Source organism: Xylocopa sonorina, chromosome 1 (assembly GCF_050948175.1).
Source record: "Xylocopa sonorina isolate GNS202 chromosome 1, iyXylSono1_principal, whole genome shotgun sequence".
In the NCBI taxonomy this organism is placed as follows: Eukaryota; Metazoa; Arthropoda; class Insecta; order Hymenoptera; family Apidae; genus Xylocopa; species Xylocopa sonorina.
In genome coordinates, this window is record NC_135193.1 from 17,173,770 (window position 1) to 17,295,124 (window position 121,355).

The window sequence follows — 121,355 nt, forward strand, 5'->3', positions numbered from 1 at the left end:
GTCGTTTCGCGCTGGGAGTCTTTTCATCGAAGAGTCCAGGTAGAGATCTATAGAGAAGAAATCACGTGGAAGTGAATACGACGAAGTCGGCTACGAATAACCGATCTGATTCATTTCGTGACGCGGATACGTTTGCGAAATGCACCGCGGGGGGTGAAAAGAATCGGAAGGCGGGCTGAGTTCAAGGACGGTGATCGAGGGAAAAGTGTCGTCGTCGTGGATGGATCCGCGCGAATCGAGGGGTCGAAGCGGGTTGAAGGTGAGAGCGAGACAAGGAGCTCCGCATCGGCGATCACGGGGTTCTTCTCTCGTTCGCGGCGATCGCCCGTACAAGCATCGAGGAAGGAACGGGAGCAGTTCGACGCGGGAGGGCCGGCGGAGGAGGGGTGCAAAAGCTCGGGCAGAGGATCAAGAAAAGACGAGTGAAGGAGAAGGAGAAGGTGGAAGGAGAAGGAGGAAGAGAGCGAGCGGTGAAGTAGCTGGCTAGAAATAACTAATAAGACATTCACTCTGAGACGGGCGGCCAGCCGGCCCGGACGAACGCGGTGCGTCTCGTGTACTCTCGTATAATCGGCAGCTTATCACCCCTCATCGATACGATAAAACACAACACACCGTTCGTATTCGCGGGGCAACGGTGACGAGGAGCGTGGCTACGGATCGGGGGAATATCGTTGTTGAACGCGGGCCTATACGTGCGTCCAGTGCCGTCGCCGGGAGCTAGTCGCGTATCGTTATCGCATCTCTTGGTGTCCTAGTTTCCGCGAAGTGCCTTCTACTGCTACCGGCTGCAATCTCCTCTGCTCCGGACTCTGTTGATTAAACGGAACGCGAACGTAACCAACGCGACCAACCGGCCAACCGAAAATAAACGGATGAATATATAAATGAAATAACGGAACGGAGAGAGCCGAGAGAGGAGAAAGGAGGGACCACGGAGAGGGAAAAGAGAGGAGAATAGAGGAAAAGAGAGCGGGGGCAAAGGAAACGGGGAAAGATCGGAAGGAACTACCATCAACCGTGTAATATATATATCGCCTCGAATCGAAGTGCTCAGTGTGAATCCGATTACTCTGGTTCGTGTGCCGATTCGCGGACAGGATCGCAGCCAGAGCGAGGGGCTGGTGTGCTCGCGCGAGAGAGGGACGAGGAATCCGCGATCGGATACGAGGGCCTGGACGCGGGAGAGGATCTCTTTTCGCCGCCGCCATCGGCCGTCTAATTTTAAGTGTTAGATAATGCACACCGGTGCGCACCGGTACGCTCCGTTACTAAAACGGTACAGCGCCGGCGATGCACACGCTCGCCCAGAGCGCACGCTCGTTCACGCGCTAACCATTGGCGTGGAAACGCTTCTTCTTCGTGTCTCCGATGCGAAAATCCGCAGCCACGGACGGGAAATGGAGAAACGGCGGTGATGCGTTCGCGCGGCGCGTTCCGTGATCGCCGAGCAGGGGACCCAGGAAATCTCGAGGATCCCGAATCTCTCGAAACTCGGTCCGTCCTCGCGCCAGAGGGGTTTTCACAGCCTTGCAAGCTCCAAGAGTTTCAAAGCGGAGGAGCTGGTTCACGGCGAGCCACGCTCCGGGCTGTTTATTATTTTAGAAGATCTTTCCGCTCTCTCCAGAGACGACTTATTAACGTCCTCTTTTTCTACGCGTGCCTCCGCAGGCTCCGGCTGCGATTCGGTGGCAGCAGACTCTTTCGGACGTTCCCGTAGAAAGTGAACTCGAGACTGTTTTCTAAATCTTTTTACCACGGATTCGAGACACCGGAGTGGTTTTTCCATCACCGCCGTGATCTCTCACGTCCACGCCTCTGCCCCGGCTCTCGTCGCCTCCTCGTTTTTCTGCCCGCTAACAAGTCTGTCCTCTTCGCTTCGACGGGCAAGCTTTGCGCTCGCAAACGGACGGCTACTTCTCTTTCCGTATCGCTTGGCAAGTTAACATCGCAACGATCGACTCGATTCGGTCACCTGTGCCCGGTGTGCGCTTAAAACTTTTTCACGCGCAACGTTTCTTCGTTCGCCTCGTTTCGCTGGCTCTTTTTTCCTCCTTTCTTTCTTTCTTCTTCTTCTTCTTCTTCTTTCGTCTTCTTCTCGCCTCGTCTCGATTCTCTTTTTCGAAACAGCAACCCTCCGGTGACCACCTTCTCTTCTCGCCCGATCTCGATCCGATCTCCTCTGTCCCTCTTAACCCCCACCAAACATCGCGCTCGCTAGTTCTCCCCCTTTCTCTATCCCTGTTCGCGCAGCTTCCACTCCTTCTCCGCGTTTCTCGCATCCCATCCTTCGATCCCACTATCTCCGTCTGTCTCTCCGTGCTCTAATATGGCCGGCCGGTGTCCAATTACTCGCTTCGTTCTCGCTACAGTTTTTCCAACGCTCTCTCCGCGACCGCGCGCCGTGCCGACGAAGAAAAGATCCTCATCAACCGTCGCGACGCGACCGTTCCATTTTCTGCTTTTTCTTCGCCGTCACGGTCGCCCGTTCGTCCCCGAACCGCCTCCTCCGTCCACCCCGTGCAACGTCCCATCGCTCGCCACCCCCAGCGCCCTTCCCCTCCAACGCTGCCGCCGCCGCCGCAGTCACCCAATCGACACCCAGTCCCCCTTCATCGTTCGAACGTTCGTCGTGCCTTTTTCCAAACGATCGTGCCGTAGATCTCGCGGAACGGAATCGATCCGGCGTGCGATTTAAATTGGGAAACCGTCGTGGCGCGACGACGACGACCGCCGGCGCCTCCGACAGTCGAGGGAAGGAGAGAGACAGAGAGAAAGAGGAAGCGATTAAAAATATATGCCACGGAGGGTGGGGCAAAAAAAACAAAAGAAAGATTCTCTAGGTTAGGAGAGACGAGGCGCGATTAAAGCGACGGAAAAAAAAGGGTATGAGATTTTCCCCACGTGGCGATTGTTCCTCCCGCTCTTTCACCAGGGAAATTGATGATTCCTGGATTACCGGTAATCCGCTGGCAAAGTGATTTTCACGCCGGATACCCTCCGGTAAAAGCGACGGAGGGAACTTTTTGTTTAACCGCGACACGGGTATCTTGGCTCGGGAATAACGTAATTAACGAACAAGCTGCCTTTGGAAATGTTCGGTGTGCGATCGCGAGGAATTCTTCCGTGGCACCGCTCGAGACCGCGTCCGACCGACGGTTTAGTTTATCTACTCGGGTCCAGTTCGCCGTCTGCCCAAACACCGACACGATCCACTTCGACCATTACACAGGGGGTTCGAGAAGAAACTTTGACGCCATTTTTCTTACGATCCTACGAATTTCAACCGTACCACCGCAACCTCACCTCACGGGGGGGAAGGGTGTAGTACAGTAACCACGGTTTCCCAATTTCCTCGCCTGCCGATTCGTGGTTATGTGATCGTCGCCGTCCGGTGTACACACGCGACGAGTCGTTTAACGGTGGTGATTTGATTTCCAGCTGTCACAGCGCCGGATATTGGTGATCGACAAGTGTTTCTACTTGGGGCCCCCATAGAGAGGGCCCCTAACCGGAAGAGGCCGCCGTAAGGCGGTCGATCTATCAAGTAAGTACCATCGTGCTTTGCCCCGTTCTCGTCCCCGAAACTCTAACATCACCGGTACTTACGCTTCGCACTCGCTCTTCGATCCAGCCCCGATCAGTTTGCTCGAATGATTGTGAATTAAAAATTCACTGAAAGGGGATTCCGGTTGAAAAAATATTTACCCAACTAAAATGGAATTTTAACGAACCTTTATTAGAGCCCAACGACGAATATCAGATTCTGTTTCGATACTGTTTGCCGTGCGAAAATCCCGCCCCGAACCGATCATCGACGCCGATGGAAATTTCGCGGATTATCGAAGGGGGACCCTGACGGGAATCTGGACGAGTCCGATCTCTCGTTAGATCCCTATCAGTGGCCTGTTTCTCGACGAAAGAAACGTCCGAAAGTTCGCCAGAATGATAGCGTGGCTCCCTTCTCCAAGCTATTAAGATCGTAGCCGGCGAATAAATGAATCCGAGCCAATCGATCTTCATTCGCGAGGCTTATGATCCTCTAGTAGCGCTAACTTCTCGCCGCAAACTTATTTCCTACACCGTTGTTGAAAAATCTGTTCGACGCGAGGAAACGACGGACGAGAGAAACGCCTCTATCGAACGTTTAATCGTTCGTCCGTCGATGCACGCGATTAGACGATTTATCCAGGAAATTAAAAACGACCACGCGAATAAACACGATACCGGCGAGCCGGCCAGAAATGGCGAGCGTCGGGTTAAAAAACATTATCGAGGAGCCGTGGGGACGCGTTCGCGGGCTGTAAAATTGAGCTGGTAAAAACGGTGTTTTCCGAACGAATTCAATTATCGTCTGTTCGCGAAATTTGCGTTCTTTCGAACGTGCCCGACAATAAATCGCTTTGGGACAACGAATGGAAATATTTTCCGCGCGTTTAAACCGATCGCGGGCTTCCGCGCGATCCTTTTTTTTCGGCCGGAACAGCGTTTTCAACCAAGTGCCCAGCCGCTTGATTAATCGGCGCGTTTTAATCTCGTTGCGACAATTTCGGAAATTGTTATCCTCAGAAAGGAGACGTAATCGTTTCGAACCTCAAATTTCAAATTAATTCCCATTCGAATTTCACGTTCGCCGACAGGCTTTCGCGAGTCGTTCACGAGCGAAACGAAACAGGTGATTACGGTAATTTAAAAATCAAACGAGAAACATTCTTTCAGCGAAGTGGGATTGTAATTTTTCTATTTAGAACAGCGGTCTATTCCATCGAGATGAACAGCTAATTAATTTCCACTCGCGTTAAGCGCCTTCTTTCCTATTCGACTCGCTGGAACGAGATGACTCTAATTACTCCTTTTCACTGGCGCGCATTCAAATCTCGCGGCAGCGTGAAACAGTAATTTCCAGCGAAACGTCGACGCGGCGGCCGCGCGCGCGGTCTCTGGTGAAAAAAAAAATTCCTCGGGCCAGAGCGGAAAATCACTTGACGGTGGAAGCTCGTTCGCGAGGAATCAACGAGCAGCAATTTCGTACGATGGCAGGAAAAAACTTAGTTACCGGGCTAGAGAGGGGGCTGCGAGCGAAATTTTGGCTCGTCATCCGTGCGAACGGAACGCGAGCGAAGAGGGGGCGACGGGGATTGGACGGCCACCGGCAAAGAAAGCGGGGAGGAGATGAAAAATGAAAAAAAAGCTGGGACGAGCGAGCGTTTAATTTGAAAGTCGTCGTTAACGAAACAGGCTGAGAAAAAGCGCGCGCGAAAGAGTCGCGATTCGGACGGTGCTATCCGCAAATTAGCGCCGTTAGACGCGCCGCGTTTCATTTCACTAATTAATGCCTGTTCCGCCGCCTCTGTCTCGAGCAGGAAATTCCGCCTTACAATGCGAACGGTCCCTCGAGTTTCATCCAGTTTTTCTGGTTCGCTTAACCGGCCGGACGAGTTGCGAGTGAGAGACATTAAAAGGGGGCAAAAAGAAATTGAAGCAGGACAACAAAATAACCGGTGTCCCGTCCAAATGGTTTGTTTCATTGAATACTTTTGTATCGGCCGACTAATGCATCTATCACGGGGGACCGGGCGAGATAACGTACGATAGGGTATAAATTCACAGTGTTGCAAAGACAAACGTCATCCGACCGACGCAGGAATCTACAATTCGGATTTAAACAATGACGTACATTCGTTATCCGTGACCGGCCCGGAACAGTTTATATCGAACCCATTCATCCTTCGATAAGAATAAATTCTAAACTGATAATCGGCCCGATACGTCAAAAGTCACGTGCGATCGTTACGCTATCCACGCGGATATAAATTCGGAAAGCGTTTCGGTTGTTCCTCGAATTAGATTTTTACGGTGCCGCATCGATATTTGTCTCCCGCCCTTTCTTAAGCTCCCGCCGCTCCCCCCTTTGTATTCCCTTGTTCGATCATCTCACTAGAAGATTGGATTTTCCATCGCGTTATTTTCAAAGGGACCCCGAAATGTAGGTCACCCTTCGAATCGTAGGCGAAACTTTTGTTATCCGCGCTCACGCTTATGCACTTTGTCGAACAATTTTTAACAGCACCGCGAAGCTGGGTTTCGACGCGAACGACACTGGCTGTTACATGCTAAATAGGAAACGGCCGGCGAAACGGCACGTCCCGAGGGACGCGACTGAAGCTTCGCGTCGCGTTGCGGAGCATTTTGAACACGTAAATCCGAACAATACTTGGCCGTGATCCCGTCAGGAATTAATGAATCGAGCGATTCAATTCGAAGCCACGTTCGTCCGAAACAATTCTCGCGTCCCCGTCGATCTTCACGATCGCTAAATACCCGCTTCGAAGGAATGCTCATCGTTTTAAATATCTTTCGAAAAATTGATCGTATCTAGACGACGTCGATCAAGAAGAGTGCGCTGTGTTTCTTTCGTATCCCCTAAATCACTGTTCAACGCCGAGGACAGACGCGAAAAACGGATTGGTCCGAGAGAAATTAGATCGATCCGCGACGTAGCGCAGCAAAAGTCGACGCCGGAAGAAAAATGAATTGCTTGTATTCGATGCTTACAGCGGACACGTGTGACGCAGTCGTACAAATGAAAATCCATTTTTCATCAAGGAAGACACATTCCTGGTCGACGAACCTCCGACGAGTTCGTCTCGCGTCTCAGCGATCCACCGATCCTTCGACGCCGCTTCGCAACGCCCTTTAAACCGCGCGTGACAGACTCACGCCCGGGCTCTTAATTTTTCTCTGTTTTCTCGAGGAGAGCCCGCGGAAAACGTCGTTACCTTAACGAAGTCGACGATTACTTTGAGATAATCATTCCCTAATGAGCTTACGTTTTCCTAACGGCGTGTTTCACTGGAACGAACCCTCTTATGGCGTCGGAACGAGCGACGGCAGAAATAATTTCGAAACCCCTTTTGATTTTCATTATCTCCGCTCGGGAAGCTGAACGTCACCGGGCATAGACCGTACCCGGTCGTTTAAATTGTTAAAGAGCCTCCTGTGAGCTCTCCGTTTGATAATTACGAGATCCCCGCTGATGAATGAAACCCTTTCAACCAACCCCTCCGTCCGATCGTCGATAATATCTCCGACGGGGTGGTCGGTCCTCTTCTAACAGAATCTATTTGTGTTTCAAATTGGTTTTTACAAAGTCGAAGTCGTTCTTCTCGCGGACACGTTCTAACATCGATCTCTTCCGAACCCTTTAGCAATTTGCGAGGTTTTTAGCTGATCGAGAGAGCCGACGGACGCGAAAAATCGGAAACGGGAAAGGGAAACTGACATTGTCATAAATCTGCGGAGGAAACGGGATCGCGGGCGTGGCGATCAGAAGTTGAACGCGTGCAGATAAAACTCGGACACTCGCGCGGTAACGATCCTCGAGGTTCTTCGTTCCTCGAGAAACGCGTCCTTTGTCATGGAAATTCGAGCATTTGCCTAGCTGCAGGAATCGTACAAACGCTTTGATTCCTTTCGCTCGAAAAGGAACTCCGTACGCAGGAAGAACGAACGTGCGTATGCATCAACGTCAAAAAATGGATGCCGATGGTTTGTTTCCCTCCTTCGATACCAAAGAAACGTTCGAAACATCGATGCTGAATGGGTTATACCGCGGTAACTTACAGTGGTAATTTAGTACTATTGCCAAAGACGATTTATCTATCTGGAACGATAAAACATAGAAATCTCGCGAAGCGTTATCCATCGATTCCCATAAATCGTCCGTCATATCTACTAATTTCCTACATACATCGAGACGCCTGAGAAATAGACGCCGCGTGAGCCACGGTGCGATAGAATGCAATTTTCTGTAACCACAGGAGGCTGCTGATCTGCTCAGCGACCAAAAAGATAGCGCGTCTCAAAATTCTGTCCTATTTCTTACGCTCGCGACATCGATCGCGTATTGTTCTACAATTTTCAGATCCATCGCGAGGAATTGCTTTTTATTCGGAAACATCGTTCCTCGTTTCCCATTAACTCGATACGAAAGGGTAAATGAAATTTTCACGGTTTTCAAATCGGTACAACTAAAATCGTTACCGAACAGTCGTTCGCGCTGTTTAATTCGACTTCGGGTAACTTTACATCAATTTCATCGCTCACAGCCGTGTTTGCCTCGTTTTATCTCTAAACTGGCCGACGGTAATTGTTAACAAACATGTTTAATTAGCTTTATCGCCGCTCGTTCCAGCCGCCGTATCTTTTTCTACGCGCGTTTGTAATTTTCGACGGTGAAATTGCTCGCTTTAACCGCCCGTCTCATTTCCCGCGCCGTGATTCACTGGCCCAGTTTTTCTTTTTTTTCTCTCTCCTCCTCCTGTACCCTCGACAACCGATCGGCTCCGTGCACGCCTTTCTATTGTTTAATTAACTCCGAACGGCACGCCCTCTATCTCGAATGGAAATTAATTATTTCAATCGGCGAAATAACTAAACGCAACCAGTTACGTACGATTAAGCTCCGTGGAACGTTTCAATCTGCATGAATAAATGAAGCGGCACCGATGGAACATTCGGGAGGAAACTGCATAATGCATAACGACACCGTGTCCTGTGTATCGCGAAGTCGATGGGCGAGCGCGCGACCAGCCAACCCACCCCGTCCACCGATAATCTCGGACCGGTTCTACAGATTTTTTTCACCCGGAGTGTCGCGAGAGGTACGAGCGGAAAGTTCCTCTTTCTTCTTCGAGGACATTTATTACGTGCCTAGCTGCACTTTGTACCTCGTTAGTCCGCGATGCACCCTTTCCACTGGGGCAGCCCACCGGGCGTTCCCGGCGCTCTCACGCGTGCAACACCACCGGAAACGAGGCTGGAGGCGGAATGGAACGGAATGGAACGAAGACCAGGTAGAAGAACGGACGAAGAGTAAAGCGTTGAAAGAGCACTAAACCAAGTGAACGCTGCGAGAGCTTATCCGCTCGGCTCTTGTCGGTGGAGTGATCCAATTTTAGGCAGGCCGGCCGATTTAAACTGGTCCACTGCACCGTTAGACACGGATTCAGTCTCGAGAACGTGTTGCACCGATCGGCTTTGTGCACGCCGACTGCCCGAGCGTATGGCGTACCTCTGCTAATTCGACGTAACGCAACTTGACTCGAAACTTCGAACGCGAACGGAGAAAAATTGCATCACCCAATTTTTGGCCCCCGAAAAATTTGATATCGACGATGAAAAATAAAAACGGCGTCGATCCGTCGCTCGAAGTTCGAAAACTTGAGAGTCTCGCTCGGGACACGATGGACGCGAAGGGCGGAACGGTCGAATCCGGCGGGTGTATTTCGCCGTCGAACAGGAAATAAGTACCGAATGCCAATCACCATCGGTGAAAGTGTACAAAACCGATCCCATTAGTCCTATTAGCGGCACGGCGGGATGCAAATGACCGTGGCATTCGTAAATTCACCGATTATCCGTTGTCGCGATTCAACCGTGGCGCGGATTCGATCGCCGAACAGCCCACGCAGCGGGCTCCATAACGAATTGCCCGCGGCTGCGTCCACATTATAACGCGACGCAACTAATGATAGAGCAGCTACGATCATTAGCGAGACCTTCTTGTCGATATCGGCCAGAATTTTTTTCGTCTACTCCAATTACACGCCCCTGCTTTCGTAGCTCTAATGCGGTTGCGATAAATCGGTCAGAAAGTCTCGCGAGGAGTCAGGCTTTCTCACTTTCCCAGCAGGTTTGATACTCGATCTCGATCGGAGGGCGTTAATGAAGAAGATTATGAAGAAATCGAAAGACAGAGAGAGAGGAGAGATGAACATCTATTCTCGATTCCCTTTTGCTCCACTTACTTCCGCTCATCATGCAAATCACAGAGAGAATATTCAGAAAACGAGACCCGTATCGCCGCGACGCGCTTCGTTCAACCTATTATTCTCGTAAAACCACGACCTGCCGCCAATTACTAGAAGGGTTAATTGGTCAATTGGGAGAATGAATTAACTGATTAACCGCGTCGCGCGAAACTGGAAGCGTATCGAGCCGCGGCGTACCACGGCTTGCCGCAGAAACGCGCACTACCACCGAAATATCGGTTCGCCTTCCGGTGTCGCGATAAATCTTGCGCCACGTCGCTGCGAAAGAAGTCCCCGGACTCCCAGATTCGTCGAGAAATTCTACGCTAATCGTACGCGTTCTTCGTTCCCTCTCGACGCGAACTTTCACCTCGCAAGTCTCACGGTGCGTCAACTTTTTTAACAACTTTAGCAACTTTGGCTAAAAGGAGGATAACCATCGCGACTTTGGACAAGAAGTAATCCGCGAGCGAAACTTGCTGTTATATACGCGTCAAGTATCAAATCCTTTCGAAAACTATGTTAAAAATTTGACTGACGCCGCGTAGGAAAGCACCGCGAGGTACTGTTTCGTGCATCTCGAGCACGAAATCGATATTCCAACGGTGCGTTCAAAGGAGACGAAGTTAAACGTGACAAGCTGCACCGAGGCTGCGGCGTAGAAACCTGCTGGCATAATCATTTCGTCGAGACGACACGGCCTTCGTCTCTGCGCGTTCTCGCAGCAACGGTTTCCGCCTCCGAATGTCTCTTATTTTCCGTGGATACGATAAGAGGAGCATTCGCGCCAGACGAAGACGAGACTGGCCCTCTCGACGCGATCCCCGCGTTATTCATCCCCCATTATTCTTCGAAACTCGCGGCGCATTCTTAGCACGGCACGAGAGTTTTCGTAAAAATGCTTGGAAATAATACGCCGTCGCTCGATACAAAGCGCGTGTTCACTTAACGCGGCCTCTTCGGAAGAATCGGGGCTGCCCTCTGTTATTTCCGCGGCTCTCCGCTCGGAAACCACCCTTCGAGCGCGTCGCTCGACGCTAAAAGTGCCGATTCGTCGTCAGAATTCTCGCCAGTTCTCCATTTCGGAAGTTCTCGGCGAATTAATACCGCGTAAGGAGCACCCTGGGCCGCGTTAAACTGGCACCGCGAGTATCCGAGTGCAGACTTCCCCATGAAATTTCATCAGTTCCGACTGCGGGCTGTGAGCCCGTGAGCTTCCTATTTTACGATCGCGTTCTATGTACGGGAAGCAATTCCTTTGACTCGACGGCATTAAAACGACGCGTTATTGCCTCGCATTAAGAGAATTCTTCGGGGTGCAGACGGGAAGAGGGCAACAAGGGATACACTGTTTAATTTTATTTATTCTCGCCGCAGAAATGTTCGCGGCTCTTGGACCGGATGTTGTTACAACCACCGGAGGGTTGTACAGGGTTCGAGGATCTTTTGTTCGCCCTCTAATCCTGATTCGATCGAGGATCCTTCGATCGACCGGTTCGTTAACGAAGAGCCCGATTTGTCTCGAGGCGAAGAAAGGCCAGGCAAAGTGAATCGATGGGGAAACAAAAGGGTCAACGGCGTGGCATAGTGAATAGTGGGAAGGCAACGTCTTTGTCGTCGGTTATTGTCCCCGTCAGCTTTCCGACAGCCACCTCCCCTCTCTCAAGGAAAATAAAAAGATTTCATTTGATTCGAGAACGCCTCGAGTCTCGAGCTCGCTGGCGAACGAGCCCACCCCGTCCAATTAAACTCAGAACCCTGTCCCGCAATTTCGTTCGAATAAAACGCGTGGACTTCTTACGATATTGTGTTCCTGATCTACGACGGCGCGTTAATTAAGATTAACAATGCGAAGCACGATGATCATCTCTTTGTTGACTCGGCATAGTTCTGATTCTGGCAGTCGCGCATTGTCGGGCATCGCCGACCTACGACCCATTTCTCTCCCCGGGCTGAATAAAGACCGTCCTCGCATAATGCCACCGTATTAATTGAAAAACTCCGAGATAAGGCGCCCTCGAGTCAAATATAAGTCGAGAATAACCGCGTAGAAACAGAAAATTGTGTGTACCCCGAGCAACAGGAACTCGATGGCCCTTCCGACCGAGGGCCTCGCGCACCCGTCATACGTGAAACCTTCCACGAGGATAACACGGAATCGTAATTTGCGAGAAATTTTTAATTGACTCCTCGAGCCGGCCCGTTAATTAAATTCCACGCTCACGGTTTACCAGCGGCGAACGGAAGTTACGGTCGCGTAACCGGCGATCAATCGATGTTTTCAGGCAGTTTCTATCTGCCGGACGGCTAACGCGTCGTCCCCGGGGCGAGGCTGGAACTTAGTTTTACCAAGTTTTATCACCAAGCTGTTTAACATCGTTCCGTAAACCGTTGTTAAGCGAGCATCGAGCGTAAAGGACGGGCCGTAGATTACGCGGTTAGAAGGCGAGAGGCGGCGTATTACTTCGCAATATCGTCCCGCAACTTTCGCCGTCTATTGTCCGGAATTTCAAGTTCGAACTCGGCGACGATTTTCCCAGAAATTGTACGCGGAAATCCCCCTTTGTTCGAGGCTCGTCGACGTCGACCACGTCCGACGATGTCAATATTGGAACATCTTTTGTAATTACGCGCTCAAGCATGGGACTGGTTCGAGGGGGAGAAACTGAACGCGCGAGCGGAGTCAGTGCCCGCTTCGGGATTCGTTGAACGGCGAAACGATTTACTAGACAGTCGATTTAAAGCGACGCCGTTATTATACGCGGAGAACTGGGTTACGCGATAAATTCTTCGAACCGATAACGAGCCATCCGAGCAATGAAAATGAACGCCTGCAACATAGAGTCCTCCTTCTCGCCTCTCGAGGAAGGCATAAATTCCTCGGCGCAGACACTGTTTCGCCCGGGAAATTACGATAATTCAACCTGCTCGAATCAGAAACACCGCTCGTGAAATATCACTGAAACCCTGACGAGAATTCTAATCGCGCATTACGAGCGGTCTCTTTAGTGACGAGACCTGATCGCCGCGTGGCCCTCGTTTTCGCCAAACTCGCATCGAATTATATGTATTTATTATCGACGCGGAGCCGCCGAACCCGCGAAACCGGGCACGCGCGACTTTCTCCGGCGACTGTTTGTTCGATTTTCTGGAAAGAGCGCGAGCAAACATTGTTGAACCGCTGCCAGCAGAAGAACGGACCTCTAACGCGATAAACAACACGGCCAAAGAAGCCTTAAATCTTTCCGTTTTGTTATTGCGACGGGATCGTCGCGGTCAGAGGCGCAGCTCGCAAATCTTCGTTCCGCGCGCTTTAATCGTCGCGGCGCGATATCGTTTTTCGCGTGGACGTCGCGGCCCCGTGATGTACAACGCGGGTGGTCGCGCCGTTGGTTTCCGCGTGCATCGCTACAGAAATAATGGCGGAAAATCCGGGGGGATGGGCGGAGGAGAGACGGCGAGGTGGCAAGGAGAAGGCAGAAAGAATACAAAAGGGGCGAGGGAAAAAAAGGGATGGCGATGGGACGTTTTTAAATTGACACGATGACTTCGAAGAGGGGGTGGACGCGCAAAACAGCGTGACGTGCCTTAAAATATTACCACCGACCTCGGTTATCAACCGTTCGCGTGAAAAGGAGGAAGGAACAAGAGAAGGTCCCTTTTATTGTAACCGGGCGTCGAGGTCGCGCGCTGTGTCACGAGACGGGAAGTGCACGGTGCTCGCTTTTGTCGAGTTTCGGTTATTTTTTCGATCACGCTCGAATAAATTGCCAGGTAGGATAGAACGGTGGATGATTAAAAGAAATTCTCCTGCACCGAGTAGATATATCGCGCTAGATTAACGCAAACGAGATTCCCCGTGTCTTCGTGCGATCGCGACATAACAGGAAGTTAAGCCGCGCCCCGACGGTCCCGTTACACGACCCTGCCACATTTTTCTCGCAGGGTATCCTCCCTCTCGTTTCTTTCATTAGAAACCACGCTACGTTTACAGTTACTAAATCACTACCCCCGCGCGACGATGTACGCGAGATGAAACCGTGATCAGAGCGGCCATCGTTCTTTCCCGACGCACTTCATCGACGCGCCGTTCTCCTTACATCGACGCGAATTAAACGAGGAACAATGGCCACCCTCGAACACGTATCGGATGCCTCGATAAATTATTCGCCCGAGCGAAAGAAGAGTTCAGGGTATAATCGAGGGGGAATAACGCTGGAGCGATTCGGTTCACGTCTCGCGATAGAATTTTTCACCGAATCGAGTGGCCTTAGCTGTTAACAGGGGGTAGAAACGGAGGAGGATGCACGTAGCACGTAACCGAGGTGAAACACGAACGAGGGTCCTCTAATAAAACATTTTCCGGTCGCATGACTGTTGCGCGATGATAGCGCGCGGTGCCTCGAGCAATCTGGCCGGTTCGCGTCCACCACCCTCGAATGTAAAACCTTGCTCATTCGTCCCGAAGTTGAATGGATTCGCGTGACCGAGGAGAAACAAGCTGGGCGTAACTCGTGTTTATCTTGTCCCCGAGTCGAAGCCACGGGGCCATCTATCCGTATTCTGAGCCGAGGTTCTTTATCGACCAGCACTGCGACAATTTTAATGCCGAACTTTCGCGGTTGATACCGGAGGAAGGACGGTCGAAGGGCAAATTAGCGGGTGGTTTAACCCGGGGCTGGTGCACACGGCTGAATCTCCGGCGGCGGCGAGGGGGAAAGAACGTAAATGTCATTATTTGAACGAAATTTGTCAGAAAATGTAGGCGATTGTGGAAACGGAACGGCACCGGCGAAACTTTCCAACGTAATTACGGGTAGCTCAGGTGCGCCACGCGAATATGAACACGCGGTTCGTGACTGTCGCGCTCGAGAACAGTTGTTCGGAATTTTATACGCCCGCGACGTGCCCCCTCGCGCTAACTACCTAATCGTACAAAAAGCGCCGCGGCTTGCTGTTTAACGCGTTATCCTTTGTAACAGCCGTGGAACTTTCGCTTGTGGATTAGCCGAGCGAACTGCCCGTAGAGACAAACCGGCGAAACGGTGCTTATCAGGGGAAATATCGAACCAGGAGCCGCCACGTACGTGGAAAGAATAAGTATCGTGGATCGACGGGAACCGGCGGTGTACGCGCGGAAGATTAACGACGGCGTTGCTGTACAGCGATGAAAATTCATGGATAATCGGTGAAACGAAACGAGCCGTCGAAAAACAGAAAGTACAGGTCGCCATTAACGCGATACGCGCGTCGAATACGAAGGGAGAAAGGGCGAGGGCGGAGAGGATTCGCGCGACGATGGGGATGAGAAAACAGCGTGGAAGTAAGGCGAGTCGGGAAAGTCCTATGGGGAGAAAGAGCGAGGCGGAAAGCGAGGGTTGGAGCTGAGCCGGTGGTGAAAAAAGTTCCAGCCGGTCGGCTGACAGTGGAAAAATTCATACGGATTTATCCTGGATAGGGACTGCATTTTAGCTGGGCATTTGTCAATTAGAAAGCTCGAAAGGGCTACAAAGCGCGAGGGGCGTGTTGGGAATTTTTTCGCTGCCGACGGGAATCGATTAAAATGAACGGTGAACGAACGATGGCACGCCGTTTCGAAACTGTTCTGGCGCTTGGTTAATTGGAAAAAGAATACTCGACGAAAGTACCGACGCTGATGACGAATTTCATTAAATATGAGGCGCATTCGATTTTCCGCTACCTATTAGGGACGTGTTCGACTAATAATTCATAGGGAGAATCGTGCCGATCCCGCTTAAACTCCTCGGAATTTCAGTAGCGTTTTGCGTCAGTGTTTCGCAAGCCGCGAGGAATATTTAATGATCCATAATGAACGCGTGTTATCGCGACAATGAAAACAGCCAGATAGAGGCCGCGTCCGATTCGTTCGCTGCGGATAATTATATCCTGCCGTCACGGTTGATGACAAAGCTTCGAGCGTATAATGGGGGGGGGGGGGGGGGGGAATTCAGTCGAAAAAATTCGATTCAGTGGAATTTATCGACAAATGAGCCACGCGAGGACAAAAATAAACAGCGGCCAACAGGAACGTTCGATCAATCCGATACGAATTACGTTACACGTGCGTGACGCGGCCAATTAAATCGATCAACGCACTGCGATACGATTAATACGAACGAACCGCCGGGTAAAACGATGCGGATACAATGAGTTTAATGCCGTGGTAACCCTTTTATGCCGGATAATACATCTATTATTGCGGTGTCGCGCGTTAAACGCGACCGGATACGCCCCGCGTACATTTTTCACCGTGCCAAATGGAATTCCGCGAGCGTTATGAGCAATTTTCATTTAACGATCGTGTTCATTTGCAAGCGAATCACCAGGTACGCTCGATCGCGTCTCGCTCGCGATGGAACCGATTCACGTTACAATACTCCCGTTTTCTTTGAGCAAGAATTTTCGCGCCGATTACTCTCCATTGTCCGGCGACTTAAAATTAGTATACGATTCGGAATAGCAGAGGAGAAGCAGCGCGATTTAAAGAGCGACGCTTCGCGTCGACAATAGCGGACCGCGTTAAGCGACAATGGGTCTAATTAAATCGACACCCTCTTCTAACCCCCGACTCTAACCGTGGCAAGAGTGCCACCACTAGGTAAGAAAATTCCCAGTTATCGACTACGTGACGGAGCCGGCCGCCGACCGAGTTTTTCGACGGTTCGAAACGGCCACCCGGTAAATACCCGCGCAGAAAGCTGTCTTGCCGACGAGAGAAAAGCTCGGGTCGATAAGAAAAGCAGCGTACCGCCGTGGCCATTCCGAGAGCTCGCCATCAGAAAACGCAGCGCTGGAGAACCGAAACGGGCCCGGCTATCTTTAGCGCGGATTTCCACGCAGACGTTAGACGCTAATAGAACCATAGAATCGACGATCGGGTACACGTTCTCACGAGTACCACTATTTCTGGACGAAGACTTTTTCACTTCCCAATCGAAGCCCCGCGATCGTTCGCCCAAAGGTACATCGCGCCGCGTGCCCTCGTCCCCCTGAGAGCATCCACTCCGTTCTCCGCGCCCCTCGTTTCTACCATTTTCGAGGAAGCGCGAGTAACAACGTTCGTCTTCTCGAAACGTGTGTCTTCCTCTTTGGTCGTTTCGAGGGTTTAATTGAGAGAACGCGGAGACGACAGAGAGGAGACAAGAATTCCGTGACCGGCAACGAAATCGATACGAAAGGAATGTTATTGCAGCGTTTCGATATCACCGACTACTAGGAATGTCTGGTCATACTGGTGCATCGTGGATGGTTTTTTTTCCGGATGATCGTACACGGGGATGGAAAGCGAATCCATCGAGCTCGGCAGCCCTCGAAAATTTTCCTGCGTAACAGTATCCGATCATCGGGATTAGCCTTTAATATTGGCCTCGGTGCGCTTGGCCTGTTGCCAGATTGAATATAATTGATATCGATTCACGACTGACGCCGTGCACGTCGCTGCATCGTTTTAACTTTAATCACGGTAAACGGGTTAACTCGCGATTCCCGATCAACGTCTCGTACCGCTCGTCGCTCAGCGCGTTCGTAACGATCGTTTCGTCGATTCGCGTCGGTTGTCCTCTAAATACAGGGGAATAAGATAATTACGATATCGCGAGTAGAATCGCAATTACAATAAGATGTAGAACGAGGCGAAAATACTCCGCTGTCGGAGACGAGGGCTCGCGAAGATCCGCGCGACCGGCCGGTATGAATGCATCGTCTAAATTTATCGAGTCGCGTTGGCGTACCGATAAATAAATCATCGATCACGAGGTGACGAACAGAGACAAATATCCGTGCACGGGATCTAAAACGGGAACGATAATTAAAGACGCGGAAAAATAACAATGGCCGACGGTCCACTTTCACTGTTCCGTATCGATTCCCGATACGAGGCCAGCTGACAGGAAATTGAATCGGAATTTCCATCGATCCCCGCGGCGGAACGCCGAAATGCATATTAATGGAGGCGTTAAACAGAACGGTTTATTAAATGCCGCTCGTTACGCCGGGACCGGCAGTCCCCGGCTACAAAACGGACAATTGGAAATTAGAAATCAAATCCGGCATTGTCGCGGACAATTTAGAGTGAACGACATTCGACCAGGGAATTCTGCTCCGCCGTTGACAACGACTTCGGCCGGGGAATTTAATTGCGATTGATGAATGAAATTGGAAGCTTCCCACTGTTCTACAGGGGACGCCGTCCCTTCGCCGTCAACAATTTCCATCTTATTGAAACGTTTCACCGCACAGTCCTTCGACAGTTCGCGTCCGCGGTTCGTTTGCTCGTGAGAAATTGGAAAATTCTTCAAAACGATGCCTCCAGAAATGCGTTATATTTGTATCAAGGTCTCTTTTGTCGCTTCTCGCACGGTCGTTCACGCTCCCACGCACGCGTATCTCTCTCTCTCTCTCTCTCTGTCTCGCAATCGAAAACGGTTGCTCGATTCCGCGGCCAATACGTTCAGTGAGAAATCGTCGTCGAGACACGCGCGAGTCCGACGTGGAACACGCACGCGTGCGTGAATTCTAAGCGTCCGTGTGAGTTCCTCGCGTGGATCTTTCGTCGAAAAACGAGCCGGCGGAAATCGAAGGTCTCCGTCTAAGTATAGCACCCGCCTCGCTAGCGTAAGTCTGGCCACTGACGTCGAAAAGTGTCAGTATACCCTGGACCGACCGATTCCAGAAGCACGCCGATCCGCGCCGCTCAGTACACCGCGGATCGATCGCGCAGCATCGCATCGCGTGTGCCGCGTCTATCGCGATCCACTTTCACGGCTAACCGAAGGGGTACGGATCGATGAAGCGCGCCCGCGAGAGTGTGTCGCGTGTGAATTCAGCATTTTGTGCACGTTTCTAAACTTCGTCCGTTCTCCGCGAGCTAGGAAAAACGACAAAAGAAAAAAGAGTCCTCTTCATTCGCGTCCCTACCTACCGCTTCGTTCATTTTAGCCGCTGGTTTTTTCTTCCACGATCGAGAGACAGCCACTCGAATTTGTTTTATGCCGACGCTTTGAAGTTCGCGATCGAAGAGGGGAAAAAGAGAGACGGAGGAGAGTTTAACATATAATTCTCTGGGTACGTATGCGAGCTACGCGAATACTGGATAAACCGAGTACCATTTTGCCTGTCGTAAACAGATCGATCGAGTTCGAGTAGCCTCGCGAAAATGCTGACAACTTTCGGAAAATTGCCACGCGACCTTATCGGACGCGAATCGGGATATCCTCGAATAACCAGCGGGACCAAGAAAATTTGGAACGTCCACGTGCGCCGGTGCATCTTTCAACGTGCGTGAGACGAAAATATGAGATCGTTAGAGCAGAATGCGTCCCTCGTTCGGATGAATAAATTCCGCACCGTCACGATTTGGACGGAGGCTACGCAGACCGACGGTTGACAAATTCTCAACGTATACCGGGGTTCAAAGAATCGTTGGAAATAAAGCAAAGGGTATCGCGTTTCACGCGATTTCTACATCTAGCCGAGGAGCATGGGGCGAGTAGACCGAGCGAACGCGGGGTCGGATTCGAGCGATGGCCGGTCGAAACGACGCCCACGGCTTTCGTTTCGGCTCGAACCAGACAAAGGAGAAAGCTGAATCAGCCCGCGACGCCATTCGATTAGTTGGCGCGAAAATAATAACGCGCCACGTGCATCCGCGTCTCGCGCCCCGCCGCCCAACGTGAATTCGAGGAACCTGACGAACGTTGTACTCGCGGTTCTTGCTAAAAAAAGGACTTCCCTCGCGACCTTGAAATCGCGACAAGTGGAAAAGCTCTCGAAATCAAACTAGAAACTTCGCGCGCGGCGACTTTCCATTGTCCCTCGTGCTGCGTTTGATCCCCGACGATACGCAGATCGGCTCCGCTCTTTGTCCCCCTCCGTTCTCGGAACGTCTTTCTATTTTTCACCGAAATTTCCCCGCGATCAAGAACAGCTCACTGTTTTTGCACTTTGTTGCCCGCTGAACAAATATCGTCGCCAAAAATATCATCCGCGTTGGATCTCGATACCGATTCCGAGCAACCGGCTAGTCATTTGCGAAAACAATGAGTTAAGCTAAACAACATTGACGCCCGGCCAAATAATCTGTTATTCGGTCTCGATCGTTGCTAGATAACAACATGCGAGATCGACGCAACGCGAAGATCCACACCAATGCTGGAGGCCGCGAAGCTTCCGGTTCGCTGCTAGGATTAACATTCCGTTTAGTACCTCCGCCGTGGCATCCTGAAAGTTGCTAATACAATACCCACCGGCGTCTAGCCGCCTGTTGCACCCTAGAATTCGCTTCAAGATCAACAAGTGGTTCGTCTAAGAGTATAACAATGCCTTCTAACGGTTCCCGGTGGTTTCCGCGCGGCGAGTCACACCGCGAGCCCGATCGGCCCTTGGCACGGCCTTCGAACCGCGTCTGCCTACGAGTATCCTGCCCGTTGCGAAACCGACAATGAATTTTGGCTCTGGCCGCGTGTCCGAGAGAACGAACGCTTCGAAATAATCCCCGATACTTCGTCGCGGTTCTACGCGCGTGTAGCCGGATTTTAAATTTAACCCACCCGCGTTCATCGGTGTCTCTCTCTCTCTCTCTCTCTCTCTCTCTCTCTCTCTCTCTCTCTCTCTCTCTCTCTCTCTCTCTCTCTCTCTCTCTCGAGGCTCGATCGGAGGACGAGCCAGAGCCGCCGGATAAATTATCGCCGGAGGCTTCCCGCGCGACGGTTCGTTTCACGACAAAGTTGAACGCGTCACGCGGTCGTTTCTACGCTTATTAATGACCCGCGAGAGACGGCGATCTTCCACGGAAAATCTGAATAAGAAACAATTTCGAAACGTTTAGGATAATCGGTGTTCGAAGGTCTCTAGTCGACGAGGGTGTATTATTGGAACGTTGATCGAATCCGTAGGCCGCGCGATCGAGAGTAGATCTCGCGGTTTCATGGAAATTCGTACGAATTATTTTGCTTGGCTCGAAATACGACACTCTAGCGATCTACGGATTCGAGTTTCGCACGCGGACCAAGGTAGACTCCGCTTACGATCATTCTGTGCCGAAATCCGGGCTATAAATCGACCGAGAATGATATGAAACAGCGATCGCGTCGCCAAACCGTTGGCCAAATCGCGGGATCGTTCCAACTCGCGACGTACGTACAAAGTTCGCGAGGACGTTACTCGCGGAGTTCACCCATCTTTTCGAGCACCAACGTCCCGTCGATGATACACCGTGCCTCGAAATAGAAGAGCAACGACTTTTTCGAAACCACTTGGCATTGTCTCGTTGGACCACGGGACGAGACTTCGTTAAGTCAGATCGAACCCTTTTGCCACAAAAGGGTGAACGACGAAAGGATCGCGATTTATCTCTGGTAGCTCGTCGGTTGACTCGCGATAGGAGGACGTAATAACTCGTAGGGAACCCTGGGACACGATGAATAACGACTTGGCAGAATAGCGATCTCGAATTGCAACAGGCTACGGATTACACGTTTCGACTATTTATTAGCTATGACGAGGATGACTCGGTATATCGAATAGTGGCGTAAGGCTCCCGGTTATTTTACAGGAAATTGATTAAACCTGTGACGCGTGTCGACTGAAACGAATTTCTTTTAATATAACAAGATCATCCTCGGGCTGGCTCCGTGTGTCTCGGATGTTTCGCGTTTTTCAAGCGTTCAAAAATAAACTAGGATTCGAGCAACGAGACGACCGACGAGTGACGAGTTGTTTTCTCTGTGCTTTCAGGCATGGAGCAGTTCGAGCAACTGCTAACGTGCGCGATATGCCTGGACCGGTACAGGAACCCGAAGCTCTTGCCGTGCCAGCACAGCTTCTGCATGGAACCGTGCATGGATGGCCTGGTTGACTACGTCCGTCGACAGGTGAAATGTCCAGAATGCCGCGCGGAACATCGTATACCTTATCAGGTGAGCAAGCGTTAACTTTTTCCGCGATTACACGCGAACCACTTCCGCGTCTCGCGAAACGTTATTACTTTCCTTCAGGCGCGAGTCCGCGAGTTTTCGTTGTTTCTCTGCAAGTTCGCGGAAACAAAAGCAATGGTAAAGGTTAGCATCGCGCTTCCTCTCAGACGGGAAAACTCGTTCGATCAGCGGAATTAAAATTGGTTCGCGCGACGTCAAGCGGCTCGTTTGACGTCAGCGTTGGATCGGGGAAGAAACGCGAGCTCGCCGCTCGAGGCAAAGCCGAAACGAACGATAACGCCGTACGCGCACGTCCGTGAAATTAAATATATACCCGCGAACCCGGTTTCGTTTAACCGGGTATAATACGCGTGGGCTCATCTTTATTCAACGACGAATCTACGGGGGATCTCGTGAAATTGGATCGAGTCCCGCGTTTCGTACCGACGCCTCCGCGCGGATCGTTTCTCTTACTTTTTCACCATCCGAAAACCGCGACCGTTCGACGTCGGTTGACCTTAATTGGAAAGCTCAAAACCCCGTAGGAATGCGAACGCGAATCGCGCTACTAAAATGATAGCCTCGAGAACAACCACGGGAAAATAGAAATCGAGAGGAAAGTAAGGCGACGCGAGGTGGTAAACCGAGGAAATGCAGCGGAAACGACTCCACCGTGGAATTCAATTTCAGATAAAAGCTACGCGCGCTCGTCTCGCGATCAAAGTCGGCCCCCCGAAAAGGGCCCCCGTTTCGAAACTCTTTCGCGGTTCTAAATCCAATGGCGTTGTCACCAGGGTGTGCAGGCGTTCCCGACCAACGTGACCCTGCAGCGATTCCTGGAATTGCACATCGAGATCACCGGGGAGCTACCGGACCCGACCAGCGGCCAGACGATGGAACGTTGCGGCGTCTGCTCCGAGAAGAGCTACTGCTCCCTCTGCGTCCACTGTGAGAAAAAGTGCTGCCCCGAATGCAAGGACGCTCACATGGACATCCTCAGGCGCGAAATAACGCGCATCAATTCCCAGGTAAGCGTTGCTTTTCTCCGATGAGAATCTATTTTTGAACGCGGCGAGGTAACCTTGCCAGAGAGAAGTCGACGTGGAAATATCGACTCGTCGAGCCGAGGGAAAGGGTTTCACGGTCGAACACCCGCGAACCCCTTCACCCTCGCGTCTACCAGCCTCGACTAATTTACCGGTTACGCGTTTCTATCTGAAAATCGATGTGCACGCGAATCGTCTCGCGAGATGTTCACGGTTATCGCCTCCGGTCATAAGACGAAGAAGAATCTGCGATCGGGTATTTCTCGACGCGAAGCGGGTAGAATGGGGAAAAAGGTAGTCGTGGCTGAACTTCAGGATCGATTCGACCGATCAAAGTCCACGACGCTATACGCGACTCGATTCGCCCTAGCCGTACGAAAAACGTGCCGGATCGCACGTTCCTCGCGCGCGGCTCCCATTCGCTTCTCTCCATCGGTCCGCAACGCGGACTGATTTCACCGGGCGACTTCCATTTTCCGGCTGCTCTCCTCCCACCGTATTCCGGGGTTCTCGAAAATCCACGCGTTAAGTTATTGGAAAAATGACGGCGTCGCGTTGAAACGCGAACGTAATCTCAAGATCGCGCGACGGAGAAATGGAACGGTTGAAACTTCCACCGAGCGTGTCGAATGTAGACGCGCGAGTTACCAAGTGACGTAGAACCCGACGATAACGTACCTGGGCAGGTGGTAACACGTTATCCGCGAATTCACCTTGTACGTTACCAGCGGGATGATAAAGGCAGACCAAGTAAATTTTTCCCATTTCGTCGCTGGCCATTCCCAGGCCTATCGTTCTCGAATTCTTCCATACCAGTTGAGCGAAGTGGCGATCCTCCAAGCATCGTACCTCCTTCGCCCCGTACTTGAAGTAATTACCCTCTCGATACCTGGCGACCGATTGAATTCAATTCTTCGACGCGTATTCCAAGTTCGAAAACTAACCACGATTCCAATGGATCCTGCGGCTTGATATCACGAGGCACGTCCCTCCAGAAGCTCACGTATATATTCTCGCCGTGCTCCGGGTCCGATCTGTACTCGATAACAGCCTTTCTCGCCAATCTCTCCGCCCATTCTTGCGCTGGCTCGTTCAGCTTGAAAAGAATTTTACTCGTTAAACGCGAAATCTCCCGGCTACGTCCGAGATTCCGTTCTACCGTGTTACGTTTCAACGTTATCGAAATTTACCACCCACCAGTCGGGGTGTTTTCGCGTCAATAAAAATGTGCAGAGGCGGTTCCCAGAGAAATGGCTCTGTTCAATATTTCATGCAGCCCCCGTGGAGTAAACGAGCCCACCGCGAGTAGAATATTTCTGCGGGGAAATAAGAGGGAACCCTTGTATACCTGATCATCGATTGTTAATGGCGGAGAACCGTGAATGGCTCGGTACCGATTATGCAGTTCCAGGAAATCTTCCACGAACCTTGGAGGAAAATTTCTGTAACGAAAAGAACGCCACGGTTATCCCTCTGTATAGATCCAGCAAATATTTTGGTATTCCAATATTATGATTACTCCATTTTTAATCGTAACGTTCTCAAGACTCAGCAGACATGTCGATCGATAGTTGTGACTAAGTGGAAAGTATAGCAGCCATAGCGGGTGGCATTTTTCGTGAGGTTTGAATGAAAATATCGAGGCTACATGTTGGAGGATTGACGATACTTTAGGTTATGCCTGTCTTTCGCGAACAGTCGCGAAACAACGAAGAGCCTTCGCGCTCCTAGTTTCACGGCGATGCGAATTACATTATTGTCCGCGATACAATGCTCGTTCCGATGAGAACATTGTTAATCCTTCCTAGCTCCACGTTCGATAGCGTTCAGAAGACAAAGCGTTCGTTTTGAAATTTGAAAGCGGATTCGGAAATATTGAAATGAAGTTGCGCGTCGACGGGTCGCAGATTCGACCGCGCGTTGAATACCGCGAATTCAGGTCAACATAACCGCGTACCGTGCAACTACGCGCTATGTAGGTGCAATCCAAAAATAAGCCAGCCGGTATATTTGTTCGCCCCTAATGTATTCAAAACAAGCGCCTCCCTTTCGCGATGCGAATTCCGTTTCTCTAAGCGGGATACGAAACGTAACGCCCGAGCGGATGCACCCCTGTCACGGTCAGATGGCTCCTCCAGGGAGGAAAAAGGGGGAAAAAAGGGAGGAAAAAGGGAAACGGAAGAGGAGAGTCTCTTAAGAGCGGTTTAGCGTGGCGCGTAGAAAACGTAGACGCTGTGTGTCGATCGATTCAATGATAATCCTCTTTTGCAGATTCGCAGAGGGTTGCACAGGTTGCAGGACGCGTTGGCTTTGGTGGAGAAAAACACGTTGGGTCTGCAAACAAACTGCGCCTCGGTCGCGGAGGAGGTGGACGAGATTTATCGGAGGCTGAGCAAGGCTTTGAAAGACCGTACGGAGCATCTGCGTAACGAGGTCGATCGATACCTGAGCAACGAGCTCAGAGGCCTGATTCAGCTCAAAGAGAATCTCGAATTGGAAATCGCGAATATCCAGAGCAACTGCGATTTGGCGGAGGCTCACATCAACGAGAACGTGCCGTGGGACGATTCGGAGCTCCTCGACACAAAAGAACTGTTCCTGCGCACCGTGGAATTCATCAGGTTTGTCACCTTCTAACCACCCCCCCTGGACAGAAGCGACCGCTGCGATTACGCGGGCACAGACTTGATTTCGATCTAAATTCCGTTTGCCGTAACGAAGTGTTCTTTGAATTGAGTGCCGCGCTTCATGGCTTCTATCGTGGAAATAAAATTCATCGCGATGCCTGTTATTTTCCGAGGGTTGTAAAAGGTTTACACGGGGATTGAGATTAATATTTGCCGAGCGGAAGAAGCGCGGCGGAGTAGCAGTTCCCTTTGAGAACGCTCCTTGTAACTAACGCGGCCGGAATGTAATGTGATTAATGTTAGAGACTGAAACACGGACTCGGTTTGAATCGCGTCCAAATTGCATTTTAATTAGACCTCGCTCGGGGAAAGAAAGCTTTCGAAATTCATTTTTCATCGTTCTTAAACGACGTTAGGATCTGCAGAGCATCCGGATCCCTTGGAAATTCATTGTGGACTCCACCGGGAATAACGATCCCCTTGAAATATAAAGTACGTTGAATTTCATCCGCGGAAAGGCAATTTCCCGGTCGCCTGTTTCATTTTTTCCGTGCTTTATCGAGCGCCAAGTTCACCGGTCAAAGCGGACCGCGTTCTTGCTTCAAGTTACGGCCGCCTTCCCCTTTTCTATCTCTCTCTCTCTCTCTCTCTCTCTCTCTCTCTCTCTCTCTCTCTCTCTCTCTCTCTCTCTCTCTCTCTCTCTCCATCCGTTCGTCTTCTCTGAACATTCATTTAAGAAGTAACAAATTTCACGTGGAACCGTCTACGTTTCGTAGGTAATCGGAACGTGTAGGTTTTTTCTCTCGATAAATCTCCACGAGATAGAAAGTGGCCGCATCAAACAAATAGGGCAATAAGAACGTAATTCAAACGGTAAACCATAAATCATTCCACCCACGCTTAAATGGAATTACGTTACATCCCTTAATTGTTTTTCATTTGTGGTTCAGGCTCTACCGTACTAAAAACAAATTTATTACTCTCCAAGTGGACAGAGTCGTTGAAAGAAGTTGAGAAAAGATGTCCAAATCGAACGTAGACCAACACTCGAACCGTCTCCCCTGAAACGCGGCGTATCCCTTGCACGCAATAACATCCTTTCCATTTTTAACGCAGCAATTTATAGATCACTGTAAACCGATCAAATCCCATGGAAGGCCGACGTTGTAACGATATGAATCATTCAATTTGGCCAGCTGGTTCCTCCGGAGAGTTATACGCTGACGTTTCATTCTCCAAGGAGAATACTCCCGCCATTGGTCAGACGTCAACAGTCGGTAGACGATGAAAGTCCCGTTGTAATTCCGTTTCCGCCCCCGCCTTCCTCTTTTTCCCCCCCAAATTGCTTCTCCGATATTCCGTGAAACTTTTTTACCGCGAGAGACAGACGGCCAGACGGAAACGCTGGGCCACTCAACTTTTTTCACTCGATCCTCCGTCGCGCATAACGTAAACGCGGCCTTTCATCCGGGGCTTGTCGAAATTCTGCTTACCCTTCCGCGTTGCTCGCGACACGGCGGCATACTAAACGTCTTTCACCTCTGAACAGTGCCCCTCGCGTCGACCTGTCGCGGTTTTTATTCTCGTAGAGGAGAAATCGTCGAATCGCGAGGGCCAAAAAAGCTCTCGGCTCTAAGAAACTTTACGAAATATTTAAGAGCTATCCTCTCCTCGACGCGATAAATACGAAGCAAAGACGTGTAACAGAGGGTAAAAGAGGAAACAAGGGACCAGAGCTTCCTCGTATGAAATGCAGAACCTGTACCCGAGGCGGATTCGGTAACTGTTAAGGGTTGAAAAACTCGTAAGCACTCGATAAACTTTCTTCAGCCGCGTCGAACTACATCCGCTTCGATGATCGAATTTAAAAAAAGTTGATGGGTTCTCTCGATGTAAAACACTTGACTTTCATTGGAATTAACGAGGCGGAATTTCCTCGGTGACAACCGAGCGTCAACGCGGGGGTGAGAAAAAGAAAGCAGCTGAAAAGTTGCGTCGTTAAACGAAAGTTTCGCTGGATCTCCGGAAGCAGTCGGTGACCGTAACGGTGTAACTTCTCGTTTTAATGACAGAGGTAAAAATCTAGTTAGCCAGGCCCCTAATTTACGTTCGCGGTTTCAGGAACTTCGAGTACGAGGCCGGGGACTACAGTCGGCGGGTGCGTTTCGTGATGGCGCACGACCCGAACCAGCTGGTCCTCCACGTAGCGGGTTACGGGGAGCTAAATATTAAGCCGGAGACAGGAAGCGGAGGATTGCTGGGTAGCTCGAGCAGTCTGGCACCCCCCGGAGGATCGCCTGGCCTCATGAGAAGCAAAAGCGACCATCGTCTCGCCTCCCAATACAGACAGCAAGAGGAGGAGCGGCTGGCGAGAAATCGATACGTACCCGAATACGAGTAATTATCCTCACTATTTTCTCCGTTCTTAGACGCTTACCAACCGTGCGTCCATTCTCGATCGCAGCGGCTAGCCTCTTTATATATAGAAGCCTCGTCTCGTCGAACTAGAAACCTGTATCGGGAGTGAACGCTTTTAGGCGAACGCTCTCGATGAAACTTCCTCCTCTTCCTCCGCCGCCTCGACGCTGGAGTTAGTTATTAGAGGGAAGAAAGAGTCGCGCGAATGGCTTTCGAGATTACGAGTAAACGTGTGGAGCGTGTTACGGTACTGGTTCGTAACGCGGTAAACGCGATCGAGTTTATCGTTTATACGCGACACGAGGTAACCATGGGACCGTTTATTTCGGCAAGACGACGGGAATTTGGCTGGCCGATGCGTGGCTGGGCGCGTTTTAAAAGCGAATCCAGGTCTTCGAGCGTTTCGTAAGAATCGATGAGGCACGTCGAGGCGGAAAGGAATATCGTTGAACCGGGGGGGAGGACGGATCGGGTTTTCCTCCCGGCGAAAGGGTGTATCTGTCGTAGGAAACAAAGCCAGGGAAAGAAAGGAGGCATTCGGTTGGTAACTAGCTGACCGGTAAAAACGTGTTTGACCGTGGACGCAGATTACATTGGAATGTTGCCAAACGGCATCCGTGGTGGGCATACATTTTTCAGGATGTCCCACATATCTATTCTAGCAAATGTTATAAATACACGTGGCTCGCTCCTCTGGCTGTATCTTTTTCCCTGGCGTGGGCCGGGAACAACTTCCTCGAGGCCGAAATAGGCATGGTCGAGTTTAATTACCGGCCGTTTCGCGTAGTACGCGGCCAGCGTCCGACCAGTTTTATCAAAGCCACCTCGTCAAAATGTAAATGAAAAACTTCTCGACGCACACGCGATGCCACGCGTAGCGAACAGTAATTAACGAAGCCGAGAAGAGTTACGAACACCGTGCCCCCCCCCCTCCTCCCCCCTCGCAAGTCCTCGACAAGACGACGGGGAACGATAATTAAGAAGCATTCCGTTCGGCTGACGATCTTGGTTCATCCGCGAATTTTCTGGCTGATAATCAGGGGCAATTACGCGAGACGGTTGCGTGCAAATTCGTCGTGCGCCGCTCAAAATTCCTCGCAACAACTATTCGCGCTTTGTTCGTTTCACGAATTCACTTGGAGAACGCTCGCGTTTCGCTTCTCCTCGAGGAAGGGAATTATAATATTCCAGCTTCACGTGGCAATAATTGGAATGAATATTCGTAGGACGAGCTAAATCTAAACGGGAAGTCCGAAGCGTAAAAAGTTGGAGAAATTGGATTTTAAATCCGACGTCGTTTAATCCCCCGATTCGACTGTCTTCGAACAATTTAGGACGATCACGAACGAAACACGCTTTGCATTTCTAACGCGGCAAGTGGCTGTACGTCCTGTACGAATTCGAACGAGATCAATTACCATCGCTGCACGCGCTCGCACCCCTGCTCGATCTTCTCTCGTTAGACAAAGCTACCCCCGTGTCTGTACGCCGATAATTAAGCAACACTCGGATAAACCCGATGGATCTATTGCTGTGCACTGCCTCGAAAGGCAGATAACCCAGTTTCAGAAAATCGTGCGGAACGAAACCTATCGTTTCCAGTCGGACTCCCAATCCCGTTCGAAGAAATTGATCATGAAACTCGGAAATCGTTACCCCCTTCGACGTCTGAAATTAAACAAGACTTACCTCCCGAACGCGAAACAGAGAGCTTTAAACGTTAATAAACATCTTTTTCCTCTTTATTATCTCCTCGATGTAGATCGAGGATCGTTTAGGGTGTTCGTTTCCAAAAGTACGATACCGTCTCTGACGTATCGATGATAACGTACCGTACGAGATTACCAAGACAAATGGTAGCTGATCGTTACGCTAAAACGGCTCCCTTTATCGTCAGATTACCTCATTGTCCGTTCGATTAGAGCGGGCGTTCCAGCAGAGATTAACCGTAGATACCATCACCTGGTTCAAATTTATTAGACGAACCGATTCGAAACTGTCATCCCCCGTGTAAAATATCGGCGATGGACAGTGTTGTAACGGGGGGAAATTATTTTTATTGCGACAGGTACGACGCGCCGGAATACGAAGTGCCGAGGAACAAATCGAGGTACAGAAGTCGATTCATGCGGCACCGGGACGGGGACGACTCCGACGGTGACTCGAGGTCGACCGTCAGGTTCACGTCGACGCCGCAGGAGCCCTCGGGACTTCGCGAACGTGTCCTGGACACGGAAGACGCGGCACGCGGACCTCTTTCCGGGATTTTTCGTCTGACCGACTCGCCGCGTGTCATGAAGAAGCTTCAAGAGTACGAAAGGGCCGGGAAAAGGAAGAAGGAGGAGCCGGCGACGCACCCCGTTCAACCTCAGCCACCAAAGCCTCAGGTTAATTGAATGATATTTTCACCAGCACAATTATTATACTACCTTCGTCGTAACGGGCACTCTGCGAGGAGACGAAAGATGCGTCGAATGCGTTGTTCGCGATTACATTCCCCTTTATCCCGTGTGAATCGTACAATGTAATTCGCGAGAGCGCGTTTCTATTTAGCCGATGTCACGGCGGTTATCGATTCCTCGGTCGGTCGGTCGGTTGGTTCTCGTTCCCTGAAACGAGTCCTGCCCGTTTTCATGGATTTCCCGTTGAACAGAGGAGACAATACCCCGCGCGAAACAAAATGTTTGCGTTCATAATTGCGCTGTTCGGCACCGCGCATCGCGTATCGGTAGATACTTTTTCCATTCGAACGGTCGCATTTTCTATTGCCGCGGGCAACGGAAACCGTCGCCGCGTAGCGACGCGCGATTAATGATTCCATTTGTAAATTGAAACGTTGTCCCGACTGATGATTTCACAGTTCGTCCATTTCACACGGTCGTATTTGTTTTTGACAGTGATTCCGCAGCACAGAATTTTCACACGGATTCCCTTATTACGGCGAAATAGAGGAATGGATCGTGAGGGGCTGTTCGATGGGCGAGTACCACAAAAGTAGCTTCGAAATCTCGCGTAATATCGCTTGGATGCGGTTCAATGGGAACTAAATTTTTGATCGGTCGACGTGTACACACGTTCTTCTGCGGCCGCAGACAGTCGCACGGGAACGTATCGTTCCCTCTACGGACACGTAAAGGGAATAAATCTCGACGAATTTAAAATAATTCAATATTTCACACGGAAAACAGAAGCGTGCCGCAATATGGAATGTATACTTGATCTCGACTCATAAATATGTAAATAATACGAGACACGAGTGGATAAATTTAAACGAAAAGGACTAACAAACAAACAAAAAAAAAGAAAGAAAGTACACGAAAAAAAAATGGATAAAATTTAGATTAAATTTAGTTTGTAGTTAGCCGTTGTATTTTTGTACGAAATTCTATTATAATACAAATGAAACATATGAATACACGAATATATTCTGCTCATCAAGAAAAAAATATTCACCTCTTTTTCTCGTGTTCATTTGCGACGTACCCTCTCTTCTGTCCCACAATCGCACATCTATTCATTTGCCATCGCATTTTTATGCGAACGTAAAACCAGACCAGCATATTAATTGCGCTGCGCGCATGTTACCGCATACATACCGAAACACGCGGTCAGCATAAAAAATCTCAGCTCGTTTACAAGCACCTAATCACCGACGAATAATTTATCTCTGGACACGTTTTACGCCGAGAAACAAACGGGAGGGGGAGGGGGGCGGCGAGGTAACGGAAAGAAAAGAAACAAAGGGAAAAACTCTGAACATGTCCGAGGGAGGTTCACCTATCAGCGATATCCTCGTTAAATGTTTCTGTTTATCGCGTAGGTGCAAGTTAGAAAAGTGCCGACAGCGATGGCAAGGCAGACCAGCGAGGACGACGAGATTTCCAGGATTAAGAAGCAGAACAAATCGGCCGCCGCACCCGCGACAGAAACGGTGGAGGAACGACAACCAGCGGTAACGCCTACGCCTACGCATCCATCCCCGAGGGAAACACCGCCTGAACGAGAGCCAGAGGAACCTGCGCGAAGACCCATGCCAGCGAGGTAGGCTCCCGATATTGCATCCCCTCGCTCGAATCGAAACAATTCTTCCTCTACTAGCCTACGACGACGTGTCTCATAAATCGAATTCTCCATCCACGTCTGCGCCCTTCGATCGCATTACGCTTGCGGAATAAGTCTCTGCGACGGGTTATATGCATCTAATCGATAGCAGAACGTGTAATTCAATCGAATTCGAGCAACGACGCTGGCGTCAAGTCACAGGGATCTCGGTTGGTACACGCTCCGAGTAGTGGTGCTCGGTACCTAGTCAGACGGACTGATTTACGCCGGCGTTCCAGGGAAACGGATCGTTTCGATTGAATGCTCGAAATTCTGGGGACGCGTCCAATTCCATCTCCTGTTCCAGAATTACATTTTAACAGACGGAACGACGATACCGTAAATATGGAAAACTTTTCGCCAACGATTATCGCCCATTTATTCGCGATGATGTATATAGATATATATATAGATAGCGATATCATAAATTGCAGCGTACGAATGCTCGCTTCTCCCGACGAGTTTACCGACTCGAGGAAGCCGTTAATTGAAATGTCGTTGCTCGCAGGAGAACTTCGACGGATATCCACGCTCCTGCGACGCGAAGCGCTTCATCAGACTCGAGCACGGGCTCCGAGAGCTCCGGAGGATCAGGAATCCGCAGCACGGGCGCGCCATTCACCGCCGAGGAAATGAAGCAGAAATACTTGTCGAGGGCACCGGCGTCGAACACAACATCCACCGTCTCGTCACCGCCCGGCACACCACCGTCGGCCAAAGACACGCCGAACGCCAGCCCCTCGACGCGCTCCTTTCAGAGTCGTTTTTTAGGCGCAGGTGACTCTTTCCTCCTAACAGATCTCCTCTCGCTTGATTCTAAATTATTAAACGAACGAAAGTACGACGTATTTACGCGCGACGAATCGAAACATTCGGCGACCTAGATCGCCGCGCAGCGTCGTTACAGACCGCCATTAACGAGCCCTACCACCTCCTTTCGAACGATACGTCTGAACGTTATTTCACTTCGAAACCGGAACGGGGAAGAGCAGCGGATATTTATCGGAGCGAATTTTCTCGTATTTCTGTAGGTAACCGTGCAGCACCTCCGCCACCCGCGCAACCGCCACCAGTGCGGGAGGAGCCCGCGATAAAGAAGAAGGAGGAAGAGGAAGAGGAGGACGAGGAAACGAGTAGCTCGTCGGAGGAAACGGAGTCGGAGACCGAGGAGGAATCGGAAACCGATGCTCATCCGTCGGCCACTGTCACCTCGACGACGCCCACGAGCGCCGCGCAGGATCGTCAAAGAAACGAATCGGCGATGGCCAGGACGGACATCGGTCCTCTGCTCGCGCGAAGCGCCGAGGCGAGACGCGGCAGTAAAGAAGACTCACCTACGACTAGGCAAGTATACACTTTCCTACGGGGGTTTTTTATTGCAGGGTTTCCATTAACAACAAGTAACATCGCGTGAAATTACGAGTTTTTTTTTTTTTTTTATTCCGCCTTCTCCGATCGTCCATCGCGAGACGAATTTAACGGGAGAAGCACCCGCGACATTTACCACCGTTCTCTCTCTCTCTCTCTCTCTCTATATGTATACATGTATTTCGTGGAATAACGAGCGCGATGCAACAACTCTCGAGGAGATGAAAATCAATACCGCGAACGAACGGCGTAGATGGTGTCCGTCGCGATGACTTAGACGCGCGGAACAGATCAGATCCATGGGTGATATCGAAACTAGAATGTCGAGCGATCAACTCGTGTCTCAGGTATTCGTCGCCGAGAGGAAGCCCCGCGCATTCGGTGACGAGCCCGACGACGACGACGACGACGACGACACCAACGAGCGGCGCCGCGACGTTGACCACGCCGGGCGGCTACACCAGCAGGTTCGTAGCAAACGTAGATCACGGTCAGACTCATCAGGCCAGTTCTAATTCCAGTAACCCCCACGACCGTAATCGTTTTAGGACGTTTAGTGACGAACACGATGAACCGTCAACCGATCGTGTCGAGGATTACGAAATCGCGGCTAAGAACGCGGCTAACGATATTGACGGTGCGATGGTTAAACGAACCAACACGGACGATAGTACGGACACCGACGAAACGATCACCTCATCCTCCTCCTCCTCCGCGACTAAACTCGAAAGTCTCGAAGGTAGCGGTAACGACACTCGTGTAGAGAACCGCAGCGGGATCAACGAAGACGCGTTAGTGGAAGGTCGTTCGGGGAACGACGTGAACTCTTCGTTAACCGCTCGAAACGATCGACGAGCGTCGCTCGCTCGGCCAGCTGCTATTCCGCTGAGGGAATACCAACTGGATCGCGTGCCGAGTGAAAACGAGCCCGTCAACACCGACGAGAGGAGAAGATCCCCGGAAACCATGGACGGATCCACCGGTAACCACGTCGCCGCGGAGGTTCGCTCGGACAGCGAGACCACCAGCGAGTCCGAAACCGGCACAGAGACCGACTCCGAGACGGACGAGGAGTCCAGAGACGAGAACAGTAATATAAAGAATAAAAAGACTGAGAACCCGGAGAAAGGGGACGACGGTCGAGCCTCGGACAGCGAGCATCGTCGCAACGACGACAGCGACGACGACGATGACGACTCCAGCGACGAAGAGACGAGCAGCTCCGAGACCGACGACCAGACCACTGTATTAAGCGTACCGTCCAACTCTCATTCCGATAATAGCTACAACCTCGTGGAACGATACGACGACAGCACCGTGAAACGACGGAGTTCCTCGATACTCGAGGAGAAAAGTATCGAGGAATTGTTCGACGATAACGGGTGGGTGATCACCGATCCGGATCTGCAGCCGGAAAACCACCGGAGAACGTCCCGAAGTTTCGAATCGATCGACGGCGAGGACGAGGGAGGACGCCGCGTGGGAACGAGTCGCGAGGGAAACGAGGCGAACGGGAACGAGGACGAAACGATCGAGAACGGGAAATCGTTGAGCGTGTCGGAGTCCTCCGACAGCCTGTCGAGGAGTCGAGTGTACAGGCAAAGCAGCATCGGGAAGAACGGCTGGCTGGTGTCCGACGAATCCGAGACCGAGTCGGACAGGGCTACCTCGCCCGTCGAGGATCAGACGGGTCAAGGTGTCGTCGAGAATAGCCACGAGAATATCGAAGACGAGACACCAGTATTATTAACCACGACGAATAGCACGAGCGGCGGAGACTCGATCGTACCTGACGACGAACGGAGCGTCGAGGAGAACGGGTGGACGATACCGAAGAACGCGTCCACCGGGAAAGGTGTCGAGGGCGAAAGCACGGACGAGACGAGCACGATTCGTTCCCAAACGACCGACCTCGTACTGAGAACTAACGTTGAGAACGGTGCATTAGTCGCGAACGCTACCCAATCCAAAGAGACAGAAAGTTCCAACGAGCACGAGGACACGCCTGGTGTCGATATCAGTATACCGATGCAAATGGTAACCACCGTTTTCTGTGTGTCCGTACTGTGTTACAGCGTTCTAATCAATCTGTTCCTCTAACCTCTTCTTACAAACACGCGCCCTCCACCACCCTCTCACCCCATTCTCACCGTATTTTATATATATATATATATATTCTTTTTCTTTCGTTGTTCGTCGGTGTTTAGTCGTAAAAGACTGCAAAGACTCACCACTACCACGTATACAGACGAGACTGCCTCAATACAGCTAAGAGATCCGACGCAGCAGTTTCTCTTCTCTTTCCTTCTACGTACTGTTTCTTATCTCATCTCATCTTATATTATCGACCGGTCTCTCGTACGTTCGCTCAATTTTCTCGTTCCTCGCCGTTTACGCCGAATTCGTCCGGCGCATTGGAGAGAAACGCGCGCGAGGTGTATCGGACCGAGATAATCGCGTTCCACCGTCTCGTCTCGTCTCGTCTCGTACTCGCGAAACTGCTGCCCGGTATCCTTCGCGCACTAACGTCTTTCAATCGACATCATCTACCATCCATACGCATCGAGTGGCAACTAAACTAAAATCGCACAAACGAAAAGAAAGAAACGTTGACTCGCGCGATCTTATTGTATGGTGAAATACTTGCATTTTATACATTGTGATAATCGTACGTACGATCGTAAGTGTAACTTTTTGTTCCTACGTTGATCACCCGCGGTACGTATCTCCCCCCCCAGAACCCGCTATTGCTCAAACCCACGTAGCTTCGTAGGCGCAAGAAAAGAAACGGAGAGAAAAGAAAAAGAAAAAAAAAAAAGAGAAATCGCGTAGTTTAGTCGGCAACGCAAACTAAGCGTAGTATGAAAAACCGTCCTTCTATTATACAAAGCAGCTTAAAGTCCATTGCTGAAGTAAACGCTTCCGAGTCGTTCCCATCGAGAGACGGTCGCGTTAATGGCGTGTCACGCGGTACGCGAGCCTTCTCGTTGATCGAGCGACATGCCGCTCGCGCTACCGTCACGTTTTCATATCGTTTCAGACTTTTTGTACTCTTTTTTCCTAGTGAATAGGCTTGCGTCAGTTTGTTGGTGTGGTAAATAAACTGCATTTCTTTGTGATAACTCGTATTATTTATTTCCCTCTCAACTTGTCCTCAGTTCATATAAGTTGCGTGTACGGAACAACGGAACAGAGAAATGTCGTGTCCCGCCTGCAAATTTTCATTATCTTCTTCTCTCTATCTGTTTTCGTACGTGTATAATTTGCCTCTGTCATATATGTTAACTTATACGTTTACTCTGTTTTTTTTTCTTTTACACTTCTTTTCGTCCCAGTTTTCTAAGTTATCTTTGTCGCTCTTTTCTCTCGCATGTACGTTGTTTCCGCACCCCCTGCCCCCTGAAAAGTACGTAAAAAGTAGAAGTTTGAAAGAGAAGAAAAAAAAGAACAGAAAAAATGCATCTTTATTTATTGCACTAACAGATTGATGAACGAAATTGTTCGTCGGAATCGATCACGTGAAATCCATTCCTATCGTTACTTCGTTGAACGCACCCCCAGCGAGAGCTTCCACGAAGCCGCTCGGCTTTTAATTTAGACTCACGAAAATCCCGCGTCCTCTGTTGCACCACCTCAAGATGCGCGCACGTTCGCACCACGAATTTACAACGTACTCGACGGAAAACGTAATTCCGAGGAGAAGGTAACGATTCGATCGACGCGTAGGACGAGGGCTCGGCCACGATCAAGGTATCATGCTCACACGCGTGTTGTGCGAATGTTCCTTTCCGATACTTGAAAGAACAGCTTGAAACTGGCTCGAGGCTTCTTTACCAAACGACTCGTCGAACAGACCAAGCAGACGCTCGCAGACGCTCGCAAACCCGTTTATTAACGTTTTGATAATTAAGCAGCGAGACTTTGACACTCGTAACACTGCTTCGACTTTGATTAACACTTTGAGCGCGGCTGACGCGAACGCAAGACAAGGGGGTGCCCACCCCGTTCCGCAGCGAGTGACGCATACACGCTAACGCGAGTACGGTGTCTCGGATAGACGAAACGTTCCACGGTTCTCTTTGTATGACGAACGTAACGAGCGCACCGGATGCCGATTCCACGGCTGTCAACGGCAGAGTAAACGGAAAATATTACGGAATAGACGGAACTAATGTGACCGCATTGTGCGCGATACGAAAAGCCCGGAGGCATGCACCGAGTAAAAGGTTTAAATATAACCCGTTTGTTACTTTAAATATCCGCTGCAGCTCAGATAGTCAGTCGAGTTATATCGGTCTGTAGTCTACTTGACTGGAAACACGGATGTTATTCCAATACGTTTTCACCGTTCAACATCCATTAAACGCGATAGCTCGAGAACCATTCTGAATTTCAAAGCAAACGGCAGAAAATTCTGATCCCGTTCCGTTAAAACGTTACGAGTTATCTGAATTTGTATTTACCCGCGCTTAAAATACGACGGCCAGGGGGGAGGGGGGGATGTACGGGGAAAAAATTGCGACGCAACCAAAGTATATCGACGCTGGTCGAAGTTTACGAGGAAACCCGAAAAAATATAGGTTAAAAGTGGCTCTAAAATTTTACGACCGCCGCTCGCAGTAACTCCGGTGTCATACATGTTTACCGCGTCCATTAAAACGGGAAACGTTTATCGTAGCCAAGAGAGAGTCTCGGAGGATTTCGATGAAATACGTAAAAGTGATTTTCGAAAAGATCCATTCGAACGATAGGGACATATTCCTTATTCCGCGGTTCTATGCAAAAGTTAATCGATCTCGAATTAAAACGCGATACGCGAGACGCACGATCAACGAAAATGTTCCCGTGGAACCGTTTGCGCTTGACTTTGCACGGTTTATGGGAACAGCGATAAAGAACTGACACGCCAAGGGTCGTGCTTTAGACTGATATATAACAGTGCCAGATTCGCATCCGTTTTCACTACTCGTACGCCACAGATACACGACTGATTACGCGGCAGACGTATACACCACGTTGCGATTAATCGCTATGGATCCCACCATGTAATTGTAACTAACACCCGGACCGATCTAACAGCGAGAAACATGTAACGACGTACGTACGGTTATCGACGAACGAAACTGATTAACGGTTAGATCAACGAAAATCATGGCCACCGATTCTGTTATCCGTCAAAGATATTTCGCTGCGACGAAAAGCTTCGATTCTCCGCTCATCGTCAAAAACATAACGATATACCAATCGTTCGCTTGCAACCACGCGAACACTCATCAACCATACCTCCCACACGATCGATAACCCCTCGATACATACGTTTACACCTGTGACATTACGGCCTACGATGTTTTATCACCTTTAATCCAGCGAGTAACCAGTGTCTCGATTGATAAGGACGATCTGAACGAGCCCAACGTTCGTTTCCGGAATGTTGCAGGTTTCTAAACAAGAGCAGGAGCCAGGCGGCGGTGATGGCCAGCCGGGAACGAGAACGGGAACGCGAAAGGGAACGAGAGCGGGAACGCGAAAGAGAAAGAGAACGGGAGAGAGAACGCGAACGAGAACGAGACGCGGACACCGAGGTCGACTCGCCGCTGTCGACGAGGTCACGGTACGCCGCGATGAAAGAAAGAAGGCAACGGCTGGCTCGGTCCAGAAGCTCGCACAACTTCGGCGGAGATGACCTCGACCTAGACGAGGAGCCACCCTCGCCGACTACCCAGTCGCCGAACGCATACTTGGCCGCCAAGTACGGGGCCGGCTCGGAACTGGCCAGAAGTCGGAGTACCCACGCTCTCAAGTCGAGAGAGCCGAGCCCGGAACGCGACAGACCCGGTACGGAGAAGGATGGCGCCGCTCTCAGTTCTTGGGCGCGATACCTGAAGAACAAGTACGGGAACCGCACCACCAAGGACAAGGAGCCTTCGTCTTCGACGTCGACAATACCATCGTCGAGGTGAGCCACTTTAACTTTCCTCTCGCTCTGTATAGCGGTAGCGGACGTTTCCTCTACGAATAGCTGAATTCGTTCGCAGCGGAAGCTCGACCTCGAGGAGGTTATCGCTGGGGCTACCGTTGAGGCACGGTGGCCAGACGTCCTTCGAATCTTCTGACGACGACCAAAAAAACCCGTCAGGCTCCCCCACGTCCCCTACAGCAGCTCTCGTTATACCCGCGGCAGCAGGTTCCTCCACTAGGTGAGTGTCTTTAATTCTCTTACCAGAGAAGTAGCTGCGGTTTTCACGTGACAGAATTTGTTGTTGATAACGCGACAGCAATGGCCGGAGGAGTCACTATTTGCTGAAGCGGCGGCAGCTGTTCAAGTTCGGGATGCGGGGGAGCGAAGCCGGATGCTTTACCTGGCCGAGAGGCCTAGCGGTTGGCCCGGACAACTCCATCGTCGTGGCCGACAGCTCTAACCATCGTGTTCAAGTAGCTATCGCTTCGAACGTACGTACGGGACGAATGATTCGATTTGGGTGACGTGTCACGTTTCGATTCACAGGTATTCGACGGTAATGGGAACTTCATGAAGGAGTTCGGAACATACGGAAGCGGCGAGGGTGAATTCGACTGCCTCGCCGGTGTGGCCGTGAACAGGATCGGACAATACATCATCGCGGATCGTTACAACCACAGAATTCAGGTTCTCGATCCATCCGGTCGTTTTCTGAGAGCCTTTGGCTCCCAAGGGACCGCCGACGGTCGGTTTAATTACCCTTGGGGAATCACCACGGACGCTCTTGGATTTATTTATGTGTGCGATAAAGAGAACCACCGCGTCCAGGTACGTGCCCTCGCGATATTGCTGTTTATTTTTCTTTCTGTTATAAATTATTCGCGATACCGTGTGAGCAAAGAGCAACACCGGGAACGGCACCGCCGATGCTACGACGCGCCCAAGTCCCGCGAAGAATCTACACTATGTGAGATTTATTCGCCTATACTCTACTGTGAACATATGATTATGATATAGATACAAATGATGTTAGTTTCAGTGTTCGTTAACCCCATTCAAGTCCTCGCTATGTGTACCTAGACTGTGTATAGCTTTAATCCTGAATAAAAGCCTTCAACTTTTTTCTGCAATAAACGATTAATTCCGAGTGATTCTCTGTTCGAACCCCCTGAACATCGAGACGAGAACCGCGAATGCGGCAACGGAAAAGAAAAAGAAAGAGAAAAACAAAAACAGAAAAAATATACCAGTCGAAGTTAGTAGGAAGGGAAACACAGCGGTTCAACAATCGACGAGGGCGTGAGCGACACGTTTACGGCACAGCGTGATCCGAACACGCGATCCCCCGACTTACATTCGATCCCCTTTGCGTTCTGGGACTACTTTTAGGTTTGTAGACGATAAGTAGGTTTGTGCAAGGATCGATTGCCTGTTAATGGTGTGTGGCGTAGCGTGTCGTGTAGGAAAATGATCCACGGGAGATGTAACAAGGATATTTCTAATGTAAAACAAATAACCCCGTTCTAACCAGAGAGCTCGATCCACCAGTATGTGTCAGAATTGCTACAAACGCGCGTCTCTTTTCGCAGGTATTTCAGTCGGACGGCACGTTCGTGGGGAAATTCGGTTCCTGCGGAAGCGGACGCGGCCAATTGGAACACCCTCATTACATAGCGGTGAGCAACACGAACCGCGTGATCGTCAGCGACGGCAACAACCATCGCATACAGATATTCGACGTGAACGGCCGTGTGCTGACCTCCTTCGGATCGGAGGGCTCCGACGAGGGTCAGTTCAAGTTTCCAAGGGGCGTCGCTGTCGACGACCAGGGCTACATCGTCGTCGCCGACTCCGGCAACAACAGGATACAAATATTTAGCCCAGAGGGGGCGTACCTCAAGTCCTTCGGCGGCTGGGGTAGCGGTGACGGTGAATTCAAGGGCCTAGAGGGTGTTGCTGTCACGTCGACCGGTAACATCGTCGTCTGCGACCGCGAGAATCACCGCGTCCAAGTGTTCTGATTTCGTTTCGTCTCGTTTCGTTTCGTTTCGTTTCGTTTCATTTCGTGTTCTTCTCTTTTTTACTCTCCTACGATTCATCGGCCAGGGACGTCGTGCGATCTTGAGGAGGATGCGTTTTAAATAAAAAGAACAAAAAAAAAAAAATCGATACATCATCTGTCAGAGGTATAATTTAAAAGGAGCAACGCTGTGGTACTCCGTACATTCGATCGGAGGGATCTCGACAGGTGAATGGATTTCGCGTGGAAAGATAAGGGTGCATTTCAACGTTTCGATCGGCCTCGTTTCGGTTTAATGAGATGTCGCGATTTAACCGCTTGCTTTCGCTAGCAATTAACATGTAGCTGTGTTGTGTTGAGCTAATATTCTCGCGAAGAGGCCCTTTGGTGCAGACCGGAGGAAGCTTCGAGGGGAAAATACTATTCGTACGGTGTGACCTATTTCGATGGTACACGCGTTTCAGTGCGACGAATCGATAACGGAACCGAAAAAAAACTCTTGGACGTCGGTTGATTTACAAGATTTTAGCTTAAAGAAATGAGAAAACGAAAAAAAAGGAAAAAAAAACAAAAAAAATGCCATTTATCTTTTTCTTCTCTCTCGTCTTACCCCCGTCCCTCATTCTACCATCTTCTTCGTACGCACATCATATCCGCGTAAATTAATTTAATTTATACTCAAAGTGACAATGCAGTTTGTACCGTTTGTATGCTTTAAATAAATTGTTGCGGAAGTAATAAAAGGGAAACGAAAAGGCACGCCTCGTTCATTGAAACTCAAACCCCCCACCGATCCGTTCGTTGGACGTTGTTCAAATGAAATAAAGAAACAGGAAGCTACGGTCTCACCTTTTCTGTCTTTCGATCGGCTGGTGACCTCGTTTTTAAAAAACCACCCCTGGAAATTAGGACGATTCGGTAGCGTGACTTGGAAGAGTGCCTAGAAGCTAGAATAGAGAAATAAGCGGGGGTAAGTCAAAAGGTAAGTGAGTCAATAAATATATAATTTATTAAATGCAATGATGAAATGGTGTAACAATAGGGGGCTGGGCGAACGGCGATCGTGTGATCGCCATAAGGGCGGACAAGAGGTAATACGCTGCCCCGCTCAGTGCCCCCGGATCGGAAATATAGATAAAATATTTTCGTTATTATTTACAATATTAGTTGAACGTTAGTCAATAAATAATAAACAGTGGCGTAATCCTTTATTTAATATAATTTAATAATGTAATATTACGTTTGCGATAATAAAAATATTACAAGAGATGGAGCCTTTACCATTATTCGTTTCTACTAAAAGTAGCACGAACCTGTTTTAAATTATTGCCGCCATCGTTCGGAAATTCACGCGACCAGAGGAACCCGATTGGCGAACCGCGATCGACCACCGTGCCGCGATCGAACGACTCGTTCGAACATTCTTCAACAAGGGTGGGCAAAGGGGTAGGCGGCGCGTCCAACGGGGTCTGATTCGCGAATTTTCGAACGTGATTTACGTCGGCTGGATATAGATGTCGAAACAGCTGTCGAAACCATCAACCTTCCGGGATAGTCGCTCTTCCTCGCGAAATCGAATGGGATTTTAACAAATAATTAATCGGCGTTACGATTCCTCGATATTCGTATAGAAAAACCGCAGGGACGGCGACGGACGTCGGATGGACGCCACGCCGTCGGATTATCACAACGAAAGTACGCGACATGCTTGGACGTTATTATCGAGTAAAATACAAGAGCGTTGATACCTCGATAAGACTAGAAATATGTTTATGTAACGCACGAGCCAGGCAGGCAGCAAGCAGGTACAAAGTGACCGTCTTAATCAAGGAACAGTGAATAGAACATGAGCTAGGCACCGATATCCGATCGTTTCGACCTTTTCGACATCGTGATACAAACGTCCTACAGGATGTCTCGTGATACACCAACACGACATCAAGTTTGATATTGTTTCTCATAACGAAAACGTGCGAATACAATTTCTTTTTGTTTTTTCTTTTTTTTTCTTTTTAAGAACTTACTCGTTCGGTCGCGCGCAATGCTTCCTCCTCGGTTCTGATTATTCGATTTATCGTTCGTTGAGGGAAATTAATTTCGTTCGATCGGAGTTGCGACAGTCGTGCTGGTTTATAACGAGGCATCTTACACGCGTATATATCTCGTGCGATTTTCTGGAGACTGGACAATTGGAAATATTCGAATCTATAGCGCGAATCAATCATTCCCAATTAGAAGAGAAGTTTCTTTGTTTTTAATAGTCCTCTATACCTACTGATTCGCCTCTGCATCTAGAAAGTTTAGTTTGAAAAGTGGCATGACATATTTTCTGATCTGTATCGAGTTTAATTAAGTAGTAATAAAGTTATAATTAATTATTTAATTAATTAAAGTGGCAGCAGTTAGGCCATGCGGCTCCTATCATCTAGTCGTCTTTGACTCTTGGCTTTCTTACGTAGATTTAAAAATTTGTTTACTTATTAAACTTTTATATTTTGAGAATAATTTGTATTAAGTGACTTTTAAAGTTTATGTATCCTCGAAGCGCCTATCCTAGCGATGTCTTTTAATTAATATTATTTTTTAGCATTTTCTCCTTTTTTTTTGTATTTTTAATCCCGCTGTTCTCCATACCTCGATAATTTTGGTGTACGTGGTAATTTAATGCGACTCTAAATACAATAATGGGGAACTCTGTGAAATATTTTACCCGCGGCGTCGACTTTTCCATTCGTCAACTTTCCTTTTGTCGCGACCGAAAAATACCGTGTGCAAATATTCTTATTTCTCTTCTCGTCGGCTCTCTATCCCCCCGAATACCAGAAAAGCGACGTTATACCGCCTTGCATAAAAACCGGGCCACTGTCTCGGATACTCTTGAAAGAAACCCGTTCGTTTCGGCTTGTGTACGGAGCTTCAATTTCTGTTTTCCTCGTTACTCCTTCCATTAAATTTTTTTTTTCGTTTTGTATTTCATGCTCGCTGCCTCAAAAAATTTGTTTATCGTAAAATTCGAAAATTGATTGCCACGCACGAAGTTGTACAAGCCCGACAGACTAAAAATATTCCTAAGGTAAGACTTCCTTTCAGCCGTCAGCCAAACTCCCCCATTTTTTTACTTTTTAATCGTTTTTTGCGTTTTGTAATGTACTATACTCGCTAGCCCTCGTTTAATAGTTTCTTAAATATGTAATAAGCAAAAATATGAATATAATAATAGTTTTGTGTATATAATAATAATTATTATTTTACTCGTCTCGTTTTTAAGTATCGATAGGATCGTGATTAATTAATTAATTAACAATGATTAAAAGAGTGTAAGAATTTGTTATTCTCTTTCTTCCTCTTCTTCCATTCGCATCCTTCCCTCTCGCCATTCTTTTTTTGTTTGTTTTCATTATTAACTAATAATTCTTTAAGCTTAGTGGCATGAAAATGCTCGTTGGAATTGACTCGTGTGTACAGTTTATCATAATTCACTTTTTTTTCTCTCTCTCGCTCTCTTTCTCTCTCTCTCTCTCTCTCTCTCTCTCTCTCTCTCTCTCTCTCTCTCTCTCTCGCTCTCTCTTATCCATTCGCGCTCCGCACAATTTTACCTCGCTACAAAACTCTCGTAGCTTGTCTCAAACACCGGAGGATCAACACAGGATTTTTTTTTTTCTTCTTTACTTTATATCGAAGACGAGGATAAAATCGGTCCTTCTATCGACAGAGATTCTCCCGACAAATCTGACCGCGTGCGTCACGATTCATCGATTACTGGATTTGTCTGTCTGTCTGTCTGCTCTCCATCTCGACGACTCGCGTCCCCAGCGGACGTCGAGACGCACGATTTTTTTATTTTTTTCCCGTTACTTTTTACTTCTTTAGTATTCACCGCGGAAATACTTTCGTGGATCACCATTTAATTTATCACAATAGATTTTTTGTCTTCTTAAATCAATTTGAACGCGGGTACCACGGCTGTGCCCCCGTGCGCATATACTCCGCCCTGCTATGCCTTAATTTACCACTATTTTTTTTTTTTTTTCATCTTCTTCTCCTTCTTTATCTCTAAAGAACCTTTAAAAAAATCCCCTACTGGAGAGAGAAACGGTAGGTAGTTTTGTAACAATGTAATCGACTATCTTACCCTAATGTAATTCTACGAAGTTGATTATACTGTGACTTTAAGCACAGCCCGTGGATGAAGTGCCCCCTCGTTTAAATGGAGAAAGGGCTCTTTAATTTTTTTCTTATTTTTTTTTTATTCCTTACTTTTAACTTTTACTTTTTTTTCTTTAAACTCTCCCTATAGTTCTCATTTTTGTTTCTCTAGCAGCCTTCTGTGTTCACACGCTCACTCGTCCATGCTCTCTTTCTCTCTCTCTCTCTCTCTCTTTCTCTCTCTCTCTCTCTCTCTCTTCCTAGATCTCAGATATACCAAATTTCATCGAAAATAAGATACACTTCTTCTCGTTCATCGACCTGAATTGTATTGCCTTTCATATTTCAAGCAACAAAGATACTGTGTGTCGTGCAAAGAAGAGATCAATTGCTGCCACCTAATACGATTACGCGGTATCAATATCTTCCGAACGTTCACGTACAACAGATGTTGCACCGTATTGTCACGGGCAAATTAGACATTCGCGTCATGCTTCGTCCGTAAAGGAACAGAAACGAACGGAAAGATTCGTAAAGAAAAGCGTTCGATACGCCACAAATGTATAATTTTCCGTTTTACGAAAAAAAGTAACGTTACACACTTAAAGATTAAACAAAGCAAGAAAATCGAGCGTCTTTCAATTGCATTAAAAAAAAGAAAGAAAAAAGAAAAACGCGTAACATAAATACTTAGTAGGCGATTTTCTCGCTCCGAGATTAATACGTAAAAACGTGAATTAAATTCCACAAACACAATTGTAAATTGTACAAAAGAGAAAAAAGAAAAAAAAACCAGAAAAAACGGAAAAAAGGAACACAAGAATTCGCATTCAACGATACTTCTACAAGTCTTAAACAATACTGTTCTTCATACGTCGCTGTCCACGTCGAGTCTTGTACCGATCACGTAACGAGTCGTAGGTAAAAGTGAACCGGAAAAAGGAAACAAGCAAACGACACGTCAGCGACATTTCTCCCGCGCGAAACACTTCGACGGAACACGCGACGAGAAAGAGTAGACCTCGAGAACAAGTTGTTCGACTTCGGTGCTAGACAAGGCAAGGATGAGAAAAAAAGGGTGTATAGTGTGTATAGTGTGCCAGAGATCGATGGAAATTCGAATAGTTCCGTAAAAGGGTTTCAGCAAATAACGTAGCCTCTTTTGTACTCTCAGTCGTAAAAATGATTCCGATAACCGAAACATGCTCTCGACCATCTCGACCGTCCTGAATGCGATCTTAAATAGTTAACGCGTACTCTGCTATGCCTGACGTATTATGCATTACGCGGCAGAGAGACCACGACGGACCACCTACCTCTGATACCACTTAGCGTGACGTCGACCGTAGAAAGGAAATGCAGAAAATAGATAGAAAAACGGCAGCGTTGAACGTATCGTAGCGAAACGGAAAGGTGGGTCTCGAAGATGCGAAGGATGGAAAGACGAGATTAGATGAAAAAGGCAGGTAGATGATTAATCATGGATGTGGAGAGCGAAGCGTGTCCGTGTCCGGTTGATCGCCAAATGAAAAGGCTTCTCGGGCAAACGGTATCCGTGGGAAGAACCCTCGCGAACCTCGACGATAAATCCCGCTAGGGCTCTGTTACTTTGCGTCCGACTTATCATCACCGTTCTGCGTGCTGTTCGATCGACAGTCGATTAAGTGACCTCTGGGTTGGCGGCTACTAGGCTGGCCCCTGGGCTAGATGAGGGCGAGCTTTGGGGGACAGCAACCGCCCGTAAAATGCCCGCTGGCGGCCTCCCGTTCCCGTTTGCGGCGGCCCTGGCGTTCTGCAGCCTACGTCGAGAAATGCATTCGTTTCATGTAGATCGTATTTACCTCGCTAATCTACTGCGAATGTGCATACATGACACTGAATGATCAAGCACTCTGAGGAACACGTCAACTACGAAACAAACGAGCGCATCTAACTCGGTGAAAAGAGCGATTAACAGTTTGCTCGGCAATTCGAGTAGTTTGTCAGCCGATCGGATCGATAAAACGAAACGAACAAATAAAAATTCTGCTCGGAGCAAAGTGTTAATCGAAAAGAATATTCTTCTCGTCGCTATGAGAAGCTCCGTATACGAAGACCGTAGCATGGACTGGTTACTTCCGTTCAATAAACACGATTAAGACATATATAAAACAGAAAACACAAAGCACCGGTTACATTCCGTAATAACACAGAAGCTAATCAAGATGATTCGTCGAATCGGAAAGAATATAGATCGTTATTCGGTGTCGTGAAACAGGGTGCACTGATCGTCCTGGTGAAAGCGAAAGAGCGAGTATCCTTCAAAAAAGAGATACGGGAGCGATAAACGAGCAGTGTTTGCCGCGCGACAATCGCCCTACTTGTTTTTCGTTACTTACCGGTCGTGAATCGTCCCACGACAAGCTGCATTAGTACACACAGAAGAGGGAGACTTTAGAACTTTAGATGTCTTTCGTACGATAAGCCTTTCGTGTGCTAACAAGAAGTCTACATAACTAATAATGCGTGCACATCGTTGCAACAGGAAATGCAATTATGTGCACCTCATGGATACTAACTTGATTTTCGACTGGCGCATAAACTGTTGGATCTTCCTGGCGGCTTGGTGCGCGGCCTGCTGATGGACCGTTTGCTGCCTCGAACTAGCCGATCCTGGCCGCGAGCGATAATTCCTGTAGTTACTTTGTATCACCAGAGCTGCCTTCGTAGCTTGTCTGTGAACGGGGTGGGAGGGAAGAAAAGTAGAACACCGTGAAATAAGAGCTTCCAGAAGACACGCTCTGGGGATGCGCTACGTAATATATACACATTATGGGCACAAGAGCGAAAGAAGCAGGGTAGGTAGGGGCTAAGCTTTCATCTCAAACAAAAGTCGTATTAATTTAATGCCAGGTTAATTTTGTATTCGGAACACCGCGGCGGAGGTAAGGAACTTGCTAAAGTTTCCGAATTATTTACGATCCCAATTAAAAGTTCACCGCGCGGCGTCCTCCTCCCAAACCCACCGAAGTAGCTAGAGAGGTAGATAGAATGAACTTTGGTGAAATCCGTCCGATTCAACCGGATCGTTAAATTGGCCCCGCGCAATGGTACGCCCTGTCATCCCGCCATTTTTATTAATTGCCGGTTATTAAAACTAACGTCCCCCAACTCGCGGGATACGGAATGCAAATTCGACGATCTCGCGCGGCCACGGTTAGTTAGAAAATCGATGGGGAGGTTTCCGTGTCGCGAATATGGATCGGGGGCTACTCGTTCTCGAGAGTATTATTAGTATCGTTATATTTTGGTGTTCGTGTCCCCGCGCAGTGGGACCGCGCGACGGAACCGAAACCCGTCCTCTCGCCGGACAAATCGAGAAAAGAGAACCGAAGAGCAAATAATACGGCCCCGACGTGTTAAGCTAAAAACAGATTACCTAAAATAAGCGTACTGTTTATGTCGACGATAAAATTGTTGGATGAGCACAGCAGCGTGTCTCTCGGCTTCCTCCTGCCTCTGACGTCCCTTGTAATTTCTGTAGGCTTTCTGGATCATTCTAGCGGCATGATAAAGCTCTCTTTGCTCCCGATCGGACAGAGTTAGCCTGCTCAGATCCGCTTCGTTCCCGTCACCGTTTCCGTTACCTCCACCTGTTACAGTTCCGCGAATTCCAGATTCGATCACGTTACCGAACTTTCGATCTCCACCGGTCGAATAGTATTGCCCGTTATGGCCGTTACTGCCGTCGAGCTGCAGTTGCAGCTTCAAGAATTCGCAGAAGTCGGCCGTGGTAGGCGGTGGAGATGGCGAGTCCGGTGTGAGGCAGCTGCTAGATGGACTCGAAGGACTAGCATCTGCGTCAGCATCCGAGACTGATGCCGCTCCTCCACTGCACTCGCGATACGAGTCGAACAATTCTCCAGAATCGAGCGGCTACAAGAATTACGATCACCACGCGGTATGAATTTGACCAGCACAAAAGAAAATCGGAAGTGTTGCTTAAGCAATATATTTGAACGAAATATACCTTATGTCAGAAACGAAAGGTGTTATATAGAGAGACACGTCGGACACTTACCATCTGTTCCATCAGAGCATCCTCCAGAGATGACAAGGGCGGTGCCGGGGGAGGTGGCGAGGAAGAAGACGGAGAATCACCTTCCGCTCTCTTGATCCTTTCCGGTAGCGCTGCTATAATTTGCTCAGCCAATGTCAGCACCCTCGCGTCTTCTTCCCCTATAAAAAGGAATCACCACCCTAGCCAAACTCGAAAAAGGTGTTACGGGACCGCCGAAATCACATTGATCACAACATCGAGGTTTTTTTGTTTGTTAGTTTTTTTTTTTTTTTTTTTGTTAAGCCGTGAACGTATTTGTATACGATGAATTGGACGTTAATAAAACGTGTGACACCAAAAATTGCGGATTATTGCGCTTTCACGCTGCGGAGATTTTTACACACGACACGAAATCGAACGTCTTCGAACAGGCAAATCAGATGGCGAGCGTAGACGTATTTTCTCAGCTTGAAAGTTCTGCTCTACGGGTGACCTGACGTAGCCCGTGGTATTCGACAGTGTGCGTTTCCGGATTTAGTTGGCTTGTACGAATCACGTGTTCTTGTGTAAATTGTCTTGTAGCTTCCAATTTAGTATTTTGTTACTTTTTCTACTTTTTTTCTTTTTTTTTTGTTAGTCACGAATACATATCGGCTTTTTAAAATTCGTGTCGGCATAGCCCAGAGGCGAGATTGTTCTATCTCTCGAGGAATTGGTCGGCAGCCGATAATAGGCGGCTAAGAAAGTTTTAGACGTTTACACAGCAATCATCCAACACCAGCAGTTACGAAGGCCAAGCAACACCAATACTGCTTTAAGCTGCAAGAGTTCAGAGGAGTTAGAGGACAGCGAGCCTGGACCATATACCCGGTCGTCTGGTACGCATAGACAGAGAGACAAAAAAAAAGGAACACTGTGTATGTGTGTACGTGTGTGTATGTAGTGTGTCAGAAAGAGAGATAGATAGATAGATAGATAGAGAGAGAGAGAGAGAGAGAGAGAGAGAGAGAGAGAGAGAGAGAGAGAGAAAGAGAGAAAGAGAGTAAGGGGGCGCAGTTTTAGCTAGGAATACTACGGATCACAGCCCGCGCAGTACTGTTTTATCTAGGCCGATGAATCTATACGTGTAGTATTAGAAAACAGATTTACGAATATATATTAATATGTATATATAATACATATATATAGTGTATACATATATATATATATGTATATATAGTTACAGACAGACAGGCAGACAGACAGACAAATAGAAGGGGAAACGAGGAAGGTACGGACCTACAGTCTCCTGAGGGGTCGGAGCGCTTTCCATTCCCTGCTCGCTGAGGGCTAATGACGAGTCATCCTCTTGCAACAATTCCATGTTGTCCAGCAGCGGCGAGCCACCTGTGTTTTTCGATAAACCCCTTAATGCTACGTTTCCTGATTAATTTTTACGCTCGCATGTGACTTACGACCTTGTACTCTAAATCTTACGGTGGGGATTGGCGCGGGGAGATATCTTTTATGGCGCGGGTCGTTATAGGAAAAGGAACTGTGATTTACGTGTTGGACGTGAATGTATGTGCGTGTATATATATACATATATATACGGAAGAGGGCAGTATAATAGCAAACGAGACTAACACAACGCCAGATCGAGACCGCTGTCTTGAGATGGCCTCCTAGGACTAGGGCTGGCGGGTCGCAAGAAAAGCCTCTCGTCTTGCCTTCTCGCTTCGAGTCGATTCAATTCTTCAGCGATCGCCGTGTGACCATTCTCCGCCGCTAACTCGGTCGCAGTTCTGTTCTGACAATCCCTCACGCGAAGCGCCATTGCGTTCCATCTGTGCAGACACGGACGGATATTCGCAAGACGAACTCACGAACATAGTACACGCGTTGACGAGAGTTCGTAGAGAATAGACAGGGAGATACGAACCTATAAAGGATCCTGGCAGTATCCGCGTGTCCCGCTGCACAAGCCCAAGCAAGTGGCGTAAGACCTGCACTATCCTGCCTCAGGGCATCGACTTCGGCATCTAACACGCTACTAGGATTTTCCGCTCTCCAATGAAGGAGCGCGCAGGCTAACCTGGAGAAGCCCAACCCAGCGGCCAAATGTAACAGAGTAGGGCCACCGGATTGTAAGGGTTCCGCTCCGGCTCGCCACGGACGGACAACAGCATCCTGTAACACGAACGATTAAACCCATTCAGACCGAGAATCCGGATACAGCGATCGGAAGTGACAGCGTGAAATCTGTGCGAGATACTGACTTGACAATATGCCACTAATCGTTCTTCCAAATGAGTTGCGGGAGATGGAGGACCGGGTCCTTGTAAACGAGACTCCACGTCCGCCAAACGATCCAAAAGAGCTCGTTCAGGACTGGGCTCGGTCGTTGGTGCTCGACGATATTCGAAAGCAACGCTATCGGAAACAACGAAGCCATCGCAGGCCACTTGAAGGGACGCCACACCCGGAGCATGAGCTGGGCAACGACACCGTAATACTCCCGGTTGTACCAAACACGCTTCGACCGGCTCGGCATCGAACAATACCGAATAGGACTGAGAATTACTACCACCGGTCCAGGGACCAGCGACCAACACCTGTAACAAAAATTAAATCCCCTCTACTCTTTCCTGAGCTCTGTATAAGCCTCGACAAACGAAAGTGTACAACCATCTACGTTAAACGACACGATACGCAGAATAGATCAGGCTCACCTTGACGCCACCCTCTGTGTAACTCCACTCCGGACTATACTCGGCAATATGGACGGTTGTTCCAGGATGACATCCCACGTCGTTATCAGACCCACCTCTCTCGTCAGCCTTACTCTGTTCAGCCTCGAAATCGTGAAGCTCCGGCAAATCGCCGAACACATCAAACGCGTCCAAGTTGACCAGAACATCGTCCGACGAATCGATAAAGTCCATCGGATTGATCATGCTATTGTCAGCCGGAGAAGGTGACGGAGACGGTGGGACCATATTCGCGGACAACGTTCGCTGAATATCCTCTTGACTGAGGTCCAAGGTCTCGGCGAAATCGGTGACCTCGGTACCGGCACCACCGATCGGTAACGATTGAACCGTGGAACGATCCATACTTTCCTGAGCGTCTATCTCCTGTTGGGTCTGCTGTTCTCTGTCCACGCTCGTTTGCTGTACAATTTGTTGCTCCGTTACCTGTTGCATCTCCACTTGTTGGCTTTGTTGCTGCTGTTGCTGTTGTTGCTGCTGTTGTTGCTGCTGCTGCTGCTGTTGCTGCTGCTGTTGTTGTTGTTGTTGTTGTTGCTGATGGTGATACGGTTGGCTGTTGAGTATCAATAGTCCACCACCACCTTGGATTTGTTGCAAACTTAAAACTAGAGGAGCCGGTTGTTGATTTTGAGTCGTATGGGAATGTCTTGAGTAAACGCGGGGTGCCGGTGAGGCTGTAGTTGACGATTGCTGACCTCCGGTAGTCGAAGAAACCTGATCGTTAGAATCGGTATTAAACAGAGGTAATTATTGAGGAACGGCGCACGCGTGAAACGCGTACGTACCTGATTGTCCGGTGTTAGTCTCCTAGGTGCAAGCTGAGTGCTGCTGGTAGAAGACGTGGAAGATGCTCTCTGTCTGTCCAACAGTTGAGAAACTATCATGTCGACAGGATGATTCGAGTGTTGTGTAAGATGAGGATTGTTTGGATCGTCATCTCCACCGAGGAACATGGGTCTAAGCTGAGAAGCCAGTTCGTCTCGCGTCCACTCCTTCTTGTCTGGCGGCAGTGCGAGACACGGTGGCAGCGCCGCTAGCTTTGCGTCACCGTCCGGGTAAGGAACGTTTAAGTAATGAACGAGGACGACGTCTGGATTCTGTAGTAGCCAATAACATCGCCGATGAAACGTCGGGAGGATCGCCGAGTGCACGTAACAGCCGTAGATGCACTCGACCCCCTGGACCTGTGATTCAAGATCGAAGAAACAAATCTCGGTTGAGCGACCACGCTCCGATCCGCGTCTGATTTCACCTGTAAGTTTCAGGAAGGATACCTTCAATTTCATGTGATCCTCTCGTGTAGTTTTGCCATCTTTCCGTTTCTTCCAGCAATAACCGTCTCGCCGGTAACGGACTTTCTTTCTCGAGTACAGTAACATCGAACCACTTCGAGGTCGTACCTTCACCTCCCGACTTTGCCATTCCGCGTGCCTTTGGAAACTGATCAAGATGGCAGCAATTTCCTGACAACAGAACCGAACCATTTCAATTTAAAGGGACACCCTGCACCGTGTCCCCTGCTCTTGTTTCGTTTTCACCTTAGGTCACGGTGCTCGACGCGTCGCAAGCTTCGAGGATGGAATCGGAAACCCCTCGAGATGACGAGAGGATAAGGCAGCCCCGACAAAAGGGGAGGATACGCGGATTCGAAGGAATCATACAGACAGCTCTTCAACCGGCCTCGCTGACATCCGCCTTTTCCGACGATTTCGCTTACTTTCGCAAATCGCCCCGATACATCTTTCAATCTTCCTCCAATACTCATCTTCGCGAGTGCACCAGCGTTGCCAGCCGAGGCTAGACGCTCAAAATATTCGCATACATTTCCCCGACTACGTCTAAGAGATTCGTCTCCTCGAAATCCTCGGTGTCGAGAACCGTACGAAGAAATACGAACTTGGAGAGAGGAGTTAAATTTTCGCCCTCTCCTCTGACATAGGAAAGTTCGCGAGCACGTCGAATAAAAACTTTTCCTAACCTACATGCGTGAGAGCAACCTTTTCTACATGCATAATGTTCGAAGATATGAAAACTAATGCGCGCGTTCGTTTCCTTCATGTTTACGTACAACTAATAATAGCAACTCGGTTATTATACGGTTCTTTATTGATTTTCCTCACGAAGAACCAGCTGGAAAGAGGAAGAGAGAGAAAGAGAGAGAGAGAGAGGCTCGAGCTCTTAAAACGAAACGCGTAGCGATACAAGAGGGTGAAAAGAACATGGCAGGAGTCAGTTTGGCTAGAGGGAGAGAAAAAAATGAAAAAAAAATCCAATTACCGACGAACAAATTTTGCATGGCTAATCGTGACACGTCGTTTCTCGCGCCGGACGCTGTTTCAGCTTGTCGTGCAATCAACGAAAAAGGGAAACGTTACGAGACGTGTACAAGGGGTGAAAAAAAGGGGCACGTCGCGAGAGTCGGAAAGAATTTGGTCCTATAAATATTCGAGGAACGATGGAGATGGTTATCCGCAATTTCCACCGGCTGACGACAGAATGTACGGAAAGTGAACCCCTACGGGGAAAAAAAATTGAACACTCGCAGGTGAAATAAGTACGCGGGCAGAAAACTGCACGGCACGCGATCTGACGTGGTGAAATGCAAATCGAACGCCAAACTGCGGCTGATTCGTCTAACCATGGAAAGGTGGCTGGTAATAAAACTCTCAATGTTGATATAAAGTTTAGCCAGCGGCGCTTCGCGTGTCGCTCCCGTTCGAAAACCGTTCGCGATCGTATCGACGTTGTAAAATGATTCCAACGGCTCGGGGGGGGGAGGGGAGATCACCCGGTGAGATTCTGCAAATCTCCCCGTCGTAATATCGAGAATAGTACGGATACCAGGCGGTAATTGAAGCGACACGACCGCAACGGTCGTGGAATTTCGCGTACATTTCGTACCGACAGATGGTCCCCGATTGGGGTTACTTGGCTGGCCTAGCAGGACCCGCAAATCGTACATTTCAAATGATCCACGACAAGATTGCGCTCGCCGTGGTTTCAGTTCTGTTACAAGGACGCGATCGTAGCGGGCACACGAGCACTGAACCGGTAGAGTTAATCTTGCCTTCGATTATGTAACAGAATTGGTGCGAAGACTGTCGAGGAGCTTTATCCCGTCGCGAAAGAGGTAATTGGTGGAGAGGGGAAAAAAGGAGGAGCAGAGCATGGTTCAGAGTGCTTAATGTCTTTGGGCGGACCTTCGAGTTTCCAAAGGTTCTCCAGTGAACGTGGTCTGGTTATAAATATTCTTAACGAGGGATGGATGAGAATGAGCGGGACGGATAACTGGAATGGGTGGGAAGGGTGAAATAGAATAAGAGCACGGCGTAGTGGCCGCAGCCATTAGGCCAGCCGAGCACCGAGAGCGAACCTAGATAAAGCTTGCTCGCTGTATTGCATTGATTTACAACTGGTTAATTGATCATTTGCATTCTGTCGGAGATACATTGCGTGGTCATCCGTATAGAAACTGGAAGTTACCGGCTCGACTTTCCCCGTGAATTCACGAACACGTTTCCCTCGCCTTTGGCTATAATTACCAGCTCGCTGATCAATGGTAGAAAAGGTCAAGAGAACTCCAGCTCGGATGCATCGTATGATCGCCGCTCGTTTCTCATTCGAATCGAAATCGTTTTCTATTTCGCGATAACGTACTGTTACGTAAGAGACGAGTGGGAACCAGCAGAATTATTATATTCACCGGGCATATTAATAGCCCGTCATCGCATCATATTTAATCAGCCCTGGAACCACCACCACCACCACCACCACCCACCCTGCCACGAACAAAATCTTCTTCACGCGAAGCACCCACGTGAATTGATTTTGTGTATGCGTTACCATATTTTGTAACGTGCCAGACGTGAAATGGGTCAGGCAACGTGGAGAATAGTTTAACTTGTAAGACGGCGTCTGACAGTGCATATCGTTATATTGCGTGCAAGGTCGGCTTCCATGCAACGCCAGTCAGACCCACAAAAATTTTACTGTAACGCCGCTCCGTAATTGCGTACGTAACGCTCGCGACTTTTTGTTTCGCCCCGTGTTGCACATTTTTTTTTTCTACGGACGCGTTTCACAAAAATCAACCGTGCAAATTCATCGCCTTCGCAATGAATCCACGCGAAAGAAGGTCAGCTAACGTACTCTTCGAACGACCGGACACCGTATAGATCTTTCAAGATACGATGAAAGAGCCCATAGATTCCTGTATTCAGTTTAGCGGATACGTAAACGAGACGCCTTCTGTCCCGCGTGTTACCGGAAAGGATGTATTCTCCTTGATTTACGAATGGAAAAGGACCGATAAATCGACCCTCCTTCCGACACCCAAAACGAGGATGTTACGTCCTTTCGACGCTTCCTGTTTACGAACACATGCGCTTGACGAACTTAATCGAAGATTGATAATCGATGGTAGAACGGTATCAATTAAAGACAACCATACGTGTCACGTAAATAGTCGTAGTCCGACAATGACGATTCTTTTTTAATACATAAATGTATATTTTTTCACTTTTTGAGACCTGAATAGAAATTTCTTGAAAGAATAAGCATCGCTTCGAAATGTCTGCAAGTTCTTAAGCCCCTGTCAGTAGTATAAGGCAGCGTTCGATCAGACAAGGGGAAGCGGACACAAGTAAGTGGCACAGGAACGTCGATGACAAGCCAGAGACTCTTGTCTACCATGTCAAAAAGCTACTCGATAGTTCCCTGACAGACTGGTGACACTTTAATCGCCGATGACATGGAAACAATAAAGTTCGCATGTTCTCTAAGCAACCCAACTATTCGAGAACACGGTCTGCCGAGCGGACCATTAAATTTAGACGCTCGAAATCCTCAAAACCTCGTTCACCAAAATTGTATGCGTTCGATAACATATTTGATTCGAATCGGAGGCTCACCGTGGTGGTTCGGTACCGAAATACATCCGAGAAATTGCATATCGATGCAACCCACATAAACGTTCCAATACATTGGTTGCTCCGTCGTCTCAGAAAAATTAACCGATTCGCAACGCACCGAATGACATCCAGTAGATATCTCAGTGGGACGATAATCAATCCATGGATCGTTTAGTCGTTAATTCACGTGAAACGTTGGAAATCAGGGACGCTTGAAACGGACGTAGTCAGGGGCAAGCAAATGTTGACGCCATAATAATAACAGCTCGTGTTTGTCGAAATCAATTTCGGTGTTACGTCCAAATACAATTTACGAAAAAACGGCCGAGTCGGAAATTGCATTACTAACAGTGCAAACTAACGTTTAATTGCGTCGACTGTCATTGTGTGCCCGGGTAAACTGTAGCCATTCAATGCATCTATACGCCGCTGCAATCGGAAATCAATAACCAAACAGAAACATTGTTTTCGGATCGATTTCCGCTTACAGATAGGCGGCGCGGCTTCGTATGCTCATCAATTAAACGAAATGTTATCGCAGAAAAGTGACGAGAGGCCCTCCGTCAACGTGGAACGAAAAATCCAACGGTAATCCAGAAATATCGCTGTTGGGACTTGAGATAATGTTGAACGGTTGACCTCAAACGAACGAAGCAGAAGAAATAATCAACTTTCTATCCTAATCCGCATAACGGTGTAAATAAAATGTAAATGGAACAATCGATGATATTCCAACGCCCGGATAAAGGTAACAGATCTACGTATTATTACGTGTTCCAGATTTCAAACACTTATCTACCGTAATAGTTTCTTATCGGTTACCAGCTAATAAATCAACGTCGTTGGGCCTCATTACCGATGCCGAAAATGCGCAGAACAAACAATGTGCTTTTCCCAGATATGTGCTAAAAATTGTTACTATAATTCCCATCGCGGGAGCTACGTTCGCCGTCGTGTCTGGTAATAAATGGAATTTCATCAGGCAACGATAATAAGAACGGAAGCGACACGACAGAAAAGTTGGTAAGTTGTCAGGCATCAATTTGGTTGCGAAGGGAAAAGCGGGAATGCGAAAAGCTCAGCGGCGCTCTCGGTGGGCAAAAATCGATGAGGCAACCTGAGGGTACATACGTGTCTCTTTCTTTTTTTTTTCTTCTTTTTTTACCTCTCTTCGGGCAATAAATTCTAGTTCCGTATAATCGGGGCTATTAAAAAAGTTAATAGGAAAAGTTTCCGCGGAAGAATTGTACGAACGGCAACGGGAATTGATTCGCTTCGGGAACAGAACAGAACACCGAGCGACTTTCAGCTCGTTTGAAGTTTAGACTTGATTGCGACCTGTCTCCCAATAACAACTTAGAATTTGGCATCGGCTCAATAAAAATTCAGCCCCGGCCACGGTCTGAACAATGGACTCCTCGCTACGTCAATCGAGTAAACCGAATTTCCATCCCCAACTAGTTCGCCCCCGTTGGTTAGTTAAACTTCTCGTGGATGCAGCACAGTCGGAAGGTGGAATCAAAGTTTACCGCGCTCCATTTATCTCGTAGTAGCCCCGTTTATTCGCAAAATTTCCATGCCCCGACCGTGAAAGATGAGAGAGAGAGAGAGAGAGAGAGAGGAGCTAAAAGTCCGCTGATGACGTGCCCGCGTATGCGTCGCATCAGAGACGAGCTCGAGAGAAATGGCGTTGAAGAAGAGATGGGCGACACGGCCGGGGCGAGGGCAAAGGAGTAGAAAAAAGAAAGAAAGCAGGCGAGAAAACAAGATCACTCCGAGCGGAGCGTAGCAAAGGATTTCGACTGCGTACGCGAGGCTCTCCGTACTTGCCCCTGCCACAAAAAGTTGCTCCGTTAACTTCCTAAGAACTTCGCCCTATGAATAGTTTCGCGAGCATGAATCGCTGATGCGCTGGGCTTTCATCAGTCTCGCGGATCTTCAGGGTACGTAAAAACGAACGAGCGGAGAAAAAAACATAGAGCGGGGGGAGAAGAGAGGGAAAGAAAAATGATTCGACGTATTATTAATAGCGATACTTTGTGCTCGCTTCGAATTTCTAAGAGGCTGATAATGCCGGGTTCATTCATATTTATGATCCCGCTAATCCCGCCCGTCGAAGTTTACGTCAACGTAAAAACTTTGGCGATACGAGATATAAAAAGATGATGCGGCGGCCGAGTTCCAGGTTGACCTCATTAGCGATGCATATTACACGCGACAATAGATAAGGGAAACAAGAGGCAGCTTCCACGCTTCATCGTCGACCCTCGACGATCAATTAAAGGTGAACCGGTGGAAATCCTTGGAACGAGCGAATCGAACTTTCGCGATAACAATAATCTCCGAACAAAATCGTTCCGAAACTTCTCCCGGGCCGTGAGATTAATCCTGCAGACAATGCGTGAAACGATAGATAGGGGAATAAGAGTCGACGAGGTCGGTTTCTCCGAATGATCGGCTCGAGCGAGGTGATTTTCTTCAGACTCCTCGGTACCCTTAATTTCCGGTACCGTTTAGAGGTAGGGTGGCTCGATGAAGGAGAGATTCGTAGAAAAAAGAAAGAGAGAGGTAGAGTTATCACTGGGAAAGGATTGCAATGGGGCAAGCATAGGCTCGCAATTGGGTTCGACTCGACGGAACTGAAAACTCAACTCGGCTCGGCTAAGCTCTCTAGCTGGCTCCAGCTATTGATCGGAGGCCGACCGGGGTCAGAGTAGCAGTGGACTACATCGGTACACCTACGAGTGCACGGTGCTCCACGTGTTGGTATGTGCACCCTTGCACACCGATGCGAGCTTGCACACGGACGGATAGCATCTATCCTCTCTAACCACCAACGGCGTTGCGACGTCGCTATTTACTTTACAGTTGTGCCTACTGGAAAACGCCGTGTAAATGTGTATCCAGTTGGTGCCGTTAGAAACCGTACGCTCTTTTGTTGGAATTCGACCGAGACGTTACTTCTTTTTTTTTTTTTTTTGCCTTTTAACCTGTTTGTTTTTAATCGCAACTTTCTGCGTCGTTGAATTTACTCTGCTCGAGAGCACCGTTCTCCTCTTTTTTTCCTCCCTCCCCTCTCTTAATCCGGAAGGTTACCAAAAGTCCAACCGTTGCCCGGAACGTTTCGTACACAATTTGGAATTAAAAATAATCAGTTTCCAACTCACCTCGTTGGTGTTCCATCGGTGCCTCTGGGTTGGAAAATGCTCAGCTCGCGGCAAGGTCTCCAAATTCTCCGGAAGTTTTATCGGATCTCCATCTAAACAGACGGAAAGGAATGCGATGAAAAAAGTCACTCTAGCGGGTATGAATTTTTTCGTTTTCTGTTTTTTTTTTTTTTTTGGCGAAAAAAGAACGGATCCTGATATCCAAATGATTTCAATTACCTTTATCGTACACGCGTTAACTAGTCCGATTATTCTCGTATCACGCGAGTTGCCGTAATTTGTGCTCGCGTATTTATTTCGACGAAAGCATAGACGTTTGCATAACACATCATTAGTCGTGTTTATATGCAACGGATCGAAGTCGTTATCGATCGTAATACTAATACAATCCGAGTGCAAGAGCAAGAAAACAGCAGTTTTAAAAGTAATGCACCTCTCACGTGCATGATATTACATTTCCGAGAATTCAAACACATGATTCGTCGAAAGAAAAAAAAGAAAGGAAAGAATATAGAATGAACGCCTTCTTTCTTTTTTTTAGGAAATAATGTATGGAAAGCTTAAGCAAAGTTCACGTTTTCAAAATACAAAAACGATCGATTTTCTGGAGCACGTGACATAATCTGTCGCACCGAAACTATTAGCTAAGAACTGTTCGTACGAAAATCTACGACAGCGCTATCAAAGACCATCGAAAAAAAGATTTCCAATTTCCGGAGAATTCGTAGCTTCCTCATTAAACGTGAAGCGTCCGACGCATAAATTATCGAAATAAATTACGCGTATCGGCATTTCGAGATATTAAGGAAACGGGTGTTCGTTGGATGAAATATTTCACTATACCACCCCAGATTTCCCTACTACGATGCTATCGGTATCACCGGTAGTGCAGCTGCACTTTCTCGCGTCCCTGACAATTTATTGCCAATACCTTTGCCGTGTTATGCATTTTTCCAGCGGTTCTCATCTAGATCGCGATCTAAGATGAATAAAAAATGGTTCGAAGCAGAAGCAGAAGCCGTTCAAGAAAAAGCTCTAAATTAAATAATGACCAGCAAAGAGAGGACTAAGATCATCTTCAACTATCAGAAAGATAATGGAATGTAAAAAGAAAAATGCCAGTTTGTGCAGCGTTTAACCCCTTAGTCCCTTATCGTCGAGTCGAAAAGGCACACAGGGGTGAAATTGTATAACCCTCGCCGTGTCAGACGAGAATAAGGACTCACTTGGTGCGAGAGGCGTCGGGTAGGTCGCGTGATAGACGACACGCTGTGGATTCGAATGATTGTAGCCCGCCATTTCCGTGGCGCTCGTCAGAGCGACCGCTTCTTGGATCTTACCGATCGTGGCCGATCGTCATCGTCCTTGAACATACGCGTGCCGCGATCGTTTCTGTGCTCTCGCAGGCATTCCCAGGCTCCTCGTGTACTTGGACGAGTGTGCGGCTGATACGGCGACCCGACAGTGGTCGGTGTTCGCGATTCTTGACCGTGACAAGCTACGACGGCACTCTTTTTGTCAGGAGAGCTTGCTGCCGGGTTCTAGGATGGAAACACGACTCGCTTGACGTTGTCCTCTGCGTGAGGCTCGTGCACGTGGGTGGTGATTCCCCTTAGAACGGCAGGACATATCCCCCAAAGGATCGTGTACGCGAGCCAGGTTGTTCGTTTCAAATTGTTCTACCCTCGATTGTAAAATGTCAATTAATTTAGGGACCGTCGCTTGAAAAAAGAAATCAACAGTCACAGAGAGATAATATGTATTCACAACAGACGTTGCAGACGTTTCTCGACGTGACGTACGACGGATAACACACGTGCGGACAGACGCGTGGAAACGATACCGCGGTAAAGGTCGGACCTTCGCCTTCTTCTCTCCTTCCTTTATACACTCTTCCGTCTTTTTCTTCCTGTTCTTCGTACTAGTATAAAAAACTAGAGCCCCATTGTATTCTATACTCGCGGTTAACCCGGAACAATTCCCTCCTTCTTTCTTTCCTGCCTTCCTTCCTTCCTTCCTTCCTTCCTTCCTTCCTTTCTCTCCTCTTCGTCTACCACCCTATCTCTTAGTGTCCTCTTTATTACCTCTTCGACCTTGTTTCTGTTTCTTCCCGTTTGAATCCTTGTTCTCGGATCTTTCCACGAATCTCTCTCTTTCTCTGTTTCACAGCCGTGCACCCATACACACACACATGCACACACACGCACACACGCAAGCACACACGCACTCTCTCTCTCTCTCTCTCTCTCTCTCTCTCCCTCTCTCGCTCACTCCCTTTCTCACTCACTCTCTCTCTCTCTCTCTCTCTCTACCTTTCTCTCGATCTTATTCTTTCTCTGTCTCTCCTCTTTTATTCCGTTTCCTTTTCCTTGTGCGTTCCAGGAGCTCGAATTCTTCTTATATCCTAAGTTACAACACTGAACCTGTCCCTATCGGAGGGACAAAATAATGTAAGGGTCACACAGTACAGAGAAAACTTAAAAAGAGATTCGCCCGCAGCTGACGCGTTTTACGATCGCCTTTTCCGCGTTCAATCCTTTACTTTCACGTTTTGCTTCTCTTCCTTGCTTCCCTTTCTTTCGTCCTTCCTTCCTTCCTTTCTTCCTCCCTTTCTTCCTTCCTTCCCTTCCGCCCTTCTCTTTCTCACACTCTCTCTCTCTCCCTCTCTCTCCCTATCACTCTTGCTCTCCCTTCTCGCACGCGCGCCTTTCCTTCGCCGACACCACCAGTGATCAGAGCTTCAGAAACAAGACCCTCTCTCTTTGCCTTTACTCTTCCCCTTATCCTCAAACGTAATCCTCCTTTTTGGTTGCGTTATAGGCTTCGTAACGATTCGCTTAGGGACTGGAAATAGTTACTTTGTCGCTTGCGTTCCGTGTTCTTTTGTTTGTTCTTTTTTTTTTATACAGAGGTCTAAGAGTTTTCGTATTTTTTGTAGAGTAGGTTGAAGAGACTTTAGGAGAGACGTGTGTATTTCGTGTTATTTAGTGTTATTTACAAATATGTATGTTTTTGTTTTGTTAATAAAATAGGTTCGAATTAGTCTTTGGCCCCGCGTGTCTGCTCCCGAGCGGCGGGAGCCGCAGAGTGAGCCAACCCGCGACTCTCGACCTCCGTCCATCGCCCCTCTTTTCGTCCTTCCACGACTGTCCCCTACCCCTTTCCTATTCCACCATTTCATAGCCCCCAACCCCCACCAACGGGACCAGTCCGATTATCCAGCCCCAGCCACAGCCCCTGTCTGCCGAATCCCTTTTCCTTCTACCCCTCTCTACCTCTCACCCTCTCCCGTCTGCTGCACCTTCAACGTTCATCCCCCACTTTACCTCGCATTTCCCTCTACCCCTTGGTTTCACCCCACTACCGTACGCCCCGACCATCCTCCCCCTTTCTCTCTATCTCTCTCTCACTCTTCTACATGTTTCTCATTGGCAAAAGGTGTGAGTGCACACCGAGAGCCAATTCCGCGGAGAACTCGCCGATGCTACCCGACCATCCCCACCCCCGTACCGCCCCATCCCTTAAAACTCCGCTGGAGTTGTAAATTAAGGATTACCGAGGATGCAAATTAATGCCTAAGCGTACGTTTCTCTACCTTTACCATCTCCGTTCCGTTCTACGGAGGCAAGGATCATCCTGCACGCTGGGAACGCTGCTGGAGTGTTGCGCTCTAGTGTCGAGCCGCGATAATCGATTGTTATCCGACCTTCTGCGGCATTTAGAACACCATGCAGGATAATTCCTGTATGAGCGTTTAACGACTCCCGGACTCGTTCGTGCTTTTCCGCGATGGTGGTTTTCTCTTTGCCGGATTTACGAGGCTTTGCCTTTCGCCCCGGGAACCCTCGAGAACCGCTCCGCGTAAAGTATTCCGAATAGGGTGGAGGGAAAGAAATAAAAAAGAAAAAAAAAGGACGAACACGCGAGTGCGAGAAACAACTTCCTTGTTTTCCGGTTTTTTTCCCTCCTTTCCCCTTCTTTTTTAATTAGCCGGGGCTAGTTTAACTGGGACAAGCGAGAAAACGTTCCCCCCGAATTTGACGATAAATCGGCTTTACACTGTGGAAATCAAAGGGTAAAAGAACGGGGGACAACCCACATTCTTTCTCCGGGGGAATTTCCAGCGTGCTCCGCCGAGGGAAATAGACTAGGACAGAAGGGGCAGGACTTTAAAAATGCAAAATTGCAGTGATTCAGCATTTATCGAACACCTGACATCCTACCTACCGCCAACAGGGAGGTTCCTCGGAGCTGCCATCAATATTTGCGCTCTGAGCGTAGAATCTCCAGCAGGCGGTGAAAAAAAAAACGAAAGAGACTGCGAATCGAACGCGTTACAAGTTAACAAATCGAGAACAGTTCAACGTAGAAGAAGAAAAAACGAGCGGAAAGCGAGAGGAAGGGAAAAAACGAATTCTCTCCGGAGACAGAGAGAAAAAACGATGGAGGAGAAAAATGTTGAGCAGATTCTCCCGTCCGGGGACACATAGGCGAAGCCCGTGGACCTCATCCTCCCTGAAACCCCCCTAAACCATATTCCACTCACAACCTACGGGCCCGTAGTGGGTTATAGGCGGGTTCCTTCGCGCCTACACACGTATTTTCCACACGTACAATGACAGCCGTACCTTTTGCAGACTTGCAACCTAGGCTGTACAGAGCTATAAGCAGGACATGACACAGCATACATTGGATTCTCGCAGAAGGTTCGCGTCGAATTTTAATGGAGGTGCTGCCATCTCCCAGTGACCCCTGCAAACGGACCTCCTATAGGTGTAGGTGAAAGAAAAAAAAAAACGGGGGGAAAGCCGGAAAAAGAGCCGACGAGGGATGGGGGGTTGAAATCACTCGGGCGTCTGGTCCGCCGAGTCCCCCTATCGCGAATCTGATTAATGGATGGATTCGTGGGCACGTATTTATATGGATTTAAGCGGCGCTTTCGCGCACACATCGCCACGCAGAGAGTAATACGTGTGAATTGGCCTGTATAACTCGTTAGGTCTGAATTAGGCTTTCGGAAACGTGTGTGCGTGTACAGTCTGTTTACACGGACGCACGTGTGGAGAGCATGTGCAGTCGAGAGCACCAGAGCAGAGGGGTGGTACTTGGATAACGGTGGGGTCGTAGATTTTCTCGCATAAGCTCGTAATTTATCCAGGAACTCGTAATTGAGCGGATCCCGTAACGAGATCCGCTGACGAAATGAAATAAGCCTGGAATGCCTCTGGACAACTTCATCCATGCGCCACCCCCTACCCCTTGGTGTCGATTTATCGACAATCCTTGTGTATTATTTTAGAACCACGCGAATCTCCGGGCTTACTTTTTTATCTGGGATAACGATGTCACTGTTAATGGAATGAAAATGTTCTCCTCTCTCCACCTTTTTCGTTCACTATTTTCTTCTTCAAACCACCCCCATCGCTCCTCCATCAGGCTTCACTCATCGCGTGATGAAACGATCCCGCGTGCGTTTACACCTGCTTGAACATTCGACCTACGTGTGCGGTAGATGGTGGGCGAGGGATAATTGGAAAATAGAGAAGATCGCGGAAAATAGAGACGGGACCTTATTTATAGATAAGTAGAAGGACGAAAGTGGAACACATAAGGTGCACAATTCTCTAGCTTATAACCAACGTATGGTCAAGAATGATCTCTATTGTTTCCTGGAGCCGGACCGCCAACTAATTTTTGGTATCGCGCCGAGTTTACTCGTATGCTCCGTGGCTGCATAATTTCTGACTAACCGTCGAAATGGAACGTTATACATAGCTGAATTCGTTCAGGACAGATTTATCGTTTCGCCCATAGAAGAACACGGAATAGCCGGCCGTTTTGAGAATTGCGTTCACATTCTGATAGGAAGCTTCCAATTACAAGAGGGGACAATCAACAGTGATAAATCATCGCGGTTTATAACAGCCCCTCTGGGCACGTGAATAAAAATAATTAAATCACCGGGAGTCGACGGCGGGGTGGTGACGTTTTCAAGATCAATATGTTGCACGAATTTTAAATTGCACGTCATTTAGGTCAGCACGCAAAGCTAAAAGGGCTAATAACCGAAAGGTCTTCTCGTGCGTTAAACGCGATATTAATAGAGCTGTTGTTCGCTCATCCCCTGTCGCTTTGTCTAACGTCCTCAAAGAATAAAAAAGTAATTGCAATTAAAAATATGTCTACCCTTAACATCTTTTCACAAACCAGCATTTCGTCGTGTTAAAAACCTTCGGTTAGATAAATGTTCGAAGATCCCAACTAACGGGTGTATCACGCGTGATCCATAAACCACGGGCTACTCTTATGTGACAAGTTGTACACAAACAGCAAACTTTCTCGAAACAACTACACAGTTTCACATCGAAGTGGCACAAAGGAAAAAGCATCGCAGTAGGAAGATTCGGAGGGAATAGCGAAACCGGATAAATAAAAGGCAGGATCGAAATAATAACAAGGGGAAATTAAAAAAGAGGGTGGAAAGAAAGAGAAAGGGGATTCGGCCTCGTAGATTCCGCGATGCAAACGGGGCAGGCGCGAGACGATCAATTACGTAACTCGATAAAACTAGGTCACGTGTCAAAGTGCGGAGCCATCCCCAAGGTGTCCAACTTTTTGGTATAAGCTCGTAAATTACCAGTCAGCTAGCTGCTGCTACCCCCACAGCTTTAAATAGAACGTTGGCAGAGGCTCCTGTCCAACTATCACTCCCTTACTCCCCTCTCCATCCTCTTTCCCTGTCCGCCTCGCTCTCTTCTTGTCCCTCGGCCATCCTTCAATCCTTTGCCTTCCCCTTTTCACTCGGTACGAAACTTCCCCTTTATCTCCCACTCGGCCGCTCTGTTGTCCCTTTATCACGTAGATCGCTCTTCGTTTCGGCGAACACGCGGCAAAGTTAGCCGGACACGTAAGTCGCCGGTCGTTAGTCGGCGACGACGATAGCCTCGTCGCGCAACCAGGAGAAGAAAACAAGAGAGACGAGAGAGGGAGGAGGCTGAGAATGGGACTCTTTGAGAGAAGAGGAGAGAGAGAGAAGTTGAAGGGGTTGGAAGAAGAGGAGGCGTAAAGGGGAGGGTAAAAAGAAAATTCCTGTGTACCTATTCCAGCGTGAGGTAGACAGAGATAGAGACAGAGAAGAACGAGAACGTCTCTGTATGTACGTGTGGAAGTGTTCCCGCGTGCAGGCCAGGCGAAGTGGAAGAGGGAGCGAGAGAGAGAGAGAGAGAAAGAGAGAGCGTGACGGCAGGAAAGCTAAGACAATCAATAAGATCGCCGGGTCCGAAGGAGCTCGTGCTCGGATTCGTCGAGTTGCTTCAGTACTTCCTGCCAGGGACCGCGAGGCTCGCGTTTAACAGCTAAGTCGTAGTCTATCGTCGTTAAACGCAACGTCTCGAATTAGGATCCCCTCGAGGAAATGAACGAGAGAGGAATGAAGACGGACCAGCTCGGGAGAGCGTGGGCAAAAAGAAAAACAGACGTAAGGAGAACTAAAGGTACCGAAGGGCGGGGAATTAGGAGGGACACCAGCGGGATTTTATAGAAGAGAAGACGAATAGAAAGGCAGATCGAGACAGAGAGACAGGGAAGGGGGAGAGAGAGGGTGGATGGCAAAGAGCGAAACGGAAGACTTGCTACCTCGAAAGGTCGATACCTAGTCAGCGGCGATCGGATAGGGCAGGATAGACAGGGATAGGCTAGGATGGTCGTTGGTATAAGGCATATGTGTGTACAGAACAGCCAACCAGCGACGCTCTGTTTGGAGGATGCATTCCAACGCTTGCACGAAGATAGTAATTTCTAGATACCCGACCATTAAATTCCGACGATCAGTCGTTGTCTAGCAGCAGAGGAATTACGATCCGAGATCCGCTCGATTGCCTGGCTGGTTCGACCTTCGGGCAGAAATGAGATTCTGTGAAAATCGATTGAGGAACGGGAGCCTGGAGGGAGAGAGGGGGTTGCAAGAAGAAATAACGAAAGGATCCTTTTCCTTGAGGGATCAAAAATTCTAAAGCTACCCTGCTGCACGTGCAAATCAGGCACAAGTGCGCAGAGGGGTGACAGAATCGCCGCTCTGGCGGATATTGCCGGAACTAGGAATTATCCCCATCGGAGCTTACCCGCCAGGGTGCAGTTCTTTCGAGGGTGTTTCAATGGAGGGTTGCGAGCTGCAAGTCCTGGAACGTCCAAACTGGGCCGTTACACCAGTCGATAAGGAAGACAGCCAGCTTAACAATGGTTTCCGGAGAGAGGAAATATAATTCCTGTTAACGACCGGTATAGTTGTTATTCCAGGAAAGCCATTAAGGTGGAACTATAGCAAGGTGAACGTCAAAAGAATTTTTTACAACTTCTAATCTGTGTATATAGCTGGTTGTATCGTACTTTATGCTGATTTTTTATTTATGCGACACATTCGGTAAGTTCGCACAAAGGAAACGATGAACGAGTTTGTGAAAGCCTGTGTCCGCGTCCCGACGTAACGCGTCGATAGTACTTGTCGCGTCAAAAATAGTTTTCGAAGCAGCTTATGTCCAAGCTCCTTAATAGGACTTGATAGAACTTTACGTTCAAGTTTAAAACTGTAATGAAACCTGGATTGCATAAGAACTCGCTTCGATATTCCCTCTATAGGACTGTTCCTATTTATTTCTCATTTATCTGTCTCGTTCCCTTTCCACAACGAGGGTGAGAGAACCTTTGTTTTATATTCGACATTCAACAAAACGAAGACGACAGTGTTGTACACGCGACGTTAAAACATTTCAAAAACGCATCGGATCGTGAAATTCCAGCGAGTCGAGAAGAGGGTAGTTTCAAGATCGAAACTGGCTGTCCTACTTTCAGTAAAAGCATTATACGGACCTACATGCGTGGATTCGAAGCAAAACATTTTTTCAACCACCCTATCCACCGTCCCAACGTAACTAGAGAATGAAAATAGCTCCTAGCGTTTCACGAGGCCTCCCAACCCTCTCCGGAACACTCGACGACCAAAAAACGTTTCAATTGTTTCACTTACGACATTATAATATTACGCCGTGCGTTTTCCGATAGTTTACGTCGCGCTCGTCGTTATCATAACCAACAGGAGTCTACGACCAATCGACTTGGCGATTCGTTCGCGAGTACGCATTCGTGGAATATGTTTCGAGACGAATTGAACACGACTACGTGTATTTCTGTCACGCTACGTATATTCCGACGACTACGTGTAACTAGGACTGCATGTGCATACCGCGTGCATACATTGAATTCTGGAAACGTGGAACAAGCAAGTCACTTCACAGAGCGATAAAGTGGTAGGCCTTTGACGACGGAAGAATAGAACACGTGACGCCGAAGTTCAGGATGGAAAAAAGAGAGCGGGAGAGAAAGAGAGCGGCAGAAAAATTATACGAGCTTGATAGCACGGCACTCGTAAGAAGGATCCGGATAAAAAAAAAATGTTCAAGAAGGCCTCGGAAGTGGATTTCTTTCTCTTTTTTTTTTTTTTTTTTTTCTCTCAAAAGATTAACCAGACTCCTGCTTCGAGTGACGGGATCCTTGACGTAATAAAAATAGAACGCTCTCCTTTTCTTTCAGGTCTAAACACCGCTTTTAATACAAGAGAAAGAGAAGAAGTGAAAAAGTAATGTTGAACGCGAGTGTCGCTCGACTAATTCCATATGCTCGCGAGATATTTTCGGATCTCGCGAATCAATAAGTATGCATATTATTCGTTAGGTGACGGTACACGAAACACTTAGCACGCTCAACCCCCCGCGGTGATGTTAAAAATTCATTAATACGAAGCTCGAGTAATTGTTTCCCCTGTCGTGGAAGTTAATATAAACTATGTATAATTCATGCAGGCTTAAATAGTTTTGATTCCGAACGAAATTCGATCGATGAGCTTCATTTAAAATTTAAATACGAGACTTAAAGGGGAAGAATTAAAGAGCGCGCTCGTTGCATAAAATCCGACAGTGTTATGCACAGAATTCTGAATTTCCTCTGGCAACACGCTCTCGTCTATTGAAACGGAGGCGAAAAAGTAGGAAAAGCTGAAATAACAAGGTGGTTCGTCGAAAAAAAATTCACACATATTAAACGATGCTTTTTTTCTGTTCACAATATTGTATTATAACTTCCACCTGATGTATGTATATGTATAGTCATCATTTTATTTCGTATCCTGAAATGCATCAAACTTTCTGTTTGTCTTATCTGGTTAATTAATCTACCAATACATAAGATAAGATACATCGTCACGAGATCTTCAATTTGCTAAGAACTTTTATTAAAGTGCTTTGTCGTGTTGCGAAAACCTGTGCCACGTTGGAAATACTCTTTTAGAAGCCGTTTCTTAATATCGAGAAAAGGAACGGGAAAGGCTTGCGAACAGTCGTTGGAAGGATAATAAAACAAAAAAATGATCGTTTCGCGTGTACGTGCCTCCGTTTACCGAACTTGTTCCCTCGCACAAAGGAGCATTCGTCGAATCGAAACACCGCGGCCCGTTTCTTCGTCGAACGAACGCACTTTCGCCGAGTGTGGCCCGTTGTCGATCGAGCACGATCGACTACTACGATCCAACGATGACAAAAATCGCGATTGCCCCGTCCCATTTTCCATCGACGACAAATAAAACGATTCGAATCGAGGCACGAGGGTCGTTCCAATCGCAAACAGGAACACAAAGCCATAACTCGATAAACGTTTCCATCGAGTGGAAATCGAGGATCGTAACGGTGGAGAGTCGCGAGGTAGTTTCATCTCGATGCATAAATACTATCTAGCAATAGTAAATTATTAGCTCCTAAGAAGTAGACGGCCGATAGAGGAATAAATAATTCACGGCGGGATCGGCTGGTCTGTCAAAGGTAAAAGCAAGTAATGGCGGAAGTACTTACCGGAGATGGGATCCGCGCCATCGAGTTTCCTGTCTAAGGAGACGTTCTCGTGAGCAGCTTCCTTACTCGTCCTTGGACGACATCCAGAGTTCGATTCACCGGTACCGATCCCTTCTTGGCTCTTGTGATCGTTCCTAAGGTGATCGTTTCTCTCGTTGGATTTGGAACCTCCACTGGCAACCCCGACCTTCGTCGATGTTTTGCTACCGATCGCCCCGGAGTTTCCGTTCAGGTTTCCGTTAACGTTGATGTTGATGTTGTTACCGTTCGCGGACGAATGATTGTCGGCCTGGTGAAAAATGTTGGACGTCTTCTGTGGAACCTTTGTCGATAGAAGATCGCAAGAACTTTCTAGTCATCGTGATGAAACATTTATTCGGGGGGAAAAATATGTATAGTGTGTGCGTGCGCGTGTCGAAAGTAAAGGGGAGAGAAACGAAATCCTAGCTAATCAAATATTAATGCGGCTAGATAAGAAAATCGGCTTTGTTCTTTCCAGAGGCAACCTCCAGCACAAGTACCTATACAAGGTCACGCAAAGTTATCCAATAGGGAAATCCAATTTCAATTTTGTCAATCACAGAATGAATTAATCGACTCACTCACCGTGGTGGTCATGCAGGTCGAGGAGGATGAACGCACGACGACGATACGATTCTGATTGTGATCATTGGAGGCAATCGTGGACACGGCAGCGTGATTGGCGAGCCCATGGGTCTCGTGAGCGTTATTGGATCCAGCATTGGAATTGGTGTTACCGGTAGTGACGTTGCCGCCAAGGGAAGTCTGCCTGATCACCAGAACGCTGCCAGCCGGCTCCAGCACGACTACTTGCCTCATCCTCACCGTCCCCTTTTTAAGTCTTCCCTGCTGTTACTGACGAAGAAGGAGAACGTGCACAGGTTGCACGAAAGCTTCCTTGAAAACGATCCTCCTTCTTCGGCTGATCCAAGTATCCGACGGGAAATGCGTTCTCCAGCCTCCGCCCCTCGGTTCTTAAAGCTCCAGCGCGATTGCTGCCACCTGCTCCTCCTGTACACACGTACACGAAGATACCCGATATTAAAGCTGTCGTCTTAAAGGATGATCCTACTCCCATCCTATTCCATGCCATGGCCTCCCCCTTCTCTCTCCCTCTCTCTCTCTCTCTCTCTCTCTCTCTCTCTCTCTCTCTTTCTCTTATGAACGTGTCATCCGAGCGTGTACCAGCGTGGCTTCTTTCGGAAGGCAAATCGATGAGATTATTTTACCAGTCCTCTGTGTCTACCTTTGACGATCACTTTTTATAGCCTATTTTACTAAAGTATGAGTAGCAATGCCTGACTTTAAATCCCTCGTCCGCGACTATATGGTAGTAAACATCGAACACGACGGGTTGAAACGTCGGTATACGAATTTTTAGATCTAATCCAGTTTTTGATAGGTACGTCTCGCAATACTCGTTTCGCGCATTACCTACCATTTATTCGAACCTTTACGCCGACGAGAGTATTTCTTTTTTTTGCGCCATTTAATTGCCACAATTAAAGCGCATTCCGAAGGAGGAATGATAAAAAGCTACAAGCATGAAATACATTAATAGCCAGTTGTCACGGGGGATTTCGTGGACTCATGATGGATCGTCTACAAAAATAAGAAATGAATATACGCGGGCTCGAACATTTGAAACCGCTCCAACTAACGTCGCGATATTAAGTTCTTGGATCGGAAGCACGCGAGGGTGTTGCGAGTATCCAAAATCACGTCTGGAGAACGTATATCTTTTTAAATTAATCTCCGTATATACGAAAAATGTTATTTCTCTCTTGGGCGTACGTGTATCGGGTATCCACTGGTATTTGAGAAACGATCGATTCATTTACCATGTACTATCATGAATTTTCGAATAATCGCGCTACCAAATCCGCGTAAGTATCCGCAATTCTATTTTTTATATCTTCATAGCTAGTTGGCTTTCCGAGGTTGATTCTAGTTGGCAGCCATTATCATACATGCGATTCTTGGCAGCCATTATCATAGATTTAGCCAGTAAAACTGAGTCAAAGTCTTCCGAAAAGCGATTCCATCACAGACGCATGTGGGACTTGAAATTATTCGAATAACAATAGGGTTAGCAACGTTGCCAGTTTCTCGATGAAAACAGGAAAAACGATCAACATTCTTCTCAGACAAACTGTCCCCTTCCATTTTGAGTATAGACTAATTCGCTGTTTCTAGACATCTCTCTATAATACTTGTAAATGACATAAATACAAACTAATTAGAACAGCAGCAGTAACTTGTCTCAATCCCGTATGACTGAAACACAATTTCATCTGTTTAGCATTACACGATTGTGACAACATGTTCAAGCGTCCTACATTTGTAAATTCACCGATCGATAGCGAGCTTTGTGTGGTTCGCATTCTAAGACAAACATCTCCTAATGGTACCGATTAACTCGAACACACTTTCGATTGTTCCGCCGATGAATAGCTAAGAACTTTCCAAATCCCTCCGTACTTCTTGTTGGCGAAACGTCGTCTGGTTCCCTCATCCGGAAATCGAAGGGAACCCGATAATTCACAAAAGAGCGCACGGTCTACTCGGAATTTCGTCATCCTCCACGCCCTCTCAGTTCGTACGACCCCATCCCCTTGTACGCCCTGACTTCACGACTCGCCTCGACGACAGTTACTCTCCCTTTGAGGAAAACAAACTCAATTTCCGGCCCGCTCGTGCTTGGATTTTAACTAAACTCTTCCAGAATTCCATACAATAGATTCGCGGAATTAAAGTAGAATCAAACGAAAATTAATTAAACGAGGTGCTTAATCGCTCCTTAATCACTCCAAGCTAAACTATGAGCGAAACAATGCGAGGTCTGATCGCACTTCCTGCGAAAATTTCCCTCCTCACTCGGAAGTCCATAACGACTAAGTACTCGAGAGAAGAGAGTTGTCTACTCGGAATTTCATCATTCTCCACGCCCTTCCAGGCTCTTATCCTCTCTCTCTCTCTCTCTCTCTCTCTGCTTCTTCTCTCATACTCTTACTCGCTCTCTCCCTCTCACTATCTTTACTACACTTCAAAGTTTGGGATTCACCTTGGAGACAGTTACCCTCTTGCCCTCCACTTTGAGAGCAGAGACCTAATTCCCCGACGTATTTCAACCCTCATAAAATACGATTCCACACGAGAAGATTACCACGGTAGAACAAAACTATCGCTTCTTAATTAAACATAAAATATGTATATCTATTTTTTCCCTGGAAAAGTATATCTGCGGGAAAGAAAAAGAGAAAACCAGTGAGTATCAAAAGTTGACGTGACATAAAGCAAAGTTGACGCAACACGGACACGCGCACTTATCTTCCTCCTATTTGCTAGGTTGCTTGATCGCAAATCAACCAATTTAATGGTCGATCAAGCACCAATAACAGTGTCCAACAAAAGGCGTAGCAACCGTCTGCGATAGGCACGTGGCTTACAAAGGAGCACGATCTACGTGGAATTTCGTCATGGTTTCTCGTTCGGTTCAATCACCCTCCACGCCCTTCCGGCCTGTTACACCCATCCCTAGGACCCCTTTACCCTCTTAATATCTCTCTCGCTCGCTTTAACTTTCCGATTCACCTTGGAGCCAACCGCCCTCCCTTTGAGACGCACTGACCCAGTTTCGTTCTCCCCATGAATCGGGAAATTCAAGGCATGAATTTTGGAAAAAGGCGCGCACGATAGCTTGTAACCAGTTTACGAGCACTTCACGCGACATCGCGACAACTTTTGAATAACATATGAAATCGAGAACAACGCTTTTTTCTCTCCTCCTCTAGCGACAGCAATCGAATAAATAACGAATCGATCGGGAATTTTGCACGCGTCTGCGATCGTAAAAAAAATTTGAATTTAAAATCGGCCCTCAGCGGGACGTGTACGGCTCGCACGGCCTCGCCGGATGAACGAACGAAATCCCGATGGCGCAATTTTTTTCGATGACGTACGAGTCTTAAATGGACACGGTTTCAAAGCAGTCATCCGGAAGCTCTAATTAGCCGGGTTACGAAACGCTGTTAGCAATTCTGCTAAACAAGATATACTTTCGCACGCAAATGCCGCGCTACAAACACCTGAAACACTTTTCCAGTATGTGTGGAATGCCGATCAATTCCGTGTGTCGCGTGTCGGTTAACATAACAGCTGACGAGTTTCTGCAAACGAGACTACGTCCAACAAGCTGAACAGAATAATTTTCGTGAAATTTCAGAGCGCGTTACCAACTCTGCTGCTACGTTCACAGGTGACAACGCGGTACGTAGAAAGAAGTATCTATATACAGGCCACGATCGAACCATGAGGATAAGCTTATTCTTCTACATGGAAAACAAGTGAACTCCCACGCGTGCATGAAATTACCAACAAAGTGCGTTCCTTTGCTTTTGGTCGGGATACAACGTTCGGCTTTATATTTCCTTCCATTATTTGTTTATTCTACCTTCGAGAGACGCCGACCTAGTTTCCATCCATACATGTACATACGGTACATATGTACATCCGAGGAAACGATGAGTGGTGGACTTGAATTTTGGAAAAGGACTTCGTCATCCGAGTATCTTTACATTATTTACTCTCGACTTTGCCTTCGACGCGTACTTTTTTACGAATCCGATGTATAAGGGATTGTGCAAACGAGACATACGCGGAAAATAAATCGCGTTCAAAAATCGGAAAATTACCAAGCTCAAAAATCGTTGAGCGTTCGTTTTTCTATGTTTGCCTTCGCGTATCATACGTAAATATTTACGAAAAAAACTTGCTACGTACTAATCATCGATTTTAGTACGTAACGCAATTACAATATGTGTGCTTGATACACGTTGATTTAGCACGTTCAAGCTAATACAATTTACGTATGTTAGTTTCGTACAGACGGAGCGAGCAAAAACATTCCTTGTTTTTCCTAAACAACTTCCAACATCTCTAGGCAAAGTTCGCGGAAAAGAACGAAGCATTTTAGCCCCTTGTGAACTTGTTTGCCTTAACTTTCCTACGATGCCCGTGTCTGCCACACATTTCAGTTTACCCAACATTAATATCCTACCGAAATGCACACAACATCGTGGCCATCTGCAACCCTGTTCAGCCGAAGAGACTATCGCTGTAAAGGGTTACATCTTCCTAACTTCACTGCCGCGTGTTTGCTAACACGGGTGTCAAAGTTTAAAAGTAAAAAACTAAAGAAAAAGACGGACAGATCGAGTAGGTGTTATCTTAGACGTATGCTCACCACCCTTTGGGGGAGGTGGCAGCACCGAACTGGAAGGAGAATCGCCTTTTTCAAAGTCGACGCGATAACTTCCGGGAGCGATACTTTCAAGAGCAAGGTGAATCGTTCACCAGCACGACCTCGACTGGCGAGCGAGATAGGAGGCGACGAGGCAGCCAGTCGAGAAAGCGAAGGAAGTCGTCCCGAGTCTCGTGTAGGTTGTCAACAAGTACGTACATACGTCCGAAATTGTGCCGGGAGCATAAGCAGCAGTCGGGAAAATTGATCGAGTTGGCTGGACATTACTCACGCCAAGGGAAGTGCATTGTGAACGGCAGCGAATAAAAATACGGGAAAGCTAGTAAATTCTACTTTTCTCCGAAAAGGTCGGAACTACGCGGAACGAAAAATATGTTTGCCACGAATACAGACGTTTTCGAGGAAAACGATATTACACGGAAATGACGAGAAACGTGCGAAACTAGCAAAGAAACTAATCCCAATTCCCCTCGTTTCCGTCTTTTCAAATCCAATTCATTTGCGTGTATCTGATCTGTTAATTGAGTTTCCGAGTACGACCATTTAACCCGTTACGGTAGTAACGTTAATTGCCCGTTTGTAACATCGCAATGGTACATTGACGATGACCGTATTAAGGGTGAAAATCGTGCGGAAACACGGCGATTATAAGGGGAATGATAAAACATGAATGACCACGACCTCGCACGCCTCCATTTAACGCAACGTAAAAATAGATCCGCCCTTTCGAGCAACATCATTTTCCACAAATTGCTATTAACGTATTCAATCGCGTTACATCGTTCGCCATCGTTTTTCCCAGCAAATCATCCCGGAGCACGGGAACACCGAACGCTGTTCATATTCGATATATACTTCGACGGCGTGTCATTTCGATAAAATAAACGTTACTGCAAATCGAAACGAGCGGAGAGAGCGCTTGCTGGAATGCATTTATTTCGATCGAACGAAGTAGATGCATTTGTTTGGTTTTATACGCGGCATTTGCGAGACTACAATGTGTGTTTCTCGCCAAGAAAGAAGCCCGAACACGGTATACCATACACGTTCTACAATAACGCAGGAAATGATAACGGATACGCGCGTTTCCGCACAGAGCGATAAAAAATGTTACGTCAACGCTTAAGGGACCCGTCAAATCGTACAGATCGTTTTGTTTATGGAAAACTTGAAAAATGCAAAAAAACGAAATCGGCACAATTATATTCTGCTACTTGTGACGTGCAATTGACTCGCATCCGAAAATTTATACATCTTCCTCAAACTCCACCCTTATTCCCTAATTATCTTTGTTAGACACCACGTGATTAGCAACGCAGCCTTTCCTATCATTGATCCAACGTACGTGGCACGAAAGTGCCATGGATTTTAGCTGTAATATCTGGTAGCCTGGCTACCAGAGTATAAAGAGGTACCTGATCGAGAAAAAAACAATCTTGAAAGACGTAATATCCGCTGTTCGATATGCTATATATATATATGACTACGTCGTCGAGCGAGCAATAAAGATAATTCGCGATAGAATTGGAATGAAATTTCACACAATTTTTAGTATCTTCTTCATCGAATCAACTGTTCGTGACGAATGGCTCGGATGATTAAATTTATATTTAACGGCAGGAAACAATGAATTTCTAGGTTACAACGTGCTTTCTAATTGTAGTTGAATTTCATTATCACGTGCAAGCGACCTTGGACAAAAAAAAGCCAGTTGATAAACATTCATATCAACGTACAAACCTTGAAACGACGCCACGGGGATAACTTATTCGTTACAATATATCAAAAATTACGAGCACGACAGCACGTGGCGTACAAAGTGCTGATTCTAAGAGCGATCAAATTTAATGTCTCGTAGACGATAATGTCGACCTAATTTCTTTAAATAGAAGATATTGATACCTGGGAAAGTACTAAAAATGTATACAGCCTGTTTGGATCATCAAAGGGTGAACACTTGGACAGGAAACCGTACAAGACGAACCACGATAATTGGCTTCAGTAATTAATTATTGGACAATAATAAACTAACAAACGATGCCAGATAATATTAGAAATTGGAGCAGTTTATTAACATGTACACCGTTCGTAGATATTACGGAGACGCGAAACCATATTTTACCATACCACAGCTCGATTGGATATATCGATTTAACAAGGTCTAATCCCACCGATGATTGAAGTGAGCCTGAGCGTGAAACTTTGTGTCTTTAACATACTACACAACAGGTATCCCTCGTATGTGAATGCACCGAGAGTTCTATTATTATCGTTGCACGTGCCGCTCTATCGGCAGATAACCGCTATACACGTTCGACAGCCGCCTCACACATAATGGTCTATCATATTTATTCGTATTTTTTAACGCTACACATGTGCGCCCTCGACACTCACCGTAATTTAAACAGCTGGTTATGTGCGCGTACAGGTGTCGTGTGTAGCCACGTTCTATGATCTTGGAATTGTATACAATTTCTAAGCGGCCGATATGATGCCAGATATGATACGAGTTATACGTTCGACTCAACAAGTCCAAAGAAGTCTGTGTCTACTTTTACTTGCATTATCCGTGCCAAGAAATTCTATGTACACATACACATACACATGTGTATATATCTGTGATCATTAGCAAAAAATATAGAAAAAAAAAAAGGAATAAGAAATTATTGATGCGACCAAAGACAGATAACTAGATCGCGTACCGAAAGATTCGGTCCAGTAAACAAAACTTATTTATAATGGTCCATGTAGTGAAACAACCGAGTGCGTGCAAGTACCTAAATAACTCGTGAGACAGATGCACGTACAAACTGTACACTAGACGCAGCATAGGACAACAATACTAGCGCGATAAACGATCGACTATATGTGTCGAACAGTCGAATTCACTTTTTCTGTAGAACTTTACGCGCGTGTGTGTGTGTGTGTGTGTGTGTGTGTGTGTGTGTGGGCATCGAGCGCAAGGTTTCTTTTAAACAAAAGATTACAACTTGGCTTCTAAGTATGCTCTGAATCGACCAGCTTTTCGCCCCTAAGGCACCACCGTTCTTTTTGTCTTTTAATAGCCCCTGGTGAAACTTAAAATTTCACCCAGCCCGGTGGCCGAATATCGATTATCGTTTCCAATATAGCGCGATAAGATGTATGATAAAATAACCGAGGAGGAAAAAGAAATGGTTAACGCGAGACGATGCTGGTCCAATGGTAAGAATTCGGTGCGGAATGAAGCCGTAAAAGTGACTGGCATCAGTTACGACAGAGAACAACTCGCTAGAACTACAAGTGGCAGGAAACACGTACAGCAATGTTCTTGATAACAGCTGATTACGATGAGCTCGCCCAGACACAACGGTCATCGGTTAATGAATCACATTGCACGTTGACACTTCGATGCACGTCATATTATTATAATCGTACCCCTTTCATTTCCCGCCAAAAACGATAATCGAACACTACACTGGATTCTTGACTCCTGTCAAGATGTCATCGACGGGACGGGCACCTTTCTCACCGATATTACACCGATACTTTCAAGACGTTTCACGTAGAGCCATGACACGATTACACCAGTCGCGGTCACGGGATTTTAAGAAACGCATTTTTTGACACCACCCGGAGCCGACAGTTCGCTAGACAACACGTGCCGGTAAATAATGAAAATTGTAAAATTCTCGATACCCTTCGTTTATGCGAGAGCTGCAGGTTTACGGTATGAACTAAAAATAGCGGTACCCATAAAACTGCTCGGTGAGAATCGCCACGAGACTTCGAGGACGTAGCGTATACAATTCGCAACCGCGGCGTAACCTAAACACGCCGACGAACTGATCGAAATTCCAAGAATTTTGTATTCACCGAAAGTCATCGAAGGCGAGAAACAATCGTGGGCAATCGGTCACGTTCGGGAAAATTTCTCCAAGACACGACAACGTAGCACGGCGACAAAACGCAGAAGAGATCGTACGGTAAATTGTGTCACAGAAACGTATATCGTGTCGTTTATCGCGTATAAAAATCTGTTTTATCGGGTTAAATGAGATATTGTATCGAATACTTACGATATCTGTGCTCCGTGTGACAGAAGGCCCGTAACCCACGTCGAGAGAGTTCATCTTGAGACGATTGTTTACGACGTGTCGACACTTGGATCAATGAAAATTCACCACTTTACCACCGGCTCATAATCGTGCATTACTTTCGTACACGAGTCTCTCGATGTACCGTTGATTTTCACGCATAAAATCGTGTAATCACGCGTGCCTGCGCTCGCGGTCGATCCTTGGAATCCATGACAGGTACGAGCACGGGTATGGCTGCGAACCGCATGCGCCAAAGCCGAAGTTATCACGCTCTGCCACCAAGCCAAGCGGCCGATATGTAGATGAGAAACTCCGTTTCGAATTTAAATTTCTACTTCAAATCCACGCCGGTTCAATCGTATTCACTCGCCAGCTTAATTAATCCAACAGATTAAAACTAATTAGGGCACGTCCCTTCGTCTCTTCGTTCTCCGTGCGATGTTCGTGACAACATTCAATTTGTTGCACGTCAAATCAATTACTCGATCGATTATAAAAAAAAATGCTATTTTAAATTGACAAACATCTCGCTGAAATGTATTAAATCTCTCGTTTATTTTATGATCGTTACATATGTACGTCTTTCTGCTGTAATTTAAATGAAAAATGTCGTAATATTTTTAATTCTTTTAAAAATTCGTTATAAATAATTTCTATAATCTTGACTTCCGGTATAAAGGCTGACTTAGTTATTAAAATTTTCTATTCGAAAGAAATCAATTTGTGAAGTAGTAATTATTACAAATATGATTTGTTAATAAAAGAAGCAGGTTTATTTTACTGCAAGAATGCATTAAATTAAGAAGTACACAGTTAAATATAATTACACATAATCGATTTCAAATTTTACCGGTATCGACCAATCACTGCGCGTAGGCGCATTAATTCGACTCCCGTGGTTTGACTCCACTTGGAATTTGAACGATAGTCGTTAGTTCGTTTTGCCGCGGTGTCGTTCGGTTTATCGCGATAATTTCGGTGTGCATACGGTAGTGCAATTTTTGGATAAGAAAGATGAAATTCGAGATGACATCGCAATTCTGGGTCTGGTCGCTGCAGAAACAATCGTGAATGGTGAGTATTTAATACAAATTTCCGCAGAATATTTCAACATTCGAAAATGATCGTTACGATTGTCGTTTGACGACCATACTGTTCTCCCATTTGGTCGTTAGAATTTGAATTGGAACTTCGCAAGAACAATGCAAAAAATAATTCACTGTTAACAATATAGAAACCAATCATTTAACAATTAACAATTTAAATTACATACATACTTTATTATGCATATGAAGTTTAACATAGAGAGACAAAATTATTCCTTTACAATGAATCAAGACATTCTCTATTCACTTTCATAAATCACAACAAATATTTTCAATAATCTAAACTCGATTGAGCGCATTTTACATCGATTCATATTTAGCAATTGTCTAGAATTTTCTCGTCGTAACGATACCAAAGAGGTCGCGATATCTTTCGTGTTATAAAAAGGATTTAAAAAAATGATAGTAACGTAATGTATAATGAGGTATGACGTGTAATACGTGTAATACATTACAATCAAGATTAAAATCTAATTCGATGCACGAAAAATTACAAACGGTAACTTTCATAGATGCGTAAAGAATTTAGTAAAACTGAGAATAAAATCTTATACACAAAAGGTTCCTAAAAAGAACCTAGTTGCGTTACAATAAAATATAACATACCAGAAATCAGATTACAGAAAACATTGGCACAAAATATTTCCCTCTTGGTATCAGTTGTTTCGTTCCTTAGCCGTTTTCCAGTTAATCTGAGTATTGCAGAAAACTGTTCTAAATATGCGCCGCAAAGAGTAATTTTGGGAAAATCGTATTTATGCATGGAGATTACTCATTTACAATTAATGTGATGAGACGTTATTAACATCGTGTCTCATACAGACCACTTCGACCTATATATCTCACCCACTTTATAACATCGTGATCAGAATAGTTCAGTTTGGATTCAAATACTTTCAAATAGCGAACTTTGAATCCAGAGGGTGCAAATGGTACTTCGAAATTCATAGAAATCGGTGGTCGGGTCCATTTTTTCTTCGTATCAGTTTCAAGCAGATCGATCTCCGCTGATAGCTGTGTTTCCTTCATGCCAGCCATGCGCTTGATTTTCCATACAATTGCATTTTCGGATGCTTTGTACTTTGCTTTCCCTTTCAAGCAAATCAATTGTACTCCTGCGGTGTTCAACGGGGTCGGCACTCTTACTTCAATCTTTTGGCTCAGTAGAGAAGGCTTAAAGTTCGATTTTAGTACTGCTTTTACTTCCATCTTCGTACGTCCCACTTCTCGCACTAACGGAATGACACGGAATGGCAATGATATATCCTTGGTTGTACGATATCTGGAAAGCATTGCGCAGAAAAAATGTCATAAAATTGGATAATATTTTATAATTGTATTTGATTCTTAATAAGAATTTTTACTTCATCAATTCAAATTCTCCATCGGGAGGTATGAAACTGATGGCATGTTCCGTCTCAAATTTACTAAGCTTGACACACTGGTGAAATTGGCAGTCATCGATTACGACAGCAGGTTTACCAGATCTAGCACCGGTAGGGTCATCTCCAGCACTCGCTAAACCACTTCCCCCTTTCATACCCTTAGCTTCCATAACAATTTTATCGTTGATCCCAAATTTGCATTCTGGCATCCCAGACAAATAAGACTTCATCACAACCTATTACAGTAAAAATAAATCTTTAATTTGTTTTCAAATACTCACTTTGTTTGGGAATTTTAGATAGTTTGAAATAATAACCTTCCCAGCAACATGTGCGCTCAACACTTGCCCCTGAGGGCTCATTAAGAGATTCACATATTCAAGAACATCAAGGAATAATTCATTGCGTCTGTACTTGATACCTTCTCTTCTCCAACCGATCTGTCCAGTTACTTGCGAAGTTATTTGAGCCTGTTCTTCTTTTGTTGCTGATTTCACCCCCTGTTGAGTGATGAATGTCTTTAATACTCCAGTGTCAGAATTCTGTGGATACCCAAAATCTAAGATCTCTAAACAAAAAATTGAATTGTCCTTTAACATCATAGAATCAACATATGTTACATATATGTAGACATTCTTAATCCAGCATACATATTAAAATACTAACCATCCAATAGCTCGTAGATTAGCACAAAGTTATTCTTGATATTGTCTTCGGAAATCTTACCAAAGTACGATTGCATAACATCAATAATTTTTAACAAAAATTCGAACACCATTGCAGCATTAACATTTTGCTTCGTAACAGCAGCCAGCCATATATTAGCACGTTTTATATGAAAGAATGACGTTCTGGCTATGTTTGTGACAGGGGACCGTACTTGTTGTCTAGCATGGATGACATTAACGCGAAATGCATCAACTGCATTTCGTCCAATGTCATCTCTATATACTCGGGAGATGAGTACCTCTCCCTTGTGATTGTATACAAATAAACCCCCTATCATTTTGACAGAGGGTAGCTTTTACTGCTTCAACTACAACCAATCTATAAACAAACAATATGTATTATTTCACCAAGTTGAAACACAGACATTAAAGGCTATTAGCGGTTCATGATTGTGATCCTAAATTTGTTTAAAAATATTAAATGGAATAATGCAAATTTTTAGTAAGATTAATGTAATATTCCAATTGAAAAGTACATGTATATATACACATATATATATCACAGAAAAATCTTTTTGGATTAGTATTGTAGAAACTCTATCTGAGTATTATAAAGATAACACTTGACAAAATTGGTAGATACAATTTATTTAAGAATGAACATGAACCTTTTGTATGTATATGTATATCACATATTTCATTGAACAATTAAATGAACAAGTGAAGTGGATAACGCCCCTTTTCTTAAATGACATTTGAGGTTCTCTAATATGTCTTGTAAACGGTTAGTATTATTGATCGGAAATGAATGGCCTATACCGTAGGCACTATCACTATCGAGAATTCCTCAAGAAATATAAGGTGTAATTATTCGTAATTACGAATCTTACAATTATAGAAATCACTTACGCATGACTCTTACAGCGATTAATAAAAATAACCGATACTAATTTGTATCAGCCTCCGAAACGTACGGTAACAGTACCAACCTATTGATACAAGTGCGAACTATCAAATGACGAAAGCAACACCCACTTCTTTATACTACGTATCTCAGAAGCACATACATTTAGGATAAGTTGAGATTAAAATAACAATTAATTCGAACAATATACCGCGATATATTGCCTCTGAGTTTAGATTTACTTATCCACTGTTGCGTTTTCAAATACCTTAGTTTTACGTTTATAGGCCAAATAGGGTTGTTCTATTGATTTCAAAACCGGTAGTTGTACATTTCTATCTCTCTAATCACTATAATAAAAGCATTTTAAAATATTGAATAATGTCCAATAAACGATTTGCCGGTTAAACCCTTTTTTCACACATATTCAGAAATAATTTTTCATCTGAATTGACTGTAATTTGTTCTTGTTCATATTGTAGTCACCAAATATATACCAATCACATAATTATGGGTATACTCTTTGAATGATTCAGGAAATTCATATCTATCTTTCTTTATTTTAAACCTGTGCATACAATATATTTATTATCAGTCGGGCAATACAAAGTCCACCAATTTACTCTCTTTCTCCATACTTAAAATTGTTGTTCGGTCCAAAACAGATAGTATATCAAATGTTTATATCAACGCTTGCGCATTGTAATATCTGTAGATGCATGTGTACCCAGTATTCCAAAATGATTTGCATATACAAAAATTATTAACTTCATAGTTGTAAGATTTTAGTTAAAGTGGTCAAGTTTGTAATTATGAGAATGGCCGATCAAGATGCAAATAATAATAACCTCCTTTTGAGGGAAAATTTAGTAAGTTTTATCATTCTTAGGTTATAAATATGTATATATGTAGAATTCTAATTATTTTTCGTGCAGAAGAAAGATGTACAATATATATTTTTCAATAGTAGTATGTCAAACGATTACATAATTATTGAAAATAGGCTGAGTTGGTATGTACATTTAAGTTGACTACAATTTTTTCTTTAAGGTAAAAACTGCTGTGGAATTTTTACAAAATCCTAAGGTACAAAATAGTCCTGTTGGACGTAAACAGGAATTTCTTAGAAAAAAGGGTTTAACTGAGGATGAAATTAAGACAGCTTTTAAACTAGCTTCTATTGATTTAACAGTCGATCAGAATGTTCATAATTCAAAGGATTATACTGTGGTTCCTATCCCACCGGGGCAAATTCATCCATATCTTCAAACACATCCATACCAAATATCTAGTTTCCAAAGAATGAAGGAATTCTTTAATACTACTGCCCTAATTGGAGCTACTATATATTGTGTTTATTGGTTTTACAAGGTACTATCAAACATATGCGATAAAATCTTCTTTTGAAATCTTACAACAAATTAACTAAGGGCCGTGTCATATTTTAGAAATTTATTGAACCATTTCTATTCGGTCGGAAAAAGAAAGATAGTATAAGGGATTCGGTCAATGAATTAGACAAGACTATTCAAAATTCCATGAAAGAAGTAAAACAGTCTATTTCGAAAGTTGAGGGAGATGTACAAAAATTGACACAGAATCAATCCATTGACCCAATGATACCTCAGTTGGTACAAGAATTGAAACAAGATTTAGCTAGTCTCAAGTCTTTACTCTTATCAAGGTATAACATATGCTTACTTCATATATTGTCCATTTTATACCAAAATCATAAGTGTACAATTTTACTTTTATAATGAAAAAGTAGGATAAATTTCTTTTTCTATTGCTATCCTCTTGATATAATGATAAAATTATGTTTTATAGTAATTAAACTGTAAAGCAAATATCAGCGTCTAACAAATTCGTATCTCGAAAATTATTTAATTACATTTTATGTTCGATATGTAAATTTCTATAATTTATCAAATTGGGCATTCATGAACTTGGCATAAGGGGGGCAGCATTGTATATAACTAGACTTTATATAATATCGATTATATGATTACATATCAAAGCATTACTAGAATACAGTATGTAGTCAACAGTTTGAATAGTAATATTTATTGCTATACAAGATAGTTCTGTTCGTACATCATTTACTATTTTTAAATTTACACATTCATCTTAAGGTATATAATTTTTTTACAAAAGTTTTATTTTTAATTTTTCTTTATATCGATTCACACGCATACGAACATGTATATATTTTCGGATTCTATCACTCACAATCTTACATAACCGTTTTTTAAAGATACAAAAGTAAAAATTTTTGTTGAAAAAATAACTATAAAATAGATCAATCAAATTTTTATCAATTTAACAAAACGTGTAAAAATTTAGTATTTTTGTATTACTTCGTAATTAGTATCGCCAAAAACGAGATACAGTTACAGTATAAAATTTGTACGTAGAGTCATATGGATTGATAAGCATACGTATTTATCGAAACTTCGAATTTTAAACAGAAAACAATTTCCGAGTGCACCAGCATCTGTACCATCTATATCTATACCAACGTGGCAATTAGATGCTGCTGGTACAAATCAGGAAAAACCAAGTGAGCGAGAAGATGATGCTGGAAGTGGAAGTAGCGCTAATAATTCAGATAGCTCACTGGAAATGATCCGCGAAGATCCACCCAAGGTGTAAAATTAGCATAGTTCAGAAACATTCACTTCCATCATAACAGTCTTCGATATGCAGAATATTTTGGGATGTCTATTGAAAGGAATAGATGATTTTAATTACGTGTAATGTACATTTGCGGAGAGTCGACGTTCTTACAATTATTGCGTTACCGATTCGACTTTCGTTCTGTCCAATTCTACTTTGTACTGTAAAATCGAATTAAAATCGTTCTTATTTCTATAAAGGGTATTTAAGGGTTGCTTATGGACGTAAAGGGACACATGTAATTGCATCATTCCTTTAAGTATTATTAAATCTTACAAATGGTGGTTGCTACTTAATCATTTTTTTTAAAATCCTACAGAAAAATTAGCATTTGTTCCGTCTCGGTTGTATTAGCATCGATGTTCCATTTCTGCTTTTAAAGGCCTCTCTTACACATTATTTAATAAATTTTATGAAAATCAAATGAAAAATTAAATAAAGAGAACTTTTATTTTAAATAAACAGTGTTCAGTATTTTACAATACTTAACAGAAGAATTATCTATTTAAGGTATTTAACAATATAATGGGAAAGGTATAAAAATCAAAAATACGATCTTTATAAACTAAATATGTACATTTTAATCCGTACTTAAATTTAAAAAGACAATCGCGATGCACAGAACCATAATTAAGTCACGGATCATATTTATATAACAAATTACTTTTTTGCACTGTATATTTGAAATTGAAAAATTAGTATTTCTTCTCGACATATACATATAATTGCATGTATGTGACAACAGAATATACATACATGTACATACAGGTATATTATGTACAGAAAGACATTATTTTATTGAATGTGTTGTAATCCTGCTTTATCCTACATCTACTACCCATGTTTATTTTTACTTTGGGATAAATTACAATTAATAATATAAATCCATGTGTGAGCAACTCGTTTGATATACGTCAATAAATAAACAAATGTTCTCAATTGCCTAAAATTTATTTGAGAACAAATTATTATTACTTCCATCTTGTGCACATGGGCATTTCCTTCCATTTTTTTTGTTTATTTTTTTCTAACTCGAAGTTCTATGATTAAGTAAAACTAACATTTATATATGTGTATATACATATCCACATATATGCATATATATAAATGTTATCTAAAATGTTTAATGGCTTGATTACACTGATCATACTCACGAAACAATCATACCGCAATCAACGCATTCTTTCCTTTCTTCATAGTATGTACAAACTATATAATCTTCAATAGTACTTTTGGATGATTAAACAAGTGAATAAAGTATACAGCTACACGTGTAATTATATCCGTTCACTGTTGCTTTATTCCTTTTTCTTTTCTTAACGTCTCAACGTACATTGCGTTTTAAATAATTCTACTCTTTTAAAAAATTCTATTGTGAAATCAAATATCGCCCCTTCATAGTTCTTTAATACTTTTTTTTTTATTATTAGGTATATTCAGTAGCTGCCTCACTGATACAGTGAGTCACAGCAAAGTCCATTTAAAGTGTGACTTAGTGTTTTTTTTTCTTTTCTCTCTTTTTATAGTACACCTTAGGTTTAATAATATTATATTTAACAGAAATAATTCGTTTAAAAAAATATAACATTTTTTTTATCATGTGTGGCAAAATACTTAAAACGTTTCGTATAATATATCTTTACTTAGAGCAAAATTATTTAGAGAGTGAAATATATAAATCTATGTTACTTGAAATATCCATCTTTGGCAAATACATTTTTAAGAAAACATTATATATATATATATGTGTGTGTGTATATATATGTATATGTTATTGCGCACACATGAACATAACGAAAATATACCAGGGTATTTTGTGCTGCAAATAGTTTGGTTGAAGGTCCCATTCCCTTTTAAACTTACTCGCTATGGTTTCGCTTTTTTCTTTTCTTTTTTCCTTTTTTTTGTTAACGAGCGTAGAAAATGAGGACAGGGTCGAGGGATCATCGTCTCATCGTTTAGACAGCATCCTAGTGTCTATTGTCAGTAACAATAATAATCCTAGATTAAACACGCTAACGGTCTTGCAGCTCGATCTCTAATAAACCTAATTTGTTGATTAATCCAAACTATGCTACCAAGTATGATGTAAATGTAAATTCCTTGAAAGAACGGACCGCACGTCCTGTGTGAAACGAAGTGCATCCAAAACTGGAAGTAAACTTAATAGAGCAGTATCTCCCGCGTCGCTAAACCATGATTTTATTGGAATTGCGTTATCTGCGATAACAGAAAGAAAGTAACGTACGTTTTAAAATATTGCTGCCTGATGATACTTGATACATTCTTTTAAGTCTACAAACGCAACATCTGGCATGAAACGATAATTTTACAATATAACATCCAAGAAAATTTCATTACACACAATTAATACTCTTTCTTATGAAAGTTAGCATACTTATCAAATTTCAGGTACATACGTTGTCAAGCGCAACATATACATAGTATAAAGTTTAAGTTGTCATTTTCTTGAATGCTGCATGGAGAGATGATAAACTTCGAATATGTAAAAATAAAATCTAATTTTTAAACTAGTACCTGATACACAGGAATTATTTAAAAAAATTATTAAAACAGTCGAAAGATATTAGTTCGTTGCCGATTCGGCGTTGTGTCCCGTGTTTATTCAAGTGGAGGAGCATTGGCAATTGAGCATATTTTAACATCTATCCATAGGCCTGTATTCAGTGCTTGCTTACAGAACATCAACGCTGATAGCTGCAAATAGATACGGTTCTCAATAAAATTAATCTCGACTTTCGATTTTCTTATTTGTTTATCCAGCCAAACTATATAAAATATAAAAATCTAAGAGCTAAACAGCTTCAAATTAAATTATAAAATACACCAATACTTTTTATCATTAATGCAACGCCGTTTATTTAAAATAAATACAACGACAATGTATCAACAGTAGCAGTAAATATTATAAACACATAATATTAGCAGTAATAATTAGCAGTAAATTTATGTATATATATTACGTATATATATTAGTAGTGGAAACAGAGAGAGTAATTTTAATAGTTAAAATTAAACATTTTGAAAAATATTTTAAGTCATAGCTTTGGTGTTTTATATTATCTTACGAGATAAGTATCGTAATGATTGAATTATTTAGTATCGGCGGTATAAACAGTATAGGGAAACGCGAATCTGTATTTCTAAATGGATGAAAGTAAATATCTGAATTCCTAGAAATTGCAATCAGTATACAAAACCTATATTTTTATTAAAGCATACAAGCATCGTAATGTAAATGTATAATATTATTTACGAGTTTAATTTCTTTACAATCTTATTTAACAAACTTATCAAACAATATCGATCAAACATTCTTTTAATATTTTCACTTTGGAGATAAAATTATTTCACTACCGATAGTTGTGCACGTGTAAGCAAGTTCTGGCTACAGGTCATAATATATGAAATACATGATACACAGCAATAGCATTTGAACTGTTAACGTAAGATTATGTAGATAGATACTAAATTATATACTGATTTCCATTTCATCTTTTACTAATTAGTTGTACATTTGCAAGAATTTGCACATTAATATTGCTGTGTCATGCCATACTAGTCGTAAACACAATTAAAAGTTTAACAATATACGATTATTTTTAGTATGTGTATAAAACAATTAAAAAAATTATTTAAATTGTTATCTCTTAAACCAGACAACTACATCACAATTCATATTATTGAAGGAAAATAAATATTAGGTATATACTTACGAGGATATGCTCTGTAGGCTCCAGGACTATTATCAAGTATAAAGACTGATGCTAGATCTGAACAAATTGCAGACAGATCTTTAGTATAGGAACCCATTTCTGGTGTACAATGTTGTCTATAGTATCTTCTTCTTAGGATACCCCTGTTGTTATCTAACTTTTCTGCTACAGCTGCTCCATAAATTTCCATGGAAGCAGTGAAGACCACTAGTTCATACCTGAAAAGAGAATGGAATTATATCTATTATATTTCGTTCATTACAGTAAAAGTACCAATTGTTCATAACAAATACAACCTCTTGTCTAAAACCATAATGGATACCAAGATTGAATTTTAATTTAAATGAAAGTTAAGTCCAACAATGAAACTTACCACTGACTAACAATATCTAAAAAGAAGTCCACGTGTGGTCTTTTGTGGACAAAAAATCTGACTGGATGTCTGTCGATCTTCACCTTAAGAATAAAGTCTGGAGGTGTACCAAACCTAACTGTTGGTCTTGCTACTCCGTCGTGATGGGAGTGAATTAATGTTTCATCTAAATCCAATACTAATACTTTCCTCTTAACTATACCTGCAAAATACTTTGGTTATATACAAACAGTAATACCTTTTAGTAGAAGGTATAACATATTTACTAAAACATTAACAAATACTCACTAAGCCTATGCCTTGACAATGGAGATAGTGGGAAGATCTCGTATTTAACAGGTTGCATTTGTGATATCTAAAAAATTGATCAACTATGAATACAGTTGAATTTTATGAAAACAGATAAGCAATGGGAATAATGATTAATTGCCATGTGCTGATAAAATATATTTTTACAAATGAAATACTAGGCATATGTAAAATTAAAGAATGAGGGATAACTGTAAAAAATCCATTAACATTAGAATAACTTGCTCTTTATGATAAATGATTATCATAAAATATAATAATACTACTTCAAAAACAAATTGTTGAAAAGTTCAAGAAACAAAAATTAATGACACATATATTTATTACACGAGGTTATATATATTATAAACTAAAGGATAAGATAAACAGTGCAAAACTGAAGAAATTTCAATCATCAGACAGAATATTTGAATGCAGTCAGCGATGCATCACGGAACACGTTGTATTGTGACAACAAGATCATGATAAATATTCACTGGAACCGGCAAAAATTTTCTGCAAATAGGAAAACATAGCCCAATATATTCAGTGGGAAGACTAGCACAATATCGAAAAGACATTATGTTATAAAAATCGTGAAGCAAAAGAAAGCTGATAGAGGCGCGAAGCACCTACTTACGGCTCTAACCTGCTTCTTCAGGAGAAAGAAGACGCATGTCCACACACGGGAGGCCATCAAGAGAAAAGCTCTCATCCCCATCTGCAATTGCTTCAGCATCTCTACTGATCTCCTCACCGGGCCGAAGTCCGGTAACACTTTATCTCCAGTCTCGTCACGTTAGGGTCTCTTTTACCCTTTTCAACACTCCACTTCACGTTCAAGTATCATACAAACTTTATCGTAAACAAACGTCTTTTACGCGAACAGGAAACATGGAAACTGAATATTCAGCAACATTACGAACCTTCCGTGTATAATAGCGCGTGGCACGTGCGAAGAGAATTTTCCATATCTTGTCATGTTTTGGTAAAAAAATTACGGACAAAATCTACACACGTATCTTTTTCACACATACCACGCAGTGGTCGCCATCTTTCGCACATCGACCCAATTTTTCCATGCGCTCAGCTAGCGCGCATGATGTTCTGAAAATTCTATTTTACGTCCATTTACACGGAGTTTGGATTTTCAGCGAGTTCAATGCATAAGGGGAAATCGAGAAACCCAAAGAAAAAGTTAATTGCATATACTGCAAAATACAACTGAATAATAATCAGCAGAATAACGATCGTAGATCTCACAAACAAATGTTGAATTTTAAATATTATTTTTTCATGCTATTACAGATGTACACAGCATGTAAATAACTGTGATTAATGTTGTTAAAAGTACCGGCACACTGTGTACTATATATCATATGCATCAGTTATAAGTTAGTAGGATCAAGATAACCAGAAACGAAAAAAGAATTATCATTTTTTTATCTGAAATAAAAGTGTTAGCTGCACAAAATTAATACTAAAGCGTTATACTCAGCTTCTGTTATGGCTAAAAACCAAACCACGCGGTCACTTTTCTTTTTTGTACAAAGATAGCTTTATATTTTGTTCTTTTATTACTATATTTCTTTTGATTAAGCAATGTTACTAAAATTCACTAGATGTTTGTCAATTTATTCTACTGTTTTTGAGCAATATTAATTAAACGACACGAATCGTTGCTTAGTAGGAACTTGGAGAAAATGTTACTACTTGCTTTTAATCCATTTTCTTCCTTAATTAACAGAACTTACCGTAAATGTAGAAATATAAAAATAACTTTCTCCGGGGCCTGTAAATTGCATTTATATGCATTTAAAGATACATATGTACTGTGTATATATGAGCAGCATTATAATTATATTATTGTCATATTATTGGCTTGCATTTTCAAAATTTCTGTCAATTTGATTGGTTAAACGGTAGTACGGCTCTCTTTTTAATCTTGGGAGTCGGTTTTAACGTATCTGATTCCTCGGTATCCACCAATCGGAAACGAACATCGGGCAAAACGAAAGAAAGCGTCGGTATTCTACGATGTTACCAACTCGCAGGTATAACAACGGTATCAACCTTAAAATCTAGTATGACGTTTATTATACAAGCAGCTGCTTACGTTATATCAAAATACTGTGCTGTTAGTGATCGGCTTGAACGGTTAAATTAAATTTCGATTGAATCAAGAAAAGAGCTATTAGTGTTACATTTAACGAGTTGTATATCACCAAGTTGTAAGAGGCACAATGACGGATCTAACAGAGTTACGAATGAACGTGGCCGCTCTGAAACGAGTAGACCCCTACGTGAAGGATATACTGGAGACTGCGACGCACGTTGCACTTTATACTTTTAATGCAGATAATAATGAATGGGAAAAAACCGATATTGCAGGTGCTTTATTCGTATATTCGCGACATGGCGAGCCTTATAACAGTGTTCTTATCATGAATAGGTAACATACATATACATATACATATATATATATATACACGTATATTTACGTATACGTATTCACATTTTTAATTTTTAATATTCTGGATATAGTGATTGATTATGATAATAGTTGAATTTGTATAAATAATACTATATGTTAATACATTTAATAATGTTAATATTCCGAAAAGCATGGTTTGGTTAAAGGCATTGAACATTTTAATATTTATAATTTTATTCCAAAGGGTAAACTATTTTTGTATTTAGTTTTTCTTAATACAACAAATCAATATGTACATGCATCGCAATTAACATATTTTTTTATGCAAAGTAAGGGTATATATTAAGCGAATTGTTTGCATTATGGATTTTTACAGATTAAATACAAATAACTTAGTTGAACCAGTTACGCAGGGTTTAGACTTACAACTTCAAGAGCCCTTTTTACTCTATAGAAATTCTAGATGCAATATTTATGGCATTTGGTTTTATGATAAAGACGAATGTGTACGCATTGGTGCGATGTTGAATAAACTTATCAAAGAATCTGAAGAGACCCGCAAAGCTAGTAATAAACCTGCTGTTAATATTAAGGATTCCGGATCTGACATGAACATATTTGATATATTCAGTATGCTTAGCAAAGCTCAAGAAAATTTTAATACAAACAGAAACAATAGTAGTAACAGTGGAGGAGGTACCAGAGAGGGGCTTAGTTCCAAGTCTCCTCTGGGTACTCCTACAACGGATAACGTATCTGGACCACTGGCTGCTCCATTAGGTCCTGATGTTACTTCACAGAGTGTGATGGACTTTTTTGCAAAGGCAAAAGTTAGTAACTATTACATGCATGATCAACGGTGTTTACTATTTTGAGATCAGTGGCAAGAATATGTTGGTTCTTCAAAATTTTTCAGGTTAATACAGGACATTTCAAGACTGGAGATCAGCCTACTCCAGGGGGTACTGTTGCAAATGAAAGTAAACCTTTGCTTGCACGATTAATGTCATACCCAGCAGCACATACTGTAGAACATATTGAAAAACAGCATAGATCTATAACTCCTCAACCGGCTACACAACATCAGTCTCAAACGACTCCGACTGCTATAATGACCGCTAATAATGCTGGCAGTGCTACAGCATCAAATAAGTCTAAAAGACGTAGCAAGATAGCTATGACATCTATACCTGCACCTACAATGCCGGAGGTACAACCATCTACCAATCAAAGTACTACTGATACAAATGGTACAACAGGATTTCTCAGGATACAATCACCAACAAATGTACCATCATCTGATTCAACAAATCACGAAGCCTCAGATATTATTGCTTCCAGTAGTTCAAATCCACTTGTATCTTTGTTTGCTCAGGCACCTATAACAACGGTGAGTGGAAGTGTTTGCCAATTCGTGTTAGGTTGTGCGTTTGTATAGTTTTCGAGGTACAAGTTTTGAGAATTTCTTTTCTTTTTTTTTTTTTGTTTTTTTTTTTTTAAATTGAATTAGGCACCAGAGGATATTATTACGGCACCTACATTATCGGGAAGAGGATCGGCACCAGCGTTAATCCCGCCGGTTATGTTCGCGGCCCCTAGTCCACCTGAACCTTTAACTAGACCAGTAGAACCACTGACGAGAAATCAGCTTCTTCAGGCTTTCAATTATCTGCTAAGAAGCGATCCGGATTTTATCAACAAACTTCACGAAGCTTATGTTAAATCGTTTGGCGAAATACTATCCTAAAGCTACGATCTGTTAACTGGTGTTATTGAAAACCCGTCATGCGGGTTGTGACGGTCGACTGATTATTTAGCATCGAGCGAAACTTAGTATGTCTATGTTACGTGTACATAGGTGGAACACACAGTCCTGCTCGAATTTCAACTGAATTTGACTGGTAGCCCAACGTTTGGGAAGAACAAAATATAGATACAAATGAAGATACATACCATAAGCAGTATTTTTATAAGCTAATACACTTTTTCCCAAGAAAAGAGATGGAATGGACCGTGGATACGTAACAAGGTATAGGCCAGAGCGTGAAATGGTAAAAGGGACCGGAGACTAGAAATGTGAAAATTGTACGATTTTTAAACTGTGATGCCAAAACTTTATATTATACTAACGTTTTATGGTTAATATTTCGAAACGGAACGAGACAAATTTTTCTGAGCCGATCAAATGGATTACCTATTTTACAGAATAATGACATACCCTCCCTATATATCGGGTATCGATATGGTATGTGTATGTAATGGAATAAAAAAGGAACAAATAAATAGAGACCGGTTACTGAAAAATTATTTCAATATATTTTAAGTCGATCTTCGTATCGATTTATCCCTCATAAGTAACACGTGTTGTAAAACAAAATCGTGGTACATATTTAATAATATATAATTATCGTATAGTTACGTCATACTATCACAATATAATAATATTTATATGGAATACGATTATTATGTGAGAAGTACATAATGTACCAGAATAACAATTTTCCGGAAGAAGGTATTCTACACGATTGAAAAAAAAACAAACAGATATCTCAGACTTTCAATGTTCTTCGTTTATTTTTCCATCAATATCGTTTCTCGATGGAAAAAGCAATTATTCTTATTGCAGGATTATATGTGTATCCCCTTGAGATTATATTGTAACATTATTACCATGTTGTGGCTAGATCCGTCTTTAAATATCGAGGTTCGACGACATCGTGGAACGTGATTACATTACAATTTGTACGCCGCCTAAGTAAGCGATATTATCTAATACACGATAGAAAATACATCATCTATTAACAATGCTACAATAAAGGCGATACCATGCGTTTCATTTTTTTTTCGTTTTTTTTTCTTTTTAATTAACGTCACATATGGGTGTACAAAGGTCCTGTTTCGTTGGCCTTTTCTCACTCTTCAATCTCATGACGACCGTTAAGCGTCGTCGCTCGGAGGAATTGCAGCAATCGATGCACAACACGCAATGTTATAATTTACAGCAGTCGCGTTATTTATTATTTTTTTTTTTTTTTTTCACAAAAATTCACAGCCAAGTGGAGCTATGCAAGCCCGCTAGCTTTCTAGATAGTCTTTACTAATGTCTATCCGCTAGAACACTTTATCGAACGTCTTTGGGATCGCGAGATAATTAAACGAGAGGCACTTTCGGTGGTCCTAATAACGGCGGCCCATTGTCGGGCATCCGATGTGGTCCGAGTTTGTCGTTTTGCGTTGGCACAGGCTGTAGTAATCTAATGGCGAGACTGGCCAATATCAGTAGAACGATTAAGCCGCAAATCGGTACAGCGATCGTGGCAGTCTTGAACCACCCATCTGTCGACTGACCTCCGTGATTGATCGGCTGTATCGGGTTGAGAAGAAGTCGCTGATCACCCACCAACACTGTTAACAATGAAAAGTGCCTCGTTATACACCGCACAGTTCGAAATTAGACGGAAATTTTCATTATTCATAAATTCACACAACCTTCGACTTTCACTATTGTTTTAAATCAACGATTCGAGACTTCGTGGAAGTTGAAGTTGCGTGAACTTGTATATGTGTGTGTATGTGTGTGAACAATATATGTGCATTATAAAACTAAAATGACGTGTATTGGACAAGTTGCTTATATCGAACAGATGGATATAGTTAAACTCAAGGTTCTTCACAATGTAGAAGGATTAAATTTGAATAATCGAATTAAAAGAGCGAGCCTCGGGCAAAATTGCTATCTTGCAATCCCTATACGTAATGAACGATACGTGACTTGTATTAAAATGAATCTGTTGCAAAATAAACATCGCGATGCGTTACGAAAATAGCATTGTAGAGAAAAATGATAATAACACTCGTGATGGCACCTGTATCGGGTTAGGTCTGTATAATCTTACTAATCGTGCAACGAAAACATTCGTTTTACCTTGAAGAGTCTTGTTTAGCCTGTTTCTCATGGCTGGGCTATCTACATGGTTGCAGAGATCCTGCTCGCAACAGAGGTATCCCGTGGGACATTGCCGCTCTTTAAAGCTCTCATCAAGGCAACCGCTGTAAGCGTTATGCTCTGCTCTTAATAACGATGGATTTGCATTCGATGGTAATTCGGTGAAACAGCCCCTGCCGCGGCACATGTATCCTTGAGGCACGCATTCCGGTTGATTGCAATAACATCTCACTTCTCGGACGTACGGCGAGTCTGCGAATAAAAAGAGTATCGAGATTAATTAATCTTCCCCGTTATTTCATCTGAGAGATTTAGCATGATTGAAAGTTTCGTGCCTATCAACGCGAATGAAAAGTAACGTAAACGCATTCGATGTTTGCGACACGATCGACACGAGGGAGAGAAGTTTGCGGTCAGAGAACTCTTCTGTACTGGAATAATACTGAAAGTGCGATAAAGCGTTCTCCCGAGGAAGGGAATCTAGCTATTCCTTTTCCACACTGTTCTCGATAGTAATTAACGTGATTAATCCTAAACGACTTATACAAAATAACGATGCAATATGCATGGGTGGTCTTGTATGTGTACACGACAAATTGCGTCCGTCGCATGCACTATGCACTCGCCGTCTCCTAAACAATAAAATTCGATCGTCGAATTTCGCTGCTCGGACTCCTAATTGGCTGAAACTCGTCTTTATTTAAATGTCTCTGCTCGATAAGATCATTCCATTATAGCGGAACGTAATTCCACGAACGTTGCGCATTTTCGCGTTCAAGCATCTTAAAGTACTACGACACCGACGCTTCGCGACTCTCCCTAATGAGTAGCCGACTGAAAGTCATAAAGGATCGTACATACCCTGCTCGCCGGAACAGGTACACAGAGCTCGCTTTCATTTACCTGTCGGCTACCAAGCCGTACGCTGAAGCGAAATATAATTCTCATTGTACGCGTGTGCGGAGATACTGTTAATAAGTTAGGGAAGAAAAACGAAATGGAGCGCAATGTATACGCGTTTCATCGGCGTGGTGTTCGCCAAACAAATTTCTGAAAATAAATGGCTCCGAGTTGAAAGATTTCTGTAAAAGGGGTGATGTTTGGGATCGTTTGCTTGGAGGGATTTCAACCGGAGGTTCTGGAAGAAATCTACCTTGAGAAACAAGCTCGATACACTGGGACCGTGCTTGACACAGCGTAAATATACATACATTACACGGATAGAGAGTGGAGTTCTCTCACCGTGGTGTGTTAATGAGGCCCGTACGAAATAAACAGAGAGACATGGAGCAGTTCGCGGTGACTAAGCATCGTGCCGCTTGTTTATTATGATAATGCGGAACCATCTTTATCCGTGGCTTTACTCTTGCCCGTTCGGTCGTTTTCTCGGCCTCTCCCTTCGCGTTGCTTCCCTCGGTCAACGGCATAATTTATTTTGCTGCGCGAGCTGCCACGCGGATTTCGTCGAAACGTGCCACGCTCGAACGTAACGAAATAATTCATTAGCATGATCATACGTCGTCGATTCACGCGAACCTCCCGAGGCGACGCGTTCTCCTCGCGTTCTCCTCGCGTTCTATCATCGGACGAGCGAGAAGACACCGAGACAAATCGATCGATGCAAATCTCTGAAATCACGAACCGCGTCAAAGCCTTCATTATACCAGCTGTCGGTCGAACAAAAGGACTTTGATTTTGCAACGATTAGCCACAAAGCGCAGTTGTTTATTATGGTAATGCGAGGCCATCTTTGTCCCGCGCGACATTGCGCCGTCTACCCCTCGAACCCTCCCTTCGCCTCTTCCCTATTAAACGATCCTTTCTCCCCCGAAGAAACTTCTTACGTTCGTCGTCCCCTCTTTCCCTCCTGACTTCTTGCTAATAAGCTTACAGCGCGCGGTACTCTCCCTACGTTCTCCACCCCCTCTCCCTCTCTCTCTCTCTCTCTCCTTTATGTTCACTCTTTCGTTTTCTCTTCAACCGCCGCGGCTCTTTCTCTCTGTTTCGTCCACGGGGCGGCCCGGCTCATCGGGGAATAAAAAACGCTAAAACAGCCGAGTCACAAAAGAAAGATTAAAGTGGAGAGAATATATGGAGAGAGGCATGCGGCTTCTCGGTTGTGTGCAGTCGCTGCTGTACGGCTGTCCGCCCGGTTGCTCCGCTCTCACGGAGTCGTCCACGGAGAGACGAAGAAGCCACCGGAGAGTCGTAACAGAGTTTTGTACGGAAACCACTCTCTCCGCGTAGGTTTTCAGATTACGTAAACTTCTCGCAGAGGGTCCGATTAAAATCCCCCCCCTCGTCCCTGGAGCACTATCAAATTTCGTTCCTCGAGACAATCCTATCTTGTTTCGAGAAACTATTCGACAGTCGTTACGGAGATTATACTTTAATTTGCATCATCTTTCAGTATCCATTACGAGCTAATTTGTAGTTTCTTCAAAAGGTATTCTCAACCGAAGCTGCGATAAGAAAGATTGGTTCGAGAAAATGGTACACCGTTACGAAAGGAGTAAAGGGGAAAGACAGAAGGAACTTGAGAGAAAGAGAGAGAGAGAGAGAGAGAGAGAGAGAGAGAGAGAGAGAGAGAGAAAGAAGGGCCTTGTGTGCGTTTAAAATAAAAAGGGAAAAGGGGAAGCAGCGGGAGGTCGAGAAGGCCCAGGCAAAAGAGAGATACGGCCGACATGCCTGGAGCCGAAGAAGACCCGTCCGAAAACAAACAGACTGCTTCGCGGGGTCGTTCGTTATGCGTCCATGGCATATTAATTATTTCCCGACGGGCCCTACCCCCTGCCTCTCTACTTCTCTACCCGTATTGCTCGTATTTCTTTCTCTTACATTTTTTTCATCGGTTACCAAACGATTACGGGCTCGAGGAGCACGTGAATCGATGTTAAGGTCGTACGATCCCCCTCGTTGCATTATTTTCGCAGCGGATGCACGCACACAGAACGCGTTCGTTGCTATTTATGTTAATTGTTCTCCTTCTCGACCGAAAATACGGCACCACCGATTAAATGCAACGGATTGCAAAATTCTGTTCCACATTCGTCGGATGATTGGCTCGATTTAATAATGTTATAATGGGTAATTTACGTGAATGCACGTGCCCGTGCGCGTGCACACGGGATCGAATAAAGATGAAGAGAGGAATAGGGGCAAGAAAAAGAAAGAAAAAACAAAAGAAAAAAAGAAAGAAAGAATAATGCCGCGATGCCGGAGGCAAAAAGGTAGACAGGTCTGAAACGCTTGACGAACGTTCTCCCCGTATGTTTTGCGCTCGTAAAACTGTCCGATTTCTTCGGGTACGATCGGCGAATTCTTCGTATCCGTATCGCTCGATAAAAGGTTTCAGCGACGCACACCACACGGACACGCTTTCGATGAAGCTTAACCTTTAACTTACTGACGTTAGATATACTATGTAGCCAGTCGAGCCATCGGGCATATCTAACGAGATACACGTGCTGGTTACTTGTAACACTCAGATAAGCTTGTTTATTTGTTAAAACTACAACAACAGGCTGAGAGTTCATTTGACTCGTTGTTTTATCCAGAGTCTAAATATTCATTTATGTAGACGAACTCCGAGCATTCTTTCCTCTTGTCGTTCATTTACTTTTACAATTAGCTAATTAGTTGCACTATTTTTCTCTCTTTCCCCCTTCCCTGGTCTATTCGCGAGGGCATCATACGCGCGTTACTTAAATTATATAACCCCTACAGTCCACGTATATAGAATCCAGCCTCGAAACTTGAGCGATACTATTTTCTCCCGTTATGCTTCGTTAGAATTTCGCTTGGCAATAAGAAGCACACCGGGCAAAGCGCGGCTCGATCGACGTGGAATTCAACGAGCAAAAAGATAATCGATACTCGCGTCGATAACGAGTCGCTAAAAGCGCGCTCGGAAGGGTTACGATTCGTTTATCCAAACGACTCGAGCAACCATGCCCGAGGATAGAAAGCCGTGCTCGACGGAAACTTGATTTGAACGAGCCCCGTTGTATATGCAATTAGAAGAGCGACGACCTGTGTATGTATATACGTATAGACGGGTTGCGTTGTGCCTGACCGTACACCACCGTCGACGAATGATGAAACTAATGAGTTTCTCTCAGTTCCCTCGAGTGTATCCGTAATGCACGTACATTGCGTAACAACGTCCCTCGTATGTACGCGGGCATTTATTTAAATCCCGTGAACTCCATTCTTCTTTTTTCGTTTACGGAGGAGCCCCACGCGAGGACGAGTTGCAGCGCGCGGCTAACGACATTACTCGGGCAATTAGGTGGTGAACCCGTCGGTGTCGATAGCCTATGAATATTGGATTCTCTAATTAAATAGGAGCAACGTTAACGCGTTACGCAACGGCAATTAGTGGTCGTTGTCGAGCAACGGCGATTATCGAAGCGATTCGTTTTAGTTTAATCAGGACAGGATTTATCTTGCCTCACCGGTGGTACCCATCGAGCACTATTGACAATTCACGGCATGATTTCTGTTCGCTCCAGGGAGAAAGGACACACGTGACCAATTTCACAACCGTTTCGCGTCAACGCCACGATTACGAATTCATTTAGGACAATCCTATTTTGTTTCTTTTTTCACCGGTGGTTCTCGATTCTCTCTACAGCGATGATAACGAAAGAGCGGCGGGTGAAAGTGTACCTAGACGATGCTGCGGTCAATTGTTCATTCCGGTAACCGCGTTACGGGGTAATTGTAAAACACAGAGCGACTCGGCTATCTTAATTTCTAATTAGCAACGACCACCGTTCTAAATTGCCGCAATTAGTATTCCACGGCGACATGAGACCGCGTTGGTGGTCGGGCGTCACGACGTCAACGTTGAATTTCACGGGAGCACACCCGTGGCGATCAGTTCGTGTTGCCCCTGCCACGGAAAAGAAAGTTGTCGTTGCCGCGATGAGAAAGGAAAAAGTGTTCGCCGAGACAACGATCAGGGATTACGATACAGCCGAGATTACCGGCTCTCTAAGACCGCGTCGGGTTCGCGTGTGCACGGAAGACGAATAGCGTGCGAGGAAAGGGTCGTTTCTCAATCTTGGCAATGGAGCACACTGACTTTTGTGCGTGCCTCAACGGCAGCAACTCTGCCGACCTATTGAGTAAACGATTTTTAACCGATGCTCCGAGACGTTACGAAATTTACAAGGACCAGTATTTTATACGATTCTATACTAGCACTCCTGGAAGACGCAGTATCGGAGTCTAACATAATTCACCACTGCTCACGATAAGGCTTCCACTTTCATCGTCCGTAACGCGGTGGAACGTGTGCAACAGCAATCACCTGAATCGCTACCCATCGACGTCTTAACAATGACGATTGGCTATCGCGATCCTCGTATAAGGGGACACGCGATCAAAGGCAGAAACGAATGGAGCGAGCCGGCGAGAGTATTAAGGTAGCGGTGGGAATTATAAACGGTTTTTAAAACGACTAAAAAGCTGAAGGGGGGAAAAAAGAAAGAAAAGAAGAAAAAGAGGAAAAGGTTGCCGAAGCGAGTCACGTTCTACGATCCACCGCGGGACACCTGTTCGTACCCTGACCGCGAGTGGGCTATGAACCTGCGGAGTTATGCGAAAACAAAAAGGCCCTCAGGAACGAAGGTTCCTCATCGACGACGGAGTCGAAAGGAGTGGCCACCGGAGGCAGAGGACGAGGACGAGGACGAAGAAGGAGAAGCCGAAGAAGATGAAAGAGAAGAAGGAGGAGAGGCAGAGGATGGAGAGAAAGTAGGGGAAGGAAAGAGGACGAGAACAGAGGGACCGGTCCTCGGGGAGTTCCTCGAAAGATTCGTGAGAAACTTTCGTCGAGCGGCACGCTGTCTTCGTGGTATTCGAACGCGCAGGTCGTCGGATCGATGCACAGGAAGAGGGTTAAGCAGTGATCCGCGATGAATGGGATCGGATACTGAACAAATTCGACGGACCTTTTATTAGCCTCCGTTGGTATCTCCGATCGGTGGATACTTTCGGAGCAACAACTGGAATTATTCGATTACGGGTTCTCAGTTATGTCGTAATAAGTCCCGAGGGAATTTTAAACGTCGCTTCGAGACTTTCGATGTCAGTCGAATTGTGCTCGTAAATCGAGAATGGTCCCTCGATAAACGTACGCCACGAAACAGACAGCGAATATGCTACGTACGTTCACTAATCGTCGAGATTAGTAAAGATTAGCAGGGGACCTGCTAATTGGTTCGTTAGGCTAGAATATATGCGCTTTTTCAACCGGCGATATTTTATTACCGAGTATACTCAGCTACGATCGGGACAGTGGACAGACAACCGATAAAAGCTGTAACTAATGATCCCCATTAAACGGGGCCGGATACCGCACGAATTTAGCCGATTCTTCATTGACTTGCAACGAAAGACGAGGCCCCGTGTCTCTCCCCGGGAGGTCTAAGATATTGGTTTTATTGCAGCCGCGTGGATATTTCGACCGGGGCCGGATGGTTCTGGATTATCAAGGTACACGTCCGTACGTGGCAGCGTTATATATAATCTCGAAAGACAACAGTGCATCCGTTTAATGGGCCCGGGTTTCCTTCTTTTCTCCTTTTTAACAGAGATGACTGGTCAAGAACAAGGCACCGATTAAACTTCTCCTCACGAGATCCCACGTCGTGATTGAAAAAAAAACCAAGAAAGAAGAAGAATATTATCTCGGCAGTTTCTTCGGCTCGATATTAAGAGCAAAATTAATTTTCTTACCAAGCATCTTTGGCACGGATAGGAAACTGGTCCGGTCTCTCGTTCGATAACGTCGAACATATTTCGTCGCGTGCGGAAGGTATAAAGAAAAAGAAAAAGAAAAAGAGAAAGAGAAAGAGAAAGAGAAAGAGAAAGAGAAAGAGTAAAATACAAAGCGTTGAGAGTAACGGGGTGAAGCAAACCCTACGGTGGACGCAACGATGCAAAGCGGTTCGCCGAACGGACGACAAGTGCAGCACCCGCATAATGGGCTGGTTTTTCTCCCTTCCTCCTTTCGGAGCCGAGCGGCTGGTCAGGAACTCGGGACCCAATAAAAGTTTTGCTACCCGCGCTGTCGCAGAGTCCTCGATCGTGGTAGGGAGCCCGACCGGATTCCGCGTCGAAACGAAGAAAGGGCTGTTTAAGTTCTTTATCGACGATGACACGAGCCAAATCAATTTCGCGAGTGCCCGCTCTCCCAGGTGTCGCGATCTTCCTTGCCGGAAGTTTACGTCTCTTCGGAACTTGCCGACGCACCCTCCTCCTCCTTCGTCTTTCTTTCGTCGCCAGGATCGACGGTGGTATTAGGTCAGGGCAATTTACAGGACTGGCGGGACGATAAAAATGGGGGGTCGCAACAATTTTTCGTGTCCCACGATCGAACGCTCAATGTTTACATCGATACGACCAGGTGATTCGCGAAGATAGTAAAGGAAATATGAGTTATACCAGGTTTATGCGTTTGTTTTGAAAGTACGATAATTTCTTAAAGCCTCTATAAACTTCCATCGAGGTTGCCTCGTAAAAAGCTACGATGATCTTTTTATTCGACGGACGGAAGGATAGTTGAAACAATTTTGCTGTGGACGCGATCGAGTAGAGCGCGCCGTAGCATCCAACGTTGATAACTCGTTGCGTTCAACGTTGGACAACGAGAAAAGAGTGGCAGCCACCCGCGACGGGTCGTGTAATTGCAATTAGCGTTGCCCGATGGAAGGGGTGTAGACGTTATCGTGAACATATACCGGCGGTGAAATGATTTCATTTCCGTTTACACTCCGGATCAGCCGGTCGATTACGATACGCGCAGACGACAACGACAAGAAAGTTAAATTAGCTCGAAGGTAACCCTTTACCGCGGGACGCGAAGCTTTAAATCATCCTGTAAATCAACGATACGATCTTGGAACACGACAGAGCCCCTGTACACGTACGGTTGCGCGGATCGATTTGAATCAATTAAACAAGAGAAAGCTTTACTCGGTCACCATCGAGGGCACTAATTTCACCGATTGCATCTCGAACGCGAACGATGATATTTATGGCGGCGAGTGGACAGAATAAAGGTCCGTAAATCAAACGGAGGCAATAAAATCGTAGGCTGGATTCTCGATTGTACGCGGCACTCGGTACCGACGAAATCGAAACGGAACGTTCAAGGAGAAATCGTTTCCATCCGAAACGAAGACAAAGGCTCGGAAAGAGTCGGTACAATTGGGAACGGCGTTCCTCGTAGTCTTTCTATACCTAAAACCGTATAGAGGGAGGCTATAAACCTACCTACCGCCGGAAGATTTCTCATCGACGGTTGTATAGCCGATGGGCAGCGCGTTGTTCTTGTAACAGATACCACGGCCGAGAAAAATTGTCCCCGTTCAAGGGTAACTGTTGAGGGTTTCGGCTAATTTTCGTTTCACAAAGGGTACGTACGAAGCCCGGTATTTGCGTTGGGACCGGTAACTATCATCCCCGGGAGTACCTGGCCATTAAGAAAGGGGAGAGGGGCCAGGCAAAGCATAGGCTGGGTGGTTATGCGGGGTGGCAATTAGCAAGAACAATAGGGACTCGGAGGCCCTTATTTCTGGGAAGTAGGAGGGTCCCTCCGGGTCCTGCCATTCCAGGGGCCCCGCAGGTATATATGTATTTTAGTCTATAACCGGGCGATGTCGTGCTCGCGTGTCCGTGTGCGTCTGTAAGGTACGCGAGCGTTGGTATTTTCGGCGCTAGAAGGCAGGTTCTTGATGTTTTCGAGAGAGGCAAACCAGTGATTAGCCCTACTTAACTCGGCTACGTGGACGCGGCGCGGGCATCGTCAAGTAAAAGGCATGCTCATCAATTATATGCAATTGCCAAATTGCTCCAAATTACATGCGTGGACCGCGGACCTTTTATGATAATACTTGCTCGTTTTGCCCCGGCGGATGCAGAGACCACCTTTAATTATCGCTGTTCCGGCGTTCCGATTTCGAATCGAACCGTTTCGACCCGATAAGTAGCACTTCGTCCGTGCACGATCATCGCAACGAATGATCGTTTTCGAGAAGGGTTCTAGAACGATGGGCGAAAAGAGAGGCTGAGAAGCGCAGGGGATCGTTAACAATGTCGCTCGTTAAAAAATTCGCGTAACGACGCCGCGTACTACCGGTGCCTCGCGTCCAGATTTTATGACGTACCATTGGCTGTTGGATGAAGTAAACTTTCTCGATGGCTTGTCACGGCTCGTCGAATAATGTCCTCTTAAGTCTTTGTTCTTCGCTCGTTCGTGCGTACAGTTAAAGTGCAATTGGACAGCGAGACGACAACCGCGGTTCTTTAACTGCGTTGGTCGTGTAAATAGCACGGATCGCTTGTAGAAACAGGCTTGCGTGTCGATACACCACTCGTTGATTAATCTCACGTAACGCCAAAGCGTATCTATCGTTACGCGAAACGAATTCCATTCTATCGAGAGTAACAAGACGCGAACGTTTTGAAAGTTACGTGAAAAAAAAAAAAACAAAATGTTTCCCTGGAAACGGTCACGATCGCCCAGGTAGCTGGGCATCTTTTTCCTGATCACTGAAGTATTCGATGATTTATTACAGGAACAAAGAGCCCGGTCGGCCACCCTGTAGGAAGTGCAGCTCGATCGTTTGGAACAGGTCCTCCTTTACGCAACTCTCGAAGGAAGCGAAACCTTTCTCTCTCGGATTTCAACGGGTGTCTCTACCGGTCCTGCCTGGTAAGTGACCGTCTACTGTTACCTTAACGCAATCCACGGGTTAACATGTTCGATGGAATACCGTCGCATGTGAAACGTTCATGGTTTTTATCCACTTTTTACACCGTTTAACGAGGATACGCCATTAACTATATGGAACGCGCCTCCTCATTTGTCGCGTCGCTTAACTGCACTGGCATCGAAGTGTAATAAGCGAGATTTACGTTCGCGTTTACGGGCGTAATGCACGCCGTTGCGTTTCTTTTACGGTTACGAGCAAGGGACCGTATCAGCAGACCTCGAGCGAGTTGCAATCAATCGAAACAATCGGAAAACGTTGCGAGACCACCGGCAAATTGCTACTTGCGCACGCGTCTAATTACACCGGTAGCTCGTAAAACGTGTACGGTTCGATGTATACATCGGTAACTCTCGTCTCGATGGATAATGCACGATACGATGCTGATTTAGTTGTAATAAAAGACTTCCCGTGTTATTATTTCTTTGGAACGCGATTGCCTCGTTGGGAAGTTTCGAAACGCGAAGTGCTGGCAGGAATGTTGCGGTAAATAGGGTACTATGAATTCAAGGTGTACAGGCCTAGGCTAATTCAGTTGGTCGAGTTTGAAAATTCGACGTCTCGTATAAGCGAGCGAGTAAGGAGGCAACAATGGATGGTCGATCGTCGTTGTTCTATCGTTCTCCCGCACAGTTTTCCAGCCTTCCATCCCTCGAGCAACTTGATTCGCGTGGCACGTACGTTTAGGCGCTCACGTGCCTGTACGCAGGTTCAGGAAGAGTCGACGGAGATTTTTCTGGGCTTTCTTCCTTTTATTCCTCTTTCGCTTTGGTTGTTACGCGGTACGCTGGTCGGTGAATACACGACGAGCCGCGATTCCACGAAACGCGCGGAATCTTGGATATCGCGTAGAACAGGGTGGAGAACGTCTCGCTTGGAAACTACTGCCACGGTACAAAGTGCCGTCGTCGGATCGTAAAAGATGTTAAACAACGTGTCGTCGGTGGATGTCGGATACAAACGATTTCCCTTTTACCTCGTCTCTGTTTGTTTTACTCGACCAGGCTCCGCCTTCTAATTACCCTGGCTACGAGATCGCGTACGTATATCGCGGTTCTTCACGCCTCGTACGATTCCGTTTCGAACGCGGGCGAGGTTGTTCGGTTTTATTCGTAATAAGCACGAAAGAATTCAGCGGCAGGAGTTGCGTGACAACTGGCGCGCGCGTGCGTGCGTTCACGCTGCTTTTGGAATGGCACGCAACGCCTTTCTGTTCTGTATTCACGCGATGACGAAGCACCGTCAAGATTGACAAATTTTATTGGACCGATCACGAAGGATGTAACGAGGTTAACGAATTACCGGTTGGCTGCCAACGAGCTGTCCGGCCGATCGATCGATTCCGCGCGTCCCCGTTCGATCCCCGATCCATTCGTCCTACGATTATGTGGAAATAGATCGATTTGTATTTCCACTTGTGCGCACGGCTAGATTCGAGGAGGCATGTATTTATAGAGACGTCTCCTTGGAATCGTTGACATTGATTCCGCAAATCTGTCACGGCGTCCGCTATATATAGAGGCTCATTGTAATTACACCGCCGTAGGAATGCGCTATTAAGCATAGCTAATGCGTAGGGTACCCGTTCCTGGCTATGGAAAATCGATGCCTGGCATTATTTAATAATCAACCGGCGTGATAATTACTCGATCTTGCCCGGATTATTCACCACGAGTATGCAAACGACGATGACTTGCGCTGGAACGAAATTACACCGATTATCGGTAATATCCAACTAAATCTATTTCTCCTCGGATGTCTTACAGAGTTATCGTTTCCGAAGAGAGGCTTGATTACACAGAAGTAACGTATATCTTCTGGAAAATCGTATAGAGCTTGAAATTCGTAATGCATGGCTTAATTATGCGGAAATTCGTAACGATGAACAGCGAGGGATAATTTTCAATGCTCGATGAAAGGTCGACGCTCGACGAAAACTTGTCGAAGCGGGGGCCTATCGAAAGTACCGCGTTGCATCGCCGGCTGTTCCGTTTAATTCCTGTAATTACAAAAGCAACCTGCTTCCTTAATTTGAATAATTATCCGGTAAAGCAGATCGTACGTGTTCCGATCGTATCGGTGCATTCGTTTCGGCGAGCGCCCGGCACTTTTTGCTATTATCCCCGATTACTATCGCCGCTCGAGCAAATGCGTTAATTAAGAAATAAAAAAGAGCCCCTAATAATGCATCTCCGGACCGATCGACTTAATTCGGACGATTTTATGCTACCTTTTAAGAAGAACAGCTCTTTTTTTTTTTTCTTTACCGCGAATCCCTCGTTCAACAATTCCTCATGGCCTGTTGCGCGTTAAACGAACAACCGACCGACGATTAAATTAGAGAATAACTCGGCAGAAGCGCCGTTGCTTCTCCAGATTCCAAAGGAATTTCGACATTTTCTAAGCCGATCGATCGAGTTAAGAATTCTGATTGATACCAGAGAGGAGGACGTGAAAATGATTCAATTTCCATCGACGTTTCGCTCAATGAAGATTACCATATCCTCGTACAAACACGGTTCATTGAGAAAGGATTTTTCCTGTTATCAAACAGGTATTTACGAGCGTAACGCGATATCGACATAGTTGCAACGAGGTAACGAGCAAAGAGACCGCAGCCACGGACGGCGTGCTCGTCGGTCGAGCGTTATTTAACAGCAAATCATTCGAGAAAAGGAAATAGCGATCGTGCGTGCAAGATAAAAACAATTGCGTATTACAACGCGTTATGTCTGACGATAAAAATGCATCTCTGCATGACGTTTACGCGTATCGCAGGTGTTAAGCGAAACGTAAATTAACATGCACATATACCAGTGATATCAACGATTAATAAAACGAGGATAATAATTTGCTGTAATTAAACGCGCGCCAGTAATTTCGAAGATTAAAGAGGGGAGTGTCTTGATGTTTCTACGTGGGTTATCAAAGAATTTCGACGATTCCAGTGAAAATGACGAAACATCTAACCGATAACGTCAATGTCGATTAATTAGATTTAGAGATATCGAACGATTGGGAATTCGTTCGTGATCCACTCTTTCTTCCTCTCCCTCTCTCTCTCTTCCTGGCGTTGGTTCGTCTTTAATAGAATCACGAACGACTACGCGGGACAAAAAGTTCTTTATACCGAAGTAGGAAGCTTGCAGCTAAGCTAATTGATCGGGAACGAGCGTGCGGCAAAACGGCGATCGTTTCGAGTGTCGGAAGCACGTGAGACCGATGTTCGCGACGAGCCGCGGCAAGTGAGAGATTTCGATCCAGCCGCAACACGTGGCATTAAGCCGCGAATGGAAATAACTGGTTTCCCGATGACGGACGTTAATTCGTGTCCTCCGCGAAGGACGAGGTTGGTTGCGTCGCGCTCGAGCGCGATTTCGATTCGCCGCGAATCGATGGGGAGGACGCGCGCGCGGGAACAAGAGATATCGCGTGGCGCGCGCGCGGCAAATCCACCTCCTGTGTGCCGTGCAAATATTCGTGCGCCGATACGGAAAGAGTGCTTGACATTTCTATATATTCGCTGGCTAATATTCAAGCGAAACATAACGTAATAACTATCGCCAGTCGCCGTGACTCAGTCGTTTGAATAACTGGCGTTATCTCGGGGAACGATACGCGCAGCCGTCCGCTGAAAACAAAACGCTTCTCTGTTTAAACAACAGGAAGGCTGTAATGGGATTCTATTAAAGTAATAACAAGAGTAGGACGCGATTGAGGAGCACGCGTCCCGTAATGACTCGTACCATTTTTCACGCCTGCACCTTGTACCTGTGATACAGGCGTATACCTCACCGGCGCGGTTTATCGCGATGATCGAAGATAAATTAGCCGGACGGTGTTATTCGCGTTTGGCTGACATTCCAAGCCGGGGCGCGTTTCACGATTATTAGACACGCGAGAGGGAACGCGAGAGGGAACGCGAGGTAGACGGGGGGAACGGACGGACGGAGTCGTCGCAGAGGCAGAAGCAGAAGCAGAAGCAGAAGTAGAAACGGCCAGGGGTGCCCGCGTTCATTTGAATTCGACGCGTCCGCGTTCGCGCTGGACGCATGCATGCCGCATGCACGCGTGCGTGCCTGCACGCGGCATCATGGCGCATACGAAGCACCGAATTAACATAACGCGCCGGGGCTCGCAGCCTCGAACTCCGCCGCGCGTACGGGTTCCAACCCCGACGGCCGCCAATTCGAATAAGCTACAAATAGGCGCTACGGCTCGAAACACCCGCTGTCCTCGGCTCTGATCGATAGCCGATAGTAAAACGCGGAACGAAAACGACTATTATCCGAGCGACGAGCGCCGGCTCTCCTCGCATTTTCGATCGTTCGTCGTTACGACCGGTACGACCGTTCAGGCGCCGTCGAGCACCATTCGTGGAATTCTTTACCGCGCGACGCGTCGCTGTCGAGAGAGAAATCAAATTCAGAAATATACCGGCACGGAATACATACGAAGCGTTCCCAATCGAGTTCCGCCGCCGCGGCCATCGAGACAGACGGGACCGGTCGGGGAAAGGAAAAGTGTTGGGTAACGGGGTCGACGGTGTCTCTCCGGAGGATCGAACGTGTCTATTGGCTGCTCGAAGCGCGATCGAAAACGGGATTACATCACCGAGCCTGGCATTATTCGCGCACGGATATCCCGGAATCGTAGCAAAACGAGAGAGAGAGAGAAGGAGAGAGCGATCGATCGCGTTCAACCGTTGCTCCAAGTTTATCCGTATCGTCGTGGATCGAGGCATATGTACGGCGACTGAACGCGCGATACGTCTTGCATTTATGATGAGACGAACGAGGAATTATGGCCGTTTGGCGCCACCGATGAAAGAAAAAAAAAAGCAGAGAAATATTCGTTACGTGACCGTCTAGGAAGTTTAACTTGGCGATGGTTCCCCTATGGAATGCAACGATCCGCGCCTTTCGCGTCGCGTTTTCCTCGCAAAGTTCAATATTCAATGGGTTCCGATCAATTTCTGTCTGGTTATTAAAAGGATGCAAATCGATGCGAATTTCAACGAGCCGCGCTTCAAGAGTAACGCGCGTCGCGTATCGTTCGACGAGCATAGAGGCTCGCGATGCGCGTATGCGTGGAACATCAGGCTGGCAGGGGTGCACTGCTACCATTGTTGAATTACAACAAGTTCGACAGGACGGGACGCGCGTTTTAAGCAGCTTCGAGGCTTATATTTGTCCCTCGAACCGTCATATTTTTTAATCGGCTTTCGACTGGGTACGCGCGGTAAAATCGACGCGAGGAGCGATCGTAAAAACGAATTCCCCGAATCGCCTCTTAAACGGCCGAGACCGGCGATAAGAAAAATTGAGACATGATTATTCATCGGACGTCTGTGTCCGCGTGTGTGGTCGCGACGCACGCGATTCCCGACAGCTCGAGGAACGAGCTGAATTCTCAGTCGGCAAACATCGCCGCCGTAACGAGAACCATTTTTGCATAGTACGTATTCGCGACTAATGCGGTCAGGCTCGAGGAGGCGAAATGACAAAACAGGCTAATGCATTTTTCACGTGGCGCGATATAGATGCAGCGAGCATTGTTGGCAATGCCAAGAAACTTGGGAGAAGAAATCCGTTGGTTGCGTCATGTCCGATGAAAGTAATCAAAGAGTATCGAGACGACGCGTCGCGTCGCGCCGGTTTTGCTCGACTCCGACTCCGACTCCGGGGAGCAATTACGTCCGCGTAATCCATCCGGCGAAAGTGTGCGGCCATTAACACGCGGCGTAACCTACCCCTTATCTCGTCGAATTTCCGATCTAACCTGGTCACTTTGATTAACGCGCCTCTATATTTAATTAATAATGGAAGAGGCGACTGTCCGGGGTGTAAAAATACGGCCGGTTGCATGAATTATCGCGCACGCTCGCCCGTAAATAAGCGTTCCGCGAATAAAACTTTCTCCTTCCCGTTGACGTCCCGCAGATTTATGTACGCGAGCTCGCAAGCGGCCGCGATGCCAATTAATTGATCGTTATTTTTCAGTAAATCGACAGGAATTATCCGTTGCACGGGCGTTCGCCGATAATTAAGAGCTCGCTGACATATTTCTCAATCGATCGCCGATTTCGCGGGGAACTCGTCCGTTAGTTTTAGTGCTCGTTGTACAATTTCATTGAAACGTTCGATTCGAAACGATAGCGAGGTGGTGGCACGTAAATAACTCGTCGAGCCCCGATTCGGAAGCAGATAGGCGACCGGTTAGATACGTGGGTGGCGAGTATGGAGCGCGAGGGCGCCAAGAAAAGTCTCTTTAACTTTTATCCACGGCTTCGCGCACGCCGTGTCCGTTCCGTTCCGTTCCGTTCCTTTCCGTGCCGATGCACGTAATAATATCCGGCTGTGTACGCGACAATCGCCGCTTCCGCGTACGCTACGACCATTTTCGCCAAACCTCCTCAATTTTTCTCCTCCCAACCTCCTCCGTTCGATGGATAAACGATCGACGACGCACTTTGTCGAATCGAGACGAGACCACCGTCGCACCGCTACGGCCGGCGGTCGTAAAATCGCTCGGGAAACGTGCCCGTGCACGTGTGCGTACACGTACCGGAGCTGTACACACCGTGTATTTACGTACGCGTGGACGTGGACAAGACAAAGAGGCATAAACTCGTCACGCACGCATGCACATTTGTGTGGCCGACAGGCGCCACCGTGCCGGTTCTCTGTTCGCCTGTGTGTAGAGGCCCGACGCACGTAACACCAGCTGCAACTCGGACGAGTGTGCGAACACGTGAAACACCGCCGGGCTCTGGCGCGCGCGTGTGCGTGCCTACGTTACGTTTGTCGGCCGCCGCGCGGATGAGCTCGCATTTTTCAACGAGCTTTCCTCTCTGCGCCCGTCACAACGATACTTTCCGTCACGCTTCCCGTTTTCCAAACGTTCGAACGCCGAGAACCGCTCTCTTCCACTCTCTCTCTCTCTCTCTCTCTCTCGCAACCCTTTCGCGCCGCCACGCTTTCGCCTTTGTCCCCGCGAGTAACAGTATCCACGTACGCGCGTAGTTTCCCCGGCGAGCTGATTTTCAAATAAAAGCCGGAAGTCTGATGTCGGACCGATTATCGACGGCGGTTCACGCGCCAGTTCGAAATTTCGAACTTGCACGCTCGACGCGAACGATTCTTTTTGTTCGGTAACGGTTTGTAAAACTAACAATCGTGCGTCTGAGATTCGAAGCGAATGAGTCATATTATAAAATCGACCTCGCCTGTGTCTATAAATATGCAACTGACTGCGCGAACCGAACTGAGAATTATCACAATTCCGTAATTTGTTTGTATCGCGTAGATAACACGCTCGAATCTCGGTATACGTACGGCGTTTTTTCGCCTTTTCTTTTTTCATCTTCTTTTTCCTTCATTTCTCTTACGAATCTCTGAAGTAACAATGTTACCAGATAACGCGCGAGTCAATCGCGAGTTAACGATTCCGGGGGAACGCGAGGAACCTTCTAATCAACGCGGATTATTGAATATAAAATTCAGCTCGCCGATCGTTCTTCCTCGAACTCGGGCGAAGATTGACGGGGCTCGCAGATAAACGCCGCGGTTTCGTCGGATGCATCGGGTTAACGGTTTGGTTAGCGATCGCCGGGCCAGCGGCCAGTGGCTAAGACGAAGACGAACGGACGGCGAGGCGACGAAGGCATTTTTCCCGGGGCGAGGAATGCGATGCGCCGCGTGTCTGAGAAACTATAACGGCCAGTGAAATGGTTCCGCGGAACAGAATCCCCCCACCGACTCTGTATACGTAGAAAGAACCCAGGGAATCCGAGGCACACGCGCAAAAACGCGTATCGAAATATCGGACGTTTCAGCGGGATTGAAAAATCAATGAGGACAAAGTTAGGTAACGGTTACGAACAACGCCGCATAATCTGCATAAGTTATGATTTATTGTTCGTATCGCGCGGGTTGCGTAACCCGGACTCTTCTTCTCTCTCATTATCTGCGAGATTAAGCAAAAATTCGGTCACTATCTGGGAACCTGTAGCAACTGGTCTGATTCGAGGCGGCGAACGTTCGCCGGCGAGCTTCTCTCGCCGAGCCGCGTGCGCGCGGTACGATCCCCGATGGGCGAAAAAATCGGCGTGTTTCCCGACACGTTAACCCCGCGAACGCGCGATGCGATTCGCGATCCACGGATGGAGACCCGCGGTGTGCTTGTGTAAACGAGGACCGCGCAGACAAGCGTGTCGGAAGGTAGCTATCGTGCACATAGGCATTATATTATGTACTCTGCTATCCGCGCGCCTAGCTGGCGCCCGACATACTTTATCGTCTTTCTAAACTCGGTACCGTGCGAACGGTAAAATTTAAATATTTATTATTTCGCAACCGCGCCGCGCGTTTCACCGGAATTCGTGTGCCTTGGCCACACGTCCGCGTATTGTCCCGGCTAGTCGACGCATCCCGTGGGACTAGCACGTACGCGTACACACACGCGTAACAGTTCACGTGGCGCCAGTTGACCGTGTAAATCCATCGGTCGATCGTGAATCATTCGAATATCGTGAATCGCAGATCGAACGCGTTCCCTTTTTCGGTACGACACCATCGCTCCTCCTCCGCCTGGATCGTGAGCCTCGTGTACGCGGCTCGCGATTTCTCGCGCGATCCTTTCGTAATCCATCGACTCCGTGGATTCCACCGGGTCCGCGGTATCGTCGCTTTTGCTTTTCCTGTTCTCGTGGAAACAAGCCCGGCTCGGTGCGCGTCACAGAGGGAAGGAAGCTCCGAGAGGACGGTATGCCTTTTTCTTCCCATCGAATACTCACGTGCATCGATAAAACGTTGAAATTGCACGCGTCCTTAATTACGCCGCGCTGCCCGACCGGCAGACGAGAACAGAGAAGAAAAAAAATCAGGGAAAAGGAAACGAAAAGAGCAAAACCACCGACAGACGGGTTTAAAACGCGGCGGTGCGAACCTTTTTTCCTTTCGTTCCGGAGTACGTACAATTTTGCAATTACCGCGGCCCGCGCTCCGTGCGACGTAGGCGCACCGCGTCTGCATCTGGTTCTTTCCTCTTATCTCGCGTTTCGTTTCGTTTTTCTCTTTTATTTATTTATTTATTTTTTTTTTTTTTTTATCGCCGGGACACTTGCGGCGCTGAAACGATCCCGGTCGTGCATCCCGTGCCTATGTTATTCTACCTGATTACGCTCGACAACGATAAACACGGTCGTCCCAATCTTTTATTAGCTCACCGGTGAGATTACCGGGTTCGTTACAGGTTCGCGCGCGTCCCTTCCACGAGACGACGACGACGACGACGACGAAGAGTAGTTCCGTCTCGGAGCGCAATTTGACAGGGGCGTCCGCGATTTTCGTGACTCGTTCCACGAACACGAAGCGTCGCGGGGCATGCAGAAAAGGCCGAGTCAATTAATGTACTTCGCCGACTTCAGTGGTCTTAATTTAGAGAGCGGCGTTTCCCGACTTTTATTGCCCCGGCGTCAAAGTCAAACAGCGAAACAGTTGAAAAGCTTTCGGTACGACTCGGTCACGAACCGGGTTGCCACCGGTTTCGCTGGACGTTCCTTTCGCAACCAGAAGAGAGAAGGGAAAAAAATAATAGCTGCACTTCCGTTTTAATTAATTCCCAGCGATCGGTATCGCGCCGGCCAGTTTCAAAAGACTCGGTGCATATCGTAAGTTTAATTGCCGCCGCGGTGCCGATACGAATCGCACGCATTAATCACGGACGAGATACGGGATGGGCTCTCGGTGTTCGGGAAAAGTTGGTACACGGGTAATCGATGGTTTCCCAGCGAGAAACGCGGACGGCACGTGTAATAATAAACGTTGGCCGCGAGAACAATGAAGCAGCGTGGAGAAAGACGACCGCCAAAGATCGCGAGGAATCCGTGGGCAACCTTCGAATCGATAGCTAGGCTAAAATTCGTCTAGCCTCCGAGGATGGATTCGCGATCGCGATCCAGTGCTCCGATTGGCTTCCGGTCCCGGTATCTGGCGCCACCCACGTGTACCCCGTTCACGCGGTCGGTCTCGCGAGTCGCGGCACGGACCACGGCCCACCCCTGGCTTTCCCATGAAATCACGCGCCCAAAATGTAACCTTACCGTTGTCATCGGGTTTCCCCTCGTTATCGGCGAGCACCTCGTAGTCCCCTGAATCGAGATCCACGGAAGCACCAACGACCACAGTCAGACTGGACACCATCGTCGCGAAAGTCAACAAATCCCGCGACCACATCGTTATCTTCTGTTCGACGTGAGTGTGTCTGTCGCGCGCACCCTGCGTCTTTTATCCTCGATGCCGAGAGGGAGAACCGCGTCGATCGCGTCGCGTACTCCCGCACGGTGTTTACTTCCGATGGAACGATGATCTCACACGGCGAAACGATGAATCGATGCGAACGACCGAATACCCCATCGAATATCGTTCTCGGTCGAAGAGCGTCCCGCGTAGTCACGATCGCGCGATCCTGTTGCCGATTCCCGGACAATTCATAACGATCAACAAAGTGCGGAACGGTTCACGGACAGACACGGAAGATCGAGCGTCCGGTCCCAACGATGGTCGACGCTTGACTGACTGACTCACTTCGGTCTCGAAAAGCAAACGCCGTGCAGCCGGACGACTCCGCCGCGGCTGGCGCGCACCAGGGGCACCCGCCGGAGTACACTCGCTAGATAGTTTTTAAACGAGTCCCGCCTCCGGCTGCGATAGTGTGCCCCTTGTCGGTGAACCACGCACCGTGAACGCGTACAATATGCACGTTCAACGACTGTCGTTAATCTGCGATCTAGCCACCGCAATTTCCGACGATAGTCGGGTTCCCCGTTTCGACTCGACCGTTTCCACCGCCACCTACTTCCTATTATTTCAACCGTTTCGATATTTACGAGCAATTCGGATCAACGTTCGTCTCTCGAGCCGATTTTCAACCGTTCGAATCGATGGGTCGAGATTTCCGTGTTTGCCAGTTATTTCAAGCATCGTCGCTCGACGATGGCTTCGACTTAGGATAGACGCGTACCGATCGATCGCCGTTGGATCACGATCGGAGCGATTCGATCGAGAGCGGCGCACATGGCCCGTGTGCCACTTACGTTAATGGCAGCCACTGTACCAGAACGTAGTATGCGGGCAGGCCGGTGGGCTCGTGTGTTGGTAAAAGGTTGAGTGGTGCGGACCGACGCCGGGAAATGGGCGGTTGGTGAGGGAAACGAGGGACAGGGAGAAGGGAGACAGTGGCGCCTGAGCCCCGAGGCGGAGACGCCACGTTTCTCTGGTGTGGGTGAGTGTCTGTGGGTGTCGTGCGCGCGAACGCGACCGCGCGCGCATGGTTCGTGCGTCCTGAACGCGGAGGAAGAAGGGACGAGGTAAAAGAGCAGCAGCAACAGCAGCAGCAGCAGCAGCTTACTTTTGCTGTGGATCGTCAGCCCTCCTTCTGACAGCCGGTCTCCTTTTTAGCTTTTGTCGCGCGCTACGTCGCGACCCTACCCGCTTTTTCCTCGTCCTCCTCGCGCGAATTAAAACGCAGCTTCTTTCAACGCGCCACGCGATGTGTCACCATTGATCGGACGTCTTTCAATGAAATCGTCGCGCGAGTCTAGTTAGACACGATCAAGAACCGTTGACGGGGTATCGGTCGAAGGCTCCGCCGGAAGCGTTAGTTTCATTTTCCGTATCTGCGCGAGATCTCTTCCGTTCGCGGTTGGATCGATCGTCGACAGGTAGAGATCATCCAGCTGGACCGACCGGTTTCGATCGGATCACGCGAACGAAGCGGAGGCAGCAGACGCGCGTATTAAGTTCGCTCGGTTAATTCATCGAATCTCCCCGTCCGCAGACATTGTTTACGTCGCGCGGTTTATTCGCCAGACGGCGGTCCGTTTTATGGAAAACCGCGGCCGCACACACTCGCAGCCGCGTTTTCCTTTTTCGGGCACGAAGCGCCTCGGCGTCGGTTCGATACTTTGAATACAGCCATCGCGTTAGTCGACGGTATGCCGCTTATTTTTAGCCAGGCATTAGCCAATTAACTATTAACTCGTTGGCGCCACGGCGGTGCTCCTATTTCTGCTTATTTTCTTACACGAGTAATGCATCGTTGCCCTCTTCCGAATCCTCGGTATGTCCAACGCCGGATAATCCGATCCCCGCAGTGACGTGCCGCGTACATACGTTAAGCGCGATGCTCGCCCAAACGCTATGCCAAATGAAATATGCTTCTGGCACGATCGCGTTACCGATATTATTCTTAAGCGTGCTCCATCGACTGCTCGTCCACCCGTCGACCCGTCCAAACCGGAGACGAAGCGACAGGTTTAACGTGCCAGTAAACACCAGATTCCTCCCGGAGCGGTTCAAAGCGTTTCATTGTTAACGCACCAGATAACGAGGAAGACAAAAACACGTTCGACGCGGAGTATCGCTGCCGCGTTCGTTGACACCGAACCGCGATACAAACGCCACCGAAACAACAACGATCCGCTTCTGCTGCGTGATTACCACCGCGGTGCTCGTTACGGAGAGACCACGGGACACATATGCGCGCGTGTACATGGAAATTATTTCACGCGGCTAGAGGGGATTGAACTTGCCCGAGGAATCTCCGGTACGGCAAAAAAAGGAGCACGCGTGAGGAACGCTCTTCTGTATTGGCTCGTGGATGAACCAGTTAGACAACCCGAAGATGCTCGTCCGAGATATTTGGTCATTCGTAGGATGCCCCGGGGACACCGACGTATCTCTACCTCCGAATCGAGACCGTATGTTTAACGGAGTGATTGATTTTAGTCGGCCGCGGCGAACGCGGTGGTCGAGCGGTCGCTCGGGTTGGATCCAAAGTTGGATCCGAACGAGCACCAGGTTACGGCCGCTCGGTTGGTTCTCAGGCCGGGCCTGATGGAGTACGCTCGTCGTCTCTCGTGTTTGCCGTGGCCCCAGCCGGCACGACCAACGCTCTCCGTCCCTCTGTCAGTCGTCATATGATCGAAGACGTTGAGTAAAAAAACGTTTCAATTCCGATAATACACCGCGTCGATCGAGAACGATCTAACGCCACGAGCAGCTGCCTGTTTTTCCATTATCCTTCCAACAGTTGTATATTCAATCTCCGCGTACATGTTTAATTAATCCTTGAGAATTACATTACTACCCACACTTTCTACTGTACATGTAAATCAATCGTAGAAGGCATACAAAACTGGATCCGCATACCGCGAGACACCTCTTTTACACCAATTAAACGGATTATGTACAATAGAAACAAAAACGTAACAGCTGTGAAACGGGAATGCAGTTTGCCGTACGCATAATAATTTATCTGATCGCCGTCGAACGTTACATACACACTGGCGTACAGTCATCGACGGTTCTCGACTACCGTTAAATTTACTTTTCAGCCGTCGTTGCGCACTTATATTACACGTCCATCGCGACCAGGCTTGTTGACACGCCCAAAAACGCTCGAACCCGTCTCTACCGCTCCACGCGCGACTGGTT

At 46.2% G+C, this 121,355-nt stretch overlaps 7 protein-coding genes across 16 annotated transcripts; 3 read left to right on the forward strand and 4 right to left on the reverse strand.

The window, feature by feature from the left end:
- Positions 1–449: 449 nt before the first annotated feature.
- On the forward strand, positions 450–42,039 carry Tn (tripartite motif containing protein thin). 3 transcript variants are annotated; one of them, XM_076903847.1, is made up of 17 exons: positions 491–545; positions 3,442–3,547; positions 21,567–21,748; positions 22,540–22,773; positions 25,063–25,412; positions 27,540–27,815; positions 29,905–30,223; positions 31,657–31,877; positions 32,446–32,714; positions 32,969–33,281; positions 33,653–33,772; positions 38,743–39,261; positions 39,341–39,502; positions 39,581–39,737; positions 39,811–40,092; positions 40,854–41,295; positions 41,326–42,039. In XM_076903847.1, exons 3-16 carry the CDS (start codon positions 21,569–21,571, stop codon positions 41,283–41,285), a joined length of 3,834 nt encoding a protein of 1,277 aa, XP_076759962.1. In that variant the 5' UTR covers positions 491–545; positions 3,442–3,547; positions 21,567–21,568; the 3' UTR covers positions 41,286–41,295; positions 41,326–42,039. The 3 variants fall into 3 exon arrangements, with proteins under 3 accessions (XP_076759971.1, XP_076759956.1, XP_076759962.1); XM_076903841.1 differs by lacking the exons at positions 39,341–39,502; positions 39,581–39,737; positions 39,811–40,092; positions 40,854–41,295; positions 41,326–42,039 and adding an exon at positions 33,854–35,342 and having other exon boundaries at positions 452–545; positions 38,743–39,128; XM_076903856.1 differs by lacking the exons at positions 38,743–39,261; positions 39,341–39,502; positions 39,581–39,737; ... (1 more) ...; positions 40,854–41,295; positions 41,326–42,039 and adding an exon at positions 33,854–35,405 and having other exon boundaries at positions 450–545.
- Positions 42,040–47,029: 4,990 nt separating this feature from the next.
- Camta (Calmodulin-binding transcription activator) lies at positions 47,030–80,849 on the reverse strand. 5 transcript variants are annotated; one of them, XM_076898608.1, is made up of 16 exons: positions 80,534–80,848; positions 71,798–72,223; positions 71,192–71,513; positions 60,297–60,388; positions 53,494–53,682; positions 53,005–53,403; positions 52,181–52,933; positions 51,728–52,063; positions 51,391–51,638; positions 51,096–51,295; positions 50,748–50,855; positions 49,491–49,648; positions 48,849–49,345; positions 47,989–48,144; positions 47,809–47,833; positions 47,030–47,229 (listed from the first exon to the last, which is right to left on the reverse strand). In XM_076898608.1, the coding sequence occupies exons 2-16, from the start codon at positions 72,029–72,031 to the stop codon at positions 47,134–47,136; spliced, it is 3,813 nt and encodes a 1,270-aa protein (XP_076754723.1). In that variant the 5' UTR covers positions 72,032–72,223; positions 80,534–80,848; the 3' UTR covers positions 47,030–47,133. The 5 variants fall into 5 exon arrangements, with proteins under 5 accessions (XP_076754723.1, XP_076754732.1, XP_076754705.1 ...); XM_076898617.1 differs by lacking the exon at positions 47,809–47,833 and having other exon boundaries at positions 71,192–71,480; positions 80,534–80,849; XM_076898590.1 differs by lacking the exon at positions 47,809–47,833 and having other exon boundaries at positions 80,534–80,847.
- A 454-nt stretch (positions 80,850–81,303) lies between these two features.
- Positions 81,304–84,760, reverse strand: Ap-2mu (adaptor protein complex 2, mu subunit). 2 transcript variants are annotated; one of them, XR_013102060.1, is made up of 6 exons: positions 84,623–84,760; positions 83,712–84,092; positions 83,363–83,613; positions 83,025–83,281; positions 82,267–82,942; positions 81,304–81,607 (listed from the first exon to the last, which is right to left on the reverse strand). XR_013102060.1 is itself a non-coding variant. In XM_076898654.1 (5 exons), the coding sequence occupies exons 2-5, from the start codon at positions 84,049–84,051 to the stop codon at positions 82,462–82,464; spliced, it is 1,329 nt and encodes a 442-aa protein (XP_076754769.1). In that variant the 5' UTR covers positions 84,052–84,092; positions 84,623–84,760; the 3' UTR covers positions 81,304–82,461. The 2 variants fall into 2 exon arrangements, 1 of the variants encoding a protein (XP_076754769.1); XM_076898654.1 differs by having other exon boundaries at positions 81,304–82,942.
- Positions 84,761–85,228: 468 nt separating this feature from the next.
- Pex14 (peroxisomal biogenesis factor 14) lies at positions 85,229–87,755 on the forward strand. Its single transcript, XM_076898668.1, has 4 exons — positions 85,229–85,486; positions 85,668–85,988; positions 86,066–86,301; positions 87,086–87,755. Exons 1-4 carry the CDS (start codon positions 85,430–85,432, stop codon positions 87,267–87,269), a joined length of 798 nt encoding a protein of 265 aa, XP_076754783.1. The 5' UTR covers positions 85,229–85,429; the 3' UTR covers positions 87,270–87,755.
- A 573-nt stretch (positions 87,756–88,328) lies between these two features.
- Dd (CTD nuclear envelope phosphatase 1-like protein dullard) lies at positions 88,329–93,378 on the reverse strand. Of its 3 annotated transcripts, XR_013102064.1 has the most exons (6): positions 92,332–93,378; positions 91,692–91,758; positions 91,404–91,605; positions 91,031–91,248; positions 89,832–90,011; positions 89,376–89,513 (listed from the first exon to the last, which is right to left on the reverse strand). XR_013102064.1 is itself a non-coding variant. In XM_076898689.1 (5 exons), the coding sequence occupies exons 1-5, from the start codon at positions 92,428–92,430 to the stop codon at positions 89,368–89,370; spliced, it is 723 nt and encodes a 240-aa protein (XP_076754804.1). In that variant the 5' UTR covers positions 92,431–93,372; the 3' UTR covers positions 88,329–89,367. The 3 variants fall into 3 exon arrangements, 2 of the variants coding, with proteins under 2 accessions (XP_076754804.1, XP_076754796.1); XM_076898689.1 differs by lacking the exon at positions 89,832–90,011 and having other exon boundaries at positions 88,329–89,513; positions 92,341–93,372; XM_076898681.1 differs by lacking the exon at positions 89,832–90,011 and having other exon boundaries at positions 88,329–89,513; positions 92,332–93,372.
- A 327-nt stretch (positions 93,379–93,705) lies between these two features.
- On the forward strand, positions 93,706–96,666 carry Dcp1 (decapping mRNA 1). Its single transcript, XM_076898638.1, has 4 exons — positions 93,706–94,143; positions 94,502–94,955; positions 95,042–95,515; positions 95,636–96,666. Exons 1-4 carry the CDS (start codon positions 93,935–93,937, stop codon positions 95,870–95,872), a joined length of 1,374 nt encoding a protein of 457 aa, XP_076754753.1. The 5' UTR covers positions 93,706–93,934; the 3' UTR covers positions 95,873–96,666.
- Positions 96,667–96,961: 295 nt separating this feature from the next.
- On the reverse strand, positions 96,962–118,191 carry LOC143425698 (BMP and activin membrane-bound inhibitor homolog). The gene is made up of 3 exons (XM_076898703.1): positions 117,962–118,191; positions 98,051–98,323; positions 96,962–97,530 (listed from the first exon to the last, which is right to left on the reverse strand). The coding sequence occupies exons 1-3, from the start codon at positions 118,092–118,094 to the stop codon at positions 97,277–97,279; spliced, it is 660 nt and encodes a 219-aa protein (XP_076754818.1). The 5' UTR covers positions 118,095–118,191; the 3' UTR covers positions 96,962–97,276.
- Positions 118,192–121,355: the final 3,164 nt, after the last annotated feature.

Coding starts and splice junctions, on each gene's coding strand:
- Tn (XM_076903841.1), top strand. CDS start 21,569: ATGGAGCAGTTCGAGCAACTGCTAACGTGCGCGATATGCCTGGACCGG. Junction 21,749..22,539: donor AACATCGTATACCTTATCAG/GTGAGCAAGCGT, acceptor CGTTGTCACCAG/GGTGTGCAGGCGTTCCCGAC. Junction 27,816..29,904: donor CGATACGTACCCGAATACGA/GTAATTATCCTC, acceptor TTATTGCGACAG/GTACGACGCGCCGGAATACG.
- Camta (XM_076898590.1), bottom strand. CDS start 72,031: ATGAGGCAAGTAGTCGTGCTGGAGCCGGCTGGCAGCGTTCTGGTGATC. Junction 51,296..51,390: donor ACTGCCAGGATCCTTTATAG/GTTCGTATCTCC, acceptor GTGTCTGCACAG/ATGGAACGCAATGGCGCTTC. Junction 48,145..48,848: donor AAACAGTACGCTTATTTTAG/GTAATCTGTTTT, acceptor CCCCGTTCACAG/ACAAGCTACGAAGGCAGCTC.
- Ap-2mu (XM_076898654.1), bottom strand. CDS start 84,051: ATGATAGGGGGTTTATTTGTATACAATCACAAGGGAGAGGTACTCATC. Junction 83,282..83,362: donor GCGCACATGTTGCTGGGAAG/GTTATTATTTCA, acceptor TTACTGTAATAG/GTTGTGATGAAGTCTTATTT. Junction 82,943..83,024: donor GGAGAATTTGAATTGATGAA/GTAAAAATTCTT, acceptor AATGCTTTCCAG/ATATCGTACAACCAAGGATA.
- Pex14 (XM_076898668.1), top strand. CDS start 85,430: ATGAGAATGGCCGATCAAGATGCAAATAATAATAACCTCCTTTTGAGG. Junction 85,487..85,667: donor TCCTTTTGAGGGAAAATTTA/GTAAGTTTTATC, acceptor TTTTTCTTTAAG/GTAAAAACTGCTGTGGAATT. Junction 86,302..87,085: donor AAGTCTTTACTCTTATCAAG/GTATAACATATG, acceptor AATTTTAAACAG/AAAACAATTTCCGAGTGCAC.
- Dd (XM_076898681.1), bottom strand. CDS start 92,430: ATGCTGAAGCAATTGCAGATGGGGATGAGAGCTTTTCTCTTGATGGCC. Junction 91,606..91,691: donor ATTGTCAAGGCATAGGCTTA/GTGAGTATTTGT, acceptor AGTATTTTGCAG/GTATAGTTAAGAGGAAAGTA. Junction 89,514..91,030: donor AGCCTACAGAGCATATCCTC/GTAAGTATATAC, acceptor CTGTTATCGCAG/ATAACGCAATTCCAATAAAA.
- Dcp1 (XM_076898638.1), top strand. CDS start 93,935: ATGACGGATCTAACAGAGTTACGAATGAACGTGGCCGCTCTGAAACGA. Junction 94,144..94,501: donor AGTGTTCTTATCATGAATAG/GTAACATACATA, acceptor GGATTTTTACAG/ATTAAATACAAATAACTTAG. Junction 94,956..95,041: donor ACTTTTTTGCAAAGGCAAAA/GTTAGTAACTAT, acceptor AAAATTTTTCAG/GTTAATACAGGACATTTCAA.
- LOC143425698 (XM_076898703.1), bottom strand. CDS start 118,094: ATGTGGTCGCGGGATTTGTTGACTTTCGCGACGATGGTGTCCAGTCTG. Junction 98,324..117,961: donor GGGGAAACCCGATGACAACG/GTAAGGTTACAT, acceptor TTTTATTCGCAG/ACTCGCCGTACGTCCGAGAA. Junction 97,531..98,050: donor GCTAAACAAGACTCTTCAAG/GTAAAACGAATG, acceptor CATTGTTAACAG/TGTTGGTGGGTGATCAGCGA.